This window comes from Pelophylax lessonae (assembly GCF_965119305.1).
Source record: "Pelophylax lessonae genome assembly, chromosome: 3".
Lineage (NCBI taxonomy): Eukaryota > Metazoa > Chordata > Amphibia > Anura > Ranidae > Pelophylax > Pelophylax lessonae.
The window spans coordinates 491,347,504-491,491,682 of NC_138770.1; the positions used below are offsets into that span (position 1 = coordinate 491,347,504).

The window sequence follows — 144,179 nt, forward strand, 5'->3', positions numbered from 1 at the left end:
ATTTAGGTGGAAACAACATATTTAACGCCCCTTGTTTTTTTTTTTTAGCTGTTTCTTAATGGAAGATCTGTATGGATCTATTGTGGACCCAAGCAATTTATATGCCAATCAATATATTGCCGCAAACCCAAATTTGACCCTTGCCAGACAATTTGCATAGAAACCTATCACTGTTTCCGAATTTAAAACTTTTCTGGGCCTATCCCTCAACATGGGCATTACTAAAAAAAAAGAATGAGTTGCGGTCATATTGGCCCACTGACCCAATTCATCAAATGCCTGTGTTCTCTGCTGCCATTACCTGGAGTATATACAAGCAAATATTGTCGTTTATGCACTTCAGCAACAATGAACTCTATCGTCCTCGGGTTGATCCTGGATATGATTGGCTCCACAAAATTTGGCCCCTTGTAAATTCCTTAAACCAAAAATTTGCAGCCTTGTATACGTCCAACAATATGTCTGCATAGATGAGTCCCTGATGAAGTTTTCTGGCCACCTTGTTTTCAAACAGTTTCTCCTCAGCAAGCGTGCCAGATATGGGGTCAATGCTCTGTGACAGGGAAACAGGCTATACAGTAGATAAAGTTTCAGGATTCATGAGGGAAAAGATAACAGTGTGGATTCCCCCGACTACCCAGACTACATAGGGAGCAGCGGCAAGTTTGTTTGGGATTTGGTGTCACCCTCAATCCAAAAGGGGTACCACTTGTACGTGGACAATTATTATGCAAGCATCCCACTTTTTTTACACCTTTTTGAATTTGGAATTGGCACATGTGGCACCGTACGACCTAATCGCCTGGGCTTCCCCCAAGGCTTGTAAATACCCGACTTAGACGGGGGGAGAGAGCCTGCTTGAGATGTAATGAATTGCTTGCAGTAAGGTGGAATGACAAACAAAATGTTTTCGTTCTGTCTTCCATTCATGCAGATAGGACAATACAAATTGCAACGGCAACTGTTGTTGTTGAGAACCCCTCTGTGTCTACCTATACAACCTTAAAATGGGAGGGGTGGACTTCAACGACCATATGATTGGACCTTACTTATCTGCCTGTAAGGCCAGATGCTGGTACAAAAAAGTGTCTGTATACTAATTCCAATTGGCTCTGTTCAACGCTTATGTAAAGCGTCAGGAAGAAGTGGATCCTTTCTAAAATTCCAGGAAGAGATCATCAGAGCCCTTCTGTATCCAGAAGGTGCTGTGACCCAAATTCACAATCCAAATGCAGTGAGCCGGCTGCATGAGAGACATTTTCCAGATGTCCTCCCTGGTTCCCCTTATCCTAAGAACACCCTGAAAAAGATGTGTCTGTAGCAAACGCAGATATAGGCCTGACACCCGCTATTTTTGTCCCTCCTGTCCTGGCCAACCTGGTCGCTGCATCAGGGAATGTTTCTGTCGCTACCACATACTAGTGGATTATTAGTATAGGGTATAGGACAGCACAGTATAGGGCACACATTCACACAGGATCTCAAAAGATGTTAGATTTCTATTGCATTTTGAGAGACCCTAGCTTGGAAAATGTAAAGTTTTTATAGATGCAAAAAAAGTGTAAAAAAAAAAAGGAATCCAAAAATAGTTGTCATTTTATTTTATTGTTCTTACTGTTTTACTGTATTTTATACTATACTGCAATGTTTTGTTGTTACTGTGTTTTATTGTAACCATGTAACTATGTTATAACTAGGGTTGAGCGAACACGGACTGTATTATCCGCGCCATTACATACAAAACAGGAAATAAAATTACCGAACACGGATTTTAAACCCGAATATACAGTAAAGTTTTCGGGTCCGTGTCCGGGTAACAAAAAAGAAAACTTTACTGTATATTCGGGTTTAAAATCCGTGTTCGGTAATTTTATTTCCTGTTTTGTATGTAATGGCGCGGTTTTAATGGCGCGGTTTCAACAGCCAATCAACAAGCGTTTAACTGGTGTGTCATAGAAGCCATCACAACCATGCCTACTAATGGCATGGCTGTGATTGGCCAGCTGAAGCATGTGACCCAGGTCTTTATAAGCTAGAGACACAGTGCGGTGCGTGTCAGTCTGTTCTAGTGTAGGGAGAGAGCACACACATCGGTGCTGGCTGCTGCTGATTAGGGACAGAGACAGGAAAAAAAAACATTGTGGCTGAAAAGAATGTAGGGACAGGTCGGAGTGTAGGCAGGAAAAGATAGAAAAGCATTTTAGGGACAGGCTGGAGAGAGTAGGCAGGGAGAGATTTGGAGACACAGGACAGAACAATCGTCCGTTAGCGATCTACATCGATTTTGCTGTGTGGGGGGGTGGTGCAATGAAGGGAGAAAAAAAAATATTTTTATCAGTCTGTTGTGTGCAGCGTTCAGCTATATTTTACTACACAGTGCTGTTCTAATCTGCTATTTAAAAATTACAAATTTAATTTTTTCCCCTTCATAGCCTGCTGCTGACCGTGACATAAAACATAAAACACTGCTGTGTTCACACACTGCTGTTCATCTGCTATTGAAAAATCACCAATTAAAGTGAAAAATAATTATTCATTTTTTCATTCATACGTTACTGTGACATACAGCCTTTACACACAGTGCTGTTCTAATCTGCTATTTAAAAATTACAAATTTAAAGGGGAGTCTGTGTTTGTACGTGTGAGATACACCGTTTTATATACTTTTTTCTATTCCGCTATTCAATATACACCCTTTTGGGGTGAAAAAAATTAAATTGCGGCATAGTCTGTATCGGTACGTGTGAGATACACCTTTTATATTTGTTTGGCGCATCTCCTTCCACCGCCGAGGATTGCAGGGCGCTTCAGTTTGCCTCCTGTTCCAAACTCCTCCTACTCCTCTTCCTCATCCTCCCTTTAGGGTACGAAAAATTGTAATAGGGGCCTAGTCTGTGTTTGTACGTGTGAGATACACCGTTGTATATACTTTTTTCTATTCCGCTATTCAATATACACCCTTTTGGGGTGAAAAAAATTAAATTGCGGCATAGTCTGTATCGGTACGTGTGAGATACACCTTTTAAATTTGTTTGGCGCATCTCCTTTTACTGCCGAGGATTGCAGGGCACTTCAGTTTGCCTCCTGTTCCGAAGTCCTCCTTCTCCTCTTCCTCATCCTCTTCCTCCCTTTAGGGTACAAATAATTGTAATCGGGGCCTAGTCTGTGTTTGTACGTGTGAGATACACCGTTTTATATACTTTTTTCTATTCCGCTATTCAATATACACCCTTTTGGGGTGAACAAAATTAAATTGTGGCATAATCTGTATCGGTACGTGTGAGATACACCTTTTAAATTTGTTTGGCGCATCTCCTTCCACCGCCGAGGATTGCAGGGAGCTTCAGTTTGCCTCCTGTTCCAAACTCCTCCTACTCCTCTTCCTCATCCTCATCCTCCCTTTAGGGTACAAAAAATTGTAATCGGGGCCTAGTCTGTGTTTGTACGTGTGAGATACACAGTTTTATATACTTTTTTCTATTCCGCTATTCAATATACACCCTTTTGGGGTGAAAAAAATTAAATTGCGGCATACTTTGCATATTTGACTGTGAGATGCACCCGTTGTATTTGTATACTGTTTTTCTATTCCGCTATTTAATAAACACCCTTTTGGGGTAAAAAAACATTAAATTGTGACATAGTTTGCATATTTGACTGTGAGATACGCCTGTGGGATACTGTTGTTGTTTTGTTCCGCTATTCAATAAACACCTTTCTAGGGCCAGATCATAAATTACAGAAATATGAGGAGAATGTCAAATAGGGGCCGTGGCCTGGGTCGTGGTGCTGCTGGTAGAGCTCCTGTTGCAAGGAGAGGACGTAGTCGATCTGTGCCAGCTACACGCACAAGTGAAACACCTTCCTCAAGTGTGAGTAGGCGACAGAACCTGCAGCAGTATTTGGTAGGGCATCATGCGCCTCTACAAGTATTAAGGCAAGAACAAGTACAGGCAATAGTAGATTGGGTTTCTGACAGTGCCTCCAGTTCCTTCACATTGTCTCCCACCCAGTCTACTGCAGAAAGGTCAGAGTTGGCACCTGCAGGCGATGTCCAACCGTCTTTCACCTCACCCCCTTGCAAATCAGGCAAGCAGTCTGAGCCCCAAGTCATGCAGCAGTCTCTTCTTCTTTTTGATGACTCTGTCAGCAGGGCTTCCCAGGGCCATCCACCTAGCCCTGCCCCAGAAGTGGAAGAGATTGAGTGCAGCGATGCCCAACCACTTATTTCTCAAGATGAGTACATGGAAGGACCATCGCAGCACGTCTCCGATGATGACGAAACGCAGGTGCCAACTGCTGCGGCACTCAGAATTGTGGAGACCAACAAGGAGGGCAGGGGTGAAGACTGGGTGGAAGATGATGTGGAGGACGATGAGGTCCTTGACCCCACATGGAATGAAGGTCATGCAGGTGACCTGAGTAGTTTGGAGGAAGAGGCGGTAGTCGCACAGAGCCACCAGCACAGCAGAAGAGGGAGCAGGGTGCCCTAGACACTACGCCTGCTACTGCCCAACGCAGCAAGGGACCGAGCGCACCAAAGCCAGCTTAAAGGAGTTCTCTAGCATAAAAGTTCTTCAGACAATGTGCTGATGACAGGACACGAGTGGTTTGCACGCTGTGCAATCAGAGCCTGAAGCGAGGCATAAACCTTCTCAACCTGAGCACAACCTGCATGATCAGGCATCTAAGTGCAAAGCACGAACTGCAGTGGAGTAGACACCTTCAAAACCAAGAAAGGTCTCTGGCTCCTCCTGCTTCCTCTTCTGCTGCAGTCTCGGCCTCTTCATCCACCTCTGTAGTGATACCAGCACCTGCCACCCCGCAAACAGAGGATCTGTCAGCAACACCACCACCTGGGTCACCAACCATCTCCACAATGTCCCGTGGAAGCGTTCAGCTTTCCATCTCCCAAACACTTCAGAGGAAGAGGAAGTACCCCCCAACCCACCCGCGATCCCTGGCCCTGAATGCCAGAATTTCAAAATTCTTGGCCTTTGAAATGCTGTCATTCCGTCTGGTGGAGATGCACAGTTTTAAAAGCCTTATTTCGGTGGCTGTCCCACAGTACGTGGTGCCCAGCCGCCACTACTTTTCTAGGCAAGCCATCCCTTCCCTGCACAACCAAGTGGTGGAAAAAAACAGGTGTGCACTGCCCAACGCCATCTGTGGCAAGGTCCACCTAACTACCGATACGTGGACCAGTAAGCACGGTCAGGGGCGTTATACCTCCCTAACGCCACACTGGGTAAATTCAGTGGCGGCTGGGCCTGAGGCGGATAGCAATTTGGCGCATGTCCTTCCACCACCGAGGATTGCAGGGCGCTTCAGTTTGCCTCCTGTTCCTAACTCCTCCTACTCCGCTTCCTCATCCTCTTCCGCCTCCTCATCCGGTCAGCGTAACACCTTCAGCACAGCCAGGGGTAAACGACAGCAGGCAGTTTTAAAACTTGCCTGTTTGGGGGGAAAAACCACACACCGCGCAGGAGTGGTGGAGGAGAATGGAACAGCAGACAAATGAGTGGTTGCTGCCAGCGAGCCTCAAGCCCGGCCTGGTGGTGTGCGATAACGGGCGAAATCTCATAGCAGCTCTGGGCCTAGCCGGTTTGACGCACATCCCTTGCCTGGCGCATGTGCTGAATTTGGTGGTGCAGAGGTTCCTTAAAAATTCCCCCGATATGTAGGAGCTGCTGCAGAAAGTGCGAGCCGTCTGTGCGCACTTTCGGCGTTCTCACCCTGCTGCTGCTCGCCTGTCAGCGCTGCAGCGTAACTTCGGCCTTCCCGCTCACCGCCTCATATGTGACGTGCCCACAAGGTGGAACTCCACCTTGCACATGCTGCGAGCAGCAGCAGGCCATAGTGGAGTTTCAGCTGCAGCACGCACGCGTGAGTCGCTCTGCGGAACAGCACCACTTCACCACCAATAACTGAGCCTCCATGTGAGACCTGTGTGCCTTGTTGCGCTGTTTTGAGTACTCCACCAACATGGCCAGTGCCGATGACGCCGCTGTCAGCTTAACTATCCCACTTCTATGCCTCCTTGAAAAAACGATTCGGGCGATGATGGAAGAGGATGTGGCACAGGAGGAGGAGGAGGAAGAGGAATAATTTCCAAGGCTTTCAGGGCAGTCATTCACAAGTGGCTCCGAGGGTGGGTTCCTGCACCCACAAACACCAGGTACACAATTTTCCAGCAGGGTCACAGTTCTGGAGGATGAGGAGGAGGAGATGGAGGAGGAGATGGAACTATGTTCACAGCAGGGTGGCACCCAGGCCAGCTCATGGCCATCACTGGTGCGTGGCTGGGGGGATACAGAGGATACAGACGATACACCTCCCACAGAGGACAGCCTTTCGTTGCCTCTGGGCAGCCTGGCACACATGAGCGATTACATGCTGCAGTGTCTCCACAACGACCGCCGAGTTGCCCACATTCTAACTTGTGCTGATTACTGGGTGGCCACGCTGTTGGATCCCTGTTACAAGGACAACGTACCGTCCTTAATTCACTCACTGGAGCGTGATCGCAAGATGCGCGAGTACAAGCGCACGCTGGTAGACGCAATGCTGCTGGCATTCCCACCTGACAGCGGGGCCACAGTGAAGCACAAGGCCAAGATCAGAGGAGGAGGAGGAAGAGGTCGCCAACGCAACCAGGGCACCGCCAGCACCTCAGAAGGCAGGGTTAGCATGGCCGTAATGTGGAAAAGCTTTGTCAGCACGCCACAACAAACAGCAGCACCAGCAGCTCATATGGAACGTCTTAGCAGGAGGCAGCATTTCACCAACATGGTGGAGCATTATGTGTGCACAAGCCTACATGTAGTGAATGACGGGTCTGCCCCCTTCAACTTCTGGGTCTCCAAATTGGGCACATGGCCTGAGCTTGCCCTTTACGCCTTGGAGATGCTGGCGTGCCCTGCAGCCAGTGTATTATCTGAACGTGTATTTAGCACGGCTGGGGGGCGTTATCACAGACAAGCGCAGCCGCCTGTCCAGAGACAATGTGGACAAGCTCACATTCATTAAAATGAACCAGGCATGGATCCCACAGGACTTGTCCGTACCTTGTGCAGAATAGAGATGGATACCGGCCTTACCCAGCCATTGTTATATTTTTGATCTTTCTCACTCTTTTGGGGTGTACCCTAATTTAAAATGACAAAACAAAAACAGTGTTGGCTACCTCGTCCCCCTCCACCGCCGCTTCCACCTACACCGCCACATCCACCGCCACCTCAACCTCCCTCCTACTCCATATGGGCCTCGTCCTTCACAGATGAAGAAAATTGTTTTATTTTTCTGCTTTTTTTTGTTGTTTTAAGTTATTTCCCTATCCACATTTTTTTGCAGAGCACTTGCCATGCTCTTAACTACATTTTGCTGCCATTTGCAGCACTCTAGCCCTTTCCATTGGTTTTTAAGAGTCATTTTAGTGCCTGAAAGTTCGGGTCCCCATTGACTTCAATGGGATTCGGTGTCCGGGTCAAGTTCTGAAAAAGTCCGGGTCACGGACCCGGACTTTTTTTTCAAGTTCGGCCGGACCCACCGAACAGGGACATCCAGGTGTCCGCTCAACTCTAGTTATAACCCTTCCTTTCCTACTGTATCAGAAAAAAAAAAAAAGAATGGCTGGTGGTAGCCTGTAAGTGACAATCGTACCTCAAATAAGCTAATATGTGTTTATGGCTTAGCTATTATTTAGAGGAGGTTGCTTGCATCTGTAAAGGTGGGAGGACACTGTTCAACTACTAAATCTTCCAATGCCAGATGCTGTTGGGCTCTCTGGGAAACTGGGCAGCTGTTAAAAAGGCCACCTCAGCAGTCTTCCTTACAGAGTCATGATGGAGGCAGGAGCAAGAAATGTCTTATGTTTTGTGCTGTTTTTTCTTGTTCCGTGGAGTCCTGTCAAAGCACGACCAGACGAGAAAGGGACATCTATTAGGAGCAACTTTCCTACCAATGCATTTCATAATAAGACAATCATCACTGACCACCAGTAAGTTTGACTATAAGGGGAGATCCATATGTAAACGATTTCTTTAAAAAGAGGTCGCAGCTGGCAGCTAGATGGGTGAGCCTGATTCTTGTCCAATTGTGTCACTAATTTACTTGATAAATGTCACACACTTTCAAATTCATTTTTGTTTACAATTTACAAAATCATAGCTATACAACTGAATATTGCAGCTATTGGAGGTTTTGGAATTTTAAAAGTCATACAGACTTCTTTAGAACAACTTCTAGTAAATTAACACACACGCACACACACACATTTATATATATCTGCAGATGTTTATAGTTTGCATTTCTCTTAAAACTTGGTAGTATCGGCTCTGGTTGCATTGTGGTGTTTGTGGATGCAGCTTTGATCCACCAATTTTTGCCCATTTTCAGAAAATTGCTTTTTCTCTGTCAGACTTTTGAGGACTTGGGATGAACAGTTTCTTAAGCATTGACATGGAGAGATTTCCTGAAGCTGGATCAAACAGAATCTGGTGCAACTGTGCATTGTAACCGATCAGCTTCTAGGGTTTACTGTCAAAGCTTAACCCTACGTTCACACCTATGCATTTTTTAGTACCTTTTATAGTTTGCAGAAACGTACTACAGTCCATTTAACATGGTTTCCTATGGTACATGTTCACATCTGTGCCTATTTTAGCTGATGTGTTTTTGGAAAGGGTCAGGGACTTTTTTTCCCACAGCAGATTGGGTTTTGCGTGTAATAGACTTTGATGGAGCCGCACCAGAAATTCAAGTGTTGCGTTTTTTTAAATTCAAAGAATTGCAGGCAAAAAAAATAAAAAATTGTGAAAAAAAAAAACGGCATGGGGCTCCCCCCCCCCAAATTTTTTTAAAAAAAGCCCCCCCCCCCCCAAAAATAATCCATACCAGACCTTCACTTTTGCACTTTTTTTGGTGAATGGTCAGAACTCATTCACACGGGGGGGGGCATGATCTGGGTGATCCTTGTAAAGTTGGCTTCCAGATTCAAAAACGTCCTCCTGCCCCCAAACCCCCACAACCACTGCCCAGGGTTGGGGGGGGGGGGAAGAGGCCCTTGTCCCCATCGACATGGAGCCGAAGGGCCTGGTATGGATTGGGGGGACCCCATGGCATTTGTTCCTCTATATTTTTTTGCCTGGAATTTTTTTTTTTACATTCAGCTGCTAACTCATCGGTTGTTTAGGATGTGGCAGCTGGCTTATCAGCCTGCTCCTAAGCAACCTGCTATATACAGTGTGTTTAAAGAGGAAAAAAAAAAACAAAATGCATCAAAACTGAATGCAAAAACGTGGGTTTTAAAATGCAAAACGCACCAAAAACTGTGCCGGAAAAACGCAACAAGCACAATCCGCATACATGTGAACCTAAAGTGACTGAACAAGCTGAATTTAGAAGCTGATTGCACCAGATTTTGTGTGCTCCAGTTTTAGTAACCATCCCCCATGTTGTCACTTTGATTAAGTGTTTGGGCTTTGAATGGCAAAACTACGGACTTTATTAGCAACGTATACAAGGTTACAATTTTTGATTTCATCTTCTGAAGATCCTATTTTCTTGGCTGTTTGCAGAAATATATTTAAGGCTGGGTTCACACCTAATGTGGATGTGGCTCACAGTGGGGGTCCGTTGTATCCCTGTTCTCCTTTTCAGGGACAAATCGGGCCCGAATTTTTGCCTGAATTCGGACCTGAAACTGATTCAAAGATGCACTGGACAGGGTTTTCCCGCAATAAATTCACATAGGTGTGAACCCAGTCTAAAGGTTGTAAAGCATACAATAAATATACCTATGTTTTTGCATCTAAATAACAAAAGTATTAATTAAAAAATATGTGTTTTGCATTTTGCATAACTGCACACCAGTCTCTGAAAGTTTTGACCAAACCTCCATGCCAAATTCATGCATTTCAATTGCAAGAGGTTTGTGGGCTTCCATGTATGAACTGTCTGATTCAAATCCCCCAACAACACTTAATAATATATTAATAAAATTTAAATCAGGGTCAGTCCATAACCCTCCATTTCTTTTTTTTTTTCTTGGTGGATTTTCCAGTATGTTGAAAGATCCATTTCAGTTCAGCTTTCAGATAGATGGCTTCAAATCTCATTACATTTTCCATACATTGCAACTACTAATTTGATTTCCAATAATTTGTCGATTTTAAAGCTCTTGGCATCGCCTAGGGAGATGCTAATCATTGGCACCTAATCTTGAATGCCCGCTTTTTAATTTAATGAATTGAAGGTAGTTGCATATGTAGGCATGTACTTCCTTTTTAAAAAAGAAAAAGCAAGGGAACACACCCTGGATTAAGTAGTGGAATCTATACACAGGTGCTCTAGCTCCAAAGTGTCCTCCATCCACTGAATACGATACAAAATGAATAGGAAGAGCCGGCAACTCCAAAATCCTTTAGAAGTCTTTATTCATGGCATCGGAGTGACATAAAAAGCAAGGTAACGTGTTTCGGCATGTAGCCTTGTTCACACCAATGCTTTTTCAACATGACCAATTTGTTTTTTAATTCATTTAAATTGAAAATGAATATGCCATGTCAGCATTATATGTAATTTGTTTACGTATATCACTAATATCTGGAGACACTGCATGAATGAAGAGCTGATGTTTGCTTGTTCAGGGAATTACTGTATTTTTTATTGGGTGTACTTACTTAAATTACTTTATCCAAAAGAAGAGACAAAGGGTAATCCATTGTTTACTGTGTTGTGATATGTAATTTATACTTGAAATTTGGTTTTATGCATCAGTCATTTGTATGCAATAATACTCCCAATATTAGTAAAGTCCTGTTCATACCTACCTAAATGTCACAATTACCAGGATATCATTACAGTGAAAAAAATAATACTCATATGTTTACAATCATAATAGCCAGTACACCTAATTTTACACGTTCTCACTTTGCATTTCAAACCTAGACAAAATAAAAAAAATGGGGGTTATTCATTTTCACACTGATTAACCCTAATAACAATGTTTGCAATTTGATTGAGCTTGTGAAATCAACTTCAAAAGGAATTGTTCCACTACTCTCCCCCATAAAATGGATGACCCTTGTCATTTGTCCTCATAATTGAACCACAGTTAAATAGTATTTTCAAGTAGCCATTTGAGAACCAAGGTTTTCAGCTACTGTGCATGGTTGTTGATCAGGAGGAATGGTAGTTCCTTTCTTATATGGTTTGTTATCATGTAGCCACCGGCCTCACACAATATATATATATATTTATATTTATAGAGCATCATGGAGGAAGGCCTTCTTCTGTGCTCACCTGTTTGTGCTGGAAGATTAGTCCATAGCAAGCCCCCACCATAGGGACTGAGCTGTTACCAAGTCTTCTGGTCTTGTACTAACAATCATAAGCCAAGAGACCTGGAATCATGTCACATAACTGCGATAGCCTGTGATTGACTATTATAGTGATAACTACCTGTAAAACCTCTAAATGGTGAAAAAGATACATTGAGGGGTATTTACTAAAGCTGGAGCACACAGAATCCGAAGCAGCTGTGCATAGTAACCAAAAAACTTCTAACTTCAGCTTGTTCAGTTAAGCTTTGAAACTGAAAGCTAGAAGCTGGTTGGTTGCCATGAACAGGTGCTCTAAATTTTGGCTGTCCCAGTCTTATGCTGGCTATAGACGTGTTTTGTTTTTTTTTTTCTCGTTCAGCCAGGGGGGCTGAATGAAAAAAAGGAACAGTTTCCTCCATCAACACAAGTGAAGAATTCCCCCAGCCCCAACATTGTATTGTGACAGCAGGACCTGGCGCTGTCAGAATACACTGATCTGCCACTGAATATCAAAGATTTTCTAACTTGTCTGTTCTGTTGAACAGGGACAGCTGTGCACTGATCAAAATTCAACTGGTCTGTGCTGAATTGGCTGCATTTCGATGTGTTTATGGCCAGCTTTAGTAAATTACCTTCATCGTTTTTTTTTTCTTTTCATTAGAGGAGAAGAGAGAAAAACAAAAAGAATTGCTCTAGGTTAGAGTCATAGGCAGGGTTAGTGAGATTTGGAAAAAAAAATGCACATAATTGTTTCTTGTCAGTAGAGGAGACAGATGTAAACAACAAAAAATAGTTGATCTAAGTTAAGCCTCGTACACACTGCCAGGGGCGCAGGCCGAGGGGGCGCAAGAAAATTGGAAGCGTTATCAGTGATTGTTGCGCCCTTCCCACAGCCTGCGCCCCCGGCGCCCCCAGGCAGCATCCAATCCCGTAGCCCTGTGTTCACTCCAGGAGGCGTCAGTGTGGGCTCTCCGGAGCTCTGTCTCCGCCCACACATGAGGCCGGTCAGCGCTCACATGACCGTGACATCATCAATCGGCTCCAGTGGTGGCAGGCTGGGGATGGGGATTACACTGAGGCTGTCAGAGGAGACATACTGCTGACCAGCACCTTCAACCTCCTTTCCACTCCCAGGAAAAGCTGACCAGGGGACACCTCTCTCTCTCCCTGTCATCCCCTCTCTCTCTCTCCCTGTCATCCCCTCTCTCTCTCTCCCTGTCACCCCCTCTCTCTCTCTCTCCCTGTCACCCCCTCTCTCTCCCTGTCACCCCCTCTCTCTCTCTCCCTTTCACCCCCTCTCTCTCTCTCCCTGTCACCCCCTCTCTCCCTGTCACCCCCCACTCTCATTCTCTCCCTGTCACCCCCCCCTCTCTCTCTCTCTCTCTCCCGCTCTCATTCTCTCTCTGTCACCCCCCACTCTCATTCTCTCCCTGTCACCCCCACTCTCTCTCCCTGTCATCCCCCGTGCTCATTCTCTCCCTGTCACCCCCACTCTCATTCTCTCCCTGTCACCCCCCACTCTCTCCCTGTCACCCCCCTCTATCTCACTCCCTGTCACCCCCTCTCTCTCTCTCTGTCTGTCACGCCCTCTCTCTCTCTCTCTGTCTGTCACCCCCTCGCTCTCTCTCTTTCTGTCACCCCCTCTCTCTCTCTGTCTGTCACCCCCTCTCTCTCTCTGTATGTAACCCCCCTCTCTCTCTATGTCTGTCACCCCTCCTCTCTCTCTCTCTCTCTGTCATTCCCCCCTTTCTCTCTCTGTCACCCCCTCTCTCTGTCTGTCACCCTCCCTCTCTCTCTGTCTGTCACCCTCCCTCTCTCTCTCTGTCTGTCACCCCCCTCTCTCTCTCTGTCACCCCCCTCTCTCTCTCTCTGTCACCCCCTCTCTCTCTCTCTGTCAAACCCTCTCTCGGGTCGGGGGGTCACCGATACAGCTCTTCGCCAAGGGCGCTGGAGACCCTAGATATGCCTCTGCACACTGCTAGTTTTTTTTTTTTTTCCGTTCAACCAACATGTTAATACAACAAACTCCCCTGCTGTTGTATTGTGTTCTGACAGGGGGACGGCCCTTCCGCCAGACATTGGCTGAGAGTGCAGATTGGCAGTCCTTTTTCAGGCGTGACCCTGGACAGAATCCAGCAGAACAGCCAGCTTCTGTCAGACCGGCTGCCATACACACGGGCCCAGGGCTGGATTAAGAGCATCATGGGCCTGGTGCTAAAGATTTTGGTGGGCCTTTTTATGGAAATAAATAAAATAAACAAGCAAACATTTTTTGCTAAAACAAATTACATTTTCTCTCGCCGGTAACACCAGCCGCGCAGCCTCTTAGCACCAGTAACACCACCAATAATACCTACTGTGCAGTCTCTCACCAGCAGCAACACCATTAACAGCAGCCATGCGGTCTCTCACCAGTAACAGCTGCCATGTGTTCTCTATCACCAGCAGCAACACCAGTAACCGCTGCCATGTGTTCTCTCACCGGTGACAGCTGCCATGCGGTCTCTTACTGGTGACAGCTGCCATGCGGTCTCTTACTGGTGATAGCTGCCATGCGGTCTCTCAGCAACAGCTCCCAGCTGGGGTCTCAAAAGCAGCAGGCAGTATCTCTTGCACACTATCTACTTGCTGCAGGGACAGCTTAGTGTCCCCAGGCAGACTTGCATTGGAGATCCCAGTCCTCTCTCTGGACTCCTGGCAGCTTCTAACCTCTTTGTACACAGGCTCCTGCCTCACAGTTCACTGAAAAACAGTAGTTATGCCCCCCCCCCCCCAAGCACTGTACCCAGGTTCCCAGGCTCCAGTGATATTTAGGCATCATATACACAGCTTAGCCCTGCCTGTGGCACTAGGGTTGTTGGCACTCGGCCGTTCAGACCACATACAGACCACAGCTCTGCATAGAGGTGAACGCAAATTAAATCGTCCCGCCAGCAGAGCCTACATCCACACTCCCACCACCCTCTTCCCAGTGGGCGGGATCTAGATATCAGCGCAGAGCTGCCCCACACAGGTCACATGTTCCTCCTGTACCTACAAACCCCCTCAGGACTCTGCACAGAGGGGTAGAAGTGACATGGCCTGCATAGTCAAAACTAAAACAAATCCCCGGAGCCCTCACCCCTCCTAAGCTAGGATGGTATAGCTCTGTGCGAATACCTTGAGGTATTGATCAGACCAAGTTCTACAGAGGGGGGTTGTGTTAATTTTGAGTCCGTGCACTGGAAGCTGCAGGATCCTGATGTGCTCACCCAAGAGCACAACAATGCATGCCCCTGTGTGTGGGCACCCATTTGGCAATGATGTGAACAAAGCCCCGACAGCCAGTTGAGTTGTGGTGCCAGCTGCCCACGGGCAATCAAATGTGACAGAACAGTACTCACTGGCTGCTATATGTGGATGGCTTTGATTTCCGGGACACAGCCATGGACAAAGTTGTGTTGGGACATCTTTTTAAAATCCATGACTGTCCCAGCAAAATCAGGACAGTTGACAACTATGGGCCTGTTTTTTTGGATGACTGGCAGTGTTGCCGGCCCCCTGCAACTTTTAACTGACGAAACATAGAACATTTACTGACAAAGCACATTTTTTAACAACAATCTGAAATATGACATAAACTCCCATTAGAAACGAAAAGAACTGATGTTTAAAGCATATAAGCAATATGTAAATATTAACAATGCCTGTAACAAGTAAATCTGCTTGGCCTTTTAGAGAAAATTCAAAACAATATGAGCATGACTAGGATTACGAAGGACAAGGGGAACTCTAGGGTGCTGTGCTAAAACAAGTCCTATGGCACACGTAGCACAGCATGGCAAATAATGGTTGTGGTATTTATGTAACAGTAGGAACGGCTTACATTTGAAAGATTAAAGCAGTGTTTCACCCGTTTTTGTGCTTATTCTAAGTCAGCAGCTACAAAAAGTGTGTCTACTGACTTTTAATAAACACACACTCACCTGTCCCTGGATCCAGTGATGTGGCTGGCAGGAACCTCGGTTCTCACCTCTCCCTCTGGTCAGGCAGCTGTGACAGCTTGCGGCTTCACAGCCAGGGGCGCACTGCACATGCGCTAGTCGCACTGCATGTCCTGAGTAGATATGCAATCTTCTGGGACCTGTGACATGTCCCAGAACATTGCAGAGAAGGAGGGGAGAGGATAACTTCTGCTGGAGCCGCCTAGGCGGCCTGAGCGGAAGTGAGAGTGGGTACCTGTCAAATCTAAGTACCCACTCCCCCCAAAAAAAATGACATGCCAAATGTGACATGTCAGGGGGTCAGGAGGCCTTAAAGCGGAAGTTCCACTTTTGGGTGGAACTCCCCTTTAAACAGAATCTTAGTCACTATATACACTGCACACTCATGCCACAGTCTTTGTACCCACATAATACTCATTATTATTATTGTGCCATAAGGGAGAAGTTGGGGGAGAGACGGGTAGGGGGATGAGAGACAGGGAGGGGGGAGAGAGACCAGGAGGGAGAAGAGAAAGAGGAAGGGAGGGGGGTAAGGAAGATGTAAACCCTTCTATTTTAAATCCTGTGTATCAAACAATAATGTAATATAGTTTGGCACCAAAAGAAAACATTACTCCACCCAAAAAAGTTGTGTTTATCTCTAATATCATTTGCAATACGATTCCTACTAATATTAAAAGGCCACCAGTCTCTGAGTTTAAAGTGTAACTAAAGACAAAGCTTTTATTTTTTTGGGTTTTTTTTTGGATACAGTAAGGGAGGGTTAGCCTGGGTTGACACTACTGCGATGCGGGAGCCACCGCAATTCCTGTGCACCCGCATCGCATCTCCCCGCAGGCAGTTTACATCGCCCTCTGCGAACCGCTGCCGGTGTCAAAACAAAGTTAACGACACCCCCAGATCAATTCGCAGATCACAGTGCAAACTGTGAATTTGGACAGGAATTGGATCCCATGGGATGCCCATGACATTCGATTCCAGTGCAGGGAAAAAAAAAAGGTCCTGCAGCATTTTCTTGGGAATGTAATAGGAGTTCAGCCATACAAAGTGTATGGCTGAATTTGCATTGCACAGACATCGCATGTGATCTGCACAACAGTCCGTGTTCGCAATAGGGGCTCATACCCCTGTCAGTTTTTTTTCCAATCTGTGTCCCGTTGATGAGATTTCCCTTCCTCTCCCATAGCCAAACAGGAAGTGAGAGGAAATCCCTCCAAAGTAAGGGAATCCCTGGTTGTCACCAGAACTAGTGTCATCATTGGACGATTTTCCCTCTATTCCTGCTCTGGGGACACCTAAAATTTAGGGTTTTTGTTTACTTCCACATTTGATGATAACAGTAAACAAGACAATCAGAGAGCATAAATATCCCTAACAGGGCCACAGGCAGTGATGAAAACCTAAAAGGGGATCCAATCCCTCGCCACTCTATCAACAAACTAAAAAAAAAAAAAAAAAGTTTTGCCTTTAGTTATACTTTAACAATGTCTTAAAATGTTCTGTGAAGTCGTCCTCTTAAGTGTAGAAATTCATTGTGCACCTTATTTCAATTGCTTTAGGTATTGCATGCGTATAAAATAAGGTGAGAGCACATTGAATACCTAAAGAGAGCTATAGAAAAAAGGTGGAGTTTAAAGTGAACCATATTATTACCTGCAGGAATTGGCATTTGGGAGGTAAAACATGCGTTGAAGAGGTATAATATCCCCTCCTCACTGCATGTCACTGTTCAGCTTAGTGACAGTGCCTGCTGCAAGTGTGTACAAGCCTTGGGGCAGTTTGGCCGCATTGCTTGTGTATCTGCAGTTTTCCTGCATTTTACCTGCAGTTTAAGCTGCAGTCCTATTGATTTCTATTACGTTGCAATTTTTTGCTGCATTTTATGAAAGTGTGCCAAAGATGCAGCATGCAGGTATTTTGTTGCGGTTTCAGACAATACAAAAAGAAAACATATAGAAATCAATAGGACTGCGGCTGAAATGCAGGAAAACTGCGGATACACACGCAATGGGACAAACCATAGCAAACCAGTGTGAACCCACTTGAAAGCACAAAGGACCAAGTACTACCATAGGCTGATGACACAATTCTAAACACTTTGGCTACAGTTTTAAGTCAAAGCTGGAGGAAAAAGTTAAAAAAGAGGGGGAGGGGTGAGAAGAAATGAGGCGGGGGGGGGGGAGTCCAGTCACTGGGCTCACATATGGATGGTTCCTGGAGGCTTATAACTCGCAAATATGGGCGTCCGCAGAACTTTTTTAAGGGGGAGGCATCATTTTAAGGTCACCCATGCTCTGCCCATTTTTAACAATGTCATGAAGGGGAGGGGCTTAGTCATAATACTTATTTTGAGTATTTATTTTTAAAGAGCAAACAGCAGCATTTATTTTTAAAGCGTTTGTTAAAAAAAAAAAAAATGACCCTGTTCCCTTAAAGCATGTTATACAGCACAGTGCTTTGCTGTGTAATTTGGCCCCTTCTATCACCTAAAATACCTGGCTGATCTTGCCTGGCTATGTCCTCCCCTCTGTAAACTGGCCATGATATACCATGGCTGCTGATCCCTGACACTGTGGTCAGTTTACGTGTCTCCATCATCCGCAGCTCTCCTGTCCTCCTCTGTCCTCTCTCCCCCCTCCCTCCCTGCCTGTCTGCTCCTGTGTCGCTGCCCCTCCCCTCCCTCTCCTGCTGCTGTAGTTTCATTTAAATGTTCATATCCTGTTTACAGTCTGTTTAATAATCCTTTGTGCCCCTGTGTCTGTGTTTTTTAAAAATAAGCTGTTCTTTGCAAGTTTTCAGAGCACCACTCGCTGCTCACGTGACCCGCCGCCTCTCTCCTCCTCTCCCTCTTCCCTCCTCCTCCCCTCCCGACTGACATCAGTCAGCAATCCTCAGCCCCGCCCGCTGCAGGCAGCTGTCAGACAGGGAGCCGATGGGTCACGTGAGGAGCGCTAAGCCCTCTGAAAACTGATAAAGAACGGCTTATTTTTTTTTAAACAAATACACAGACACACAGGGGCACACATGATTATTAAGCAGACCAGACATGATGGTATAAAGCGGCTTAACAACCACTTGAAAGGGGAAGTTGAGATTCCAGGGGATTCCCCCTTGCCCCTACTTGCAGACGCCCATGCTCACAGATATTCTGTTCATGCTGTATCTGTCAGCTGCTGTGTGTATAAATTCCCACCCACACGCCTCCTTCACTTTACTGTATGGACTTCACAGAGTGTGGGCGGGCACAGAGGGAGAGGGGCGGGAGAAGGCAGAGCAAATCCAGCCTCTTTCCTTTTCCATTTATGCAGGGGGAACTGTGCTCTGACACTGTAATAATTACACTGAGGTGCAGCCAGCCACCCCTACATTTACAAACAGCTTCTCCTTTCCCATAGACGTTTATGGGCAGGAGAAATCAGGCTCATACTGCTGGCTGGGCGGGCCTATTTAAAGGGAGGGGCCTGGTGCTGCAGCTCCAATAGCCCCTATGTTCATCCGGCCCTGCACGGGCCAAATGTCAGCCAGTTTCTATTGAACCGGCCAATGCTGCCTGACATTTGGCCAGTGTGTACTAGGCTTTAGGGTCAAGGAAAAGTGTCTGTGTTTTAGGTAGGAAAAAAATGTGCACTATAATTTTTTTTGTCCTTACCTATGCACAAGCAACAAATAATGTACACATATATGGTATCACCAAAAACATCAGGAGAAGGAAAGTTTATTTTGAGTATTTCTCTGTGGTGGGTCATGGTAAGAACATAAAAATATAAATTTACATTTTTTTTTTTTATGGTGCTTTTATTAATTTTACAAAATTCAACAAAACAAGGAATAGAACAGGGTACATACTGACGGGTCAGGAATACAATCATCATCTAATATTCAGAGGATAGTACTGAAATGGCATCAGAAGTACATATGCCAAAACAGACAAACATTACGTGTCGATACAACCTTCAAATTTACCAAATCTTAGTAAGTTATAGATACATACAGAAGAAAGCTTATACAACCTTTTCATTCATAAAGTAAACCATAAGATTACAGTGTAAGAAGGGAAGAATGGTGAATATCAGTTGCTTACTCAAATCTCAACATACCTGATACTGCAGTTGTCCAAGAGGATCAAATTTCTTTGGACAACCCCGAGCAGTATAAGTTAACATATACAATAGACAAGGCCTTGTTAACTAAAGAGATCCACATGTAGATGGTAGGGGGGTCTGACTGTTTCCATTGCAACACCATGGCCTTTTTAGCATAGAAGAAAAGAAACCTTACTAAAACCTTCTGAGAGTCTCTAAGCGTTTCATCACCAAAGCCACCCAGGAGACATCTATTAAGATCACAGATGTTGGGGAGGGCTAACTTCAATTTCACTATCATTAAGAAATGCAGTGATTGCCGACCAAAATTGTCGCACTCCAGGGCATCCCATTGCATATGGAAAAAATCCCCATTAATTGCATGGTACCTATAACACTCGGATGAAGCTAGTCCACCCATTTTATATAGTCTTAGTTTTAATTGAATCAATTTATCCCCAGCTGCTATAGCTCCTATAGTTTGAGAGCCCACCACTTCCTTCCAAGAATAATCTTGAGTCTTTGTATACGAGGGGTAGCGGGAACAAACATTAGAAAATAATACCTAGAAATCAACTTCAAGTGGTCTCTCTCTCAAACAATGTAAGTTCCAACTCCAAGGACTGAAGGAGGACATCCCACAATCCAAGCTGGGCTGCTACCACATTACAAAGTTGTAGATAAACAAAGAAGTAATTGCTAGGGAAGCCAAGCTCCACCCTTAAGAGTAGCAAACAATCATACCTAAAGAAAAGAGCTGATGGGCATACCTAAGCCCAAAATCCAAAAAGAGCCCAGGGATGTCTATCGGGAAGTTTAGCGAGGCACAGAACTTCAAGAAATAGTCAGCAAAAAGGCCTCTAATTTCCAGGGAATCTGTAAAACAGAGAGGCTAGTAGAACCCACACAGGATTGGCAACCAGGCTCAGGACTTTCCCAAAGAATTCAGCTAACGATACGCCTCAGCAGATGTAGTGAAGAATTGAACCATCCCCTTGTTCACTACCCTCAGTCTGGCTGGGTATAACATACTGTAGTGCAGATTTTGGTCCCTTAAGCACTTTATCACCCTCTGGAAGGCAGCCCTTTGTTTCTGCGTTGTGGCCCAGAAGTCCAGGAAGATAGTGATCACATTATTATTGTATATCAGATCTGGCAACTCTCAACCTTAATGCAGGGCAGCATCTCGGTCAAAAAAATATAGGATATGGGCAAGTAGAGCCCATGGGGGGCCCCCAGAGGAGGATCTCTTAAAGGAACATTGTGTGCTCGTTTAATGGCAAACAGTGAGGAGAAGGTGTCAACAACCAGGAATGTTTTTATCCAGTTGGTCAGGAAGTCCTCTGGTTGTTTGACTCTGATCCCTCCGGGAACCCCAAAAAGTGTTGATTATTCCTCCTCGGCCTATCTTCAGGGTCTCCCAATTTTAGCTGTATGCACTTTTTGTTCCGTTTGTATATCTCTAAATGAGGAGAAAGTGGACATAGGTCACCCTCCACGGTGCTGATGTGCTGTTCAGCGTTGGTAACCCGATGGCACAGTTTATGCATATAATCTTTTAAGAGAGAGAAATTCACTTTTAAAGTTCCAATATGTGTGGTAAGGGAGGCCTGGCAGGTTTTATTGAGTGTGGGCTCTTGTACCTGCTCCACCAGATGGTCAGGTGGTTCCTCTACAAGATCCAGAGCAGTTGGGTCACTTGCAGGAGAGACCGGAGAGTCTGTCTACTCCGATCCTCCTTCTTCTCAGTCCAGAGCCGCAGCCTGCTGTGACAAGCCTGAGGCCTGTGAGCTGCAGGCACTATCTTGGGCCTTGTGGGCGAATCGAGCCAGCCTCTTCCTAGGAATCAGGACAGCACTGCCGCTGATCTTTACCATCAACAATCAAAGGGGGAAAACTTCTGTCAGAGGAAGGTGAGTCAAGAGGATAGATTGCAGCAGCGATTGAGCAGGAATTTAAGCAGTATTACTGTGAAAAACCAAAACTCCCAACATGGGATTTTCCACTTGTTCTGGACTTCCTTGTCAGCTTCCGATATCCAACAAGACAGCCTTCTCTTTGCCATCACCTCAGCCAAAAGAGTTTCCAAGATTGGGGCCTTGGGCTATAAGGAACAGTTTTTTTACCTTCTATCCAGCCTGAAAAGTTTTCTATTTCCATGCAGGGATCCAATGCAAACGTGGCTTAAATATTTCATGAGAACCAATAGATTGTTCACCCTACATTCAGGAAGACTGAGAATACTCAGATCTATCTGCTGGATATTGGCAGGACACTACATGCTTAGTCACAAGTTCCATCTTTTTGTTACATTCTCTAATAGTAACAGAGGAAAGCAAGCATAGTCTAGACCAGGGGTGGGGAACCTACGGCCCGCTGTCATCTGATCCGGCTCCCTGTGCTTGGGTGACCAGACGTCCCCAGACTGAGGACACTGTCCCCGCTTTGCATGGCCGATCCTGGGCGGGGGCGCCCAGGATCAGCCCTACCATCAGTGGCGTAGCGTTGGGGGTGCGGAGGGGGGCGGTGCGAAATTTTGGGGGGTGAAATCCCGTGCCGCTGTGTCACTCCCGAGCCACTATGTCCCCGTACGCCAGGCCGCCATGTCCCCTGTCAGGCTACGCCCTGTTATTGGGCGAATAGGGTCATGTGCAGCAGCAGGGGGCCTGGCCTGTCTCAGATCCTGCTCCAGGAGTCCCGGAGTCCCGCCTCCGCATCTGTGAACCGCAAACGTCTCTTCTCCTCAAGCCTGGATCTCCGGTAAGTCAGCAGCCACACAGCCAGAAAGAGTGAGCTAGGGGAGAGCAGTTTGGGTCACGTTGTGTAGTTCAGTATAGGAATATTGTAGGTAGGACAGTGTACTGTAATGGTTAGTGTAGTGGGCAGTGTAGTGTAGTGGGTAGTGTAGTGGGTAGTGTAGTGGGCAGACTAGTGTAGTGTAGTGGGCAGTGTAGTGCAGTGGGCAGTGTAGTGGGCGGTGTAGTGCAGTGGGCAGTGTAGTGGGCAGTGCAGTGTAGTGCAGTGGGCAGTGTAGTGCAGTGTAGTGGGCAGTGCAGTGTAGTGTGCAGTGTAGTGGGCAGTGTAGTGTAGTGGGCAGTGTAGTGGGCAGAAGTAGTGTAGTGCAGTGTAGTGGGCAGTGTAGTGTATTGTAGTGGGCAGTGTAGTGTAGTGGGCAGTGTAGTGTATTGGGCAGTGTAGTGGGCAGTGCAGTGTAGTGTAGTGGGCATTAATCACTCTGCATTAAGGGGGGCACTGATCACTCTGCATTAAGGGGGGCCACTCTGCATTAAGGGGGGGCACCAATCACTCTGCATTAAAGGGGGGCACTAATCACTCTGCATTAAGTGGGCACTAATCACTCTGCATTAAGGGGGCACTAAGATCCAGCAGTACCAGCCAGAGCCAGCAATACCTACAACAGAACCACCCAGAGCCAGCAGTACCCACATCAGTACCAGCCAGAGTCAGCAGCACCCACAGCAGTACCAGCCAGCAGCACCCACAGCAGTACCAGCCAGCAGTACATACAGCACAGTATTAGCCAGCAGAACCAGCCTGAGCCAGCAGAACCAGCCTGAGCCAGCAGTATCCACAGCAATATTAGCCAGCAGTACCAGCCTGAGCCAGAAGTAGCCACAGCAGTACCAGCCAGCAGTACCTACAGCACAGTACCAGCCTGAGTCAGCAGTACCCACAGCAGTACCAGCCTGAGCCAGCAGTACCCACAGCACAGTACCAGCCTGAGCCAGCAGTACCCACAGCATTACCAGCCAGCTGTACCAACCAGCAGTACCATCCAGCTGTACCCGCCAGCAGTTCTTTTAAAACTTACCACCACAAAGAGTCGACTGCGCTCAAGACTGACCGACGCAAACCTGGTAAACCAGTTGCCAATAGCAACATCATCAATACCAGCTAACATCACACACCTCACCAAAGAGACGCAGTTGCAGCCATCACATTAGGGGCGAGTTAATTAAATGTTTGACCAAATATAATAGGCGCATTTTTAAGTTGATAATTTTGTGCGGCCCCCGAATGATTTTATAAATACCCAAATGGCCCTTGGCAGAAAAAAGGTTCCCCACCCCTGGTCTAGACCCATCACTACATTGATCCTGCTGGCAATCAGGCAAAAGGCTTGGCTCCTCCTCAGGTGATGACAACACTCAGGGGTGTTTCAACTTAATTGGTCACAGAAGTCATTTGTAAGGAGACATTGTGGTCCTTCATACCATTTTGGCACACTATATTGCATCATCTTTATCCTGTTAAGTTTTATTCACAGCTGTTTGTTGACAAACTTTAAAGCCAAACATTAACTTTCAGCATCCTACCCTTGTTTGTGGGGAGTTTTTCTGTATGTTGCCATGGTGTTAGAAAGGAAAATGTAAAATTCATTATCAAATATTTACTATAATTTTCCTTTCCTGACTGAACTCCATGGAAGTATAGTAGCTGTTGAGTAGGCTAGTCATAGAACATGTGGCCTCAGTTAGTTTCAATTTTGTGGGAGTGAGGTCCTATGAAGTTGACAAAGGGTAAAAACCAAATTTTATGCTGCCATGTTGTTAAGTTATGGTATTTGATAGGTAATATTCCTTTTTAGCTGCTGCCAACACTGCTCTTAAAGGTTAGAAATTGCAGTCTAGAGCTCGTCCCCTTTCTGCACCTCAGACAGCACAGTTTCTACCCTAAAACTGAAGCATGTGAAGTTAATGGAGCTAGTGTTGAGGAGTTGTAATAAGGTCTCTTCTGATTAATGTCTTGCAGTTTCAAAAAGAGAGATGATGTCGTGGCTAGTGGAATATTTAAATCATTGTAAAGTAGACAGCCATCCCTGATTTCTGGGATGATTGTCATAGATTTTCCTTGGTATTATGCATCCTTGGGGGGGTGGAGCCAACCGTGGGATGTGAGAGGTTTAGCATCTTTGTGCTCCCATGGCTGATCCTGTCTTTGATCCCCTCCCCAGCTCACTCTAAATTTCCACACCTGACGCTGCCTGTATACCCCTCAGGTATGCATCAAATTGGTCTGCATGGCTGTCGTCCCAGAAGGAAACCTCTTCTAAAGATGATGCACAAGAAATCCCGCAAACAGTTTATGGAAGACAAGCAGTCTAAGGGCCTGGATTACTGGAACCATGTCCTGTGGTCTGATGAGACCAAGATAAACTTATTTTGGTTCAGATGGTGTCAAGCGTGTGGCGGCAACCAGGTCAGGAGTACAAAGACAAGTGTGTCTTGCCTACAGTCAAGCATGGAGGTGGGAGTGTCATGGTCTGGGACTGCATGAGTGCTGCCAGCACTGGAGAGCTACAGTTCATTGAGGGAACCATGAATGTTAACTTGCACTGAGACATACTGAAGCAGAGCATGATCCCCCCTCTTCAGACACTGGGCAGCAGAGCAGTATTCCAACATGATAACGACCCCAAACACACCTCCAAAATTACCACTGCCTTGCTAAAGAAGTTCAGGGTAAAGGTGATCGACTGACCAAGCATGTACCCAGACCTAAACTCTATTGAGCATCTGTGGGGCATCCTCATAGGTGGAGGAGCGCAAGGTCTCTAACATCCACCAGCTCTGTGATGTCGTCATGGAGGAGTGGAAGAGGACTCCAGTGGTAACCTGTGAAGCTCTGGTGAACTCCATGCCCAACAAGGTTAAGGCAGTGCTGGAAAATAATGGTGGCCACACAAAATATTGACACTTTGGGCCCAATTTGGACATTTTCACTTAGGGGTGTACTCACTATTGTTGCCAGCAGTTTAGACATTATTAGCTGTGTGTTGAATTATTTTGAGGGGACAGTAAATTTACACTGTTATACAAGCTGTACACTCACTACTTTACATTGTAGCAAAGTTTCATTTCTTCAGTGTTGTCACATGAAAAGATATAATAAAATATTTACAAAAATGTGAGGGATGTACTCACTTTTGTGAGTATAAGCTTTATATACATAGAAATGGGTAAATATGTATACCATTTTTTTTTTTTTTTATGCATAAATAACTAATTGGTATCTTGGACTTCACTTTAGGTTACTTCACTTTCAAAGTATTTGGGAAAGAATGTTAATTGCTGTGGTTTCAGACTTTATTCAAGCAATATATACAGTATATATGTACAGTAGCACCCTACAGGTAGGTGCTAGGCAAATGTATAGTGGGCCTTGTCTGCCTAACAGCAGGGCCATGATTTATTTTGGTCAGGGTGTCATGACTTCCAGATGTGCCTGCTAAAGGGGGAGTCTCCCCACTGGCTCTTGTGAGAGGCTTCTCATAGAGCAGTGGAGGAAGCCCAATCAGGGGACACATTCAGGCTTGTAACTACCCCAGAAGGCAGATTATGCCACAAAGGATTCTGGGAGTGGGTATAAGTTTGGGGGAAGTGCGTGACACGGCATCTTTGGCGGGAGCAGAGTCCCAGGAGGGAGAGAACGGCTGTCTCTCCTCCTGTCTGAGGAAGCGTACCTAGGTTGAGGACCCTGAAGTGACAGAGGGGGTACATAGTTAGTGGACCCTGAAGAGCTAAAGGTTATAGGGGGCACCTGCAGTTTGAGGCCCTGAAGAGCAAGTGTGTCAATTGAAAGTTGCAGCTATACAGGAATTCACAACAAGCTACCTCAAGCCAGTGCAAGGCCGGAGGGAGAAGTTAGTGACTTTGCAGTACAGCAGTGTCAGTAGTTCAATATTCTACAGTCCTGGGTCTTCTGGACTTAAAGTCGAGGATTCAGCACTTCTTTCAAGTTATAGTGTGCTCTAAGCGTCAGTGAGCGTTGGCTAGCGTCGGCTGGCGTTCTCATTTTTATGAGAAAGTCCCAAGTTGTACTTAGTTGAGCCTAAAGGAGTATCCCACTCATTCCTTTCTCCCATCCCCTTTAAAACCAATAAAACAACAAACAAAGATGCCGGAGTTGAAGATGTCTCAGTTCTCACACCCAGGGTCGCAGCTCACATGGGCTGGAGTGGTAACCGGTAACAATGGCAGACCCACATCAGGTCTAATGCCTGGAAAACCTGCTATATATATATATATATATATATATATTTTTTTTTTTTTTATGTCATTAGGAGCTTTTAATAATTATGGCCGATTACAATTTGTCGCTGTAATATGATGTACAGATGGTAATTTTTCTTTATGTACCAGGCGGTTAGCTACCTTGGAATTTGTGTTTTTATTTACACAACATAGCTGTGAATACTTCCGGGCTGGACTCGGAGTATGTCTCGTTGTCATGGAGACGGCTAACATCTGACCCATGATGATCGTGCCTGGGTCTATATTAAGCGGGTGTCTTTTGTGCCTCTGTTTCCGCTGAGGAAGTCCTGCCCATGGGATGTAATGGATACGGAGGAAGGGGAGGAGCTACATGACGGCAGCCACGGTCATCCAAGTGTGAGCTGTGTATACACACGATTCATTGTAGTTGTTTAAGCTGTGTATACTAAGCACTAGTTTACAGTGCCAGTTTTGTAAGTGCGATTCTTTATCATATTAAAGGAGAACTATTTTAGCAGAAAGCACTATGGATATGTTTTATTTTTTATAAGCTACTCACTGAGGAGTCTGGGATTGATACGTATTGAGAGACAATTTGGTCCCTTCTTGCAAGTTTTTCTGTATACACCAGATCCTGGTGGATGTGTGTATGAGACACCTATGTTGCCATATTGATTATCCCAGAGGGGAAAAGTGTGTTTGACCTGCCTGTTAATTCAGGGGTCTGACAATGAGGTGAGCGGCTTGTGAAATTAGTGGTGGAGGATTTTGGCACTGTGTCACCAACAAGCTGTTTATCCAACTGACACCATTCATCACATATTGGGACTGTTGTATGTCTTCCTTGCACTATTCTTTGTTTTCATATTTATTCTTTTATTGTTTGTCCTTTAGCGCTGCACTATTTTTATTATGTATTCGATAAAGATGCCTTTACACCTTACTTTTCGGTGGAGCGGGCCCACCGCATACCCACTAGGCCTCTGCTGCCAGGTAACCCACCTAGACCTGTACTGGCTCGCTCGCTTAAATACCGTTACAGGAAAAGTATACTGCGTCTAGCAGGAGAATGCCTTAATATTCAATTCAACTGAGTTAGAGTTTCCTTTTACCTGTACTTTTTGACTAAAGTCTTGCGGAGCAGGGCAAAATTTACAGATGTCCGAAAACGACTGCAGAGCCTCCAAGCAAGCTATGCCATGTTATACCCGACCAGGCTCCGTATTACATCTGGTGAGCAGGCTCACTTCTTTGAGTTGGCAGTCGCGGTCCCAGATTGAATTGATACCCACAAAGCTGACCTATGACGCTGTCAGGTTGTGGAGGAAGCCGCTTGATTGAGGACATATCTAAACTCAGGTTGCTGTCTTCGGATGCCTGCTACCAATGTGGGACACTTTTATGACAGATTGACCCCCTCCAGTCTTCCTCTCTTTTGGATGACAAGATTGTCTTCAGGGGGTGCGCTGGGGAGGAACAGTTAAATTTCTCTCCTTTGACCACACAAGGGAATCAAGCGTGGTAAAATTACTTCTTGTTATTTTTTCCTGTGAAAATAAGAGACCCTGGTCTGGAGTTGCACGAAAGATGTGCTTTGTTTTGTATACACTGTGTTGGGCAATAGGTATGCCCGTTGCAATCTATTCTTCCCTAGTTTCCACCTATTACCTGAAGTACGGGAATAACGTGTTGTACTTCTCCTGGTTTCTGCTGGCGCAGTTGAGCCCGACGAACTTATACTGCTTCTTTTTAATGTTTTACCTAGACGTCCCACTATGGAGCACAATGCAGAGTCTGACTTGGCTTTACTTATGTTTCTCCACTTGCTTTTTTGGTTACGGTATCCCATTTCATTCTGAACATTCATGCATATTTGAAATGGCTGTTCACTGTTACCCCTGCTTACTTATCTTGCCGACACCACCTCCATGACAGACGTATCCATTGTATCATGGAATGTGCGGGGCCCAAGGGACCCTCAGAAGAGATCCATGATTTCAGCAACTATACATAAACATCACCCCAGTAACTATGGTTTTCAGGAAACCCATCTCACCAAAGATAATGTGTCATGTATTCAATATGCTTCGGTTGGTCGGCCCTATCAGAGAGAAGATTTACATTTTTGCACTGTCAATTGCACGAGCTATGTTGCATTATAGCTATAGTTCACATTCCTCCTCCCTTCTCCGGGGAAGTACTGCAAAGCAGTGGCCGCTGGTGCTCAAAATATTTTTTTTGGGTGGGGGGGGGGGGGGGGGCGCAAACAGAAAAATGTAATAGGCATTACTTTGCGGCAAAAAACGCTGTTAAAAATTGCGTGACTTTGAGGTCACAAAAGTGTGAAAGTGGCCTTCAGTAATCAAGGTATAGTGTGCCCCCTTCAATGCAGAGTGACCACAGCGTGCCCCCTTTCAATGCAGAGGGACCAGCGTGCCCCCTTTCAATGCAGAGACCAGCGTGCCCCCTTTCAATGCACAGTGACCAGCGTGCCCCCTTTCAATGCAGTGACCAGCGTGCCCCCTTTTAATGCAGAGACCAGTGTGCCCCCTTCAATACAGAGATCATTGTGCCCCCTTCAATGCAGAGACCAGCATACCCCCTTTCAATGCAGAGACCAGCGGGCCCCCTTTCAATGCAGAGACCAGCGTGCCCCCTTTCAATGCAGAGACCAGCGTGCCCCCTTTCAATGCAGAGACCAACGTGCCCCCTTTCAATGCAGTGACCAGCGTGCCCCCTTTCAATGCAGAGATCATCGTGCCCCCTTTCAATGCAGAGATCATCGTGCCCCCTTCAATGCAGAGACCAGCGTACCCCCCTTTCAATGCAGAGACCAGCGTACCCCCTTTCAATGCAGAGACCAGCGTGGCCCCCTTTCAATGCCAAGTGAACAGTGTGCCCCCTTTCAATGCAGAGACCAGCATGCCCCCTTTCAATGCAGAGACCAGCATGCCCCCTTTCAATGCAGAGTGAACAGTGTGCCCCCTTTCAATGCAGAGACCAGCGTACCCCCTTTCAATGCAGAGACCAGCTTGCCCCCTTTCAATGCAGAGACCAGCGTGCCCCTTTTAATGCAGAGATCATCGTGCCCCCTTTCAATGCAGAGACCAGCGTGGACCCTTCAATGCAGTTACCAGCGTGCCCCCTTTCAATGCAGAGTGAACAGTGTGCCCCCTTTCAATGCAGAGACCAGTGTGCCCCATTTCAATGCAGAGACCAGCGTGCCCCCTTCAATGCAGAAATCATCGTGCCCCCTTTCAATGCAGAGACCAGCGTGCCCCCTTCAATGCAGAGATCAGCATGCCCCCTTTCAATGCAGAGTGAACAGCGTGCCAAGCCCCCCCCCCAAGGACCAGTGCACTTACCTGTAGCGGTGGCTTCTCTTCAGTCCCCGCGTCTCCTCAAGTCCTCCCGCCTCCTCCTCGGCCAATGGCATGGGGTTTGCCTTTCGGCCAATCAGGAAGTGGGAGACCCGCTTCCTGAATGGCCAGGAGGAGGATCCGTGTTACAATAGAGAATTTTCATTCGCTATTGTCACACAATGGGTGGGCTCGGGGCGCACTGCTCTGCGCCCCGGGTCCACCCTTTGCTGAAGCCTATTAGAGCCTCTGGCTCTAATAAGGTGATTAAAAAAAAAGCCCCATTAAACTCCAGGCGTCCAGCGCCCCGCATGTAGATTAGGGGGCCGGACGCATGGATAGGGGGTGCGGCGCCCCTGTGCCCCCAATGCACCGGCAGCCACTGCTGCAAAGCCTGCTGGTGTACCAGTTGGATAAGGCAGATTTACCTCCTATTAATGGGAGACCTCAATTGCTATCTACACCTCTCGTTAGATAAGCACCCTACCTGGGAAACTTGGACAGGGGTAGGTCCTGTATAGCTTTTTAACATGAGGTGGGCTGGATTGGGTAAACAGGGAAAACAATTTTCCTGTTTACCCAAGTCTCATATTTCCCTATCCCTCAATGAACAAGGCCTGGGTACTCCATCCTTGCTCCCTTACATCTTGAGTATCGCTTACAACCCTAGAGGGATATCAAACCATTCCCCATTGATAATTCATCTAGCAGTGAAGCCCAAGACATCCTTACTGCAAGCCTCTTGGAAGTTAAATGCCTTTTGGCTAAACATCTTTCCCTCACATGCTACTGTGCACTGCTTCATAACAGAATTTTGGGTGACAAATCAGGGCCAGGAGGGTGAGCAAACTGGGAGATTACTTGCTAGAATTGCTAGATCCCAGAACTCAAGGAGTTCTTTTGGTGCACTAAGAGATGTGGATGGTAGCCTGGTCAATATCCCAGATTCTATAATGACAGTAATGGTCTAATTTTTCTCCAATATATATCAATCGAAGCAGGTTTGTACACATGTAGATATTTTGGAATACTTGAGCAGTGTCCGCTTACTAGAACTATCAGCCACAAACAGTGAAATGCTAGACTCTCCGATTACTTTGGAGGAGTTACCACAGGCGACTCTTGCATTCCCCAACTGTTAGGCTCAAGGAGATGACGGTTTACCAATGGAGGTATATCAAACTGTATGGGGAACAGATCATGCCACATATGCTAAAGGTGTAAAATGCTGCTAGGCAACGTGGTATTTTACTATACTCTATAACAAAAGCTAATATAATCCTTCTACTTAAACCAGGCAAGGACCCTTTGGACCCCGGGTCCCCGGCCATTCTCCTTACTTCAGAGTGACAAAAAAAATCCTTGTGAAGGTTCTGCCTGTCAGAATGTTTATACTGCTCTGAATATAACAGTGTCTATGTATGTCAATAAGCAAAGATCTGTGCGGTAGGAAAATCTCCACTTATTTCCACAAATCAATATGTAGCGAATTCTTTTTATTGATTAATTTCTTTTTAAAAGCATATACCAATCTTAGTGAAAACAGTCTACAGTATGGAATATATAAGAATATTTATTCACGAGACATGTATTCACAATAAATGATCAAACTTGAGATGACACAAAAAGATAACTTTACATAAAATATGAACTTCAAACAATAAATGCAATGTGATGTGTAGCTCAATAATGAAAGTAAAAATAAAGCAAGATTACGTTTTCTCCAGGTATAGTATAAACCATAAATTAATGTTCTATATAATCAGACCACAATGGTCTGCGCAATGCACAACCGATGGTCACTCCACTGCAGATGAAGCAAAATTAGGCTATGCAAAACGTGAGACTAATACGCCAATATGCGCTAAATCTGATATTCATAAAAAATGTATAAAAAGCAAAAATCAACTCTTAGAGAAAAATCTACATATGGTTAATACGGCTGGGACTGTAATCTCATTACCCTTAAATATTACATGTAAAACATTTAAGGAAGTACATAAACAATATTGAATAATAATCAAATAATTAGCAAGGAATATTTACCATATTTAAAATGGCTGCTAGCTTAAAATGGTCGTTACCAGAGTCCTTAAGATGGCTGCCTTTCCAAGATGGTGGTCAGGTAGGGAGGAGTTTCGTTTGGCGTCCCTCAAAGTTTCAGATACATGATGGAGCAAAATGGAGTCTGTATAGATGAGTCTATGCATGGCTGTAGTAGCGTGTGTATTGTATATGTAATGCATGTTGTGCAAATGTCCTGTGTCTCTCATCTAGATTTTCCTTTTTATATGGTATAGAACAAAGGACTATTAAAATTACCATAAGTTAAACCCAGAAGGAGTGACATTATCCCCATTGGTTGGGACATCTTAGTCATTAACTGGAGAGGTCATTGGGTGACACCTCTTGGTTGACCAGAATTTAAAATTAAATGATAATTTCTCCATATTTAAGAATATCATAAAATAACATAAAATGTATCCATACTCTCATCTATTACATGTCCATTTAATATCCATCATGTATCTAAATAAAGATTAAATCTGGTAACACCATTTTAATATTTAATATATCTGATTTAATATATATATCTATATATATTGGAAATTACTTTTTAACCTAAGACTTCAATTAGTAGTAGTCAGTCACCAGAGATGGCAGTATTGTGTTGATCTTAGGTTCAGTATGACAGCATTATTTACCTACAAATAAACTTTGAACCTTATATTGACAAAGAGCTTACCATCTCAGACTTTCTAGAGTCTAGCAAGGTCAGAAAAGTTTTATGATTAATTTTTACAGCTTACAAAGGTTTAACATGAAGTCTTTCTAAACATGCAGTGATGAGTAATCAAAATCAGTTTAACTTTCTTTTAGCAAGGATGAAACAATTATAATATATAATGGTTTTCTACATATCTATGTATGTTAGTTATATATATATTTCATTGTTAATATTCTGTTACATATAAGATATAACGTATCTGTAAATCTTATTTTTAAATGGTTCTAAACACAAAAAATACTGACTAAGGTTTATGGTCCCACACACAGATAAGATTATCTTGGTATAGCGTCAGCTAGACTTTATCTAAAGACAATCAACAGGCTATTTATTTATTACCTTAGGTCAACACAACATGTCTGTGTAAACCTGTTTAAGAAGTTCCTGAATAGACATTTTTTAGTTAAAGGAGATTTAAACTTTCAGTAACCTAACAAAAATGGATGTTACTGCTTAATATTTCTATGTAGAACAAAATATGAAATATTTAATTTCTTCTCTTATTAATCTCCCCAAATAAGCCTGACATGCCGTTACGTCTCAACAAGGCTCTCTCTACGATTAACCACCCAGATCAATCTGGCTTCATGCCTCAAAAGTCTACAGCAGACAATCTGTGCAGATTGTTCCTTAATTTGCAGGCTAGAGCAGATAATACAGGCAATAAAGCACTATTATGCCTAGCTGTAACCATAACCTTTGATAGAGTGGAGTGGCCCTTTCTTTGGGCTGTCCTATCTAAATTTCGCTTTGGCCCTTTCTTCACGTCCTGGCTCAAATTATTATATATTCATCTAATGGCAGCTATTGGGGAGGCGGGTAGGAATTCATGCACATTCTCCCTGGGCTGAGGCACCTGTCAAGGGTGCCCCCTGTCACCATTATTACTTGCGCTGGCGATTGAACCCCTGGCTGCATCCATTAGGCAAACCCCAGATATAATAGGCTTCCAATTCGGTGAATTGCAGGAGAAAGTCACGCTTTATGCTGACGATACTATGTTGTTATTGGGAGACACCCTGGAGGTGGCAATGAGCACTATAACCAAATGTGGGGAATTTTCAGGTCAGCTTATAAATTGGGATAAATCTGCGTTGATGCCCCTAGACGATAATCCTTTACGAGTCATTGCCCCCTCCTGCCCAGTGCCTGATTTATGCATTCTGCTGTACACATCGAAAAAGCCTGACTTGTCCACTGGCCTAGAGGCTGAGATCTTCGCCAAATCGAATCGTCTGTTGCCTGCATATGCCTTCATATAAAAGATTTGAAATAAGACCAAGCATTTTCAGCAGGTTAATGGTTTCACTTGTTTCAGACTCAAATGAGCATAAGGACCCATTCTTGAAGATGTTGTGAAGGTGAGTTGCACCCCACTTATGCCAGCTAGAGGCCTGCTGTAGTTTGGCTATCTCTGGATAATGGTTATTATTAACCATTATCCAGAGTTAGCCAAACTACAGCAGGCCTCTAGCTGGCGTAAGTGGGATGTAACTCACCTTCACAACATCTTCAAGAACGGGTCCTTATGCTCATTTGAGAAATTAAGCATGAAATTCTGCCTACTCAATCTATGTACTTTTATTATATTCTACTTAAACATGGTGTAGTGGTGCAAGTCTCTAGGGTGGAGTGGCGGCAATCCCCTGCATCACTATTAAACATGATGGCTGAAACCGTTTCCATCAAGGGATTTATTTATATTTCTAGATGCTACGCAATGTTACTAACAGATATTTTTTCCCCCCTGAAGGTGGGCGAAAGATGGGAAAGAGATCTTGGTCTTTTCAAAGAAGATCAATAGGAGGAGGTTTTACAGGCAGTACCCCAATGTTACCTTAATGTTACAGGTCATCGTAGCCGTATTAGTGCACTTGTGACAGAGACAATTGAGTACTGTCCGTGATACTTATTTTATTTGCACTAACATACAATTTTTCAGGACAAGCTTTCGGGGTATGTGCCCTTCATCAAGATCCAAGCAGTACTGATTCACAAAATGTTTAGCTAAAGGTAAAAAAACACACAATCTCTAAGCCAAAGGAAAAAAAAGAGAAAACCAAACAAACATAAACAAATTTAACTGGCAATGGTAATGAAACTAGCATTGTTGGTGAGATAAGACATAGGGAGAGCTGAAGACAGGGGGGAAGGTGGGGGGGATAGTCACAGAGGGGGTCGTAAAACTGTAGGATAATGAGTAAGGAAACCCATATCTAAATTTAAGCCGTTATTTTTTGTGTCAAAAAGAAGTATCATTCTTAATTCAAAAGTTTTCCTTTCCTGGATAGTTCTAAAATTCCCTTTAAGAACTAAAACATTGAGGTCTTCTATAGTGTGGTCCGGTTGTGAAAAATGATGTCCCACAGGTGTGCAGAAACTATCTTCTTTATGTTCCTTGATGGTATACCTGTGCAAATTCATCCTCGCTTGCAACTTCCGTCCTGTTTCGCCTACATAAGATCCTTTGCTACATCTTTTGCATTGGATGAGGTACACAACCTTACTGGAGGTGCAGTTGTATGGTCCTGTTATATTAAAGGTCCCATTTGTGTGTGTGGCACTTTTAGACAGATTGATCTGTTTGCACAGTTTGCAGCATTTTTTTTTTTTTTTCAAATTCAATGTTTATTGAGGAGAGAAAGGTATACAAGTCAACAAAGGCAGTGAATTGAAATACAGCCGAACATCAAGAAAACAGCGTAACATGAGGCGTAAATCATATAAACATAGCCGTATGCGAGAAATGATAATATACAGTGCATCAGAGTATGTCTCAGGATGGCAGGTTCCCAGAGAGAACCATACCCCTACTGGCATCTGTCACATGGCTGGCATACCGGAGTGTGGAGGGCATCTCACGGGGTCGCCAATCCGAGAAACCACAAGAAGGCAGTAGTGTCATGTATACCTTACAGGAACGGGAGAAATTTTCAAAGAAAACAGGTAGAAGAAGGATAGAGCAAAGATCAGGAAGTGCCACATTGGAAGTCCTCCATCTCATTAATAAACGTCACTTTGCGCAACCACATTGCCACAGTAGGAGGGTGGGATTGCTTCCATAGGAGAGGAACACAGCTCTTGGCCGCTGTTAGCAGTATGTGCAAGATCGACTTCTGATAAGACGCCCTTGGGAAGCTGTGATGGTGGAGGAGGAAGAGGGCTGGTTGCAGGGCAAGGGTGTGATCTGTGAATTTTTGGATAATACGGAGGACCTCCGACCAAAAAGAATGTAATTTTTTGCAAGACCAAAAAATGTGGAGAAGGGACCCCACCTCCACGCCACATCGCCAGCAAAGATCCGAACAGGAGGGGAACATCCTGCGAAGTTTTAAAAGAAGTGTGAAGATTGGTGGTGGCGCTACCTATGAAATAAAGGCAACCGTATATAATGCCCCTTGTGACGTGAAAGGGGAAATATATTGGTAAAAATACCCACAAATGGTGCAATATCTAAAAAATATATAATAATAAATCGTGGATAAAAAGTGAGAACAGAGATTTATTCAAATCAAACAATAAATGCAGGAAAAAAGTAAACTGATGGCGTGACAAAAGACCCACAACCGGAAATATGTGAGTGGTTTCCAAATAAACTATAAATGTGCCACGTACATATGTGTCAACGTAGGTGATAAAAATAATTTATGGTGAAAAAAAGTGGATAGGTGAAATTCCACGAGTGGCCACTAAGTGGCGCAAAATGGTTAGTACAACCTGTATGCTGATGTATGGGGATGTTCCTCTTCGTGATAAGCGAGCAGTCAGAAAGGTCAGCGGCGGGTGCCCTGAGTGCTCACATAAAAGGAAAAATACCCCATGGTGAATAGTAGTAACACACAGTTATACAAAAGCGGCGTAGTAGACTCACTCGTACAGTAGATCAGGATCAGAATAGTCGTGTTCGCCGGGAGGCTTCCGCGTTCCACGGCCGACAACCGGAAGTGACGTTTGACGTCGGAGACTCCGCCCTACGCGTTTCGTCACAATGACGTCAACTGGAGCGCCATTTTGAATCATTCTTAATTCAAAAGTTTTCCTTTCCTAGATAGTTCTGAAATTTCCTTTAAGAACTAAACCATTGAGGTCTTCTATAGTGTGGTCCAGTTGTGAAAAATGATGTCCCACATGTGTCTTCTTTATGTTCTTTATGTTCCTTGATGGTATGTCTGTGCAAATTCATCCTCGCTTGCAACTTCTGTCCTGTTTCGCCTACATAAAATCCTTTGCTACATCTTTTGCATTGGATGAGGTACACAACATTACTGGAGGTGCAGTTGTATTTAAGGTCCCATTTGTGTGTGTGACACTTTTAGACAGATTGATCTTGGCTTAAATTTAGATATGGATTTCCTTACTCATTATCCTACAGTTTTACGACCCCCTCTGTGACTATCCCCCCCCCACCTTTCCACCTGTCTTCAGCTCTCCCTCTGTCTTATCTCACTAACTATGCTAGTTTTATTACCATTGCCAGTTAAATTTGTTTATGTTTGTTTGGTTTTCTCTTTTTTTTTCCCTTTGGCTTAGAGATTGTGTGTTTTTTTACCATTCTGCTAAACATTTTGTGAATCAGTACTGCTTGGATCTTGATGAAGGGGACATACCCCAAAAGCTTGTCCTGAAAAATTGTATGTTAGTGCAAATGAAAAAAGTATCACGGACAGTACTCAATTGTCTCTTAATGTTACACAAAGGCTTATACAACTATATCTACTTTTAAGGGTACATTTCACACCAGCTAGATTATTTGCAATAGGCATTTTAGATTTCCCAAATGTTCTAGGGACCATGGGGATCTGATTCACTATACCTTTCGCTGCCCCAAACTACATCTATACTGGGTGGGAGTGTTGAATACCATAAACTTGGTGTTTCAGACCTCGATTCCACTTGACCCCAAGCTATGTCTTTTAGGTATATTAGATGACTTTCAATTGCTGGTCCCCACGAGAGAGGCGGTGGCCAGAGCGCTCTTTCAAGCTCGAAGGGTAATATTTCGAAACTGGAAGTGAAGTCTACTGACTTTCCTTTTACATAAGGAATGGGTACAATGCATGGGGGAAACCCTTAGATTATAGAAATATATCAGCATAGAGGGCATCCATGTAAATTTAATAACTTATGGCAGGCATGTCCAAAGTCCAGCCCGTGGGCCGCTTTAATACAGCACCACAGGTCATTTGTAAAAGTCTATTCTTGTGGCCACTGTGAATCTCCACGCGCTGCTTAGGACCCCTGGGATCTCTGGATCTTTCAATGCCACGGGACTGCATGTATGCCATATTAGTTCTTTAAGCATTCATTTTGTACATCCTCTTATACATGCTACTGTTTTGAATGACTCAAAATGATGGTCCATCCCGGCCTGCTGCATCCAATTCTGTTTTTTTCTATTACTTGTGAATACACTTTTGTTAACACCCACCACCCGCCCCCTGCCAGATTTATATTCCTTGATCAATATGGCCTCGGACTTAGCCAGATTAGGGAAGACTAAAAAACACAAATAAATCCGGCCCTAGTATGACAGGACTAGTGCCCTCTCCATGATAATTGGCATAACACCTGGGGGTCAAGTAGCTGCTGTGTGGGGAACAAAACACACCAGGAGGGATGTTCAAAAGTATCAGTCACATAAGGGTTCACCACATATAAGCGCTATATGAAACCACCAATGATGATTACTGATGGCAGCAATAATAGTCATGAATGATGCCAATGTAGAAAATAGAACATTGAAAAGTTGTCAGGACAACCATACGAGAAGCAGGCACTTTACGCTCCACTGCATTGGGTCACCCCACATGCCGCTCACCACCTCCTTCCCCCAAAGTCTGATGTCATGTCCAGGTCCCCTTCCCGGTCGGCACTCATCGTGGGTATCCATGGACATCACTGTCCAATACACAGGAAGAAAAGAACTTCCCAGACGAAGCGCCGGGGAGCGGAGCCACCATGTCAGAGACCCTCTCATTCCCCAACTCAACAGGATCAGATCGTCCAGCGACTGCAGATCCTTGTCCCATTTGGCAAGAATCTCCCTCTGCAGAGGTCTGGTAAAGAACCGAGCAAACGGAACCGTCTTGAAGGTGGAAACCATCAGACCCAGCACTTGCATGCAAGTCCTGAGCGACGACCGACGGTTGGATAAGAGACGCCGAATCACATCCTGCAACGTCAGTAGTTTTGCCTGTGGAAGAAACACCCGGGCTGATGCTGAATCCAGCATCAGACCCAAGTAGTCCAGCTTGGTGGACGGAGTCAAAGCCAATTTCTGAAAATTCAGTGTCGACCCAAACTCCTGTAGAGTTTGTCAGTAATGTCCAAGTTGACTTCTAGAGCCAAAGAAGACTCTGCACGCAGAAACAGATCGTCCAGGTAACCTAGTACCGCAATCTCCTTCTGCCGAACCAAGGCCAACACTGGGGCCAAAACTTTTGTGAACACCCAAGGAGCTGAAGCGAGACCAAAAGATAACGCCACAAATTGATAATGCTCCTCGCCCACGGTAAAACGCTGGTGCCCGACTTATATTGGAATATGAAGGTAAGCGTCCTTGAGATCAATAGAAGGCAAAAGACCCTCTTGATGAAGGAAAGCCACTACCGTGCGAATGGACTCCATCCAAAATTTCTGAACCCGCACAAAGTGGTTCAGAGCCTTGAGGTTCAAGATCGGGCGGACCTTGCTTTACTTCCTGGGAACGGTAAATAGATTTGATTAAGAACCTTGAAAACATTCCGAATCTGGAATTGGCACAATGACTCCTTGTGCTAACAGGTCCTGCACTGCCCTGTAAAGACCCTGCAGCCGATCGTGACACAGACGTAAATTGGAAGGAAAGAACCTTGCTGGAGGCAAGGACCGAAACTTGATCTTGTAGCCAAACTCTATAGAGGCAACGAACAAACGGTCACCTACAAAATGTAGATCAGTTAGGACCTTTTTAGAAGCCTGGTCGGCCAACCAGTGTTTCAACCAAATCATGTTGCGAAGGACCACCGCCGTCACAGATACTCTGCCAGCCAAAGGGGCGGCATCCAAAGATGCATCACAAATGTACTGTAGCCCCTGGGCCAACTGATCTGCCAGCTCAGGAGGATGTTGATCCCCTTCCAGATCCTGGCGTAAAATTTTTGCCCATTCCGTTAAGGTCTGGGATACCAAAGTGATAGCAAACACCGGCCTCAACATTGAACCTGCCAAAAGGTATCGAACCAGAGCCTCAGCTTTCTTCTCCACAGGATCCTTACAGGATAGAGAATCCTCCACCGGCAAAAGTGTGGCCTTATTTAGCCTGGAAAACTGAGAGTCCACCAACCGTGGAACCGTTAGTTTCTTCAGGAGAGACTCCTGAAAGGGACATCTCCTAGCGAAATGCTTGTGCATTCCAACCATGCGTTTCGGGGATCCCTACTGACTAGCGACAATCTCATCAAAATAGGCAGGAAAGGGGAACACCTCAGTCACCTTGGAAGATCTGCGGGTACCAAACTGCACCAGTGTCGCCGACTCAGCATCAGTCCTCCAACTTTAAAGTTTCCTGCATGCGCGTTTAATGCGCGGCTGCAGTGGAGGAGGATTCATCCTCACTGTTAGAGCACTCATGTTGCGTGGATGCAGACCCAGTGGGCTGACTCGCGTCTGCAGCAGCCAAATTAACCTCAGATTCTGAGGAGGCAGAGGATACAGGCGAAGGCGGGGGGCACTTCTTGCTAGGCCGCCTTTGCAGGGCCATATCAACCTTTGACACATGTGACTGCAGGGCCCCCGTCATGGCCCCCAGAGGGTCCTGCAGCTGCAAGGAGTGGGTCAGGTGGTGGTACACATTCCAGGAGCTCCATGGTTAAATCGGAGCCGCACTGTGCCCAAAATAAATATATCAGAGGAAGGGCTGTATACCCACAGAGACTAACCACCAGACACCAAGAGCTGGATCCAGAGCACCAAACAGCCTGCCACACTGTGATCAAAGAGGAAGAGGAAGCGCTGACACTGTCACTAAAGCCCCCGCTGCATGTCACCGTACTGGACTTAAAGAAAATGGCCGCCGCATAGACTACAATGGGAAACCCAAAACATGGCTGCCGGACTACACAAACATGGCTGCCGAGGCTGAAAACAACCCTCCACGGCACAATGGCAGCACCACCCAGGACCCCACTGGAACCCAGGGAAGTAATAGTCCACCAGGGAGGAGCCCCCTAGGCAGTGGCGGCTGGTCATATGGGGCGCAGGGGCGCTGCCTCCCCTATCCATGCATCTGGCCCCCCAATCTACATGCGGGGTGCCGGACGGATGGAGTTCAATGGGGCTTTTTTTTTTTAACCATGTGATTAGAGCCAGAGGCTCTTACAGGCTAAAAAAAAGGGTGGGCTCGGGGCGCAGAGCAGTGCACCCCGAGCCCACCCAGTTGTGTGACAATAGCGAATGAAAATTCGGATCCTCCTCTGGGCCAATCAGGGAGCGGGTTTTGAGACCCGTTACCCGATTGGCCGAAAGGAGAAGCCATGCCATTGGGCATTAAGGAGGAGGGAGGAGACGCAGAAGACAGGGGGAAGAAGCCACCACCGTCTGCTGCTGCATCCAGGCAGGGTGAGTGGGGGGGGGGTCCTGTCTGTCTGTCCGTCCTCTCTGTCCGTCTGTCCTCTCTATCTGTGCTCTCCTCTCCTGTCTCCCTGTGGTCGGGGGGGGGGGGGTGGTGTGCGGCCTGGTGTGGTCCCTCTGCCACCTCCCCCTGGCCCATGAAGTACCAGCCACCACTGCCCCTAAGGACCCCCCCACAGTGCAATAAACAGGGAGCCGCCAGCGGCACACTCCCACCGCTCCTCCGGCCCAGCAACAATGTAACACCCCCACCAAGAAACACCCATGCACCCCAAAGGGAGACTAGGGGAGATGGCTGGGGCAGGTGAGGGTGACCAATGCAGGGAGAACCCTGCTAGAGAGAGGGGGGAACCAAGAGGGGAGGAAGGACACAGGGGGGGCCTACCATCTTCAGGAAGGGCCCGTGACCACCCCAGAAATTCCCAGAGAAAAGAGGAGGGACACTACTCACCACACCTTGGCATTAGGCGGGCACCACTCCCGGCAGTCCACCGCGCCATCTTGGATGGGGGCGCTGCGGCCAAAAGTATGCTGCGACTCTGATCGTGGCCGTTGTCATGACCAGGGCTTTGTGACCCCCACGAGGTGCTTCACTCGCTGGTCAGCCCCCATCCAGTGGGGCTATGTCGCGGCTAACCTAGCACAGTGCTAATAGTTTGGTCGCGCTTGCATGCCACTCTGGGAAGGCCATAAGGATCTAGGATATCCAGTGCATTGCCCAGTCCAGCTGTTGATTGTAGTTCACACAGGAACAGAAAATAACAAAGAAAAAAGAAAAAAATTCCATTTAAAAAAGGAAAAAATATAGAACGGCAGATCCCAGCAGGGAGCCAGGTCCTTATTCCTGACTAGGCAGAAAAAACTTAAGTCCTATACCAGATGGTATACCCTCTGGGACTGCCTCAGGGGCGTAGCCAAAATTGTTTCCGCCTAGTTCTACTCGTGAAGAGAGAGCAGCATAAGCCAAAGGGTCTAAGAATACATGGAGCTGTGTCTGTCAGAGAAATGTGATTTCCTGGTGCTTCCATGGCAGCAGGGGCGTAACTACAGGGGTTGCAGGGGTTGCAATCGCTACCGGGCCCCATGCTCCAGGGGGCCCGGTAGCAAACCAGTGGGTGAACTTCTAGGATCTCAACGGTCACACTTGCGACCGGGCCCTGGCATTTCACCACTGTGGGGAGGCCCCAAGATTGCAGGAAGGGGGCCCACTGCAGAACTTGTGAAAGGATCCTGATGCGGGACCATAATAAAAGGCCATGCAATGAGAGTAAAGAGCCCCAGGATTAGTGGGTAGAGCCCCGGGCTTGAAGGGAAGGGCCCCGGCCAGGAGTCTGGGGGGCCCTTCATGGTTTCTTGCATCGGGGCCCTGAAGGTTCTAGTTACGCCTCTGCATGGCAGCATACCTGTGATAGAGCTCCGCCTCTACTCCACCTTCAGGACTAGAAAGACGCCCCCTACTCCCAGCATTCTCCTATTTTCCTCATGCCTCTGGACTGGTGATTGAGGAGGAGTGGAAGAAGACGGAAAATAAGTTTTCACTCGCAAAGTTTGAGAAACTTTACCCTCTAGTTCCAGCTGATTCGGAGCCCCTGGATTTGATGCCAGTGGGGGAAACAGCAGTGACCCAACTAGCAAAGAATGTTTCTCTTTCTATGGATTCAGCATTCTTTAAAGATCCTTTAGAGAGGTGTATGGATCTGGATCTCAAAAGGAGCTATCTAGCTTCAGGTGCAGCATGTAAGCCAGCAATCGCCCTTACATCAGTGTCCACAGCAATAAAAGCCTGGACAGAAAAGTCGGCTATCAGACAAGATGTGCCAAAGCAAGACATCATAAAGGCACTGGATGAGCTGAAGATGTCGGCCGATTTTGTCGGAGAAGCAGCAATTGACACCATTCGCTGCTCAGCCAGAGCAATTCAGTCATGGCCAAAAGGGCCTTATGGCTAAAGCCGTGGGCAGCGGATATTCCTTCAAAACAGAACTGGTGCAGCATTCCCTTTGATGGGAAGGCACTGTTTGGGGAGAGATTGGACAAAGCAATTTCCAGAGTGACTGGTGGCAAATCAGGCTTACTTCCACAAGACAGACGGGCTGGGAGATCCAGAAACTTCTCTTCTAGATTTCAACAATCCCAGGTCAAGAAATCTCAGACAGTCTCGCCAAAATAGAGATGGCCGGAAAACCTGGAGGGATACCCAGTCTTCCTTTCTGGGGACAAGAAAAAGTAAACCTTTCTCCGCCCCCCAGGATAAAACAAAATCCTTTTTTGACATAGGGCAGGCCCAAACACTCCCGGTGGGAACCAGGCTCAAACATTTTGTGCCAGTTTTGGCAAAAAGATGTCAGGACCCTTGGGTCCTATCTACAATAAAACACGGACACTACAGGACTTTCTTTCCTCAGCCTCCTCAAGATTACTTCAAGAGGACAGAGATCCCAACATCACCACAAAAAGCGAAAGCTCTTCTGCAGTTAATAGCGACTCTCCAAGTACAGAGCGCAGCAGTTCCAGTGCCCACTTTGGAGCAATATACAGGTTTTTACTCCACTCTATTCCTCATTCCAAAGAAAACTGGGGGATGGAGACCAGTAATAGACCTGAGAAAGCTCAATCGACATGTCGATCTAGAAAGTTTCAAGATGGAATCTCTGCAGATGATAATCCAAGCAGTACAACCAAAGGATTGGTTACTCTCAATAGATCTTCAGGATGCCTATCTGCACATTCCAATTCTTCCGTCCTCTCAGAGATACCTGAGGTTTGCAGTGGGGCATCTTCATCTTCATTTTCAGTGCCTTCCATTCGAACTATGCACTTCTCCATGGGTCTTCACAAAGGTCCTAGTCTCTACAATAGCCCTTCTCAGGGAAAAGGGGCTACGGGTATATCATTACCTGGACGACATCCTCTTGCTCGTGGACAGTCAGAGTCACCTTCTTGCACAGAGGGACATCTTGTTACAGTCTTTGACCTAGGCAGGGAGGTTAATAAACTATCAGAAGAGCCATCTATCCATCTATCAGAAGAGCCATCTAACTATCAGAGATGATCTATCTTGGAGCATTACTCAACACCAGTCAGGGTACAGTGTCATTACCCATACAGAAGGTGAAGATCCTCATTCAGAGAGTTTCCAAGATTTTGCGCAACCCCCTGCCTGACAGCTTCTCTCTGTTTGAGCCTCATAGGTTAAATGTCAGCATGCATTCCGATGATGCCATGTCACGTTGGCATCTGAGGTACTTTCAGACCGGCTTCCTAAAACAGTGGAAGAAACAACGTCTCTCACAGACCATCCTCTTAACACCATGCATGCGCAGAAGTCTTCATTGGTGGAGGAAGCTTCAGAACCTCTCCAAACTGCGATAGTTGGGTTCCCTCTCCTGGACCACAATTACTTCAGATGCCAGCGGAAAAGGGTGGAGAGCCCATTTTTGAGGAAATCGAGGTCTGGGGAAGATGGTCCTTTCAAGCCGAGAGCCTAGTCTCGAACATCCTGGAGTTGAGAGGAGCATTCCTAGCTTTAACCTCTCTAGCTCCCCACATCAGAGGCAAGAGAGTCCTTCTATGACTGGACAACAGGGCAGTAGTCTCCTATATTCAAAAACAGGGCGGGACTTGCAGCAGGTCGCTTCTGTCAAGAGTAGAACAGATCATGCTGTGAGCAGAGAGGAATCTCCTAGACCTCAGAGCAGTGTATCTCTCGGGCAGGCTAAACAATCAAGCGGACATTCTCTCCATATCTTGTCCGGAAAACAATAAATGGGCCCTGCATCCACACATATTTCACCAGATCACCAATCACTGGAAATATCCTCAGGTGGATCTGTTCGCTACACCACAGAACACCAAGCTTTCCAGATTTATCTCCCATTTCCACACCCCCAGATGGAAGCAGTGGATGCTTTGACATGCACCTGGGACTTCGACACAGGATATGCCTTCCCACCTCACCCTCTTATTCTAAAATTCTTCCTGAGGCTCCTGAAGGAACCAGTACACATCCTGGAGATTCTCCCTTATTGGCCCAAGAGACCTTAGTTTCCACTAGCCATGCGGCTGTCTGTGAACACACCTCTGACACTTCCCCTGTTCCCTCAACTTCTACCGCAGGGCAGAGTCTCTCATCCAAACCCGCACAGATTGGATCTACCAGTGTGGAAATTGAGTGGCTTTGCGGCTGTGAAAAAAAATAATAATTTTTTTGATCGATTCTCACCTTCAGTCTCCAATATTTTGGGGTTCCTACAGACCGGACTCGACCTAGGCCTAGGTCTCAGTTCATTAAAAAATCCAGGTGGCCGCATTATCAACGGCAACAAATTCAAGATGGGCGATCAACAGAGTGGAACTGCGACCTATTCAAGGTTTCACCCCTAAAGTCGATACCGCAAGTCACCTCAGGGAATCATGGGCCTTGCCAGTTTTTTTTTTCCCAGTCAGAAATAGACCCAAGCTTGGACATAATGAAAGTCCTCAAGAAGTATCTCGAGGCTACAGAAAAATTTAGAACATCTAACAGGCTGTTCGTTATGCCATGGGAAAAAAACAGAGGAAAGGAAGCCTCTAGCAGGACTCTTGCATCCTGGATTGTCAAACTAATACGTAAAGTGTACAGGGCTAAAGGCATGGTTCCTCCGGAGCAGGTAAAGGTTCATTCAACGAGATCAATTTCTGCCTCATGGGCAGCCAGAGCGAACGTCTCCCTGGATACCATCTGCAGGGCTGCCACATGGTCGTCTCAGCACACATTTATAAAACATTGAGTGGACCCTGTAACGCTCACCACTGTAGAATTTGAAATAAGGACCATGCAGGAAGCCCTTTCTTCATCTAAAGAAAAAAAAACATTTCCTTGTGTTTTAGCATCTACCCACCCTTTTGTCAGCTAGTTATTTATCACAGGTATGCTACCATGGAGGCCTATCCATGGCAGCGTACGCTCCCTCCCTCAGTATTCTATATCACAGGAGAATGCTGGGAGTAGGGGGCGTCTTTCTTTTAAGCTATTCACTAGTCCTGAAGGCAGAGTATCACAGGTATGCTGCCATGGATAGGCACCAGGAAAGGAAAATTACAGTAAGTATGATACAATTTTCCGTTTTTATGACATTAATTTAGCTACAGTGCAGGCAGGGCACTAGAAGTTCATAGCTTTTTCTTGGTGTCTGATTTCTTTTTAATTATGTAAAATTAAAAAAATTAATACTAATGATAATCTACTCTGTACCTGTCTAGTCATTTAGAAGATGAGTTAAGGCATGAGATGGGAGAAGTTGATTTGGATAAAGCCTCAGAAGATGAACTTGAATTCTATTACTTCACGTAAGTGTGATTTATTGTTGTAAGTGATACTAAAGGCATTGGCAATGTTACGTGAACAGGAATGATTTTTTTTTCAAATGCATGTATGGTATCTAAGCACATGAAAAGCAATCAGATACTACATACATACAGTATCTGGTTTAACTAGTAATGATCACATTTAAATGGACTTGTTCTCCAACGTTAAAGGCATTTTGCTACTTGGCTTCCTCAGCTCAAATGAGCATCAGAAACACACCTAACCACATAGGTAACAGTCACCTCAATCCAGTCATCATGGTATAGGTTACCTACCACGTGACTTGGAGTTCATCTCGCTGCATGGCTAATAAGACCTGTACCTTCTGACAAGTTTTGTACACTTTCTCTTTATCAATCTCAGCAGGAGTCCTGTCGGCCCAACTTCTTATAATTTCTAAACAATCAAGTACAGAAAAATTGTTATTTTCATCCTGCATACCCCATGTCTATTACCAGAATCAGGGTTTTCACTAGGCCAGTAAATAACACGTTCTTTTAACCATTCCTTGGTAGATTTGCTACTGTGATTTAAATCATCATGTTAATATATTTATTTCTGGTGCAACTTTTTGGATATGGCCTCACATTCTCAGCCAGCACACTATGCTATGATGCAAAATTCATACATGATTGCAAGCTACCCAGGCCCTGAAACAGCAAACCATAACATTCCCATCACTAGGCCTCCCAGTTGATATGAGGTTCTTCTTAGATTCTGTTTTCAGTTTGAGGCAAACATGTCTACTGACCAAACAGCTCTATCTTTGATTCATCCGTCCACCGGCAAGGAATTTTAATTGGGGATGGGAACCTTAGCGAACACAATATACAGTGATATGGGACATACACACACCTACACAGGTTTAACTAGATGGACTGGTGTTTTCATTCAACTGTACCAACTATGAAACTAAGAAGAGCATACACACTTCAATAGAGACTGGCTGATATTCAGCCCATTTGTATGGCAGCTGGTCCAACAGAAACTAGCTGAACGTTCGGCTTCTGGCAAAGGGGCATAACTGAAAAGGTCTGCTGATCGGCATCCAAAAAGCACTCTCAGCCAATGGCTGAGAGCATTGACTGTTGTGTTCTGGTTGGGGGGGGGGGGGGAGGGGGGTTTGCTTGATCTCCGTCTAAACACAATAGCTCAGGGGGGAGATCGCTGTCCTAACATAAGATTGTTAGTACCGCAGCTCTTCCTGAGCTGGGTTGGAAGGAAAAAAAAACTGCTAGTGTGTACCAGGCTTTAGTGGCTAGGCCTTTTGTATTTCTCTGCTGTAAAGTTACAATTATTATGTGTAATGCGCTTATCTTTATTTTCTGAAGGGTACATGACTTTGATCACAATAAACTTCTAGATGGGCTGGAGATTATGGCAGCATTGCATGATTCTCTTGATGAACACATAGGCAATGTATTCACGAAGGATGAAAAAATTAAGCACTACATAGGTATGTTTCTCTATTTATGTCTCTTGTCCCTGATAAAAGTCCCACATTCTGTTTTCCACTGGCTTATTCATTTTTTGTTGCAAAGGTGTTTATGCATTTTGTAGTAATGTAACAACTAACCAAGTTGCACACTCACAGGTGTGCTAAAAAAGATATTTGCATACATACAACCATATATCATGCACATATCAAAGTATACATATAGTGCGTCCGGAAAGTATTCACATTACTTCACTTTTTCCACATTTTGTTATGCTACAGCCTTATTCCAAAATGGATTATTTTCTTCGAAATTCTTTAAACAATACCCCATAATGACATCAGGTTAGATGGGGAATGTCAGTGGCAGCCATTTTTTTTTTTTCAAATTGTATTTTTATTGAACGGACAACTTCCAAGCATTATAGCAGTTACAGTCAATAAAGATCAAAAACCAACAGATAAAACATAATAGCAAAAACACAACGTGATAAGGAAAACATTTCAATTATAATAAAAAAGAGTAATGTCGGTAATAAAAAAAAAAAAAAAAATGATCAGGCTGGACCTTTATGTGAGAAGATGCATATCATAGGGAAAAATACTCTGTCATCCATTTCCATTTTATATAGCTCAAGAGAAGATAGAGAAGAGGCAAGACAGAATTTAGAGAGAAAAAGAAAGAAAAAACAGAAATAAACTAGAAAAGACATGTAAAGAAAAAAGAAGGAAGAATTGGGTATAAAGGAACAGGTGGGGGGGGGGGGGCATAACATTGGACCCAACTGGGCCACAAAATCCAGGCTCAGCAATTTCTTTCCATTTCAGAATTGTCTTCTGTGATCAGAGACCTGCACTCTTATGAGAGGACAAAAGTTTTCCATTGACGCCATTTCAAGATGTATTTATCAGATTAGTGTTGAGCAGATAGAACTAGGTTAGCCTATTTATCTCTTCCACCTTCTTAATCCACATGCCAACACTTGGTGCAAATGGACTTTTCCATTTAGGAGGGATGCACATTTTGGCAGCGTTTAGCAAATAGGGGACAACAGAGTTTTTGTACTGCCAAGCTGGAATGCTAGAGGCGTGGAGGAGGACGAAAGCATGGTCATTGGGGAGCTAGTGGTCTGTAAACCTCTGGGCAATGTCACGGACCAGTTCCCAAAATTGTTTTAGCTTAGGACACGATCATAAAATATGCAAAAGCGACCTCCGATCTAACCCACACCTCCAGCAATGGTAAGAGAGGGCGGGGGAGGATTTTTTCAGTTTAACTGGCATGTGGTACCATCTCATTAGGAGTTTAAAATTGACTTCATCGTCTTTTTGCAGACAGATGTTGTGAACATGAATTTAATTATACAGTTCTGCTGATCTGCAGAAAAGGTACAATTCAATTCTCTCCCATTCAGCCCCACTGGTGTGATCAACATTAAGTAGAGCCTAGACAGCGTGTGAGCCAAAACCAGTGGCGTACCTAGAGCATTCTGCACCCGGGGCGGATCCTATATCTGACACCCCCCACCTTAAAATGTAAAAACGCCCACAAAAATTTTGTAATGTTTTCAAGAATATTTATTGCACACATTTTACAGCCCCCCATCACAGTGCCCCTTGCAGTCTGCCCCCCCCGTCTCTCTAATCACAGTTCCCCCTTTTGCACTTTCTGCCTCCCCTGCACAGTCCTACCTTTGGTATTAACAGATAGCTAATAATATTAGCAATGTGTTTGAGTAAGAGATAGGAGACATGCTAAAGGAGATGGTCAGAGACTGCGGACATAGTACAGGAGATGGTCAGAGACTGCGGACATAGTACAGGAGATGGTCAGAGACTGCGGACATAGTACAGGAGATGGTCAGAAACTACGGACCTGATACAAGAAATGGTCAGAGACTTGGGACATGATACAAGAGATGGTCAGAGACTACGGACGTGATACAAGAGATGGTTAGAGACTGAGGACATACAAGAGATGGTCAGAGACTGAGGACATGATACAGTAGATGGTCAGAGACTGCAGACGTGATACAAGAGATGGTCAGAGACTGCAGACATGATACAGTAGATGGTCAGAGACTGCAGACGTGATACAAGAGATGGCCAGAGACTGCAGACATAGTACAGGAGATGGTCAGAGACTGCGGACATAGCACAGGAGATGGTCAGAGACTGCGGACATAGTACAGGAGATGGTCAGAGACTGCAGACATGATACAAGAGATGGTCAGAGACTGCGGACATGATACAAGAGATGGTCAGAGACTGCAGACATAGTACAGGAGATGGTCAGAGTCTGCAGACATGATACAAGGGATAGTCAGAGACTGCAGATGTGATACAAGAGAAGGTCAGAGACTGCAGACATGATAGAAGATAAAAGAGCACTAGCGGGGCAGGAGAGCACAGGGAAAGCAGAGAGCACTGGAGGGGCTGAAGGGCAAGGGGGGGGGCTGGAGAGAATTAAGGGGGGGTTGGAAAGCACAGGGTGTAGAGAGCACGGGAGGGCCGGCAGGGAAAACCAGGGGGATGGAGAGCATGGAGGGGGAACTGGAGAGCACTGGGGGGAACTGGAAATCACTGAGGGGGGAGCCAGGGAGCACAGGGGGGTGGAGAGAACTGGGGGAGCCAGAGAGCATAGGGGGGAGATGAAAAGCACTGTAGGGAGCTGAAGAGCACCGGGGGGAGCTAAGGAGCACCGGGGGGGGGGGGGGGTAGAGAGCACCGGGGGGAGCTAAAGAGCACAGGGGGCTAAAGAGCACGGGGAGGGGGGGGGTTAAGAGCACTGGGGGGGTTAAGAGTGGGGGGTTAAGAGCCCTGGGGGGCTAAAATCACTGGGGGGGTTAAGAGCACTGGGGGGGGGCTGGAGAGAACTGGGGGGGCCAGTAAAAGAAGTTGTATAGGAGGGGGATGGGGCAGCTGCATATAGATGAATTTATATTTCTATATTTCTCCTGCTGCCGCTGGATGCCTGCAGGAGGGAGAGGAGGAGAATCATCCAGCGGTAGCAGGGGAAATATGGAAATATCAATTCATCTATATGCAGCTGCCCCATCCCTGTCCTATCCAGCACACACACGAGGCTGCACAGCAGGCACTTACCTTCTTCCTGTCGCCCCCCCCCCCCCGAGCAGCGCGGACTGAAGGAGCTGTCACTGCAGCTGCCTTCTCACAGAGAAGCCGCGCTGGGCTGGACTCTGGACTGACACACCCCCCCAGTAAGTGGCACCCGGGGCGGAACGCCCCCCCCCCCCCCATTGGTACGCCACTGGCCAAAACACCCCTCTGGGAGCAAAGCTCTTCTAAGGATGTCAATTTAGAGTCAAGCTGGCCAGGAATAGAGAAAGAAATGACGAAGCTAAAATGCCATCCAAAAGTCCAGTCAGAAAAGGCCTGAGGGATCCATCAGGTCACCCAATATGGGCCAACCTGAGGGTGTAAGGAAGTGGGAGGCTTGAAAGCAACCAGATTCAATCAAAGATTTGAACACCCTGTCTTTATATCCGGGGGTAAACTGAGGATTTCCCAATACAGGAAACAATGTTGAGTGCTTCCGAATTCGTGAAAACTGCCAAAGCTTCATTTACGTGTGTGGACACCAGTCAAAAAGTCTTTCCAGCTGAATGGCCTGAAAATACCTCCGTAGGTCTGGAACTGCCTGTCCCCCCATGTGTCTTGGAAATTATAGAATTTTTTTACTGAGTCTGGGGCGTTTAGAAGTCCAAATAAAGTTCATTAACAGGGTGTCAATATGTCTAAAGTAGCGGTGAGGAATGGATATTGGAAGTGCTTGAAAGAGGTAGGAAGTACACACATTTTAATGATGTTGCATCTACCGAATCACAAATGGAAGCCACTACTCTATCTCTGTAAAAGTACCTGGACTGACTTTAGAAGGGGAGGGAAGTTACATGCAAATAGTTGAGAAAATTTGGGTGAAATGAAAGTTCCAAGATATTTCAGTGCAGAGCTTATCCAATTTAATTTGAAATTTAAATGCAATTGTTGTAGGCGTGAGTTCGGTATGCCCCCCCTCATAACCTCGGATTTGGTAAAATAGATTTTCAGATTGGACAGAGCTCCATATGTCGCAAATTCATAAAGGAGGTTTGGTAACGAGATAATAGGATTCATGAGGGAGCAGTGGCGGCCTGTGCATAGGGGGCGCCAGGGCGCCGCCCCCTTAAAAAAAAGGGAAAAAAATGACAAAAAAGAACAATAAAGTTATAAAAAAAAAAAATCAGTTCGCCGATGTGGTTATGTGGTGGCTAAAGGGGGGGCGATTGGCTGCCTTCTGGGGGCGTAACCTGGGCGCAGGAAAGAGCGCTTGGCCACGCCCACCTTCGTGATGTCCTGGCTGTGATTGGTCCAGTCTCCAGCCTGGACCAATCATCATCCAGGACATCCGATCGCTGACGTCACAATGGGGGCGGTGCCGGTGCGTGCGTCAGTCACTCACCGTCACCGCCGCTCACCTTCCCGCCGGTTCCCGCCGCAGAGAAGAGGAGAAGCCGCCCGCCGGTTCCCGCCGCAGAAGAGGACGAGGGAGAAGCCGCTCACCTTCCAGCCGCCGCAGAAGAGGACGAAGGATTGAGGAGGGGAGAAGCCGCCGCCGATAGCCGAGCCGCCGCCTCTAGGTAAGTGCATTGGGTTGAAGGTAGCACGCACGCTGGTCTCTGCATTGATTGGGGGACAATGCTGTGGCACTCTGCAATCAATGGGGTACAATGCTGTGGCACTCTGTAATCATTGGGGTACAATGCTGTGGCACTCTGCAATCATTGGGGTACAATGCTGTGGGCACTCTGCAATCATCGGGGTACAATGCTGTGGGCACTCTGCAATCATTGGTGTACAATGCTGTGGCACTCTGCAATCATTGGGGTACAATGCTGTGGGCACTCTGCAGTGATTGGGGACAATGCATTGGCGCTCTGCAGTGATTGGGGACAATGCTGTGGTGCTCTGCAGTGATTGGGGACAATGCTGTGGCGCTCTGCATTGAAAGGGGCTCACGCGCTGAACTCTGCATTGATGGGGGCACAGAACAGTGTTCATTGCATTGAAGGGGGCACGCATGCTGAACTCTGCATTGTGGGGGCACAGCACAGTGTTCATTGCATTGAAGGGGGCACAGAACAGTGTTTATTGCATTGAAGGGGTCACAGCACAGTGTTTATTGCATTGAAGGGGGCACAGCACATTGTTCATTGCATTGAAGGGGGCATGCACGCTGAACTCTGCATTGTGGGGGCACAGCACAGTGTTCATTGCATTGAAGGTGGCACAGTGTTTATTGCATTGAAGGGGGCACAGCACAGTGTTTATTGCATTGAAGGGGGCACAGCACAGTGTTTATTGCATTGAAGGGGGCATAGCACAGTGTTCATTGCATTAAAGGGGGCACAGCACAATATTCATTGCATTGAAGGGGGCACGCACGCTGATCTCTGCATTAAAGGTGGCACGCACGCTGGTCTCTGCATTGAAAGGGGGCATGTACGCTGGTCTCTGCATTGAAAGGGGGCATGTACGCTGGTCTCTGCATTGAAAGGGGGCATGTACGCTGGTCACTGCATTGAAAGGGGGCATGTACGCTGGTCTCTGCATTGAAAGGGGGCATATACCTTCTCCTGTACCATGACCTGTGACATGCCTATACCATATCTGTGCCATGCCCATACCATATCTGTGCCATGCCTATACCATCTCCTGTACCATCACCTGTGCCATGCCTGTACCATCACCTATGCCATGCCTATACCATCACCTGTGCGATGCCTGTACCATGACTTCAAAGTCACGCAATTTTTTACTGCGTTTTTTGACGCGAAGCAATACCTATTACATTTTTCTTTTTGCGCCCCCCCCCCCCCCCCAAAAATTTTGAGCACCAGCCGCCACTGTGAGGGAGAACAGCATGTCATCCGTATATGCCAATATTTTATGTTGGGTCCGCTACATGTTGATACCCGAAATATCCAGGTTTAGTCGGACTCTGCACATGAAGGGTTCCAGTGATAGAACAAAGTGCCTTTTACTGAGGAGTGGCTACCATCTGGCCACTCTATCATACAGGCCTGAGGGGTGGAGTGCTGCAGAGATGGTTGTTCTTTTGGAAGCTTCTCCTCTCTCCACAGAGAAATGCTGGAGTTCTTGGTCACCTCCCTGACTAAGGCCCTTCTTCCCCGATCGCTCAGTTTGGCCAGACGGCCAGCTCTAGTAAGAGTCCTGGTGGTTCCAAACTTCTTCAAGTAACATATGATAGAGGCCACTGTGCTCATTGGGACCTTCAATGCTGCAGAAACTTTCTGTACTTTTCCTCAGATCTGTGCCTTGATACAATCCTTGGACTTCATGGCTTGCGTTTGTGTTCTGACATGCACTGTTTACTGTGGAACCTTACAGTGCCTTGCGAAAGTATTCGGCCCCCTTGAACTTTGCAACCTTTTGCCACATTTCAGGCTTCAAACATAAAGATATAAAACTGTAATTTTTTGTGAAGAATCAACAACAAGTGGGACACAATCATAAAGTGGAACGAAATTTATTGGATATTTCAAACTTTGTTAACAAATAAAAAAACTGAAAAATTGGGCGTGCAAAAGTATTCAGCCCCTTTACTTTCAGTGCAGCAAACTCTCTCCAGAAAGTTCAGTGAGGATCTCTGAATGATCCAATGTTGACCTAAATGACTAATGATGATAAATAGAATCCACCTGTGTGTAATCAAGTCTCCGTATTAATGCACCTGCACTGTGAAAGTCTCAAAGGTCAGTTTAAAGCGCAGAGAGCATCATGAAGAACAAGGAACACACCAGGCAGGTCCGAGATACTGTTGTGGAGAAGTTTAAAGCCGGATTTGGATTCAAAAAGATTTTCCAAGCTTTAAACATCCCAAGGAGCATTGTGTAAGCGATAATATTGAAATGGAAGCAGTATCAGACTACTGCAAATCTACGAAGACCTGGCCGTCCCTCTAAACTTTCAGCTCATACAAGGAGAAGACTGATCAGAGATGCAGCCAAGAGGCCCATGATCACTCTGGATGAACTGCACAAATCTGGCCTTTATGGAAGAGTGGCAAGAAGAAAGCCATTTCTTAAACATATCCATAAAAAGTGTTGTGTAAAGTTTGCCACAAGCCACCTGGGAGACACACCAAACATGTGGAAGAAGGTGCTCTGGTCAGATGAAACCAAAATCGAACTTTTTGGCAACAATGCAAAACGTTGTTTGGCGTAAAAGCAACAAAGCTCATCACCCTGAACACACCATCCCCGCTGTCAAACATGGTGGTGGCAGCATCATGGTTTGGGCCTGCTTTTCTTCAGATGGTTAAAATTGATGGGAAGATGGATGGAGCCAAATACAGGACCATTCTGGATGAAAACCTGATGGAGTCTGCAAAAGACCTGAGACTGGGACGGAGATTTGTCTTCCAACAAGACAATGATCCAAAACATAAAGCAAAATCTACAATGGAATGGTTCACAAATAAACATATCCAGGTGTTAGAATGGCCAAGTCAAAGTCCAGACCTGAATCCAATCGAGAATCTGTGGAAAGAACTGAAAACTGCTGTTCACAAACGCTCTCCATCCAACCTCACTGTGCTTGAGCTGTTTTGCAAGGAGGAATGGGCAAAAATTTCAGTCTCTCCATGTGCAAAACTGATAGAGACATACCCCAAGCGACTTACAGCTGTAATCGCAGCAAAAGGTGGCGCTACAAAGTATAAACTTAAGGGGGCTGAATAATTTTGCACGCCCAATTTTTCAGTTTTTTTTTTGTTAAAAAAGTTTGAAATATCCAATAAATTTTGTTCCACTTCATGATTGTGTCCCACTTGTTGTTGATTCTCCACAAAAAATTACAGTTTTATATCTTTATATTTGAAGCCTGAAATGTGGCAAAAGGTCTAAAAGTTCAAGGGGGCCGAATACTTCCGCAAGGCACTGTATATAGACAGGTGTGTGCCTTTCTAAATCATGTCCAATCAACTGAATTTAGCGCAGGTGGACTCCAACCAAGTTGTAGAAACATCTCAAGGATGAATGCATACTAGCGTATTATGAAATACTTACCTTAGAACGAAGCCCCCCCAGTGCCGCCGCTCACATCTCTCATGGGTGACATGTTCGGTCGCCCCTCTTCCAGGTTTGCGGCATCCGGCCACCTGATTGGCTGGAGCCACGATGATGTCACTCGACGTTCACGGCACAGGGCTCTGAAGCAACGGCATGAGTGGCTATTCCTTCAGAACACATGTGCCAGTGATATCACTGGCTGCATGCAAAGTAAATATCTCCTAAACGGTGCATGTTTAGGAGATATTTACAGTACCTATAAGTAAGCCTTATCATAGGCTTATCTATAGGTACAAGTTGCAGAGGAGGGTTTACTTCCTCTTTAACTCTAATTTAACTCTTTAGGAGTATCTCACCAAAGTATAAATTTATATTGCAGGGGATGCCTAAAATTTGATCTTAGAGCATGCTTCTGGGAAAAATCTGACAATCACACAAGCAGGAAATACACATTTCTGAGGGTGTTCTGTATACTAGTGTACAGAATGCCTCCTGGTAGCCATATTTCATTCAATTTTACAGACAATTATAGCTGCTGCATCTTGAAAAGGAAAGATTTTTTTATTTTATATATATATATATATATATAAAACCAAGATACATATCAATTTAAATAATCCAATCAATATACATAAGCAGCACTAAGACCAATAATCTAAAAACGATATCTCAATAAATATCTATAAAATTCGTATGAATAAGATAGAGATAAGTAAAAAAGTCCAATATATGAAAAGTCCATCAGATATAAAACTCTTGAGGGGTCCTAGTGAGAAGTGTATCACCAGTGTCGGAACGTACGCTGACACGGTATCCCTTCACCTCACCACGTGTGATTCTCCCAGAGGAAACACACTTACCAGATCCCACTGCAAAACGAGCCTGTAACTGTGATTATATGCCTCATCCGGACCATCCATATATACAGAGTCTTTGCAGCCCTGTTCCCCGCTGTGACAGTCTCTCACAAGCAGTGCATAGGAGGGAGTAAAGAAAGGCACATAGAACAGTATTGCCAAATACAATGCACTTCTTTATTGGTAATCCAGCCCCCCCCCCCCCCTCCACTATTGCACTTACAGAAATAACAATCAAAAACAGCGTGGATAAAAATGTATTCGCAACATGGGCGCCTCCAGCCGCTTATCGGTCCTCCGTCCGCTCGTCAGCGTTCTGGAAGTTCACGGACCAAGCCGAAGCTGCCGTACAGTGTCCCGTTGCCAAGGTGACCGCGCAAATCACCGCCCTTACATCAGTTTTCTTCTCAGTCCTTTTTTTGATATATATATATATATATATTTTATAAATTTTCAATTCAATATATAAAAGACAATACAAGATATTCCGCAAATTCCTTTACCCATCTATTTTCCCCTATATCCCTCTACCCATAATACTCTCCCCCTCACTATTTTCTCCCTTTTTCTTTTTTTCCTCTCCTTTCTCTATTCTCTCCTTCTCCCCCTCCCTTTTTACCGTTTATAGTATCCCTTCTCCACTTCTCCATTTACGTTTACCGAATCCCTCAATCTTTAAACACCCTACTAATCCACCCAGATTTCTGTATATTTATTGTTTTTTTTTTTTTTAAATCGACCCATTTTCTCAATTTATTTGAAAAACTATCTGTTTGTTCCTCCTCTCTACTACCCAGATACTCCATATTATATATATTGTTAATCCTGTTACACCAGTCCCTGAGGGTAGGGCTTTCTGTATCTAGCCATTTTTGGGGTTTTTCTCCCATTGCTGCATTTAACAGGTTTGGAACTATCGTTTTTCTGTACTGCTTAGGGTTTGTCTGTTTTATGGAATAGGCATACCCATGGGTCATCCGTGATGCCCATTCCTGTGATTTGTCTGATGAACTGTTGTACTTTCAACCAATATTCACAAATCTTAGGGCAGTCCCACCAGATATGAAACATTGTGCCCTGCCCCCCGCAACCCCTCCAACACAGTTCAAATTTATCTAGCTGATATTTATGCACTTTTATTGGTGTCCTATACCATCTTGACAGGCATTAATAATTAGTTTTAATTGTGTTCACATCTATTGCAGAGAAAACGGAAAATTGTTATCAAATACTTACCGTAATTTTCCTTTCCTGATGGACTCCATGGCAGTATACGTTTGGGTAGCCCTGCCTCCACTCCTACCCCATAGGACCCCACTCCCATAAATCCTTGCTCCCCTTCAGCATCAGTGTTCTGTAATTAGCCTACTCAGGAACTGGGAGGGGACTCCTGATGCCATAGAGTCCATCAGGGAAAATTACGGTAAGTATTTGATAACAATTTTCAGTTTTTCTGACAGACTCCATGGCAGCATACGTTTGGGAAATAACTCACAAAACACAACAGGGTGGGCAGATGCTGAACAAAAGATTTAATTAACACCTGCAACCGACAAAACTTGAGTACCAAAATTAACAGAGGAAAGAGCTGCTGGCTCAACACAATAATGAGACATAAACGTGTGAATAGACGACCAAGACGCTGCTCTGCAGACCACTTCCGGAGCGACATGTCTTGAAACCGCCCATGAAGTAGCGACATCATGAGTCGAATGCGCACTGGAGGCATTTGATCTTGAAGAGGCACGCATACCCTTGTTCTTCCCTGAAAAAAGGGTAAAGAGGTGATCCGTCTTCTGGAAAGGAGCTGTAACTTCCAGATATTGTTTGAGCGTGTTGCCCACATCCAGCGGATGAACCTCCAGGGACTCGGAAGATAAGTTGAAGGTAGGAAGGACAATTTCCTGGTTCTCGTGAAAGACCGAGGTGACTTTAGGTCTTGAACCGAGCATCGGGATAAGGACTACCCTATTCGGGAAAAAGGTCAGGAAAGGTTCCTTACTTCCGAGACTTTGAATCTATGAAACTCTTTTCGCAGATGTAACAGCTACCAGGAAGACCACCTTGAAGGTGAGATGTTTAACCGAGATGGGTTACCCGGGATTTGTGTCAACTGAAGAAAGGAAGTCAAGGACCAAGGGGAGGTCCCACTTGGGGAAACTCAACTTCTTCTGTGGCCTCAGCCTTACTGCCCCCTTGAAGAACTGCTGGATCAGAGGATGGACAGCCCATGAAACACCCGTGAAAGCGGAGATAGCTGAAACCTGCACTCACAGGGCGCTCACTGAAAGGGGTAACTCCAATCCTGACTGTAGGAAAGACAGGATGTCCTGCACAGAAGGTGTTGACCAAGACTTTTTCGTTGGATTCTAGGAAAGAAGTAAACTTGGACCAGATTCCCTCATAGGTCTTATTCGTGCTCTGTCTCCTAGCACTCAAGAGAGTTGGCATGGCTACTTCAGGACATCCTAACAATTCCAGCCTTCCCCTCTCAAAAACCAGACCTGAAGGTGCAGACGAGCTGGGCACGGATGAAGTATGGAGCCCTGGGACAGCAGATCCGGTCTGAGAGGAAGAGGTACTGGGTCATGATAGATAGGCTGAAACAGCAGAGGAAACCACGGCCTGTTGGGCCAGAAGGGGATAACTGCAACCACCCTCACCGATTTAACCTTGACTCTCCATAAGTATTGGAAGATGACTGGAACTGGGGGAAAGGCATAGGCTTTGCGGAATTTCCGATGATCTGTAAGGGCATCCACCCCGAACGCTCTGGGATCCCTGTCCCTTGAGTAATACTTCTTCAGTTTCCTGTTGTGGAAGGAGGCATTCTGGGATGAACCCCAAGGACAGGATCCATTTGAACACATCCTCGCGGAGAGACCACTCGTTGTTGTTGAGCTGTGTTCTGGAGAGGAAATCCGCTTGTGAGTTCTGAGCCCATGGTATGTATACTGCTGACAGATTGACCAGGTTCCTCTGGGCCCAGGTCATAATTGGCTCAACCTCCCGAAGCAGAGATGCACTGCGAGTTCCGCCTTGTCTCCTCACATAGGCTACTGCGTTCGTGTTGTCTAGCCTCAGCATAACTGATGTGCCTTGAACAAGGTGACTGAAGGCTAGTAACACATGAAAAGCCGCCTGAAGTTCCAGGATGTTGGAAACTAACTGGCGAGACTGGAAATCCCATCTTCCCTGGGCAATCTCTGTTCTGCAGTGACTGCCCCAACCGGTGCTGCTGTGGATTTGAGGCTATGGAGTGACAATTGTGCAAATTCTTCAGCTGTAACCACCAAGGAAGCCAGCTCTTCATGGCTGCAGTTATGATTATGCGCTGAGAATTGCCGATTCCCTTCCATTGTTGAATAAAACCCCTCTGAAAAGGTCTCATTTTCTAGAGAGCCCACTTCACCATAGGTGCTGTTGACACCATCGTGCCAATCATCCTTAGGCATTGTTTGGCAGTGAGATGGGAAGCTGACAGGGCCAGAGACACCCTGTCCCAAATTATCGGGATCTTTTCTTCTGGAAGAGAGATGGTACTGTCCTTGGTGTCGAACAGAGCACCCAGAAAGACCAGGGACTGTGCAGGGATTAGGTGACTCTTTTCCCTGTCCAGGATCCACCCGAACGCCTCCAGAGATGAAATTACCAGAGACAGGTGATCCAAGGTCACAGACTTGAGCAAGCAGAAGCAGGTCGTCTAGATAGTGATAAAGACGGACTCCTCTTAACCTTATCAGAGCTACCACTGCCAGTAAGACCTTCGAAAATGTACGAGGCGATGTGGAAAGCCCTAAGGGGAGACAAACAATCTGCAGATGAACCTGGCCGACTGAAAACCTTAGGAACTGCTGGAATTCCGCTGCCACTGGAACATGGAAATATGCATCCTTGAGGTCTATGGAGACCATCCAATCCCCCGGTTGAACAGCCTGCTGAATGGAGAACAAGGTTTCCATCTACAAACTTCTCCCGTTTGATAAAGTGATTTAAGTGCGTCAGGTCTATCACTGGCCTCCAGGCGCCGCTCTTCTTGTGCACCATGAAAAGAGGTGAGTACACACCAAGCCTTTTTTCAGGACTCCGGTACTGGAACAGCTGCCCCTTGAGTGATCCTTAAAGGATACAGTGTCTTCAAGAGGCAGAGTCACATGCTTCACCAGCCTCATCACTGCCGCATCCACCAGAGGAGGAGATTCCAAATGTTTGACTTCCTCTTCCTTAAACAGATAAAGTTTAGCCAATTTTGAGAGCATGGAGTTCTTCCTCTTCACCTTTCATCCGTAATAATTTCCCCCATTTCTGGTAGGAATGGAAAATTCAGTCGCTCCCTGCTTAGTTGCTTGAAATATTTTCTCTGCTTGGGGGCAGAGGTCACTGGGTCTTCCCAATTCAGAGTCTCTCTTACTGCCTTCACCAGTGGTGGAACCAGGCTGAAAGAGAATCCCAGACTGGGCTCATCTTGGTCCGAGTCACTCTCAGAATCGAACACCGAAGGGTGGCTAGGCTCAAATGACTCGAGGACCCGTCCGCCGGTAGTATCTCTAACAGGGGAGACAGATGCTTCTGGCGCTGGAGCCTGTCGCACATTAAGATCAGCCAGAGAGTCCTTAACTATGCGTTTGACCATCGATTCAAGCTGTTGGTTAGAACTTCCCTTTTTGCCGGCTGCACGGGAATAACAGGAGTCGCATAGCGATTTTCCGTCCAGCTTTCGGACACCACAGCCCCAGCATTTTGCCTCGCCGGATTGGCGTGAAGACCTAGGGGATGACTGGTCCTTACTGCGATGTCTGGACCTAGACGAGGAGCCATGTCTTGAGGAAGAATGGCGATGCTGCGACTTAGCACGGTGACCTTCCCGCGTACCCTGGGGTTTGCTCAGATCTGGAGGAGGAGCTAAAAGGTAAGAACAGGGAGAAACAAAGGTAACAAAACCGCCCGGCATCCCCCGCCCCCCCCCCCTATTCCAGCCCTATGCTAAAAGATCACGGTCATACACAGGTAGCGATTTTATTGTTAATAACTTACATTATTTTACCAAATAGGTGGTTTTATGCATTTATTGAATATTGAATATGTATTGACCTACATAGAACCAGTTTTAATTGTAATTTTATTAATATTTTTTATCTATATTTATACTTATATATTTGGATATTGTATTTTACATCTTGGATGGATGATTTTACAAATGATAAACACAACAATAGTATTTTTAGGTTTTAAAAGTAGTATTGAGACATATATGACTTTTATCTGATATTGTGTAATTTAATGACTTTTATCTCCGGATGGCATTTGTGGCACAGTGCATTTGTGTTAGGAAATTATTACCTGACCAATTCTAATATATTGGGGTTGCAGGAATTCCATTTACCATGTTTACTGACCATACACAGTGAGATATGTGGTCGGTTATTGATTGGATTTATGAACGATCCGGGTAGGCACTTCAGCCTGACCTACCTAGGTATTATCCCTAATTATCGGAATCATGGTGCCATGGTGCCTTGTGTATAATGGCAATGGCGCCTTGTGTACAATGGCACAAATGCACTGGGCGAGTTACATTTGCAAATGTATGGGCATAGTAAACATGTAATTAAATACCCAGCATATGTATTGCACTGATTCGAGAGATCGGGATTGGTGCTATGCAGTCCGGTCTGTTTGCGTGAGAGTCAATGAATGCGAAGGGGGAGGTCTCCGGCTGCATTCATTAGTCCGAGCATTGCAACGTACCAGCATCCTCAGTAGAAGTCCACGTGACGAAACGCGTCAGCACACACGTACGTTGCTGCCTTGGAGACCGTGGAGGTTACTAGCTAGCGTTCCGGAACTTGCCGTGGCCGCGGTCTGTCACATCCCGTATCAGCGCGAGGAGGTGATTCAGCTCGCGGACGGCGAGCAGCGGTACACCCGGTCCCAAATAGTTTTTGAGCTGATATATTTTATTGCGGATGTAAGCAGATTGATTGAGGGGGTTCGGGGAGATGTATATGTGATACAATAAAGTTAAGCAATATTACACTATCCTCTGTCCCCTTTTGTCTGCTTGCATTTACTGCTGTTATACGGCTCCTGACCCTGGCTTTGGAGGAAGCTGATAAGGTGTCCTGGCTTGTAAAACCATTGAGATTGGCTGGATATCCAGGGACAAGGGCTCATGCAGCTGATGCATACAGGCTCATATTAAATTGAAATTCGGTGAGTGTCCATTGCTAAGGGGAGCACAGAAGGTGTGGTGAAGGCTATTGAGCATCTGTTGAGGAACACTGGTGACCTTTAGCTAGAGAGACTGCGTTTCCATACTATCACCGTTTACACATTGGACATTCTGAACAGTGGTTCATAATATTTGGACAGTACAATAATATATGGACTAATGTCATGCTATCTTATGGTTTGATTTAAGCGCTGCTGAATGTGATTTATGCTTTTAGATTGAGACTACGAATATTGCACTTTCCAATTACCAAATTGTTTCTCATTTCCAGGTGCTAAATATGTTGTGCCTTCTAGTGGTATTAGAGAAAAATTGTATTCCCAATTAAATTGCCTGTTAGTCATGTCCCAAATCTTGTATACAACTCCCGTCATTTTGCGTGTATCTTCATGAATCCCCCTATATTTTGGTGGGATCCGGATATTTTTATTTAATTGCGTTCTACTTAGTGCATTTTCAATTTTAACCCATCTTTTGTCTGAATTTATTTTTGTCCACTCTATCATACGTGAATCTGGTGCTGCCAACCCCCGTGATTGCACTCTACTAAGAGCCGCATATTGTACTCTCGACTTTTTCTTCCCTGCCAGATGAAGTTCAACATCATTGTTTTTATTGTTTTAAAATATGCCGATGGGATAGCAATTGGTAGTATTGAGAATCTATATAATATTTTGGGCAATATTATCATCTTGAATATATTTATTCTCCCCAGCTATGAGAGTGGGTGACTCGATACTTTTCTAATATCTGCTTTTATCTCATTTAGCAAAGGTATATCATGTGAATGTAGACTGCACTTATCATATAAATATAACCAACACAATTTTATTGGTAATTAAATGGCCGCGGCACTTTTATTGGCATAAAATAAATAAATAAATAAATAATTAATGAATAAATAATTGAATAAATAAATAAATACTGAAATGTCTTTATTAATCAAAATACGAATAAATATTGAATAATTCAAAATCCAAATAAATATGTAAATAAAATTATCGCTTAGTCATAAAAAACTCAAGCGAATCAATCAATAAATAAATAAATCAGAAGTCCCCCCTCATAACGAGAGTGACGAGCCACATAAAAGTGCAACGACGGGTGGGGGGGAGGGGAGCTCGCTACGCCGTACTAGACCAACTGTGCCCAGAGCCCTCACGCAGCCGCTTATATAGGCCTATTTGACCACATGACCGAAAGTTCTAGAAGGTCACGTGTCAGCCTATGTGACACGAAGTCACGTTTCTCCCGCCCGAAAGCCCCATGCGTGCCGCGCGCGGCTTAAAGACACATTAAAATTTTTTTTTTTTTTTTTTGAAGAACTTTATTAAATGTAATTTCGGCAGCCACAATCCCATGTAGCGGGCCGCGTACTACGCCCCGCTTGCCATGGGAATGTAGACTGCACTTATCATATAAATATAACCAATAAATAAAAACCAACACAATTTTATTGGTAATTAAATGGCCGCTGCACTTTTATTGGCATAAAATAAATAAATAAATAAATAATTAATGAATAAATAATTGAATAAATAAATAAATACTCAAATGTCTTTATTAATCAAAATACGAATAAATATTGAATAATTCAAAATCCAAATAAATATGTAAATAAAATTATCGCTTAGTCATAAAAAACTCAAGCGAATCAATAAATAAATAAATAAATAAATCAGAAGTCCCCACCAGCCGTATTTTGTTGCAAACAAAATGCGGCCTAACCCAGCACTGCGGCCATTTCAAAAATATTCTGCAAGCCTAAATTAAAAATATCAAGGCCAACTTCTGACAGGTGAACGCCGTCTTGTCTGTATAAACCCGAAAAACCGCCTTCGAGGTCCACATGACGATACGAAAAAATACCAACCGATGGAGCGAATTTTGCAATTGAATGATTAATTCTCCTCTGAATCTTATCGAGTGAACGAAGTTCCGGCGATACCAACCATATCAATCGAGGCACCATTTCTGAGAATACCACAGAAACACCAGGAAATAAAGATTTTACTAAAACTAAATCACGCTTTATCATTAACATCAACTCTAACGTTTTAAGTTTACCGACATCGTTACCACCCAAATGAATAATTATCAACGAAGGTGAAGGCCACAGCTGAGATAACCTAGAAATATGCGTGAAAAGATTAGACCATTGTAGACCTCTCAAGCCCATCCAAAGAATCTTAAAGGATGAAGAAGGTAAAGATAAATTAGCTGTATAGCACCTTTGGCTCGCTCTCTTATGGGCCCAATATATAAATGAGTGTCCAATGATCCAAATGCACTGCCTAGAACCTGAGAGGATTTAAAGAGATAAATTAGGTCGGATATACAGGCCAAACCTATGAGAGTCCCATCTACCCAAACGCTTAATGAGGGAAACATCAAGAACCAACCTCTGTGGCGGCTCCAATACGGAAAGAATGGGATGAAAATTTTAATTGAGCTAGACCAAGAATTGCTAAACAGCGCTTGAAAACTGCTGAAAATTTAAATTTAGTCAAAGGGACACCATTAATATGAACCAAAAAATTACCATTAACAGAAGGCCTTTTGGAAAGATATTTTCGCAAGATAAGAACTGGGCAAATAATGGAGTCGCCACAAGCCTGCAAGCTGAGCCATTGACCCCTACCGGAAGCATCTGTTTTTGAACTACTAATAAAGATATTTGCACATGCATCCAAAAGAACAACATCCGGAAAACCCAGACCAGAAAGGCCTAACTTATTATCAGGTAACAACTCCGAAATACGTAATGCAGCAAAAAACATTAAAATTAAAGCTGTATGGAACAATAGTGACTCATAATCAGATGAACAAACCACAGAAGTTGCAAGACAAAACCTCTTTAGAATGTCCACCGTTATCGGCCTAGGAGAATCTGGTCTGAGATTTCCCAGTTTATAGCCCTTCAAGGCTTGGCGTACAGTAAAGTAAGTGTTACTTGCAGGAAAATGATAAAGTTTAAAGAAAAAGGACACACCCGCCAAAATTTTATTTATGTGACTATACGAATGCTCGGCTTGAAAAAGCGTGCAAAGAAAAGCTAAAATTGTTTGCTCTGACGGGGTAAAGCCTGACAGTCCAATGTTATTGAAATCCAACCACCTTTTCCATGCAATTGAATAATCAATCTATGTTTTTGGTGCAATGGATTTTTTAATTGCATTAGAGATTAGAGTTAGATCAATTCCCAAAGGTGACTCGGGCACACAAACCCTTCTGGGTCCGCTTCTGGTAAGAGCTGACGGAAACGCGTCATCTGGAAACGAGATAACGAGTCAGCTATAACATTGTCTTTCCCCTGGACATGCCTAGCTTTTACCCAGATGTTACGTTTCAGACAGAGTAAAACAAAATTTTGCAGCAATTTAATAACCAATATTGATTTAGAAGCTAGACAGTTCACAGCGAAGATAACCCCGTTATCAGTATGGATCAAAATCCGCCTATTAGAAAATTGAGAACCCCAAAGCTCAAATGCTACCAGGATTGGAAACAGTTCAAGAAGAACAATATTTTTTGTAATTTTATTAACAAACCACGCCGGCGGCCAGGAACCACAGCACCAGTGTGTCTTCCAAATGGCCGCAAAACCTCGCGATCCCGCAGCATCTATGAAAAGTTCCATATCTACTGAGAAGACAAAATCATCCTGGAAAAGACATGCCATTAAAATCCAATAAAAATTGAGACCACACTAACAGGTCTGCTTTAATATCGGCCGTAACCCTAATATGAGAAAACGGGGATTTTAAACCTGAGGTTGCTAGTGCCATTTGTCTAGAAAAAATCCTGCCAACCGGCATGACTCTAGACGCAAAGGCTAACAAACCAAGAAAAGATTGAATCTCTTTAAGGAAAATTTTTTTTCTACAGAGAAAATTGGATATGGTTGATAACAAACGGGATATCTTATCTGCTGGAATTTGGAACTGTAATCTCTCGGTATCAATGCCTATACCTAAAAACTCCACCCTAGTAGAAGGAAGACTTGTCTTTTCTTGCGCAATCGGAACGCCGAAGCCCTGCATAATCTTCAAAAACAATTGCAACATCCAAAAACATATTGGAGAATTTGGAGGACCGACAAAAAGGAAGTCATCCAGATAGTGGATAATCCCATCAAATCCAGACTCATAAACAACCACCCACTGTAGGAATGTTGCAAATGCTTCGAAATATCCGCAGGACAACGAACATCCCATTGGAAGACACATGTCATAAAAGAACAATTCTTCAAAGCAAAAACCTAAAGAATTAAATGCATCAGAAGAGATGGGCAGGAGCCTAAAAGCAGACTGAATATCTGATTTAGCTAACAATGCTCCTTGACCAAATCTTCTGATCAAATGAATAGCCTCATCAAAGGTGGCATACGAAACTGTAGCCAATTCAGGGTCAATTTCATCATTTAAGGAATCACCTTTGGGAAAGGATAAATGATGGATCAAGCGATAGGAGTTTGGCTCCTTTTTTGGCACCAATCCCAAAGGCGAAACCCTAAAATCCTTAAAAGGTGGAGAAAGAAAAGGACCTGCAATCCTTCCAGCTGAAATCTCTTTTATTAACTTCTCCCGAACCACTTCTTTATGTGTCACAACTGATTTTAAGTTACTTACCGCCGTACAGCCAGGAATTTTAAAACCATTAGCAAAACCATCCAACAATAATTTAGCTTTCTCCCTGTTTGGATACAGGAGTAACCACTGGTGCATTTTTTCCAGTTTCACTGGAGTGGATGCTTTTGGGATTATCCTTAGATTGAGTGAAAGATCTTTTAAAACACTTCACAACCGGATGGCTGCCGAAACAAAAAGAACATTCATGCCTGTAACCAACATCTTTCATCCCCCATTTAAGGCTGGGATAAACAGCCATCTTTTGGCGGAATGACTCATCATATGAGAACCAACCGAAGCCGCCAAAATTTCTGTAAGCCTCTAGGATGTTCTCCAGGTGTTGAAATAAACCACTACATTTATCTGGCTGTTTCTCTCCCAGTACTGCTGAAAATATACAAAAGGCTTGTAGCCAGTTATAAAATGATTTAGGAGGAAATTTGCGTCTGTCATCAGAATCATCTCTCTTTTCAGATTTTGAATTAGGTAGTAAAGAGAATAAGTCTATAAATTCACCACTCCATATCTTTTCTTTAGTTACATTGGACAAGTGAAATCCCAAAGGAGAGATTTCACACGGTAAAGCTTCCTTGTAACATGTAGCAGGCATACTATGAACTGATGCCTCCTTTGCAAGAGTGGGATCAACAGTATCAGCAACATTGCATATAGAATTGCTAGCCACTGGATCTGACCAAACTCTTGTCACCGGAGGTACCTGAGGAACATTTACAGCTAACTTCTCATTAATATTCGAAATGGCTGACAACAGTTGTGACAGCAACTGCTGTGATAAGTCACCAGCTTGAGAGGGCTGGACAGCAGCAGGCATAGGCAAGTGATGCTCCCCAGAGGCCTCCAATCCGGAGAGGGCGGTGGGCGGGGCCTCCTGCAGCACAGGGGGAACTCCAACATCCCCCTCAAAGGCCTGAGTCCCGACACTGACCCAGCCTCACTGGAGGGCCGCCCACGGCCAGCACTCACCCGGGGGAATGCACTCTGCCCAGCCGCGCCACATCCTTGCGCTCTCTCCCTCCTGCCGCTGCTCCGAGCCGGGGAAGGTGACGCCCTCCTTCTCTTCTTCTGGGGTCTTCTGCCTCCGCACCGACCTGTCCTAGCGGCACCCTCCGCCTCCGAGCTCCGGAAGGACTCCTCGGGCTCCGCTGCTGGCCGGGCGGGCGGGATGCTCCGCTGTATCTTCCTGCTTGCTTGAAGCCGACTCCTTGGCGGACTTGATGGAAGACTTCGGACCCCTTCGGACGAGCCGCTTGCTTGAAGCCGAATCCTTCTCAAACTTGAAGGGTCCCTTGACGCCGCTTCCGCTATCTGGCCTTGTCTTGACCCCGCCGGCGGCCTCCGCTCCTGTGTCCAGGCTTCTTCCAGTCTTCCTTCTTGCTCCGGCGCTGGGTCCAACTCTTCTTCTCTTGCCGGAGCTCCGACCGCTTCTTCTCCCGAGTCTTCGCCCAATAGGCAGAGGCATCTTCTCAGCCAGTCTTCTCCGCCGTCTTCCGCTGCCTTCTCCAGGACTCTTCGGACCAGCGTCTTCATGGCTTTTCCGGCGAGCGAGCTCAGTATTATAGCTCTGTATTATAGCCTGATGAGTTTGCTACGCTGTACTAGACCAACTGTGCCCAGAGCCCTCACGCAGCCGCTTATATAGGCCTATTTGACCACGTGACCGAAAGTTCTAGAAGGTCACGTGTCAGCCTATGTAACGCGAAGTCACGTTTCTCCCGCCCGAAAGCCCCGTGCGCGCCGCGCACGACTTAAGGACACATTCAAAAATTTTTTTTTGAAGAGGAAGAACTTTATTAAATGTAATTTCGGCAGCCACAATCCCATTTAGCACAATCGCCCCGCTTGCCATTTGCGTGATATAGGTTTTCCAATAATAGAGTTAAATTTATCCCAAGATATTTTAATTTTGACTTTGCCCAGGTAAATGGGAATTCCCTCTGTAATGCCTCCTCTTCTTTTATATTTAACCCAATGTTAAAGAGATATGGGGAAACATCAAATTTTAAGATCAACCCAATAAAGTCAGAAATCTTGAAGTCCTTAATGACATTTGGGAGAGTTATTCTAGGATTGGTGATATAAAATAGAACATCATCTGCGTAAGCTGCAACTTTATGTTCCTCCTGTCCCACCTTCACCCCCCCCCTCCCCCCCATATCTATATTATTTCTTATAGTCGCTATTAATGGTTCTAACAATAATACGAACAGCAGGGGCTAGAGAGGGCATCCTTGTCTCGTCCCATTATGCATTCCAAACTGAGGTGAGAAGTCACCATTCACTTTTATCGATGCTGTTGGTCTCCTATACAGTGCTCTTATCCATTGGGTCATCCTTGGGCCAATTCCTAAGTCCTTTAATGTTTCAAACATAAATTTCCAATCTACCCTGTCAAAATCTTTCTCAGCATCAATTGACAGCAAGAGGGCTGGGGTATTAAGATCTCTAGCTTTTTGTAATAATAGTGTTCTAATCCCATTATCTTTTCCCTCTCTTCTTAGAATAAATCCTGTCTGGTCTGCATGGATCCACTCTGCCATTAAATCTTTTAATCGAGTTGCTAACACTTTTACATATAGTTTTGTATCGGCATTTAACAGTGCTATTGGCCGCTAATTAGAGCATAGGGTTACATCCTTCCAATCTTTGGATATTGCCATTATATGAGCCTGCAGTGATTCTGCTCTCATAATCCCATTTTCTCCTATCCCGTTCATATATGTGCAAAATTTTGGGACTAATATTTTCTTGAACCTCATATAGTACTGGGTAGTATACCCCTCCGGTCCTGAGCTTTCCACGGTCGGGGAATTTTTTCAGACCTCCAGTATCTCCTTCTGTGAAATTGGTGTTTCTAATGCTGATAATTTATCACTTGCTAATTTAGGTAATTTTTATTCCTTTATATATTTTTGTGTCTTTTGTTTTCTATTTTGCTCTGCTTCATGTGCTGCTTTTTGCTATACGTTGTATAGAGTCTTGTAGTAATTTTGAAATGCCTTAGCTATTTCTGTTGTTTAGTAAACCATTACCCTCTTATTACTTTTTATTTTTTCTATATAGTTATTTGATTTTTTACTCTTTAATATTCTTGCTAAATATTTCCCTAGTTTATTTTCCCATTTCTACCTTTCCCTAGCAACTCTGTTGAAGTTACATCTAGTCTCTTCCTCCAGCAACTTCCTCAGTTTATCTCTTTTTGATACTAGAAAGTTTTGGATCCCCTCCTCCATGCTCTTTTTAGGTCTCTGTTCTAGCTCACGTATCTCTGTTATTAATTTATTTATATGTATGGTTCTTTCCTTTTTTTTTCTGAAGCCTATTGAGATAAATATTCCTCTAATATAGGTTGTATGTGCCCCCCCATGTTGTAGCTACGGAGATATCAGGGGTTTTGTTCTTTGAGAAATACTGTTCTAGTTCTTTCTCTATCTTTTTTTCCTACTTCTTCATCCTGTATCAGATCTTCATTTATTCTCCAGGTATTTATTTTCCTCTGAGACCCAGGGAGTTTTATTTCCATAATAATTGTGGCATGTTTAGATATGGTCACTGTCCCTATTAATGTACTAGCAACTGCTTCTATCAACCTGTGTTCTATCCTTATATAATCTAGTCTTGAGTACATAGAGTGCACTGGGCAATAATTTTTATTAGGGCAGTAGATATTTACCAAAGTGCAGTCAACTACCAGATATGAAACATTGAAAACATATTTGAAACATTGTGTAGTTGACCCTTAAGGGAAATGTATTGGCCATCTGGGTCAGCCAATCTTTCCTTAAGGGAAAACCTCACGTCCTTTGCTAGACCAATTGCTACCACCTTAGCTCTCCTAGTTGGTGAATCTCCATAAGACCATGTCGGGTAATATTTTGAGTATATGTTCACATTTGTATCTTCTGCAATGTATGTCTCCTGTAAAAATACTATGCTGGCAGTATTATGGCTAAGTTCTTCTAATCCTTTGTGTCTTTTAGTAGGCCTGTTAAATCCTCTGACATTATGTGTCAGTAAACTTGAAGGGTTAATGTCGTCTCTCCTTCCCTTCCCGCCACCTAGTAGTTTATTGCCTTCCCTTCTCAAACTCTGCCTAAGATGGTTGAGGGAATGACGGCATCCCTTAAGAGATTTTTGCAAGGGTTTAAAACCAGGTTCAGTAAGGGAAGTGACGTCAATTATTACCGTGGATGGAGTTAATACAACATTGTTTTCTCTGTATATTTATACCTTCATATTTTATGGATGGCTTGCTTTTCAGATTCTCCCAGATCTGGGCCTTTTTTGAGTAGCTCTGAAATCTTATGACATCTCTGGGGATTTCTACTGGGATGTTTTTTGGTCTCCTGAGCCTGTGTGTTCTCTCGATCGTTATCTGGTCCGCTTCTCCTCTGTCCAGCAAAGGGTTAAAAAAATGTTCATTTCATGTGATAAGTCCTCACCGTCTGTCTGTTCCGGTAGACCACATATTCTCAAATTTTTCCTTCTACTCCTGTTTTCTTGATCTTCCATTTTAAAAGTGAGATTTCTGTGTTCCATTTTTAGCTCTTTCACCTCTCTTTTTAAACCCCATATTATCTGTATTTGACTGTCTTGTCTCTTTTCTAGATCCTCTTCTCAGGATAGTAAATGAACAAAATCTTTACAAATAATTGTTAATTCTGTTTTAAGGGATTTTTCTAGTGTTGCTAACATGACGGCAATTTCCCCCTTTTTGGGCAGTTGATTGCTTGATGTTTGTTCTGCATTTGTTCTATTATGCGTTTGTCCTGTGTTGCAGTCTAGGCCATCGCCAATATCTGGTTCTTGATTTGATCTATTTTGATCCACAGAGGCCGGGCCTAACGATGTCCTAATTTGACAACTTTTTTTTTTCTTTACTTCAATTTGTTTTGAGTGTGTTCCTTGTGATTTCTCTGGGGGCAATTTTTTTTAAAGCTTCTTTATATGTAGCATAGATTTTTCTTAATTGTACCAGGACTGGCACTCACTTTAGCTGACTTGCCTCTCATGCTTGGGTTTGTGCTTACTGCCCCTGCTGGGAGTTGTCAGTCCCTTTTAGCAAATCGCACAATTTCTATCCCAAAGGTGATGGAAGATCACCTCAACAGGTAGTCCTCTATTCCCAGCAATATTGCATGGATTACAGTCTTAGAGTTACAATCACATTTTCAAAAAAGAGAACGTAGGTTCAGTAAAGGTCCAATGAAGGAGAGGAAAAAGAGGAGTGAGGTCACTAAAGGATAGAAACCAAAAATTCTCACCACATTATGTGTAGAATCGGCGGGGGGGAATAGCTGTCACCCAAATTAGTACACTTTAGGATTTAAATGCTCTGCTTATTGCCCTTTTTAGTTTAGGGTCCTCCTGCCCACTATTCTGGTCCTTCATTCATTCAGCTCTCCACCACTGCGTCTGGGTTCCAGTCACCAGGGCAAGTTGCCCCTTCTCCTCAGGAGTTTATTGAGCCTCTCGTGCCTCCCCTTTATGCCAACTCTGCTCCTTATCCCTGGTCCCCAATATCACGGTGATCAAGCAGGTCACAGATGACTCTGGAAATGCCTCCTCTCCCACTTGCAGAGCTCCCACACAGCTTCACTGTGGCTGAGCACCGGCGCCAGGATCAGCCAGAAGTGCTGTGGATGGTGTAGTGTATAGGACTGGGTCGGAGGGATCCTCCCTCCCTGTCTGCCCGGCACCGCTCATTTCTGCGGCTTCCACTAGCAGTACCGCGGCAGGCCTCCACACAACAGAAGTGTCCCGAAGATAGAAAGAAGGGGAGGGAGTGGCCGATGAGTGTCCAAGCTGGGGGTGATGAACAGGGGAGCGGGGTGGCTAGAGCTCAGAGCTCCATGGCTTCATGGTGAGCTGCAACGCAGCTGCTCCCAGCACTTACACACGCCAGTAAGGTAATTTTGAATAGCATTAAATTACAATATGGCTTGTGTCCCAATTTTTATATGCATTTTCTTTTATTTGTTTTTTTTTTTGCCAAAGTGGAGTTATTCTTTAAGGTGTTACTAAACCCAGATCCTGCATTCACTATAGACCTGTTAGTTTAATGTCTATAGTCGGGAAGATACTCGAGAGTTTAATAAAAGACCACATAGATTTGTTCTTGCTGGAAAAATATATTCTAAGTGACAGCATGGATTCATGAAAGACAGAAGTTGCCAAACAAACCTGATTTCTTTTTATGAAGAGGTAAGTAAAACCTTGGACAGAGGGGTGGCTGTGGATGTAGTATACTTGGATTTTGCAAAAGCGTTTGACACAGTTCCCCACACACGGCTCATGTGTAAGGTAAAGTCTACAGGTTTGGAAAGATCAGTTTGAAAATACAGTAGATAGAAAATTGGCTAAAAGATAGAATTCAGAGAGTAGTGGTTAATGATTCTTACTCCAAATGGTCTAAGGTTATCAGTGGCGTACCCCAAGGTTCAGTGTTGGGACCCTTACTTTTTAATATCTTTATAGGGTCTGGGATTAAAAGTACAATTTCAGTCTTTGCAGATGACACCAAGCTTTGCAGTGGAATGACTTCTTTGCAGGATGTCTCCGACTTACAAGCTGACCTCAATGTTTCATTGGGCAACTACGTGGCAAATGAGGTTTAATGTTTATAAATGTAAAGTTATGTACTTGGGGGGCTAAGAATATGCATGGATCATACATACTAGGCAGAGTAGAACTGGGGGAATCCATAGCGGAGAAGGATCTGGGTGTTCTGGTAGATCATAAGCTTAATAATAGCATGCAATGCCAAGCTTCGGTTTCCGAAGCAAGCAAAGTCCTTTCTTGTATTAACAGACACAGAGAAAGAGATGTACACTGCTCAGGCAATTGGAACTTCACAGCCAGCTATGGGTGCAGGACCTCGGATCGCCACTGCAAACAGGATACAAGAGAAATGGCCAAACACCAAGCGAATAAAGCTGTGAGTCGTGTGAAACATGTCTACCATCCATTTTGCTGTGCCTTGCATCCTTGTTCAATAAAGCCTTTCATGGTGAGCTATCGCTTGGTGTGTGGCCATTTCTCTTGTATTAACAGAGGCATGGACTTCAGAGAGATAGAGAGAGAGATATAATTTTGCTCCTGTACAAATCATTAGTAAGACCTCATCTGGAATATGCAGTTCAGTTTTGGGCACCAGTTTTTAAAAAGGATATCGGGGAACCGGAGAAAGTGCAGAGAAGGGCAACCAAACTGATAAAAGGCATGGAGGAGCTCAGCTATGTGAAAAGATTAGAGGAACTGAATTTATTCTCTCTTGAGAAGAGGAGATTAAGGGGGGATATAATCAACATGTATAAATACATAAGGGGTCCATATAGTGAACTTGGTGCTGAGTTGTTTACATTAAGGTCAACACAGAGTACAAGGGGGCACTCTTTACGTCTAGAGGAAAACAGATTGTGTCTCCAAATATGGAAAGGTTTCTTCACCGTAAGAGCTGTGAAAATGTGGAATAGACTACCTCCAGAGGTGGTTCTGGCTAGCTCATTAGAGTGCTTTAAAAAGGGACTGGATTTTTTCCTGGTGGTGGACTTAATATAAGTGGGTACTAATATTTATAGGTAAAGTTGATCCAGGGAATATCAGATTGCCTTTCGGGGGATCAGGAAGGAATTTTTTTCCCTGCTATAGCAAATTGGATCATGCTTTTCTGGGGTTTTTTCCCCTTCCTCGGGATTAACTGCGGGTATAGGATTGTGTATATGGCATTGTATGGTTTTGGTTTTCATTACTGTTTTTTTTTTTTTTTTTTTATTGGTTGAGCAAGATGGACTTGTGTCCTTTTTCAACCTGACTAACTATGTAACTATATCTGGTCTCCCACCGTACACAGAACATGGAAATTCAATTATTTTAGTAAAGATAAACTGATCAATATCCTTTATCATCAGCTGTATATTAGCATTTAGAGCAATTTTGTGACTTGTATCAGTGAGTGCTGATAGCTTGTAGGAGGAGTTTTTATTTCTCCCATGATGTCCTATCAGGCTTCAAGAATTCCTAATTCTCTGTCTGAATATGTCTGGACAGTGCTGAGTGAGCCTGTGCTGATCACATTTACCCTCCGAAGAAAAAAAAAAAAAATCTCTAGCAATACAAAGCAAACTGAGCAGCATGACTTATTAGGTAATTTTATTTTGAGTATGAGGAAGGAGATGATCAGATAAGACACGATCAGCACAATGGAGAGAGTTAACCTCTTAGGGATATAACAAGCATGCTTTACTGCATATATAGACTGATTTTAAGGTTCTTGGTTTAGTAACACTTAATCATTCACCTAGGGTGGCATCTTTATTGTTAACCTAGTGTTCTATATTTCAATATACCACATAACCAGCCACCACACATTTTTGGGGAAGAAACCCTTGTCCTCTCAACATTGGATGAAGCTAGTTTCTCAATGCAGGCATATTTGGAAGCTGGCAGAGGGTTATAGGCGGGATGAGGATCACAAGGGGTGGGGTGTTAGCAAGGTTGCAGTGGGGTGCCAGTTGTGATGAGGATGACAGAAGGTGGGGTGTTAGCAAGGTGTAATGAGGATGACAGGGGGTGAGGTGTTAGCAAGGTTTCAGTTGGGTGCCAGGTGTGATGAACATGAGGATGAGAATGACGGGGGTGGGGTGTTCGCAAGGTTACAAGTTGTGATGAACATGAGGATGACGGGGTGGGTGTAAGCAAGGTTGCAGTGCATTGCCAGGTGGGATGAGGATGACAGGGGGTGGGGGTGTTAGCAAGGTGGCAGTGGGGTGTCAGGTGTGATGAACATGAGGATGACAGGGGGTGGGGTGTAAGCAAGGTTGCAGTGGTTTGCCAGGTGGGATGAGGATGACAGGGGGTGGGGTGTTATTAGCAAGGTTGCAGTTGGTTAAAGATGGTAGGGGGTGGGGTACCAGGTGGGATGAGGATGACAGGGGGAGAGGGAGAAAAAGAGGAAAGACAGAGGATCAAAAATATGAAAAAAGAAAACAAGAAAACAGTTTTTGGCACGATCTGTATTCATGAATTTAGAAATTTGGGAAATAAATGTATTTTTAAAAGTTTAGAAATATCTCTGACCTCAATATGCACATCTGTAGGCTGTAACTGATGCTGTTGAGAAGTCAAAAAAGAACACTGCAGTAGCAATGTTATTTCCTTTATGGAATCACTGCCTCTTGAAATCCACTACAGCCTGTGTCCTCATGAGTATATGGGAGGTGGATCATCCATCAATTAAGATGTGACATCCCACCGACTGTGTTCTTTTTTAGTTAGTGGGCATGGAGGAGGAGGAGGAGAAGGGAGGAACTGGGCTGTCATTTAGGATCTGTATACACACCCACATGTGTGATGGTAATATCATGTGACCTGAATAGCTCAGCTAAAACCACTAAGTGTGCTCTCCAGCAATAGAGACCAAACTGAGCATGTGCATTTGAACTACACTTACTGTGTGTTATCGGGACTTGCCCATAGTGAACGTGCAGGAGGGGGAGGATCTGTGCATACAAGATCACACAGCTTTTTTTTTTTTTTTTTTACACAATACAGAGGATTAATCACTTATGTTACACAGTGAGTATAACAAGCATGCTATTCTGCATTTACAGACAGATTTTACTGTAGTGAGTTTAGTAACACTTTAAGGCAGCCTGAATATAAAATAGTGTGGGCTGCCATTGTTGATTTTATGAAAATGCTAACTGCCTGGCTAGCTCTAAACTTGTGAAATAGAAAGTGTGTGTAAATTCAGAACTCCTGATCTGCCTACATATTCTAAGTCAGAGATTCAAAAAGGTTTTGCACACACTGTGATGATGCCGTAATGCCTATAAAAAGGTTACCTTAGAGCAGAAAATGTAATATAATTATAAATAAGTGGGTTTCGGACAGTGCTTGTCTGGAAGATACTAAATGACCAGACTGCATCCAAAAAATAAATAATACATGACTAACATTCACTGCCCTTGCATACATTTAAATAGTATGAGATTTAAGTTTTATTGAAGTCCTACATTAGTTTAATTTATTGAGGTTTTCCTTACTGGTTAATTCTTGCTTTTTAAAATCCAAGTCAAACAGTGAAGCAAACGAAGTTCAAAGAGATGTAAAACTAGGTGGGAGCTGTGCTAGATAAAGAAGATCAAAGCAAAATTGTCAGTTCCTGCAGAGTTTCTGTTGTCACTGTACTTTTCTCTGGATTACAGTTTTAAGTCAGCTCAGGCAATCATTTGTAGAATTTTATATCATTTCATCTGAGCAAAAAATAAAATATTAACGCGGACATAAAACTTACGTTTTTGTTTTATTGACATTTGTAGGACATCTAGAAAACAGATCGCTTGTACTACCCAAAAACCAATGCAAATTATGTAAATGTTATAGTTTTGTAAACTGCACAAGTAACTGTGGCAGAATTTGGCCATTTCCCTTTCAATATGCCATACAGTGCCTTGCGAAAGTATTCGGCCCCCTTGAACTTTGCGACCTTTTGCCACATTTCAGGCTTCAAACATAAAGATATAAAAAGATACAAGTGGGACACAATCATGAAGTGGAACGAAATTTATTGGATATTTAAAAATGTTTTAACAAATAAAAAACTGAAAAATTGGGTGTGCAAAATTATTCAGCCCCTTTACTTTCAGTGCAGCAAACTCTCTCCAGAAGTTCAGTGAGGATCTCTGAATGATCCAATGTTGACCTAAATGACTAATGATGATAAATAGTAGAATCCACCTGTGTGTAATCAAGTCTCCGTATAAATGCACCTGCACTGTGATAGTCTCAGAGGTCCGTTTAAAGCGCAGACAACATCATGAAGAACAAGGAACACACCAGGCAGGTCCGAGATACTGTTGTGGAGAAGTTTAAAGCCGGATTTGGATACAAAAAGATTTCCCAAGCTTTAAACATCCCAAGGAGCACTGTGCAAGCGATAATATTGAAATGGAAGGAGTATCAGACCACTGCAAATCTACGAAGACCTGGCCGTCCCTCTAAACTTTCAGCTCATACAAAGAGAAGACTGGTCAGAGATGCAGCCAAGGTGGAGATCTACAGCTGAGGTGGGAGACTGTCCATAGGACAACAATCAGTCGTATACTGCACAAATCTGGCCTTTATGGAAGAGTGGCAAGAAGAAAGCCATTTCTTAAAGATATCCATAAAAAGTGTCGTTTAAAGTTTGCCACAAGCCACCTTGGAGACACACCAAACATGTGGAAGAAGGTGCTCTGGTCAGATGAAACCAAAATCAAACTTTTTGGCAACAATGCAAAACGTTATGTTTAGCGTAAAAGCAACACAGCTCATCACCCTGAACACACCATCCCCACTGTCAAACATGGTGGTGGCAGCATCATGGTTTGGGCCTGCTTTTCTTCAGCAGGGACAGGGAAGATGGTTAAAATTGATGGGAAGATGGATGGAGCCAAATACAGGACCATTCTGGAAGAAAACCTGATGGAGTCTGCAAAAGACCCAAGACTAGGGCGGAGATTTGTCTTCCAACAAGACAATGATCCAAAACATAAAGCAAAATCTACAATGGAATGGTTCAAAAATAAACATATCCAGGTGTTAGAATGGCCAAGTCAAAGTCCAGACCTGAATCCAATCGAGAATCTGTGGAAAGAACTGAAAACTGCTGTTCACAAACACTCTCCATCCAACCTCCATCCAACCTCACTGAGCTCGAGCTGTTTTGCAAGGAGGAATGGGCAAAAATTTCAGTCTCTTGATGTGCAAAACTGATAGAGACATACCCCAAGCGACTTACAGCTTTAATCGCAGCAAAAGGTGGCACTACAAAGTATTAACTTTAGGGGGCTGAATAATTTTGCACGCCCAATTTTTCCATTTTTTATTTGTTAAAAAAGTTTGAAATATCCAATAAATTTCGTTCCACTTCATGATTGTGTCCCACTTGTTGTTGATTCTTCACAAAAAATTACAGTTTTATATCTTTATGTTTGAAGCCTGAAATGTGGCAAAAGGTCGCAAAGTTCAAGGTGGCCGAATACTTTCGCAAGTCACTGTACTAATCAACAATTGATAGGATATACCAAAAATGACATTTCCTTGTCAACTGAAAGCAGTGTCTTATAAAACGCCTGTCAGATGCTGATCTACCATTCTGTGAGAAGAGATCCACCACTGCCCACTTTTCAGAGGGCGGTAGGCGCTGCCACCTGTCTGAAAGAGACCTTGCTGTTTTCAACTGAGATCAGAACTGTACCGTTATAACAAAAGGATTTTAACTTTTTTTTTTCTGTTTATATGCAGATATGACAGATGAGGTCCTAAAGGAAGATGATCTGGATAAAGATGGATTTTTATCTTTTGTCGAGTACATGCACTCACAAAAACGAACAGCAAGTCCAACTACAATTTTGGACAAAACAGCAAAGGAAAAGGGCTCCAAGAGCTGAAACAGAAAATAAATTGGAGACAGTACCTTATGTACCATGTTTCTATATTGTCATGTTTCTTGCAGACATCTTATCTTGCTTTTATTACAGAAATCATGATCAATTCATCAAATTATCATGCTGTTAGCAACATATGTTTTAAAAATAATCTAGTAAATAAAAGTGCATACACAAAGTTATATTGCTTAATCAAAAATAAGTAGAGCTTAAATTGGTTCTAAGTCCCTGTTCACACCGTTCACACTGGGGCGACCTGTGAGGCGACCTGGTCGCCTCACAGGTCGCCGTAGGTCGCCTTCCATAGAGAAGCTGCGGACCCATTCTAATAGGAGCGACACAAGTCGCTCCGACTTAGAAAAAGGGTCCGGAGCTTCTTTGGGGCGACCCGGAGTGACCGCCATAGACTTCAATGTTATGAAGTCCGTGCCGGCCGCTCCGAGGTCGCGGCGCGCTTCTCGCACCGCGACCTCGGAGGTCGCCCCGGGAAGTCGGATCGCCCCAGTGTGAACGGGGCCTAAAGCCTTGGTATTATTTTTTACCAAATAACATTCTCTGCATTAAGGTAAACACCCCAAAAACTTTTCCCCTTCCCTCCCCTCTCTAAACACCGGAGCCTTTCAGCAACCCAGCACTGTTCTGTCTCCAGGTCTTCTCTCCCCTCTCTTTCTCTTCACAGACTTGTACAGCAGCAGGAGCCATTGCTTCTGCTGCAGTCAGTCAAATCCCGTGAGCGGGAAGTGGGGCTGAGCTGCACTGTGTGTGTTTATGGATGCACACAGTGCAGCTCTGGAGCAAGCTTGAAGCTGTGCCCCCATAGCAAGTAGCTAATTCACTTCCTCTCTAGTAACCAGGACATGAAAAGGAGTCAAAATCTCCCAGGGACACAGATGACAATAACGAGCTAACAGTTTAAACGATTGCTCTGCTCTAACTAAAGAATATTTTGTTTTGGACTTGGGCTTTAAAGCGGTATCAAATCCAAAAGCAAACATTAGATTGCAGCTTACTAATTCTTAGATGTGACAGATGCATTAATTTTCTTTTTTAGGGTCTCTTTCCTTTATTTTTACCTGGTGACCCTGCCAGTAAGTCGATTTCTCAACAGAACAAGCTGTCCTGCACATGTAGCAGTTAGAAGGTTGAAATAAACCATTTACTACCGGCAGAGGTGCTTACAAGGAACATATTTTATTTATGCAAAAGCTATATCCCAAAATAAAACTGTTCCAGTAACTTAAGTGTATCTGGGGATAGACTTCAATTTGACAGACATTTGACATTAGACTAAATCTGCTAGTGAATATAAGGCCCCTTTCACACTATCCGTCCGTCGGACGGATTCTGTTTTTCTCAGCGGGGGATCGAGCCGCCGATCCCCCGCTGAGCAGCAGGAGGACAGCTGTGTCTCCGCACTGTGTGCGGAGGCACAGCTGTCAGTTACCCATGCATCTCTATGGGGGAAATCGGATGGGAACAGACCATCTGTCCGTTCTCATCCGATCCGCTGGACGGATGGAAAATAGGGTTTCCATCCGTCCAGATTTGACGGATCGGATCGGGTCGAATGTCAGCGGACATGTCTCCGCTGCCATCCGATGCCCCATAGGAATGCATAAGGGGGACCGTTTAGATCCGCCAAAAAAACGGACAGGCGGATCTGAACGGTCCGCCTGTGTGAAAGGGGCTTAACACTCCCCTATCCTTAAATGAACAATGCTACTGTCCACAGGTGTCTCTGTTGCTCCTTCATCCAGAGTGTAGGCTTCCTAATGCAGGAAGTGGGTTACTGGCAGGATCACCAGACGAACAAAGAGGAAAAATATTCAACATAATATAACTAGTCAAGAATTGTGAAAGTGGTAAAAGGTCCCTGCTCTCAAAAAAAAGAAATGCTGCCAATAAAGGTAGAGGAGGGAGGAGAATAAGAGGAGACTTTCACTTTGAAGTGAAGTTATGCTTTGAATAGGTAGATTTTATTTTACAAAAGCTGAACTTGTGTTTAAGAAGGTTTATGCAGGATTTGTTAGGACAATATTTCTACTAGACCTGTTTTCATGCAAATACAGCCCATTACAATATTGCAGAAACCACAGTTTTTTTTTTGACAGGACCAAAAGATGAGGATGAAGTCCACAGGATAGTGGGGGCATTATTCTAAGGAGAGAAATTTATTTTTTGCTTTGAATTTTTACAAGGAAGGTATTAGGGTTGATTTACGAAAGGCAAATAGACTGTGCCCTGTGCAAGTGCAGTTGCTCCAGAGCTTAGAAAGAGGGGGAGCTCTGCTGACTTCAATCATCCAATCGTGTAAACAAAAATGCAGATTTTATTTTCCTTGCATGTAATTGGATATACTTTGTAAAGTGTAGCTTTATCTCATTTATTAAGCTTGGCGCAGCTGCACTTGCCAAGTGTTACAATCAATTTGCTTTTAGTAAATCAACCCCAATGTGTTGCTGGATGGCTTAATGATTTACCTATTTTCTTCCCCAATCCTGCAGTCCTTAACCCGTATTAATTCTACACTTAATATGCCAATAAGATAAAATACCTTGTGCTATTCAGTAGATGTTTTTAATCTCACGCTGCTGTTTAGAATAAACAAATATTTGTGCAAATCAAGTGTGTGAACTAAAAGGCACCTCTTTCTCCTCAAATATCAATATTATAAAAAAAAAAAAAAAAAAAAACTGTGATAAAAATAGAATGAAATAAATTGAAAAGTTAAGGATGAATTCCAGGTATAGATATTTTATATATAGTTACATTAGTCCAGCTTGGACCAATAACCATGCATATACTATCCAATGTCCCTGGAAGCTGGAAATCACCTTAGTAGACACTGCTACCCAAGTGATCGCCACTTGCTCCTGGGTCCCACAGCGAGTGGCTACTTTGCTGGATTCTGAACACAGGAGGTTGGTCATTAGGCATGGGCATCAGAGACCACTTTGCATTTTTTGAATGAATGCAAAGCATTCTGAGTGGATGAAATGACTAGCACAACTTTACTGCCCTGCCTATCCATCTCGTTCAGAGTATGCTTTGCAAAGCATTCTCTAAGTAGTGCCCACACCAAGTAGCTAACCTCCTGTGTGCAGAATGCAGCAGGGCAGCCACACAAGACTATGAAGCTGAAGTAGTGAGGTCTACCTCAGTGATTTCCAGCTTCCAAAGGCATTGACCAAGTATGGTACATGCATAGTTACATTAGTCCTTGATGGGTCTAAATTTTTGTGGATGCCCAGCCACCTGGGTGCAAGGCTTAGCAGAGCCAACCACCCAGTGGCAGCGGAGGGGAGGGCGGATGCCCAAACTGAGGGTAGTTCAAACTGAGGGGGGGTAGGGGAACCCGGGGAATCAACCGTCCCAGGGAGGGTTCCGCATCCACCCCAAAATCCTCCAGGGGTTGAGGGGGGGGGGGATAGCTACGTACCAGGAACAGGGTGGGCACCGCTCCTGACCGACCACCGAGGCCGGGTCGTATGCGCCCTCGCAAGATGTTTAACTCGCAGGCCAGCCCCGTCAAGTGGAGCTATGTCGTGGCCGACCTAGCGCGGAGCTGAGGCCTGCACGCGCTCGCTGGCTGGACTGGGGCGACCCTCTGGATCTAGGTTATCCAGTCTGGACAACCTATTTCCAGTCTGGCAGTTGATAGTAGAGTCTCACAGGAACAAAAATAACAAAGACTGGATTTTTGTATTACCGTAAAATCCTTTTCTCTGATGTTCATTGGCAGACACAGCTCCATATCTTCCTTAACCCTTGGGTTATGCTGCTCTCCATAGGAGTAGGACTAGGTGGAAACAAATTTGACTACGCCCCTAGGGGGTAAACTTCCCACTCCCTGCTATAGGACTTCAGTTTGTAACAAGCAGTGTCAGAAGAATACATAACCCAACTCAACAGAGGGGTGGGTGCTGTGTCCGTCAATGAACATCAGAGAAAAGGATTTTACTGTAAGACAAAAATCCAGTTTTCTCTTTCGTTCATTGACAGACACAGCTCCATATCTTCTTTGACCCTTGGGACGTTCCAAAGCAGTGTCAACATGAGGGGTGGGAGCCTCTGGCTGCAAAGTTTTGCAGGCTGCTGTTGCAAACGCAGCTTCCGCAGATGTGAGTACATCCACCTTGTAAAACTTGGTGAATGTATGCACAGACGACTATGTGGCCGCCTTGCACACCTGAATAACTGACGCCTGATCAAGGAAGTACCAGGATGCACTAAGCGCCATTGTAGAATGTGCCTTAAACAGGGAAAGGAGGGGCTTGACCCTTAATGGAATAGGCCTGCACCACCGTCTGCCTGATCCATCTGGAAATGGTTGCAGCAGATGCAGCCTGCCCCTTACGAGAGATCCATCCATAAGGATAAACAAGGAATCCGATTTTCAAATTGACTCAGTCGTTACCAGGTACACCCTGACTGCCCGAATCACATCCAGGAAAAAAACAGGCGAAGCGCCTCTAAGTGCAGTACATTTATTTGATTTTAGCACACAAGTAAAAAGAAACTCACAAGAGAGTAGATGACAATCGGCTCAATCAAAGGTCAAACGGTGAGCGGACAATCCAAGAAAGCCAATTTCGAGAGGAAGGAGAAGGTGGAAGAGTCCTTTCCGGTGGATGGCAATGGAGGACAGAAGGAAGCCGGCTGCTGTCTTCCGGGACCAGTGGTTCTCTCGTGGCTTGCTGGAGCGCAGCGTCCGCCGCGTGACATCAAGGGGTCAAAGAGTACACGACGCATTTCAGAGCTTGCGCCAAGCTCATAGGGTGCATGCGTGCTCTTTTCTCAAGTGTTAGTACAGAGACCGCTCTGAGCCTAGAGTTTATATGGACGTAATTGATGGATGGGAGTGTACATGGGACTAGCAGCCAATAGAACTGGATCACGGCCATGTTTGAAAAAAAGCCAAACCAATATGGACTGCAATATGATAATGGGGACATGGTATATACTCACAATAAAGAAGTAATATATATATATATATATATATATATATATATATATATGAAATAAAAACCTGTTGTGTATTTGTAAAGTACAGCACTAGTTTCTCAGTGGATAATTAATAATGAAAAGAAAATATATGGAAAATATAATATAAAAAAGAAGAAGAAATGAAAAAGAAATAAACAGAATGGACATGGGATGACAATCAACTGTCAGCAGATTAGGATATTCACGAGATTAAGGACACACAAAGTGACTAAAAAAGAATATACTGTGCATATGCCTACTGTAAAGTAGTTAAAAAGTATAAAAGGTATTAAAAGCTTAAAAGGGCCATAATACCAGGATATGGAATATATAAATGAAAAATGATTGAAAAAGTGGCTAAAAGCTTACAAAATATGTGTATATATTAAAACCATATATATATATATATATATATTAAAAATATATATATATATTTAAAAATATAAAAGATATAAGAAGGTAATGGCTAAAAGCTATGTATGATATGTTTATAAAATGGTACTAATTTCAAGTTCCTTGTTTAGGCCATGAGGCTTTAATGTATTCAAGGTAAAAATCCAAAATGTCTCACGCTGGCAGAGTCTGGAGATGCGTTGAGCCTCTGGCAATTTGTCGGATATAGCCTCAATAATCCAAACTCGTAGCCCCTCAGTGGATCTGTTGTGAACCTCTAAAAAATGTCTAGGGACACTGTGCTTGTCGGAGCCTTCCTCTCTATAAGCCAACGGTGTTTGCCAAAACGTTGGCAAAGGGGACATATGGTATGGCCCAGATATAATAATTTGCATGGGCAAGTTAAACAGTATACCACATGATCTGTGGAAAAATTATAAAAATTATCCAATAGATATGTTTGGCTATTATGGGAGAAAGATTTTTGTCCATAAGTAATAAAGTTGCATGTTTTGCACAGTTTTTTTCTACACGGGTACATACCCTTGAGGGGGATGAGGTGTAAAGGCTGGGCTACTCGGTTCTCAGGTAGTTTGCTCGGAGCAATCTTATTTTTCAGTGTAGGTGCTCGCCGGTAGGTAACTTTGGGGCGTGAGTTTAGAACAGTCTTAAGGTGTGGATCTTGTAATAGTATTTTCCAATGCCTGTTTAATATCCCCTCCATGTTTCTATACTTAATATGAAATCTCGTAATGAACCTGGCTGGAGGGTCCACTTCTGTCTTTTTAGTCTTAGTGGGTTTACCACTAGTATATGTATTACAGGCTTGGTCAACCAGGTCTGATGGATAACCTTTATCGATAAATTTGTGTTTAAGATGAGCACTCTGAGTGGTATAGTCCTGGTCTCTAGTACAATTTTGCCGCAAACGGCAAAACTGCCCTTTAGGTATGTTATTTATCCACGTAGGGTGGTGACAACTCCAGGGAATGCAAAGCAATTTATTTAGGATGTGTCAGCTTAGGGCACAAGGAAGGCAACACAATGTCTTCCTTCAAGTAGAAACCCGAAATGACATTCGGAAGGAATGACAAACAGGGACGTAGCACCACTTTCTCCCTGTGAACCACCAGGAAAGGTGACCGACAGGACAATGCAGCCAGTTCCGACACCCTGAGTTCAGAAGTAATAGCCACCAAAAAAAGCTACCTTCTGTGACAGAGTAAGCAGAGGAAGTTCACAAAGATTTTCAAAAGGTTTTTGAAGAACCGACAGTACCAAATTGAGGTCCCACAGAGGTACCAGAGACCTTCCCGGAGGAGCCAAGTTGCAAACCCCTGGGCGATAGTGTAAACCAAAGAATTTGCAGCCAACGAGGAAAATTTATTATGATAACAGGGGTACAGCGCTAAAGTGAATATGTGCTAAATAAAGTGCTAATAATCAAAAAAGTGACAAGGTGCTTGATGCAGTGTCCATAAACAATAATGCAATAGATCAAAATTCACAAAAAAGTTAGTATTAATATTAAATCTCAAAAATTTCATATGTGCAAATGACAAATATTAGTATAAAGGTGCTTACGGTATTAAAGTGCTCAAAGGAAGTCCAAAAATCCACTTGGTGCAAAATTAATTTAAAGTGCTTAATAGGTGTATCCAATTCACAAAGTGCTCGTGACACCACCACCACTTGCAACAAGATGGCCTCTCACCTTATTGATTAATAAAGGAAGCAATATTTCCTTGGTAAGGGTGAGTCCGGGAAGTGGACGCAAATATCAGGACTGCCAGTGTACAGAGCTCAGCGCCACCAATTATCATGTAGAGAAAAATCAACAGATCTAAGTGCTCACTGTATAATAATCCTTTTATTAAACTATTAAAATAGGTACACTCACATGTTCAGGCACAATACAAGCTGTGCGGGCTGTGCTGGCATAACACACAGTGTGAGGAGCCGTGCTGTTGGGTCGCCGCTGTCTGTGAAAGTCTCCGCACCCTAGAAAAAGTATCAGTCCAAAAGAAAAGAGATCCCTATTGGATGAGTAAAGGTATCAAACATATAGAAGCCAGGAAAAATGTTATTGTACGTCCAGCTGATAAGGGAGGCGGTCTAGTGGTTATGAGTAAAGAGTTTTATGTTGGAGAAATTGAAAGACAATTAGCAGACCAACTCACATATAAACTATTAACAAGGAACCCCATAAATGAATATAAAAAGAAGTTGGAAAAACATATTTAACAGGGAGAAAGTAAAAACATTTTATCGAAGAAGGAAAGCATTATATCTTAACCCTGTTGCCTGTAGAACCCCCTTCTTATATATCATGCCTAAAATACACAAAAGTTTGGACAACCCCCCAGGCAGGCCTATTATAAATGTATACTGTAAATGTATAAATATACTGGCCACTGCTGATGTAGGGTCTTTATACACCATCATAGGTCATGATGAAGCAATTGATAGTGTATGCTGGGCACTAAGAAAAACCGACCTCACGGCAAGAAATTTCTTCTCGATAGCCTGAAATTCTGCCTGCGACATAATTACTTCTGGTTTGGAGGACAGTATTACCTCCAGACAAGGGGTGTAGCCATGGGGGCAAGGTTCGCTCCCAGCGTGGCTAATATCTTTATGGCCCGCTGGGAGGATGAACTAATCTTCTGTGCACGTCCAAGAGAGTTGGTAGTATACAGAAGATTCATTGACGATGTATTTATTGTATGGAAGGGTGATCGTGGTTCTTTAGATTAATTTGTCAATATGATGAATGATAACAACAGAGGTATCCAACTCACATGGAATTTCAGTGAAGACAAGATTGTATTCCTGGATTTAGAAATATAAGCATATGGGGAACTTGTATACTAGGAATCACTTTAAACCTACAGATCGCAATGCATATCTGCATGTAGACAGCTGCCATCATCGCTCTTGGATTAAAAATATACCCAAAAGGTAGTTCATCCGAATCAGGCGGAACTGCACCACAGCTGATGAATTTAGGCAGCAATCTGATACTCTCATCCAGAGATTCTATGAGAAGGGTTACGATTTGAATGCGATTACCCGGGAATGGGATGAAGTACTCAAAATGGATAGAAATCAACTAATTTATAAGGGACATAACAATAAGAAAACGAAACAGGGGAACTCTGAAGTAGAGTCCTACTTGAGTACAATGTTCAACATAGGCAAATAGAAAAAACCTTAAAAAAACATTGGGGTGTGCTTCAAAAAGATAGAGTTTTGGGCCCGCACTTACCTGCGGTCCCAAAATTTATATACAAAAAGGCTTCTATTCTTAAAGACAGGATTAGCCCCAGGGGCAATTGACCCCCGATTTCAACCAATAATTTGGTATTTAATTTTTTAAAAGGTTTAGCGTGACAACACAGTAAAGTGAATTCCAGGAAAAAGAAAGAATTTGTTGCTACCAGCACAGGAACCACACATCCCATCAGAGATTTGATCACCTGCGCCACTGAGGGCGTAGTATACATGCTCGAATGTGGCTGCGGCCTGCCGTACGTGGGGCGGACATCACGTGCTTTGCAGGTCCGCCTCAGAGAGCATGTGGTCAATATAAAAAAGGGCAAAATTAAACACAATGTGTCTAAACATTTTAGACAATTTCATCAGAGGGACCCTAGTTCCCTAAAATTCTGGGGGATCAAAAAGGTCTCCAGACATTGAAGGGGGGGGGGGGGCAATTTCATCCGTGCCCTTAGTAAAAGAGAAACTGCCTGGATATACGAAACAAAAGTTTTAACACCTAGAGGTTTGAATGTCGATTTAGATGTTAATTGCTTTATTAGTGATCGTTGATTTTATACATAATTTTTATATTTATGCATATTTTTATCACTAGTGTTATATATACTAGCTATGCTTGTACCCTTGATGTTTAATTTGATTTAAAAAAAATTCTAGAAATGTGAATTTTTTGGTGTATATTATATATATATATATATATATATATATATATATATATATATTGGTTTTTTTTTTTATTAATTTTATTTATTTTGATTTTTCAGTTAATCTGCTTTCCATATATTTTTTAGTTAATACAGTGGGTACGGAAAGTATTCAGACCCCCTTAAATTTTTCACTCTTTGTTATATTGCAGCCATTTGCTAAAATCATTTAAGTTCATTCTTCTTCCTCATGAATGTACACATAGCACCCCATACTGACAAAAAAAAAAAACACAGAATTGTTGACATTGTTGCAGATTTATTAAAAAAGAAAAACTGAAATATCACATGGTCCTAAGTATTCAGACCCTTTGCTGTGACACTCATATATTTAACTCAGGTGCTTTCCATTTCTTCTGATCATCCTTGAGATGGTTCTACACCTTCATTTGAGTCAAGCTGTGTTTGATTATACTGATTGGACTTGATTAGGAAAGCCACACACCTGTCTATATAAGACCTTCCAGATCACAATGCATGTCAGAGCAAATGAGAATCATGAGGTCAAAGGAACTGCCTGAAGAGCTCAGAGACAGAATTGTGGCAAGGCACAGATCTGGCCAAGGTTACAAAAAGATTTCTGCTGCACTTGAGGTTCCTAAGAGCACAGTGGCCTCCATAATCCTCAAATGGAAGACGTTTGGGACGACCAGAACCCTTCCTAGAGCTGGCCGTTCGGCCAAACTAAGCTATCGGGGGAGAAGAGCCTTGGTGAGAGAGGTAAAGAAGAACCCAAAGATCACTGTGGCTGAGCTCCAGAGATGCAGTCAGGAGATGGGAGAAAGTTGTAGAATGTCAACCATCACTGCAGCCCTCCACCAGTCGGGGCTTTATGGCAGAGTGGCCCGACGGAAGCCTCTCCTCAGTGTAAGACACATGAAAGCCCGCATGGAGTTTGCTAAAAAAACACCTGAAGGACTCCAAGATGGTGAGAAATAAGATTCTCTGGTCTGATGAGACCAAAATAGAACTTTTTGGCCTTAATTCTAAGCGGTATGTGTGGAGAAAACCAGGCACTGCTCATCACCTGTCCAATACAGTCCCAACAGTGAAGCATGGTGGTGGCAGCATCATTCTGTGGGGGTGTTTTTCAGCTGCAGGGACAGGGCGACTGGTTGCAATCGAGGGAAAGATGAATGTGGCCAAGTACAGGGATATCCTGGACAAAAACCTTCTCCAGAGTGCTCTGGACCTCAGACTGGGCCGAAGGTTTACCTTCCAACAAGACAATGACCCTAAGCACACAGCTAAAATAATGAAGGAGTGGCTTCACAACAACTCCGTGACTGTTCTTGAATGGCCCAGCCAGAGCCCTGACTTAAACCCAATTGAACATCTCTGGAGAGACCTAAAAATGGCTGTCCACCGTTTACCATCCAACCTGACAGAACTGGAGAGGATCTGCAAGGAGGAATGGCAGAGGATCCCCAAATCCAGGTGTGAAAGACTTGTTGCATCTTTCCCAAAAAGACTCCTGGCTGTATTAGATCAAAAGGGGGCTTCTACTAAATACTGAGCAAAGGGTCTGAATACTTAGGACCATGTGATATTTCAGTTTTTCTTTTTTAATAAATCTGCAACAATGTCAACAATTCTGTGTTTTTCTGTCAGTATGGGGTGCTATGTGTACATTCATGAGGAAGAAGAATGAACTTAAATGATTTTAGCAAATGGCTGCAATATAACAAAGAGTGAAAAATTTAAGGGGGTTTGAATACTTTCCGCACCCACTGTATGCATTATCTAATCCTAATGTTTTGTTTATTGTAATTTCCATGATTGTATTGTATTTTATTATTAAGTCTATGGTGAGGCAGTGTTGCTGGGTTTCCGCGTGTCCTGGGTCATACCAATCACCTCTAACTAATACTTTATCCTCCACTGTAAGCGATGAGTGTACTTTGATAGTACATTGCTCCTTCTGGGGACACAGAGGTTACCACTCCTTGTGGGGAGGGGCGAAGCAGTATATACGTCCGCTTGTCTGTTAGGTCTCCACCCCTACTGACGAAGTCGTGACGCGCAAGCGTATGATGCCATGCGTATAGGGGCGGAGACTTTCACGGACAGCGGCGACCCAACAGCATGGCTCCTCACATAGTGTGTTATGCCAGCACAGCTTGTATTGTAGTGAAATTAGGGAAGGGAGACAGCGCTCAAAAATTTATATGTGTTATAGCATCCACTACCAAATTGAAAATATAAATATAAGGGTTCTTCAAAGTGCTCAACTTAAAGTGTCCGTGCTTGGTATTATAAGGATTCAAATATAAAAAGTTGCTGGTGCAAATGTGCAATAAGTAATTGGGGTGGTAATTCCAAAGTCCTGCGTGCTCAGTGCAAAATGAATGTCCACATGTAGGATCAAGCACAAGGGGGAATCCGTCACAGAGTAATGCACCCACTTACCAGACGACCCCTTGGGGTCTAGCTCAGGTAAATGATCTTTGGAATGGTTCGCGTTCATCCCAGAGCCGTTTTCTTATGCTTATCCCACTAGGGTATGATAGAGGGTCCGTTCCACTATCCCAAAGGAGCCGGATGGTACGTCCACTGTATGTCCCCTTTATAGATGTGGTGGTCTCAGATAGGGCATAAGGAAGTAGGGAGACTCATGGTGTAGTATGTAATATAAGCGTTTTAATAAAAAGCAGTAGTCACATTCAGATTTGAAAAGTACAGCTCAGTCTCGGAACAATGCGATGGCCGGTTTGCGTTCCAGTGGCCGGAAGTGACGTGGACTTAGTACGTGACCCGACGCGTTTTGTCATCAAACGTATGACGTCATCAGGGATCACCGTACTATGCTCGCAAGGTCCATTTATATACCTACGGAGCATGTGATAGGCCGATCAGGGTGCGCATTAGATGGAAGACGAATAGTGATTGGGCGCCAAGTGGACAATAGACGCCAATACATTCTATAAAGTATAATATCGCGCCACCTACTGTAAGTTTAAGATACGGATAATTTGTAGGCCTTTTCTGTTTCTGGCTGCTCATCAGAAGTAAATGGATAATTACCAAACCTTTTGTTTACAGCTTGTACTGTGCCTGAACATGTGAGTGTACCTATTTTAATAGTTTAATAAAAGGGCTATTATACAGTGAGCACTTAGATCTGTTGATTTTTCTCTACATGATAATCGGTGGCGCTGAGCTCTGTATACTGGCAGTCCTGATATTTGTGTCCACTTCCCGGACTCACCCTTACCAAGGAAATATTGCTTCCTTTATTCATCAATAAGGTGAGAGGCCATCTTGTGGCTAGTGGTGGTGGTGTCACGAGCACTTTGTGAATTGGATACACCTAGCAAGCACTTTATATTAATTTTGCACCAAGTGGATTTATGGACTTCCTTTGAGCACTTTAATAAGCACCTTTATACTAATATTTGTCATTTGCACATATGAAATTTTTGAGATTTAATATTAATACTAACGTTTTTGTGAATTTTGGTCATCTATTGTATTATTGTTTATGGACACTGCATCAAGCACCTTGTCACTTTTTTGATTATTAGCACATATCCACTTTAGCGCTGTACCTCCGTTAACATATTCATTTACTACTTTTTTTTGTGAAGAAAGTTTATGGTATAGCTGCTATTATATTTTCATATATATATATTAATAATTGCGCTGATTTCATCACTTTACATAATGAGGAAAATTGCCAAGGCAGAAATCTGGCCCTTGATGGTGCCCAGGACCAAACGTTGATCTACACCTTGTTGTAAAAACTCCAGCAGATGGAACGCCGAAAAGGAATGGGGAGAAACCACCCGAGACTCACACCAAGAAATGTACGCCCTCCAAACTCGATGATAAATCTTCCTAGAAGTAGATTTTCTAGCTTTTAACAGTATAGGAATCCAACAACTCTCTATCCATCAGTACCTGGCTTTCAACAGCAAGGCTGTTAAAACCAGTGACCATAAAGCAGGAAGGAAGATTGGCCCTTGAGACAAAAGATTTCCTTTGAGAGGGAGTCTCCAAGGAACATCAGCTACCAGCCTTACGAGGCCTGCATACCAAGAGTGGCAAGGCCAGACTGGAACCACCAGAATGACTGGAATCCCTTCTGCCTTGACTCTGCGCAGAAGCCTCAGCAGAAACTGTAATGGAGGAAAATCGTAAATCAGATGATACTGACCCCAATTGGCCACCAGAGAATCGGCCAAAGGATCCCGAGATCTTTCTGCTAACCTCTGAACACTCGGGTTGAGAGGAGAGGCCAACAGGTCCACATCAGGAGTCCCCCAACGGGGGGGACAGTTGTTGAAACACTTCCAGATGAAGAGACCATTCGTCCAGGGTCTGCCGACTGAGGTAGTCTGTCTGCCAGTTTTCTACCCCTGGAATGTGCACAGCAGAGAGGGCTGGAACATATTCTGCCCACCTTAGAATGCCAGCTACTTCTCTGGATGCTAGGGCACTTTTGGTGCCCTATTGATGATTGACATATGCCACAGCCGTGGCATTTTCCGACTGAATTCTTACCCGACACTCCTGCAAATAATCCGTCCACAGGGACAGGCAAAGCCTGCTCGCCCGAATCTTCAGGATATTGATTGGCAGACTGGACTCCTCCCAAGTCCAAACCCCTTGAGCCGAATCCGTGCTCAAGATACCTCCCCACCTGGACAGGCTGGCATCCATGGTAACCACTATCTAGTACAGGGGGAGAAAGGACTTCCTTTGTGGAAGTGCCGGGGAACAAAGCCACCAAAATTAGGATCCCCTCGCCCCCTGGCTCAACAGGATCAGATTGCCCAGAGATTGAGGATTCTTGTCCCATTTGGCAAGAATCTTTCTGCAGAGGCCTGGTATGGAACTGAGCAAATGGAACCACCTCGAAGGTAGAGACCATCAAGCCCCGCACTTGCATGCAAGTCCAGAGAGACGTTTGGACAACAGGAGCCAAATCGCATGCTGCAACTTCAGCAGTTTCGCCTCCGGCAGAAACACCCTGGCCGAGGCTGAATCCAAAGTCAGGCCCAAGTAGTCCAGGTTGTTGGACGGAATCAGAGCCGATTTCTGAAAATTAATTATCTTGCAGAGTTCGCACAGTGATGTACAGGTTATCTTTTAAGGAAAACGAAGACTCTGCTTACAAAAGCAGATCGTCCAGGTACCCCAGCACCGCAATCCCCTCTGCCTGAGCAAGGCTAAAACCAGGGCCAACACTTTTGTGAACACCCGAGGAGCTGACGCGAGAGCAAAGGGTAACGCCACTTATTGACAAAATTCCTCTCCCACGGCAAAGCGAAGAAAACGCTGGTACCCTACATATGTTGGGATATGAAGGTAAGCATCCTTGATATCGAGAGAAGCCAGAAAATCCCCTTGATGAAGGGATGCCACCACCGTGTGAATGGACTCCATCTGAAATTTCTGAACCCGCACAAAGCAATTTAGGGCCTTGAGATCCAAGATTGGATAGACCTTGCCTTCCTTCCTGGGAACAGTAAACAGATTTGAATAAAATCTCTGAAAACGTTCCAACTCTGGAACCGGGACAATTACTCCCTGTGATAGCAAATCCTACACCGCCACACAAAGGCCCTGCAGCCAATCTGGGGACAGGCACAAGTTGGAAGGAAAGAACCTTGCCGGAGGCAAGGACCGAAACTATCTTGTAACCTGGCCGAATCAACTCTTGAATCCATTTGTCTTGAAAGAGAGAGGTCCACAGGTTTGGAAAGAAGCGAAGACGTCCCCCCACCCCAGATACGGGTGAGGGAGTCCCTTCAGGCAGAGGAGGGCTTGTCTGCGAAACCCGCTTTTGACTTACCAGCCCAGGGCCTGTTGGAACCTCCTGCAAAGTTACAAGTGGACTTTTGCCCCTTGTCCTGCAAGGCCGCAGGACGAAAGGGCCATTTGTGAGCCGAGAAGAAAGGACCATGTTTATGACGAGGCTCTTTGCTCTTGGCAACCTGTTAAAGCAGAGTACTCTTACCTCCCATAAGGCCTTTAATAATCCATTCCATAGAAGCTCCGAACAGTGGCCTACAACTGATTCGCCCTGGTGCAGAAGCTTTGCCCATTCTGTTAAGGTCTGGGAGACCAAGGTGATGGCTAACACTGGCCTCAGCATTGAACCTGCCACGGTGTAAAGGTAACGGACCAGAGCCTCAGCTCTCTTGTCCACCAGGTCTTTAAAAAGATGGGGAATCCTCCACCGGAAGAAGTGTGGCTGTATTCAATCTACAAACCTGAGAATCCACCACCGGTTTCTTAAAAATTGACTCTTCAAAAGGATACCTCCTAGTGAAACCATCCGTTTCGGGGATCCCCACTGACTTGCGAGAATCTTGAGGAAATAAGCGGGAAAGGAGAACACCTTAGTCACCTTGGATGGCCTGCGTGCACCAAATTGCACTGATGTAGCATTAGCTGTGTCTTCCAATTTCAAAGTTTCCTGCACTGATAAAATCAGTGCCTCAACAAGCACCTTTTCATGCGTGGCTGCAGTGGAAGAGGATTTATCCTCACTGTCAGAGCACTCACATCTGAGTGGATGCAGATCCGGTGGGTTGACTCGCGTCTGCTCTGAATCTGAGGCGGCATTAAGGAGGATTCTGCCTCCTCAGAATCTGAGGAGGCAGAGGAGACAGGTGAAGGCGAAGGGCGCTTCGTTTTTGCTAGGCCACTTTGAAATGGCCATATCTACTTTTGACACTAAAGACTGCAGGGCAGACAGACTCAGAGGGTCCCACGGCTTCAGAGAGTGAGTCAGGTGGTGACACATGCTCCTGGGACTCCATGGTTGACCCGGAGGCCGCCCACAACATTGTGAAAAAAGTGCAATAAAAAAAAAACCCTTCACCGCTGCAGCGGTAGTACTACAAGTCCCAGCACACCAGCGGCTCTGCTATAGAAGAAAAATTGGATTTTTGTAAGATCTTACCGTAAAATCCTTTTCTCTTAGCTCATTGACAGACGTAGTCCTCTTTGATTCACATCAATAGGGTTATGCTGCCTCCGCAGGAGTAGGACTAGGCAGAAAGAAAAAACGTTCTGGCTCCACCCCAGGGGCAGTCCCAGAGGGCATATCCTCCCCCTCTCTGCTACAGGGAATCAGTTCTGTTATACAGCAGTGTCAGAGAATTTAACCCAACCCAACTCAATGATAGAGGGTCGGGTACTACGTCTGTCAATGAGCTAAGAGAAAAGGATTTTACGGTAAGATCTTACAAAAATCCAATTTTCTCTGTCGCTCATTGACAGACGTAGTCCTCTTTGATTCACATCAATAGGGACGTCCAGAAGCAGTGCCACAAATGAGGGGTGGGATTGACAGAAATCAAAATCCAATCTAGAAGGCCCAACCGGTGCCAACTAGAAGTTTAAAGGCTTATTATAAACAAAGAATGAGACTCAAATAAAAATTCCAACGGAAAAAAACCCTCGAGGTAGACCACTGGTCTCCTCAAATTGTGGCCTGCAAAACCTTGCGGCCAAACGAGGCATCAGACGATGCCATTACATCAACTTTATAATGTTTTGTAAAGGTATGCACCGACGACCAGGTAGCCGCCTTGCACACCTGGACCACTGACGCCTGATGGCGAAAGGCCCATGACGCACTAAGTGCCCGAGTGGAATGCGCCTTAACAGGGAACGGGGGCTCCCGACCCTTAATAGAATAAGCCTGTACCACCGTCTGTCTGATCCATTTGGAAATAGTCGCGGCAGATGCAGGCAACCCCTTTTTGGGTCCATCCGGGACCACAAAAAGTGAATCCGAGTCTGTCGTTTTCAAGTATACCCTGATCGCCCGAACCACATCCAAGGAGTGTAAAGCAAACTCCCGATGATGGCTGGGCTTAGGACACAGGGAAGGTAATACAATTTCCTCATTCAGATGAAATTCTGAAACCACTTTTGGTAGGAAGGATGGATTCGGACGAAGAACCACCTTATCTCTATGAACCACCAGATATGGGGAACGACAAGATAATGCAGCCAGTTCTGACACCCTGCGTGCAGAAGTGATGGCCACCAAGAAGGCCATCTTCTGGGACAACGTAGGTAAAGGAATCTCCCTAATATCTTCAAAGGGAGGTTTCTGAAGAACCGACAATACTAGATTAAGATCCCAGGGTGGTAACAGTGCACGCACTGGCGGAGCCAGATGTCGCACCCCCTGGATGAAATTCCGCACCAAGGAATGAGTAGCCAAAGGTTTCTGAAAGAAGATAGCTAATGCTGAAACCTGACCCTTGATAGTGCTCAAGGCCAGTTTCTGCTCAACCCCTTGTTGCAGAAAGGCTAATATTCGACTAACCGAATAAGAACGTGGGTGGAACCCCAGAGGTTCACACCATGCAATGTAGGACTTCCATGTGCGATGATAAATCTTTCTGGAAGTCGCTTTCCTTGCTTTAACTAGAGTAGGAATAACTGAAGCTGACAATCCCTTGTCCTTCAGCACCTGGGTCTCAATAGCCAGGCCGTTAAAGCCAGCGATCGTAAAGCAGGATGGAAGATTGGTCCCTGAGACAGTAGGTCTTCCCTGAGAGGAAGTCGCCACGGGACGTCCGCAACCAGCCTGACCAAGTCGGCGTACCAGGCTCGACGAGGCCAGTCCGGAGCTACCAGGATTACTGGAATTCCTTCCCCCTCTATCCTGCGAAGAAGTCTTGGCAGTAACCCGAGAGGAGGGAAGGCATACATTAGCTGGTATTGCCCCCACGGGGCGACCAGTGCGTCTGCGGTCTCTGCTAGAGGATCGCGGGAGCGAGCCACAAATCTCCGTACTTTCCTGTTGAATCGAGATGCCAACAGATCCACATCCGGGGTGCCCCAATGTAGGCACAACTGGTGGAAAACTTCTGGATGGAGGGACCATTCCCCCTGATCCAGAGTCTGACGGCTGAGATAATCTGCCTGCCAATTCTCCACCCCCGTAATGAACACCGCAGGGATAGCTGGAACAAACCGTTCTGCCCAGCGAAGAATGCAAGCCACTTCCTTGGCCGCCCGGACACTCTTGGTGCCCCCTTGGTGATTGACATAAGCCACGGCCGTGGCGTTGTCCGACTGGATCCGAACCGGGCTGCCCTGGAGCTGCTCGGTCCAGTGAATCAGACAAAGTCTGATCGCTCTCAGTTCCAGTACATTTATCGGTAACCTGGATTCTTCCGGGGACCAAAGTCCCTGGATGGATAATTGACCAAGAATTCCTCCCCATCCGGATAGACTGGCATCCGTGGTCACTATCGTCCAATATATTGGCAGAAATGACTTTCCCTGGCTGAGCATCGGAGATCGAAGCCACCAGACCAGAGACTCTCTGGTCTGTTTGCTCAATCAGATCCGATTGTCCAGGGATTCCGGATTCCGATTCCATTTGAGAAGAATCTCTTCCTGAAGAATTCGGGTATGGGACTGGGCAAATGGGACTGCTTCGAAGGAAGCCACCATCAACCCCAGAACCCTCATGCAAGTCCGAAGAGAAGACCAGCTGTTGGATAGTAACAACTGGATTGCTGATTGAATCTTCCGGAGTTTCCCTACCGGAAGGAAAACTCTTGCCCTGAATGTGTCTAGAATTAGACCCAGATATTCGAGCCTCCGGGTGGGAACCAGAAAAGACTTTTGCCGGTTCACCAGCCACCCGAATTCCTGTAAAGCGATCATAGTAATCTCTAGGTTTTGTAGCAGGGTCTGTGGAGAGACTGCATGAAGCAGAAGATCGTCTAGGTAACCTAGAATCGATATGCCTCTTTGGCGCAGTAGTGCCAACATAGGGGCCAACACCTTCGTGAAGACCCGAGGAGCCGTGGCGAGACCGAAAGGTAACGCCGCAAACTGATAGTGGTTCTCTTCTACGGAAAAACGTAGAAACCGCTGATGTCCTGCGTAAATGGGAATGTGAAGATAGGCGTCCTTGATGTCTATGGACGCTAGGACATCCCCTGAATGCAGGGAGGCCGCTACTGTGCGAATGGACTCCATCTTGAATTTTCTTATGTTGACAAAGGAATTGAGTGCCCTTAAGTCCAGAATTGGACGCACCTTGCCCTCTTTCCTGGGTATTGTAAATAGGTTTGAATAAAACCCTTGAAAGCGTTCTGTCCAAGGAACCTGGACTACCACTCCTTGTTGTAGTAAATCCGTGACTGCTCTCCGCAGATCTTCTAAACGATCCGGGGATAGTCGGATATTGGAAGGGAAGAATCGCGCCGGTGGGAGAGATCGAAACTCGATCTTGTACCCTGACCTTATGACTTCGCAAACCCACTTGTCCGGGATTCTGGAGAGCCATTGGGTGGGGGCGCACCTTCAGGCTTTAGTAGTCTTATCTTCAGGTCTGGAAGAGTCGGACTTTTGCTTGCCCGACCAAAGTCCCCTGAAACTTCCTGAAGGAGCTTTGGAGGACTTAATTTTTTCACCCGCGGGACGAAAAAAATTTTTATGAGCGGAGAAAGAAGGCCCCGTCTTTGACGAGGTCCTTTACCCTTAGCACTTTGCGGTAAAAAGGTGCTCTTTCCTCCCGTGAGATCCTTAATGATCTCATCTAAGTTGGCTCCAAATAAACGCTCTCCTAAAAAGGGGAGATTAGCTTTTTTGGAACCTTGGTCAGCTAACCAACATTTTAGCCACAGTGTACGCCTGAGAACCACTGCTGAAACTGATGCTCGCGCCAATAATGGAGTGGCGTCTAACGCCGCATCACACACAAACTGTAACCCCTGTATCATCTGTTCCAACAAATCTGATACCGCCTGAGGGACCTCTTCTAAGTCCCGGCGTAACCACTTGGTCCATTCAGTTACAGTCTGCGAAACCAGCCCAATAGCAATTATTGGTCTGAAAGCTGATCCAATCAAGGAAAACATGGCGCGAGATATAGCTTCTATCTTGCGATCCACCGGATCCTTAAAAGACGGAGCGTCTTCTAATGGAATAACCGTGGCTTTATTTAATCCAGAAATTGGTGAATCCACCACCGGTGGTTCTGTCCATTTCTTAATGAGGGCTTCCTCAAACGGATAACGCCTGCTAATGCGTTTGGAAATAGCAGAAGTGCGTTTTGGCAGACTCCATTCTTCCTTGATCGGATTGCCAAAACATTTGGGCAGTGGAAATACCTTCGCCACTTTGATGCGTTTTTTAGTACCAAAGGGAATTTCAGTCTCAGCTACTTCCGACGGAGTACCCTGTAATCTTAAGGTTTCTTGAACAGATACAATGAGTGCGTTTACCAACGCTTCCTCTCGGGCTATGGCTGATGCCGAAACATCCTCCTCACTGTCTGAAGAGACAGTACCCGAAACACCAATCCCAGATGAGGTACCTGCAACTGCAGGAATAGGCTCAGATTCTGAATCCGAAGTTTCAGATAAAATGGGGGTAGACGGGGGTCGCTTTCTTGCGCCCTGTCCCTGACAAGCCACTTCCACCCGGGACACAAAGGTCTCCATAATAGCTGACAATGATTCAATAGTAAGCGGGGTGCTGGAGGATCCTGCAGACACCTCGAGGGGATCAGGCGGAGATACATGAGTGGCAGGGTCCATGTTAACCCAGGACACTTGCCAGAAAAAAACTTCTTTTTTTTTTTTTTTATCTGTATCCCCCTAGCGCAATAGCGCCCCTCAATGTACCTGCTTCTTGACCCCCACAGAGAGAGAGAGGGACCCCAAAGGCTCACCACCCGATGCAGAGAAGTTTCCTATCAACTGCAGTCAGCGTTTGTCTTGTGCAGACTGGGAAGAACTGTGCTCGTTTTCCCGGGTAGAAGGAAGTGGCTCCGCCCCCTGTGTACGCCTTCTGGCGTTCCCAGCTCTCCTCGAGGTTAGCTGGGCTCTTCAAACATGGCCGCCCCCATACGGGAGACAATAGACTCCAAAAAAATGGCGGCCGGCGTGACCTGCGGACGCTCTACAGCAAAATGGCGGCGGATTGCCGAATAGCGTTTTCCCAGCACAGCCACCTGCATACCACGCTAATGGCGGTTTATCGATCTGCAGGAGGTCCACTACCATCAAGGTAGGCTTATACCTCCTATGTATGCTGTCATACTGCAGTCTGCTGGGTTAGAGTGTTAGCTCCCAAACCAAATCCGCTTGCCCACCGAACACATTCTGCATTACAAGGGGGACTTTTAGTGTCAGAAAGACTCCGACCATGTATGGAGGGGCCCGTATCCCAAAACGCCTCATAGAGAGGAAAGGGAAACATTTACTCACCATACCGAACCGACAGGCACCCTCTCTTCACAATACCCTCTCCACCGAAGTGGGGGGTTGTTGACCACTCCGGACGCCTTGACTCTCTGGTTCCTGGCGTCCAAGCGAGACCTTTTAACTCGCAAGGTCAGTCCCTCCAATGGGACTCTGTCGCGGCCGACCCAGCGCGGAGCTCTGGTCTGCACGCGCTCGTAGGCTGAACCGGGATGACCACTGGATCTCAACATCCAGCCCGTCGCCCGGTCCCGCATACTTACTTGAATGTGTCGCGGCCGACCAAGCGTGATGCTATGGTCTGCGCACGCTCGTAGGCCGGCTGGGGTGACCACTGGATCTCAACATCCAGCCCGTCGCCCAGATCCGGCGTAATGTGCTTGAAGATCTCACAGGAAAAAAACTGGAGAAACTACCTAAAAATATATTTCTAAAAAATCTTGCCAGGACCAAAAGATCCCAGCAAGGAACTTAGGTCCTTACTCCTGACTAGACAGAAAAAAACTGATTCCCTGTAGCAGAGAGGGGGAGGATATGCCCTCTGGGACTGCCCCTGGGGTGGAGCCAGAACGTTTTTTCTTTCTGCCTAGTCCTACTCCTGCGGAGGCAGCATAACCCTATTGATGTGAATCAAAGAGGACTACGTCTGTCAATGAGCGACAGAGAAAAGGGAACTGTACCCCGCAGGAACTCACCACAACCAATTTAGAGAAGGATGCAGAGCGTCAAGCTGCTTGCCATGCGGCAAACAGAGAAAAGAAGGAAGCGCCAACTCAGCCACTAGAGGCCCAACGGCGCATCACCGCTCCACAGGCTACAACAAAATGGGCACCGAACTACACAAACATGGCCGCTGAAGCTGCAGAACAGCCATCCACAGCAAAATGGCAGCGCGGCACCCAGGACCCCCAACGGCCCTCCAGGTACTTGAAGTCCACCAGGGGGGCCCTAACAGGGACACCTGCCATATAAAAGTGTTTTGTGACCTGCTGGTAGCGTGCTCTCTCCCCCCTCCAGCCCATCAATCACTGCATGCAATCCACACCTGAGAATAGCCTGGCCACCCCGGGGAGGGGGGATTAAGGGGGGTAGGTGCGGGAGACTTGTGCAGGGGACCCCACTAATAGGGGGCACCATGTGGGAGGAAGGGCACATAGGGGACCTACCAACCCAAGGGAAGGGCCTGCGTCCACTCCAACATCTTCCCATAGGAGAAAGAGGGGGGACACTACTTACCACACCTGAGAACCAAGTAGGCACCATTCCGGGCAGTCCACTGCACCATTTTGGAATGGGTGTGCTGCGGCCAGAGGTACGCTGCGAAGCAGGACGGGACTAGTATCCGGAACAGGGCTATGTGTCCTGGCGAGGTGTTTCACTCACCAGCCAACCTAACGCGGAGCTAAAGTTGGGTCGCGCTCGCTGGCCATACCGTAAGGATCTAGGATATCCAGTGGGTCGCCAAGTCTGGCAGTTGATTGTAGTTCACACAGGAACAGAATAATAAAAGAAGCAATTTAATTTAAAAAGGAAAAAAATGTCAGGACCAGAGATCCCCCAGCAAGGAACTAGGTCCTTACTCCTGACTAGGCAGAAAAACTGAAGTCTTATAGCAGGAAGTATACCCCCCTAGGACCAGACTTGTATAAAGTACTCGAAATTTCTACTTGAGTAAAAGTACAAGTGCTCGATCAAAAAATTACTTGAGTAGAAGTGGAAGTGCTCGCAGAAAAAGTTACTTAAGTAGAAGTACTAAAGTATTCAACATTTTTTTTACTTAAGTATTGCAAGTAGTTTTTTCAAAAAATTTGCTACTTAAGTACTAAAAGTAAAAAGTACCAGTAGTTTTGAAAAAAAATTTCTACTCAAGTACTGAAAGTAGAAGTACAAGTACTGTGTTATGTAGTTATTAAAGAAATAAGTCAAAAGTTTGAACATCATATTGTTTTTTATTATTTCAAATGATTTATTCAAATGATTAACCTGTGTTTGTTAGTAGTTTCTTGATGCACTTTAAGCGCTGTAGCACCATTTATTTGTTTGTTTCATATTTTCTTTTTATTGGAAAGATTTGGTATAGCAGCTTTTATTATACACAGCCTTTATTTTCGTATGCGCTGATTTACAAATGACATTATACACATTTTTTTGAGCTTTATGCAACCTGCCATCTACTGTTCTGGCAGTGGTAATTTTTTTAAAAGTAACGAGTAACTATGCAGCACAAAAAAAAAATACTTGAGTAGAAGTATCAAAATCATCGAAAAAATGTAGTGAAGTAAAAGTAGAAGTAGGAGAAAAAAATTCTACTCTAGGAAAGTACAGATACCGCATTTCGGTACTTAAGTACAGTACTTAAGTAGTTCTACTTAGTTACTATACATCTCTGCCTAGGACTGCCCTAGGGGCATAGTCAAATTTGTTTCCACCTTGTCCTACTCCTATGGAGAGCAGCAATAACCCAAGGGTCAAAGAAGATATGGAGCTGTGTCCATCAATGAACGACAGAGAAAATCCATTTAAAAGAAAAAAAAAAAAAGAAAAAATTGCCAGGACCAGAGATCCTATAGCTGAGTGTGGGTGTATACCCCCTGAAACTGCCCATAGGCATAGTCAAGCTTTTTCCTGCCTAGTGTCCTATTCCTGTAGGGGGCAGTAGAACTCAATGGTTAAGAAGAATCAGGGGCTGTGTCCATCAATTAACGAAAGAGAAAGTATTATAAGACCTATGGTACACCAGTAAAAATTCATGAATTAGCTGCTATCTTTGAATGATAATTAATTGTTTGTTCATTAATTGCTCAATCAACCTTTACATTTATGGCACAGTGACTGAAGCTAATATGACCTTAAAGTGGTTGTACATCCCAGTCATGAAATTTGAACAAAGCACATACAGATGCATCTAAAAAAAATTTGAATATCATCAAAAAGTTAATTTAACCACTTTACCTCCGCTTACATGGAGGCTACTGCGGCAAAGTGCCGCGATCCCGTCCAGCGACGTAGACCTACGTCGCTGGACTCCGCCCCTTGTGGGCGGCGCTCGCGCGCCGCCGGAGGCTCGCTCCCGCTGTGTTCATTCACAGCGGGAGTCGGGCCAGCGGAGGAGCAGCGGCGATTGCCGCTGCTCTGCCCCGATCGTTGGGGATCGAGTCTGGAGATCCGCCCGCTGTATGTAAACACAGCAGGCGGATCTCTATAGTGACAGGGACTGACAGATCGGAGTGTTCAGCATAGCTGGACATCCGATCTGTCCTTCTGTCACACAGTCACCTCCCCCCCCACACGTCAGTAAGCACCAGGCATACATTAACCCCTCCCTCTCCAATAAAATTAACCCCTTCCCTGCCAGTGTCATTTTTACAGTAACAGTGCATATATATAGCACTGATTACTGTAGAAATGTCACTGGTACCCCCAAAAGTGTCAAAAATGTCAGTCAAGGGTCCGATCTGTCCGCCGCAATGTCGCAGTCCCGCAAAAAAAATCGCAGATCGCCGCCATTACGCGTTAAAAAAAAACACCAAAAATGACAGAAATCTTTCCCTTAGTTAGTAAACGCAATAACTTTTGCGCAAACCAATCAAAATACGCTTATTGCGATTTTTTTTTACTAAACATAGGTAGCAGAAAACAAATTGGGCAAAAATTTAAAAAAAATTTGATTTTTACATTTTTTTTGGGGGGAATTTCATATAAAAAAATGTGAAAAATATTGTTATTTTTTCAAAATAAACGCTCTTTTTTTGTTTATAGCGCAAAAAGTAAAAATCGCACAGGTGATCAAATACCACCAAAAGAAAGCTCTGTTTGTGGGAAAAAAAGGACGTAAATTTCGTTTGGGTACGGCGTCGCACGATCGCGCAATTGTCAGTTAAAGTCGCACAGTGCCGAATCGCAAAAAGTGGCCTGGACGGAAGACAGCAAAATCCTCCGGTGGTAAAGTGGTTAATTTATTTCAGAAATTCAAATGTAAAAAGTCAAACTCCTATATTTCAAGCATGTCTTTCTTTTAATTTTGATAATTATGGCTTACAGCTAGATAAAGCCCAAAATTCAGTATTTCAGAAATTTATAATATTGTGAAAAAGTTCAAAATTGCAGACTCATGGTGTCATACTCTAATCAGCTAATCACCTCAGTGGTTCCGTAGGTTACATATCATGGGGAAAACTGCTGACTTAACAGTTGTCCAAAAGACAGTCGTTGATACCCTCCTGAAGGAGGGTAAGTCACAAATAATCATTGCTAAAGAAGCTGGCTGTTCACAGGGTGCTGTGTCCAAGCATATTAAATGAAACATTGCGTGGAAGAAAAATGGGTTACAGAAAGAGGTGCACAAGCAACAGGGATAACCACAGCCTTGTGAGGATTGTGAAGCAAAGACCATTCAATAATTTGGGGGAGATTCACAAGGAGTGGACTATGGCTGGTGTCAGCGCTTTAAGAGCCACCACAGACATATCCAGGACATGGGCTGAGCCAGAGACAACATCAGAAGAATCTTAGCTGGGCTAAGGAGAAAAAGGACTGGACTGTTGCTCAGTGGTCCAAGGTCCTCTTTTTGGATGAAAGTCAATTTTGCATTTCATTTGGAAATCAAGGGCCCAGAATCTGGAAGAAGAGTAGAGAAAGAGTGGAGAGGCACAGAATCCAAGTTGCATAAGGTCGAGTGTGAAGTTTCCACAGTCAGTGATGGTTTGGGGAGCCAATGCATCTGCTGGTGTTGGTCCACCGTGTTTTATCAAGTCCAAAGTCAGCGCAGCCCTCTACCAGGAAATTCTAGAGAGAGTCATGCTTCCCTCTGCTGACAAGCTTTATGGAGATGCTGATTTTATTTTCCAGCAGGACTTGGCATCTGCCCACACTGCCACAATTACTAATACCTGGTTCAATGATCATATCACATCACTGTTCTTGATTGGCCAGCAAACTCACCCTACCTAAACCCTATAGAGAACCTGTGGGGTATTGTAAAGAGGAAAACGAGAGACACTAGACTGAACAATGCAGATGAGCTGAAGGCTGCTATCAAAGCAACCTGGGCTTCCAGAACACCTCAGCAGTACCACAGGCTGATTGCCTCCACGCCACACTGCATTAATTCATGCAAAAGCCCCAACCAAGTATTGAGTGCATACTATACTCTACATGGACATACTTTTCAGTAAGCCAACATTTCTGTATTAAAAATCCTTTTCTATTGGTCTTATGTAATATTCAAATTTTCTGAATTTTGGGTTTTCACTAAGTCATAATCCCCAAAATTAAAAGCAAGAAATGCTTGAAATATGTGTGTAACAAATCTATATAATACAGGAGTTTAACTTTATGAATTGAATTACTGAAATAAATTAACTTTTTGATATTAAAATTTTTTGGTATGCACCTGTATAGCTGCAGTGTTTACGTATCTCTCCAAAGCTTAACAAAGGGATTGACCAGTGCATTCCAAAGGGAAATCACTTTAAAAGAGCAAAACTAAACCCTGGGTGGCTAAACTCCAACATAAAAATGCATATTAATACTAAGGAAAAGGCCTTCAAAAAATACAAGGCTGATGGGTCAATGGCAGCATTCAAGCATTACAAAGAGTGTAATAAGAAATGTAAAGACGAAATCAGGGCGGCTAAAATAGAACACGAGAGACATATATAGCGGAAGACAGTAAAAAGAACCCCAAGAAATTATTTAGGTATATAAACAGTAAGAAAGCGAGGCCAGAACACATTGGCCCCATAAAAGACGATAAGGGAGTTTTGGCAATAGAGGACAGGGAAAAGGCGGTAGTGTTAAATAATTTATTTTCTTCAGTCTTCACAAAAGAATTGGGGGGCTACACTAACCCAGCTTGTAAGGCCAAACTAAACAACACACCTCAGGAAATACCGCCATGGCTAACAGAAGATAGACTTAGAACTAAACTAGAGAAACTTAACATAAGTAAATCACCGGGACCGGATGGCTTGCACCCGAGGGTTCTTAAAAAGCTCAGCCAGGTGATTGCCAGACCATTATTCTTGATCTTGAAGGATAGTTTACAAACGGGTATGGTGCCAGCTGATTGGAAAAAAGCCAACGTGGTACCAATATTTAAAAAGGGTCCGAGATATATCCCGGGTGTAGGCCGGTCAGCCTAACATCAGTAGTCTGCAAGATTTTGGAGGGGATGTTAAGGGACCACATACAAGACTTTAGTAATGAAAACGGTATTATTAGTAGTAATCAGCATGAATTCATGAAAAATCGTTCTTGCCAAACCAATCTATTAACCTTCTATGATGAAGTGAGCTGCCACCTAGATAAAGGCAAGCCTGTGGATGTGGTGTACCTGGACTTCGCTAAGGCCTTTGACACCATTCCCCACAAACGCTTACTGTTCAAACTAAGGAAGGTAGGTATGGACCATAAGGTGAGTACCTGGATAGAGAACTGGCTCCAGGGGAGGTTGCAAAGGGTGGTGATTAATGGGGAGTACTCAGATTGGGCGGGTGTGGAAAGCGGGGTCCCCCAGGGGTCTGTCCTGGGGCCAATCCTGTTTAATTTATTCATAAATGATCTAGAGGAGGGGATATCAAGCAAAATCTCAGTATTTGTGGACAATACTAAACTAAGCATGCCAATATCTTCTGGGCAGGATGTGGAAACCTTACAAGCGGACCTGAACAAAATTATGTGGTGGGCAACTACATGGCAGATGAGGTTTAATGTTGAAAAATTTAAAGTAATGCACCTGGGTGCCAGAAACCAAGCTACTCACTGGAGGGAGAACCTCTGGGTGAGTCTAGGATGGAAAAGGACCTGGGGGTACTGGTAGACAACAGGCTTGGCAGTGGCATGCAATGCCAAGCCGCTGCAAGCAAAGCCAACAGAATACTGGGATGTATAAAAAAGGGGATTCACTCCAGAAATAAAGAGATTGTTCTCCCACTCTACAAGACTCTGGTCTGGCCACATCTGGAGTATGCTGTCCAGTTTTGGGCACCGGTCCTCAGGAAGGATGTGCTGGAACTGGAGAAAGTCCAGAGAAGGGCAACAAAAATAATTAGGGGAATGGAGGACATCAGCTATGAGGAAAGACTGCAAGCACTGAACTTATTCTCTCTGGAGAAGAGATGATTGAGGGGGGATATGATATCAATGTACAAATATTGTACTGGCAACCCTAGCATATGGAAAAACCTATTCAGAGAAAGGGAATACAATAAGACACGTGGCCACTCACTAAAACTAGGGGAAAGGCGGTTTAACATTAAAATACGCAGGGGGTTCTTCACTGTAAGAGCAGTAAGGATGTGGAATTCTCTTCCGCAAACAGTCGTATCAGCAGGGAGCATTGATAGTTTCAAAAACTATTAGATGGGCACCTTAAAGACCACATCATACAGGGGTATGCAATGTGCGGTTAACAGTAGACACACATCATAGGTTGAACTGGATGGACTGATGTCTTTTTTCAACCTCACTAACTATGTAACTATTTAAAAAGCTCTAGGTGTTGTTTCTCTCTGGTGCTTTGTTCCTCTGTTATCAGCATGAGTTACTTTTAAGAAGTTTTCCCCACACAGAAGATACAATTTGTGTCAGTGAGGAAGATAAGCACATATCTTGTCTATTCAGAATACAGCTCTGCATGACCTTTTTTTCCTCTGCCTATGTGGAGGGGAGACGTGTTCCTTTCCTCCAATCAGCTCTCACACAGTATAAAGGAGCTGTAACTGCAGCTCTCAGCCCCCTCCTTTACCCTCCCCTAGATGCATAATGATTTTATTACAATTCGCCACTTTTGAAGGATTGAAGACAAGAGAAGACTGTAAATAAACAAAACTTATGTAGGAGGATTGCTTTAATCTCTGTGTATCATCTGAGGCTATTCACTTTACGGGGTATATGAGGGTTTACAACCACTATAAAATGTCCTTTTTTTCTCATATAGCATTCGGTATGATTTTTTTCTTAGATATTGAATAAAACAAGGCAGATCATTGTTACATATCAGTTAGTCCATGAGGAAAGAAATAATGCATTTAGAAGTGGATTTGGGATGCTTCTAATTTCCTCCAGGTATGCTGCAGAGTTTATAAATTGACATAGGCACAAATTATCACAAGTCAGATAAAAGTGTATATGTGCCATCACAGTTCCTGGAGATTCTTGACAATTGTCCATGCTTCACAGATCTTGAACAGTCAGTCATTTTTCACAAAGAAGAAACGTGTTCTCTGGTGATCAGTAGGCCTTTCTCAAACAACAGTGTGGTCAGGGCAAGCTGCACAATGAGAATACAGGGTAATAGGTTAGGCAAGTTAACAATAAAAAATCAAAGGAAACAAGTTCAACAGCATTTCCACCCCAAATAAATTAAGGTCTCATTTGCACACATGATGTCCTCTAAAGAGTGGATTTAAATTGATGTATTTTTGAGAGAGCAATTGAAAGGCAGTGAGAAGGAATGATATTGCCTCCTCGCTGTCTGTTTGAATTCCTTAAACCCTACACCAGCTAACTTGAATTGTATGTGATTACATCGTTTTTGCAGGGAGCCCCCATTCAATGAAATGGCAGGCAGAACGCGGCAGCAGAGATAATTTTTTCCTCATCATGATATACATGATGATCAACTGTAAACCACGCCCAAGTGTAAGGCAGACCATTTTTACCTGGCCTGGCTTATTACCACACTGGACAAGCAAGAAGTGGCGAGGTGATACATTTAACAGCGGAAAGTCCTAAAGTGATATTAAAGGCATATATATTTTTTTAAACAAGCATGTTATACACACCTGCTCTTCACAGTGGTTTTGCACAGAGCAGCCTGATCAGTGCCCCCATAATAAGCAGCTTGTATTGGGGGCTCCTGAGCCGCTGCTGTGTGTCCCCGTTCACACACAGCTGCATGATGGCTCTCTTCTCATTGGCTCACTGGCTGTGACTGACAGTAGTGGGAGCCAATGGCTTAAGCTGCAGTCTCAGCTAATGAGGGAGAGAATGCTGGATCAAGATGGGGCTCAGATAAGTATTAGGAGGGCTGGGGGCTGCTGTTGCACACAGGTGGTTTTTTACCTTCATGCATTCTATGCACAAAGGTAAAAAAAAACCTTGAGCATTTACAACTTTAAAGTGGCAATAAACCCAAGATAGTTCTCGGTTTACAACTCTAAAATTCTGCACTATACTTGTGTGCAGAATCTTGTTATCTGTTACTTTCTTGAAAATACCTGGTTGATCCTGCCACTTACATCCACTGTGTGTGGCAACTCCAGCACAGTTGTTCTTCCGTCTCCTCTGTTGCTACATGTTGCAAGCATGCTCTGGTTGCTGCCTAATTCTCCTCTTGAAGCTACCCCATGACTCTTTTCATCACTTGTAGGGCTATCTGATCATTGGCTCCCTCCCCTCTCCTAGCTGCTGCATAACCTGCTCTGTGAGCCTCTTCACAAGCCTCTAGAATTTCATGCAATGTAATGTGGGATGAGCTATCAGAAGAGAGAAACTCTTCATCAATCATCGCTGATGGAGAAACAATTGTATGGCAGGTTTTTCCCCACTGGTACAGCAGCCTGTCTGACACAAGCTGGACTAAGGACCAGCTTTTATTGAACGGCATGCTGGAAAACTAGCATCCTATAAGTGCTTGCAGCCAATGGCTGTGAGCGCTGATCACTGTGTTCTGGCAAGGGGGCAGTCTCCCTGTCAGAAAACGACAGCATTTGTGGCCGTTTTTTTTGTTCGGCCCGTTGTGTTGATCAAACAAAAACTCCCCATGTGTACCTCTCATTAGGATCTTTTTATTTTGTTTTGCAACACAATTCTTCAACACAGATGACCACAACAGCGCCAATCAGCTCTGTGCGACCACAGGAAGAGAAAGAAAACTTCCTGCAGTGATGGATGCTGACTGTATCACAAAATGTATGCTTGGTCTGCCTACTGATCTCTCAGTAAGGAGGTATTTAACCATTCTGGAAGATTGGTCCCCCCCCCCCCCACCATGAGCAAATAATGCTTTTTGGCATTGCATTACTTTAACTGACAATTGCGCGGTCAGCAACACTGTACCCAAATGAAATTTATATTGTTTTTTCACACAAATGTAGCTCTCTTTTAGTAGTAATTGATCACCGCTGTTTTTTTATTTTTTGCGCTATAAACAAAAAAAGACTGACAATTTTGAAAAAAGAATATATATTTTTTTTACTTTCTGCTATAAAAGATATCCAATAAAAAATTTTTTAAAAAACAAATTTCTTCATAAATTTAGGCCAATATGTATCCCTATATTCTATATGATATGAAATTCCACATCTACTAAGGGTTTCATTTCTAGATGTTATGCGACATTGTTGGGGGACTATTTTGAAAAATTTCCCCCAATACAACTATGGAACAATGGGAAAATTATGTAGGAAACACTTCTAGAGATCAATGGGCAGAGGCATTGGAGCCTGTTTGCAGTTGCTCATTGAATGTAACACAAGGATTGTCACAATTATATATACTGCTTCGAGTACACTGTACTCCCCCTCAAATTGTATACCATGGGACTGGGGCCTGATTCAATATGTGCTAGATGTAATAGGGACACTGCTGATCTTATACACCTACGGTGGAGATGCCCAAAGTTGCATAGGTATTGGACTTCTGTTGTCCAGACTGTTAACAGTGCTTATCAAATATCAATATCCTCTGACCCGAGACAATGCATACGGGGCATACTAGAGGATTGTCAGAGCAGCAGTGTCCAGTGCGTTCTTCCAGGCCCGGAAACTCTTATTGCAGCATTGGCTCTCCCAGTACCCCCCCCCCCCCCGTTGGTGATGTAACTCAATGGGTGCAAATTTAACATGCGAACGCCTGATCTACCAACATAGGGGGGTTCCATCTAGGTTTGACAGGATATGGAGTGGGTGGGTGGCTGGCTGTACCGGGCTTGGCTCCAACTGATTTAGTCATGGATAGATTGCATGTGCAACTGGCCAGATTCTGAAGTTACCGGGTGGGGCAATATTCCAGTCTATTGTGTTTTCCTTTTGTTTATAACTTAGTACTGTATAAGAAATTCAATTTTTCTTTAACAGTCTGTAAAAGTAAGCCATTATTCTTCAGAAAGCGATTTGACTGTATTGTTTTGTGGTTTCTAATAAAACTTTGTTTCTGATTTAAAAAAAAAAATACAGGGGATCACAATTTGACATAACTGCCATGAAAACTTATAAACCATAACCAAAAAGAAACGCAAAAATATTAGCTACCTTGTCATGGATAGTTTCACAGGGAAGGTCGTCAACATTCACGTAATTTGGGTAGGAATGCAGAAGATAATCTATGGCATCCACATGCTGAATCAGAATAAAAAGGAAGAATGGTAAGTTTATTAAATACAGATAAAGAATCTGCACATATTGAATCAAAAAAAAAAAATACTAACTATTCCCCTTACTCTATATACCCACACAAAGAGCTCTAGAATGAATTTGCAATGGTACTGTATGGGGTTTAACTTCAGCTTGGCAGCAAAAGTAACTCATTGACTGATTTCTTCAAGCACAAAGTATATTCATTCAACATCGAGTTCCTAAAATGTTTCTGATTTTGGTATGCTCTTTGTACTTTTTGACTACAATTATTGCATATTTTGTCATCTGTATTAGATCATAAGTGTTTGGAAATTACTATTATTTCAACCAAAGATCTTCGCACATTACTGCCAGATTTACATGCTTTGTTTGTAGTAGCAGAACAAGAAACTAATACTCTGTAAACCCGGCCTTACTAGTAGGTGCAATACAATAGAGCAATGAAGTTTTCATATACAAAAAGTCTATGTTTAACACTTCACCTTATAAAATAAAGCTCAGTGAAAACATTTTTCAATTAAGCATTCACTTAGAAGGGATAAAAGTATGTTAATGCTACAGTAGCTGTCCAGGATCTGTCTGGAAGTGATAACTAAATTACAAGACTGGCTACACAGAAATGCAAAACATTTTTTTAGCATGTAGAGCAATTTCCATACATGTATTGCTTTAACTGGAATTCAACAAATCTCCCTAAAACACGCATGACTTTTTAAGGTTGCTCGGGTTTTAAACCCTACCACCACCCATCTTTTTGAGTTTCATAAGTGAACCAAAGAAAGTGAAAGAGTTCCCTACAGAAACCAAATTCAGGTTGACATTTCAAATGGAGGTTTAAAGTTGCACTGCTACCATTTTCATTACCAATAGATACTGCCAACTCTTCCTTCCCTCTGTGAACATGTGTTTTACTCAAGATTTTTTCTGTGGTTCAAGCATTTGCTCCCTACCATTATTGTAGTGTGCAGCAGCAGTGTGGGCTTTGTGCAAATATTGGATACTACAGCTAGTAACCTTTTCTTGGGTCCTCTGCTGCCAACAAGACTATTACAAAACTAGCATTACAATTAGAATAAATGATAGCAGTTTAGTTTAAACTAGCTGCTTATGCTGGTTTGACTACTGGATCAATGATAAAGCACACTTTGCTGCCCAGGAAAAAGAGCATAAAAAATACTATCTTGCCTCCATTCTTCTCTTTCATTTCTTGCTTGGTAGCATTGTGCATTTAGTCTGAATAATTCAGCATCCCAGCACTGAATGTTTTCTTGAGTCTAGATGCACAATCAGGGCTCAAACATCATACATATCAGCCAAAGAGGGGTCATCAAAAATAGGTGCTGTGAACATGCAACCATTTTGTTAAATACTGGAGTTGCAAAGATAGGCCAAATGGCAGGGCCACTCAATTACAGTGCAGAGGACCCACAGGAAAGCATAGGGATCGATAATGATCTGGAAAAAAAGGGACATGAAGGTCCTCAATGTCCACAGTAACCAAAACGGTTCCCTCAGAGGGAGACTTTGACAGATCTGGTGATGGTGATGAAGACATTTAAGGCCTTGCCCTCCAAGACAGGGCACATAGCCCCTTTTTGATTTGGGAAAATGTGAATAGGTTGGAGAAGAAGCCCAGGAACTGTCTGCCACAGGGACTGAGACAATGATGAAACTATAGCTTGTAACCCCTGCAAACCACTTCCCACACCTAAGCAGCACAGGCTGTCCTAGAGTCCTCAAAGGGTAAGGGCGGCCATACACTGTTCGGCCAGTTCAGAAGCAACCAGCTGAGATACCAACCGTTAATGGTCAGGCTGAGCGTACTAAGCTGATCCATCGATCAACTCGGGTGCAATCAGCTTGCTGGATTCTCATGATTATCACTAGCAGCTCCTATAGCCGCTAGCAATAATCAATGTCTACTTCCGCTGGGAGAAGACAATTGCTGGTTCACTTGTCAGCACTGTCTGTGTTGATACGGGAATCAAGCACATTTTTTTACTGCAACATGTGGTTGCAGGGAAAAAACTAGCTCTGTGTATGGCTGGCCTAACTTCAGAAAGTGGGGGCACATCCTCATGTTATATATTTATCTGAGGTTTCGGGAAAAACTCCAGAATTGTGGGTGGGCTAGGTGCCAGACTAGGTCTTGGCTTTGAAAACTGAGACCTAGGAGGAACACAAATGACTTTTCTTGGCCTGTTGAGGAATGAGTCATTCCAGAATAAGCTCTAGGCTCTTTCTGCTGAGGAATAAGGGGTACTCTTGTGGCCAGCGACCGCATTCATGAGGGAATTCAGGGTGGCCTTGAAGAGACATCCCTCAAAGTGTATGTGGCCTTTTGCTTGTAGATGAGGGTTTCTTAACCTTTTTACCTGAGGCAAAAGTTTGAGATCTCGTGGAACCCTTAAAATTTTCTTCACATCTGCAGCTCACAGAACATTGGTGTAATCAGCGAGCTGTTGATATAACAATTACAGTATCTCACAAGAGTACACCCCCCACATTTTTGTAACTATATTATATCTTTTCATGTGACAACACTGAAGAAATTACACTTTGCTACAAAGTAGTGAGTGTACAGCTTGTATAACATTGTAAATTTGCTGTCCTATCAAAAGAACAACACACAGCCATTAATATCTAAACCACTGGCAACAAAAGTGAGTACCCCCCCCCCTCCCAAGTGAAAATGTCTAAATTGGGCCAAATTAGCCATTTTCCCTCCCCAGTCATGTGGGAGGGAAGTCCCCAGGTCTCAGGTGTGAATGGAGAGCAGGTGTGTTAATTTGGTGTTAATCGCTCTCACTCTCTTATACTGGTCACTGGAAGTTCAACATGGTACCTCATGGCAAAGAATTCTCTGAGGATCTGAAAAAAATAATTTTTGTTCTACATAAAGATGGCCTAGGCTATAAGAAGATTTAAGAAGATTGCCAAGACCCTGAAACTGAGCTTCAGCATGGTGGCCAAGACCATACAGTGGTTTAACAGGACAGGTTCCACTCAGAATAGGCCTCGCCATGGTCAACCAAAGAAGTTGAGTGCATGTGCTTAGCCTCATATCCAGAGGTTGTCTTTTGGAAATAGATGTATGAGAGCTGCCAGCATTGCTGCAGAGGTTGGAGGGGTGGGGGGTGGGTTGTCAGCCTGTCAGTGCTCATACCATACGCCGCACACTGCATCAAATTGGTCTGCATGGCTGCCGTCCCAGAAGGAAGTCTCTTCTAAAGATGATGCACAAGAAAGCCCGCAAAACAGTTTGTTGAAGACAAGCAAACTAAGGACATGGATTACTGGAACCATGTCGTGTTGTCTGATGAGACCAAGATAAGCTTATTTGGTTCAGATGGTGTCAAGTGTGTGTGGTGGCAACCGGGTGAGGAGTACAAAGACAAATGTGTCTTGCCTACAGTCAAGCAAGGTGGTGGGAGTGTCAGGGTCTGGGGCTGCATGAGTAATGCCGGCACTGGGAAGCTACAGTTCACTGAGGAAACCATGAATGCCAACACGTACTGTGACATACTGAAGCAGAGCATGATCCCCTTCCTTCGGAATCTGGGCCGCAGGGCAGTATTCCAACATGATAACGACTCCAAAAACACCTCCAAGATGACCACTGCCTTAGTTACATAGTTACATAGTAACTGCCTTGCTAAAGAAGCCGAGGGTAAAGGTGATGGACTGGCCCAAGCATGTCTCCGGATCTAAACCCTATTGAGCATCTTTGGGGCATCCTCAAACAGTGGAAGGTGGAGGAGCGCAAGGTCTCTAAGAACCACCAGCTCGCTGATGTGGTCATGGAGGAATGGAAGAGGACTCCAGTGGCAACCTGTGAAGCCCTGGTGAACTCCATGCCCAATAGGGTTAAGGCAGTGCTGGAAAATAATGGTGGCCATACAAAAAATTGACCCTTTGGGCCCAATTTCGACATTTCCATTTATGGGTGTACTCACTTTTTTTGCCAGCAGTTTAGACATTAATGGCTGTGTGTTGAGTTATTTTGAAGGGACAGCAAATTTACACTGTTATACAAGCTGTACATTCATTACTTTATATTGTAGCAAAGTGTAATTTATTCAGTGTTGTCAAATGAAAAATCTTTACAAAAATGTGAGGGGTGTACTCACTTTTGTGAGATACTGTATTTTTAGAAATAGCATTTAACAGAATCAATTTTAAAACCTACATATTTAATGTGAAACTTGTGCTTGCTTTTTTCTGCACAGATGCTCAATTCTGTGTCAAACTTGAGATAAACAATCTATGGGGGGCAGTGGGGCGGGATACAAGGAGGTCAGCAGGGAAGAACACAAGAGGTCAAGCAGGGCAGAGTACATGAGGGCAGCTGGGCACATTATGTGGGGGGCAGCAGGGCACAGTACCAGTTTCCTTCTAATGCAGTACGACGCAGGGAAGAGATGATAGTGCTGGTTGTGGCACGCTGTTCCCCCTGGCCCCCTCCCTACCTGTTTTTTAGTGTCATTGACAGGTAGATTGCTTTGGAACCGGGGGGACCTGTCATGAAACCCCAGTTGAGAAACCCTGTTGTAGATCAACACTTTTGCCAAAGGGTTCTCATTTTTTTTTTTACAAGGGACTCAAAGGGAGATGGGGTGGGAGACCTCCAGCAATCCACCAATTCTATAGTTCAAAGCAGCAGACATCAGTTAAAATTGCTCTTTGACCAAAGAACCAACTGCCATAGTAATTCATATCTCTTCTAATAGCCTTAGACCAGTTAGCTAGAGAGTTTGACGGATTAACGGCCAAGAAGGTTTGGCATACAGGAGCTGCCAAAAGAGAATAACGTTTTTAAAAGGGCCTCCAACTATTTGTCAGCAGGGTCCTTGAAAATGGATGCATCCTCCACCCGGATGGTAGAAGCTTTGTTAAACTTGCACACTGCTGGATCCACAGAGGGGCAGCCCGCTTTTTAACAAAGTCCTCCTCACATGGGTACAAGGCTGGTGTTTAAGAAGGTACAAAGAATAGATAGAAAACTGGCTAAACATATAATTCATACACTAGTGGTAATGATTCTTACTCTAAATGGTTTAAGGTTATCAGTGGTGTACCCAAAAAGTTCAGTGTTGGGACCCTTACTTTTTAATATCTTTATAAATTATATAGGGTCCGAGATTAAAAGTATCATTTCAGTCTTTGCAGATGACACCAAGCTATGCAGTGGAATAACTTCCTTACAGGATGTCTCCAACTTACAAGCCAACCTCAATGCACTGTTTCATTGGGCAACTATGTGGCAAATGAGGTTTAAATGTTAAAAAAATTTAAAGTTATGCACTTGGAGGTTACGAATATGCATGCATCATACATACTAAGGGGAATACAACTGGGGGAATCCATAGCAGAGAAGGATCTGGGTGTTTTTGTAGATTATAAGCTAAATAATAGCATGCAATGCCAAGCTGCGGTTTCCAAAGCAAACAAAGTTCTTTCTTGTATTAACAGAGGCATGGACTCCAGAGAGAGATATAATTTTGCCCCTGTACAAATCATTAGTAATACCTCATTTGGAATATGCAGTTCAGTTTTGGGCACCAGTTCTCAAAAAAGGAGATCAAGAAACTTGAGAAAGTGCAGCGAAGGGCAACCAAACTGATAAGAGGCTTGGAGGAGCTCAGCTATGAGGAAAGATTAGAGGACTGAATTTATTCTCTCTTGAGAAGAGGAGATTAAGGGGGGGAAATGATCAACATGTATAAATACATAAGGGGAGCATATAGTGAACTTGGTTCAAGGAGGCACTCTTTACGTCTAGAGGAAAACTGGATTTTAGTAAGAACTTACCGTAAAATCCTGTTCTCTGAAGGTCTACAGACGCAGCTCCCTATCCGATTACCACTGGGCTTGCTCCTCCAGTTAGGAAAAGGCACTAGGCAGGAAAAAACTTTACCACACCCATGGGGGCTGTCCCTGCAGGCAAAACCCCACACACTCTGCTTCAGATTGCAGTTTCGTTGCAAGCAGTGTTTAGAAGACAAAAAACCCCATAAACTCAAAAGTAGAGGGGCGATTGCTGCATCTGTCGAACTTCAGAGAAAAGGATTTTATGGTAAGTTCCTACAAAAATCCAGTTTTCTCTATCGTTCTTTGACAGACGCAGCTCCATATCTTTTTACCATTGGGATCTCCCAAAGCAGTATTGTCATGAGGGGTGGGAGAACAACGCAAAGAACGTAATTTCCCAAAGGCTAAACTTAGCCAACCAGGTAAAAAGGAGCTCAACCAGGAAAAACCGTAGCTCACCCAGAAAAAAAAAAAAAAACACCCTCAAAGAGAACAAAAAAGATTCTCTTTAAAAACAGCAGTCTGCAAAATCTTGCGGCCAAAAAGAGGCAGCCAAAGATGCCAACACATCTACAATGTTGTAAAAGTATGCACGGACAACCAAGTTGCCGCCTTGCAAACCTGTCTCACAGACGCTTGATGGCGAAAAGCCCAAGAGGCACTCAGCACCCTAGTAGAATGCGCCAGAAACCTGATCCTTCAGTGAATAAGCCTGAACCACCATCTGCCCGATCCATATGGATATGGTTGCAGCAGACACAGCCAATCCTTTATGAGGTCCCTCGGTAAGGACAAAAAAAGCGTCTGATTTTCTAAAAGACTCAGTGGCCTCCAGGTAAACCCTGATCGTCCGAACCACATCCAAAGAATGCAAAGCAATTTCCTTAGAATGCTTAGGCTTGGGACAGAGTGAAGGCTACCCAATGTCTTCATTCAAAGGAAAATCAGAAACCACGGTAGGAAGAAAACTCTGATTAGGTCGAAGTACCACTTTATCTCTGTGGACCACCAGATAAGGTGGATGGCAAGACAACGCCGCCATTTCAGATACTCTGCAATCAAAAGCAATAGCCACCAAAAAGGCAACCGTCAGACTTTGAAAGCAGAGAATTCTCCCGAATATTCTCAAAAGGAAGCTTTTGAAAAACAGATAAGACCAAATTGAGATCCCATGGAGGTAGCGGGGACCATCTTGGAGGAGCCACATGGCATACTCCCTGAAGAAAAGTACAAATCAAGGTATGCGTGTCTAACAGGTGTTGAAAATATCTATATCTTTAATAGTGCCCAAAGCCAACTGCTGTTCAACCCCTTTCTGTAGAAAGGCCAAAACCCTAGCAATGGAAAACAAGCGAGGGTGCACCTTCAGCGAATCACACCATAAAATGTAAGATTACATGTAAGATTACATACACGATGATATATCTTCCTGGAATTCGACTTCCTAGCCTTCAATAGCATAGGAATCACTGAGTCAGAAAGACCTCTATCTCTCAACACCTGGCTTTAAACAGCCATGCTGTTAAAGCCAGCGACTGTAAAGCAGGATGGAAGATCGGGCCTTGAGACAGCAGATCTTCCCTGATAGGAAGTCATCAAGGAGCAACGGCGACCAACCTTACCAGGTCTGCGTACCAAGACCCATGAGGCCAGTCTGGGGCCACCAGAATGACCGGAATTATTTCCACCTCTACCCTGCATAGACGCCTTGAAAGAAGTGTTAACGGAGGGAAGGCATAAATCAGCCGATACTGACCCCAAGGAGCCACCATTGCGTCCGTGGGGTCGGCCAGAGGGTCTCAAGACCTGGCTACAAACCCCTGCACCTTCTTATTGAGATGAGAAGCAAACAGATCGACCTCGAGCATCCCCCACTGAACACACAGGAGATGAAACACCTCCGGGTGTAGGGACCACTCCCCTTGGTCCAACACCTGACGACTCAGGTAATCGCTTGCCAGTTTTTCACACCTGGGATGTGCACCAGAGGAAGAGCTGGAACAAACTGTTCCACCCAGGCCAGAATCTTGGCCACCTCCTTGGCCACCTAGACACTCTTGGGTGTCCCCCTGGTGATTGATGTAGGCCACAGCCAAGGCCTAGCCCGATTGAACCGGACAATCTTGCAGACGAGTCGTCCATTGTCGCAGACAAAGCTTTATTGCTCTGAGCTCCAAAACATGTATCTACAGTTTGGACTCCTCTGCTGTCCAGGTTCCCTGGGCACATAGCGTCCCCAGCAGCTAGTATAATCTAACAGCAGAGTGTACAAGGAAAACCCACAGGGAACCCCAGAAAAACATTACCTCAGAGCTGCCAGCATGCTCTGTGAAAACGAAAGTGAAACTAATCTGCACAGGAAAAGGAAAGAACATTCTGTGTCTTTGCTAGAATTAAAGTGCCATGCCGCTTGCCTGTCCAGCGATCGTGGACCATAGGAAAATGGCAGCCCCATGCATTCCTATAGGGAACAGAAAATGGCTGCCCATGTAATACAATGGGAAAAAGAACACATTGATCCACTACAAAATGGCAGCCCCCACAGCATGCCATGGGGTCCCTGAACATTAGGCATCAGAGGGTCCCTATAAAGGGACCCTACCAGGACCAACCACCCCCCTCAAAAAGGCGCCACAGCGGCCGCAATATTTCTGCCCCCCCAAGATAGGGACCTGCAAAGTTCCCCGAGAGGCCAGGGGAACAGAGGAAGCCCCGAGGGTCTGACCATTCCAGGGATAGGGTCCAAGTCCGCTAGAGGGTTTGGGAGGACAATTACTCACCATACCACGATACCAGGTGGGCGCCACTGTAAAACAGGTCACTTCCCACCCTGGATGGGGGTGCTGTCAGTCATGGGGTTCCAGGTCGATCGCGTCCCCACGAGATGGTTCACTCGCAGTTTTGTCCCCATCCGTCAGGGCACTGTTGTGGCGAGGCCTAGTTCTTGACTATAACCTGCGCACGCTCGCTGGCCAGGCTGGGAGACCTTAAGGATCTAGATTATCCAGTCCGAAACCCAGCTGGCTGTTGCTTGTAGTTCTCCAGGAACTAACTAGTGAAAATGAAAAATCACAAAATAATAAAAATTCTCTATTTACAGCTAAGTCCCAGCAGGGTTCTATTCCTAACAAACTGCAATCAGAAGTAGAGTGTGTGGGGTTATGCCTGCAGGGACAGCCCCCATGGACGTGGTAAAGTTTTTTTTTCCTGCCTAGTGCCTATTCCTGATTGGAGGAGCATAACCCAATGGTAATAAGACATAGAGCTGCGGCTGTCGAAGAGCGATAGAGAAAAGAGATTTCCTCTCCAAATGCGGAGGTGGTTCTGGCCAGCTCAGTAGATTGCTTTAAAAAAGTCCTGGATTCTTTCCTAGGTGTACATAATATAACTGGGAACTTATATTTATATGTTTATCCAGGGAATATCCGATTGCCTCTTGGGGGATCAGGGAGGAATTTTTTCCCCTGCTGGAGCAAATTGGATAATGCTTTGCTGGCATCTGTGATTATCACTTTCCAGTAATATCGAAATAATTACTTCCCCATTGCTAAACCTGGGCTGGAGAGATCCACATAGCTAGGGAATTCTTTGACTGGCTGCTCAAATTAAACTGGGTGAATACAACAGCCGATCTCAAGTCCAGAGCACGAATAAGTTGTTTCTTCTCCTTTTAAGGGATGAGTCCAGAATGAAACCCAAGTACCTCTGGGGGGATCCAGGATGTAAAAGGACCTGTGGGTTCTAGTAGATGCAATGCCAAGCTGCTGCAAGCAAAACCAACAGAATATTGCCACACATTCAAAAGAGGATTCGCTCCAGAGATAAAACAATATTTCTCCCTCTCTACAAGACTCTGGTCTGGCGGCATCTTGAGTATGTTGTCTAGACATCAGTCCTCAGGAAGGATGTGCTGGAATTGGAGAGAGTCCAGAGAAGGGCAACAAGGCTAATAAATTGACTAGATGATCTCAGCTATGGGGAAAGACTACAAGCATTGAACTTATTCTCTCTGGAGAGAAGACACTTGAGAGGGGAGATGATAGCGATGAACAAATACCGTACTGGTGACCCTAGCATAGGGAAAAAAGCTTTCAGTGAAAGGGAATTTAAAAAGACACGTGGCCATTCACTGAAATTGGAAGAGAAGCGGTTTAACCTTAAAACTGCGTAGAGGGTTCTTTACTGTCAGAGAGGTAAGAATGTGAATTCTTTTCCACAAGCAGTTGTTTAAGCAGGGAGCGTCGATAGTTTAAAAAAACAATTAGATGGGTACCTTAATGAGCACAACATACAGGTATAGACAGTGTACTCTGAACAAACACATACACCCACACCATAGGTTGAACTGGTGTCTTTTTTCAACATTACCAACGATGCAACTATGAAAGCAGATCGCCTAACTGAAATCCTAAAGCATTAAAATTGTCCTCTGGATGTTTTTTTTTATTTCACTTCCTCTTTTTTTTTGATACTTCCTGCTTTCTTACTCTTTTTCCCTGTTCTTTTCTAAGAGCACGCATGCTCCAAGATAGGCTGACTTAACAAAATTGCAGCTGCTCTCATTTTGGTTCTATGGTGAGACTCTCAAAGTGTTGACTTTAGTTGTCTTTTTGGGATTTATTTCCCAGAATGTTTAAATTTTCATTCCAATTGTTCTGTTCCCCTGTGTAGGTTTATCTGCTGTTTTTTTTGTTTTTTTTTCATCTTTACGAAAATTAATAAAAATCATTGAACGAGAAAATTCAGATTTAGTAGATAGATAGGTATATGCAGATAGGCATCTTGACTGTCTATGGATTCCAAGTATTTACCTTGTCTCAGAGATGCAATAACTGAACTTACGCATTCCATGTGAAACTTTGGAATGAGAAGGTACTTTTTTATGAATTATAGATCCAGAATAGGATGGATACCCCCCCCCCCCCCCACTGTGCTTTAGTACCATCAATAGATTTGAATAGAATCCTTTGAACCTGTCCTGGAGGTTTACTAGCACAACTATTCTTTGGGACAAGAGAGAGTTCAGGACACTCTGCAAATCTGACATTGGGCAGGATTTGATTGATTTGAAAAAAAAAAAAAGAAGAGGTGATTGGGCAGAGTTTCAGACTATTTTGTACCCCTTTTAAACCCACAGGTCTAAGACATTTGTGAGCCAGGCAGAGGTAAACTGTAGCAGACGCCGCTACCCCAAAACACACGCTCTTATGAAGGCACCCCTTCATTGAGAAAAGAAAAGGCTTAAAAGCTGAAGCTTGGGCAAAGTGTGAAGGTGCACTGCATTTAGTCAGGTAGGTTGTTTGTTTCAGGCCTGAGATAGTGTTAAAATTTAATGGCGGGACCAGGTGCATGGGAAGCCTGGCTCCCTTTCTTCTGGTTTTGGCCATTGCTAGATTGAAGGCATTGCTCTGTAGGGTAACCACGGAGTAGGTTGGGGAAATAAAGTAATTGTGTCCGAGGAAGAGAATGCAGCAATCTGAGCGTGAATCATCCTGTTTTACTGAGGTTTCACTGATCTAGATTAACTGCTTCTATTGTTATAATAAGTTCAATAAAGAAGCGGAAAAGAAAATTATAAATTTTTTAAGCTAAGAGTGATTTCTCAATGAAGTGTTTGTAAACCTCAGACATGAAATGTAAACAAAGCATTCCCCTCTATAGTGTATACTTGTCTCAAGAAAGAGCACTAAGTGACATTTCTGTCTACTGCTTTATTCCTCTGCTATCGACATAAGTCACTTCTGAAAAGTTTTCCTGACACCAAAAGAAAAAAAAGGGACAGGGTAGGGAGCTCCAGCTGATTGACAGCCTCAGCTACGTTCCTGTGTGAAGGGGGGGGGGGGGGTGTGTGTGAATGTTCCGTCCCATCAATTCGCTCTCAGAGCTCTCCCTACTGAGCTCCATCGACTGTAATTTGAGTTCCCCGCCCCCTTTTTCTGACAGCTCAGACAAGCTCTATTAGTCCTGGACTTTGAATGGCTGTAGAGAAGAGAACACTGCAGATAAACAGGTACAACATATGTAGGAGTATTTGTTTATTCTTTGTGCATCACTTGAGGTCAGTCACTTCACTGGGCATATGTAGGGGTTTACAACCGCATTAAGAAAGAAGAGGCCCGAGAAGAGGCCCTTCAACTAAGAACACTAGCAAAAAACTCACGGATTGGGGTGGGGTTTCAGTCACCTGAAGATATCATCCAGAGTCTATGAATACTTAGCCTGTGCCCTGTACTGTACATTAAAGTTATATTTGGTCTTAAAAGCCAAGTTAAATTTTCAAGATATGAGGAAAGCAATGGCAGCCTATTTCCCTTCGTACAGGTTTTCTTTAATTTCAGCCATTGCCAATCAAGGAGGATTGCTGCTTTAATAAAATATAGAAATGGTTATTCTGGCTAATCTACAAATGTATCTATTTAATAAAAAGGAAATATGGTACATCAGTTCAAAAGTGTTTCACGGTAAACGTTACAAAGATAATTAACAAAACAATAATAAAATACTGAATTGAATACAAAATAAAAGTGATTTACTAATGCTGGCCATACACTAGCCGAAAAATTGTTCGAAAATCTGTCATTTGGTCCATTCGTTTGGTTTTCGTCCAGTTAATGGGCACAGAGAGAAAAAATGGATTTTTGTAAGATCTTACCGTAAAATCCTTTTCTCTTAAGCTCATTGACAGACGTAGTCTTCTTGATTCTCAAGAGCTGGGTTATGTTGTCTCCGCAGGAGTAGGACTAGGCAGAAAGACAAAACGTTCTGGCTCCACCTTAGGGGCAGTCCCTGAGGGTATATCCTCCCTCTCTCTGCTACAGGGAATCAGTTCTGTTTTAAAGCAGTACAGAGAATTTAACCCAACCCAACTCAATGATAGAGGGGCGGGTACTACGTCTGTCAATGAGCTTAAGAGAAAAGGATTTTACGGTAAGATCTTACAAAAATCCATTTTTCTCTATCGCTCATTGACAGACGTAGTCTTCTTGATTCTCAAGAGCTGGGACATCCAGAAGCAGTGCCACAAAATGAGGGGTGGGATTGACAGAATCAAAATCCAATCTAGAAGGCCCAACCGGAGCCAACCAGAAGTATCAAAGGACTCATCGAGTAAACAGATGAGACCTACCCCACAAATCCTCGAGGTAGACCAACAGTCTCCTCAAACAGTGGCCTGCAGGAACCTTGCAGCCAGAAGAGGCATCTGACGATGCCATCACATAAACCTTATACAATATTGTAAAGGTATGAACCGACTACTAAACAGTCGCCTTGAAAACCTGAACCACTGACGCCTGATGGCGGAAGGTCCAGGAAACTCTAAGCGCCCGAGTAGAATGCGCCTTAACAGGGAACGGGGGATCCCGACCCTTAGATAAAATAAGCCTATACCACCGTCTGTCTGATCCATCTAAAGATGGTCGCAGCAGAACAGGCAACCCCTTCTTAGGGCCATCCGTGATCACAAACAGTGAATCCGTCTTACAAATTGAATCCGTAGTATTCAAGTATATCCTGATCGCCCGAACTACATCCAAGGAATGCCATGCAAATTCTCGAGGATGATTGGGCTAAGGACATAGGAAGGACAATACACTGTCCTTATTCAATGAAACTTTGAAACCACCTTAGAAGGAAGGATGGATTCGGATGAAGAACAACCTTATCCCTATGAACCACCAGATCTGGGGAACAACAGTATAATGCAGCCAGTTCTGACGCCCTGCGTGCAGAAGTGATAGCCACCAAGAAGACCACCTTCTGGGATAAAGTAGGCAAGGGAATCTCCCTGATATTTTCAAAGGGAGGTGTCTGAAGAACCGACAGCACCAAATTAAGATCCCAGGATGGTAACGGCGCGTGCACTGGCAGAGCCAGGTGTCGCACCCCCTGGATGAAATTCCGCACCAAGGAATGAGTAGACAAAAGCTTCTGAAAGAAGATAGCAAATGCTGAAACCAGACCCTTGATAACACTCAAGGCCAGCTTCTGCTCAACTCCCTGTTGCAGAAAGCCAATATTCGGACTACCGAATAAAGATGTAGATGGAACCCAAGGGATTCACATCACACAATATAAGACTTCCATGTACGATGATAATCTTTCTGGAAGTCGCTTTCCTTGTTTTAACTAGAGTAGGAATAACTGAAGCTGACAATCCCTTGTCCTTCAGCACCTGGGTCTCAATAACCAGGCCGTTTAAAACCAGCGATCGTAAAGCAGGATGGAAGATCGGTCCCTGAGACAGTAGATCCTCCCTGAGAGGAAGTCTCCACGGGACGTCCGCCATCAGTCTGACCAAGTCGGCGTAACAAGCTCGACGAGGCCAGTCCGGAGCTGCCAGGATTACTGGAATTCCTTCCTCCTCTATCTTGCGAAGAAGTCTTGGCAGTAACCCAAGAGGAGGGAAGGCATACATTAGCTGGTATTGCCCCCACGGGGCGATCAGTGCGTCTGCGGTTTCTGCTAGAGGATCGCGGGAGCGAGCCACGAATCTCTGAACTTTCCTGTTGAATCGAGATGCCAACAGATCCATATCCGGGGTGCCCCATCGTAGGCACAACTGGTGGAAAACGTCTGGATGGAGGGACCATTCCCCCTGATCCAGAGTCTGACGGCTGAGATAATCTGCCTGCCAATTCTCCACCCCCGGAATGAACACCGCAGAGATTGCTGGAACAAATCGTTCCGCCCAGCGAAGAATGCAAGCCACTTCTTTGGCCGCTCGGACACTCTTGGTGCCCCCCTGGTGATTGACATAAGCCACGGCCGTGGCGTTGTCCGACTGGATCCGAACCGGGCTGCCCTGGAGCTGCTCGGTCCAGTGAATCAGACAAAGTCTGATCGCTCTCAGTTCCAATACATTTAATCGGTAACCTGGATTCTTCCGGGGACCAAAGTCCCTGGACAGATAACTGACCGAGAATTCCTCCCCATCCGGATAGACTGGCATCCGTGGTCACTGTCGTCCAATATATTGGCAGAAATGACTTTCCCTGGCTGAGCATCGGAGACCGAAGCCACCAGACCAGAGACTCTCTGGTCTGTTTGCTCAATCGGATCTGATTGTCCAGGGATTCCGGATTCCGATTCCATCTGAGAGGAATCTCTTGCTGAAGAATTCGGGTATGGGACTGGGCAAATGGGACTGCTTCGAAGGAAGCCACCATCAACCCCAGACCCCTCATGCAAGTCCGAAGGGAAGACCAGCTGTTGGTGGACTGCTGATTGAATCTTTCGGAGTTTCCCTACCGGAAGAAAAAACTCTTGTCCTGACTGTGTCTAGAATTAGACCCAGATATTCGAGCCTCTGGGTGGGAACCAGAAATGACTTTTGCTGGTTCACCAGCCACCCGAATTCCTGTAAAGAAATCATAGTAATTTCTATGTTTTGTAGCAAGGTCTGAGGAGACTCTGCATGAAGCAGAAGATCGTCTAGGTAACCTAGAATCGATATGCCTCTTTGGCGCAGAAGTGCCAACATTGGGGCCAACACCTTCGTGAAGACCCGCGGAGCCGTGGCGAGACCGAGAGGTAACGCCACAAACTGATAGTGGTTCTCTTCTACGGAAAAACGTAGAAACCGCTGATGTCCTGCGAAAATGGGAATGTGAAGATATGTGTCCTAGATGTCTATGGACGCTAGGACATCCCCTGGATGCAGAAAGGCTGCTACTGTGCGAATGGACTCCATTCTGAATCTTCTTATGTAGACAAAAGAATTGAGTGCCCTTAAGTCCAGAATTGGACGCACTTTGCCCTCTTTCCTGAGTATTGTAAATAGGTTTGAATAAAAACCCCTGAAAGCGTTCTGTCCAAGGAACGTGGACTACCACTCCTTGTTGTAGTAAATCTGTGACTGCTCTCCACAGATCGTCTAAACGATCCGGGGATAGTCGGCTATTGGAAGGGAAGAATCGCGCCGGTGGGAGAGATCGAAGCTCGATCTTGTACCCTGACCTTATGACTTCGCAAACCCATCTGTCCGGGATTCTGGAAAGCCATGGATCCGGGAACCGGCGAAGACGTCCCCCCACCCCAGTTATGGGTGGGGGGCGCACCTTCAGGCTTTGGACGGTTTATCTTCAGGTCTAGAGGGGGCGGGCTTTTGCTTGCCCGACCAACGACCCCTGACGCCTCCTGCAGGAGCTTTGGAGGACTTAATTTTTTCACCCGCGGGACGAAAAAAACCTCTTGTGAGCAGAAAAAGAAGGCCCTCGTCTTTGACGAGTTCCTTTACCTTTAAAATTTTGCGGTAAAAAGGTGCTCTTTCCACCCGTGAGATCCTTAATGATCTCATCTAAGTTGGCTCCAAATAGACGCTCTCCTAAAAAGGGGAAATTAGCCAATGCTTTTTTGGAACCTTGGTCGGCTAACCAACCTTTTAGCCACAGTGTACGCTTGAGAACCACCGCTGAGACAGATGCTCGCGCCAATAATGAAGTGGCGTCTAACGCCGCATCACACACAAACTGTAACCCCTGTATCATCTGTTCCAACAAATCTGATACCGCCTGAGGGACCTCTTCTAGGTCCCGGCGTGACCACTTGGTCCATACAGTTACAGCCTGCGAAACCAGACCAATAGCAATTATTGGTCTGAAAGCTGATCCAATCAAGGCAAACATGGTGCGAGACATAGCTTCTATCTTGCGATCCACTGGATCTTTAAAAGACGGAGCGTCTTCTAGAGGAATAACCGTGGCTTTATTCAATCTAGCAATTGGTGAATCCACCACAGGTGGTTCTGTCCATTTCTTAATGAGGATAACGCCTGTTAATGCGTTTAGAAATAGTAGAAATGCGTTTTGGCAGACTCCATTCTTCTTTGATTGGATTGCCAAAACATTTGGGCAATGGAAAAAACCTTCGCCACTAGATGCGTTTTTAGTCCCAAAAGGGATTTCAGTTTCAGCTATTTCTGACGGAATACCCTGTAATCTTAAGGTCTCTTGAACAGATACCATGAGTGCGTTTACCAACGCTTCCTCTCTGGCTATGGCTGATGCCGAAACATCCTCCTCACTGTCTGAAAAGACAGTACACGAGACACCAATACCAGATGAAGTACCTGCAACTGCAGAAATAGGCTCAGAGTCTGAATCCGAGGTTTCAGATAATAAGGGGTTAGGCGGGGGTCGCTTACTTGCGCCCTGTCCCTGACAAGCCACTTCCACCCGGGACACAAGCTTCCATAATAGCGGACAATGATTTAATCGTCAGTCGGGTGCTGGAGGATCCCGCAGACCCCTCGAGGGGATCCGGAGGAGATACATGAGTGGCAGGGTCCATGATAATTCAGGACACCTTTGCCAGAAAACACAAAAAAAACTTTTTTTTTTTTTTTTTTTAAATAAAAAATACCTCTTTTTTTTTTTTTTTATGTGTCTCCCCCTAGCGCAATAGCGCCCCTCAGAGTACCTGCTTCTCGATCCCACAGAGAGAGAGAGGGACCCCCAAGGCTCACCAACCGATGCAGTGAAGTTTCCAACCAACTGCAGTCAGCGTCTGTCTTTACAGACTGGAAGGAGCTGTTGCTTTTTCCCGGGTAGAAGGACGTGGCTCCGCCCCCTGTGTACGCCTTCCGGCGTTCCCAGCTCTCCACGAGGTAGCTGGGCTCATGAAACATGGCCGCCCCCATATAGGAGACATTAGACTCCAAAAACATGGCGGCCGGCGTGACCTGAGGACATGCATGCACCTGGTCTACGGCAAAATGGCGGCGGACCGCCGAAAACGTTTTTCCCAGCACATCCACCTGCATCTCTGCTGAGTGGCGATAGATAGATCTACAGGAGATACACTACAAATAAGGTAGGATTATACCTCCTATGTCTGCTGTAATGCTACAGTCTGCTGGGTAGAGTGTTAGCTCTCAAACCAAGTCCACTTCCCACAAACACATACTGTATTTACAAGGGGGACTTTTAGTGTCAGATATATACTGACCATGTATGGAGGGGCCCATAATTCATACTGCCTCATAACGAGGAAAGAAAAAAGGGAACGTTTACTCACCATACCGAACCGACAGGCACCCTCTCTTCACAATACCCTCTCCACCGGGGTGGGGGTTTGTGGACCACTCCGGACGCCTCGACTCTCAGGTTCCTGGCGTCCAAGCGAGACTTTTAACTCGCAAGGTCAGTCCCTCCACTGGGACTCCGTCGCGGCCGACCCAGCGCGGAGCTCTGGTCTGCACGCGCTCGTAGGCAGAAACCGGGGTGACCACTGGATCTCAACATCCAGCCCGTCGCCCGGCCCCGCATACTTACTTGAATGTGTCGAGGCCGACCAAGCGCAATGCAATGGTCTGCGCGCGCTCGTAGGCCGGCTGGGGTGACCACTAGTGTCGCCCAGTCCGGCGTTTTTTGCTTGAAGATCTCACAGGAAAAACACTGGAGAAAAAAACTACCTAAAAAAAATGGATTTTTGTAAGATCTTACCGTAAAATCCTTTTCTCTTAAGCTCATTGACAGACGTAGTCTTCTTGATTCTCAAGAGCTGGGTTATGTTGTCTCCGCAGGAGTAGGACTAGGCAGAAAGACAAAACGTTCTGGCTCCACCCTAGGGGCAGTCCCTGAGGGTATATCCTCCCTCTCTCTGCTACAGGGAATCAGTTCTGTTTTAAAGCAGTACAGAGAATTTAACCCAACCCAACTCAATGATAGAGGGGCGGGTACTACGTCTGTCAATGAGCTTAAGAGAAAAGGATTTTACGGTAAGATCTTACAAAAATCCATTTTTCTCTATCGCTCATTGACAGACGTAGTCTTCTTGATTCTCAAGAGCTGGGACATCCAGAAGCAGTGCCACAAAATGAGGGGTGGGATTGACAGAATCAAAATCCAATCTAGAAGGCCCAACCGGAGCCAACCAGAAGTATCAAAGGACTCATCGAGTAAACAGATGAGACCTACCCCACAAATCCTCGAGGTAGACCAACAGTCTCCTCAAACAGTGGCCTGCAGGAACCTTGCAGCCAGAAGAGGCATCTGACGATGCCATCACATAAACCTTATACAATATTGTAAAGGTATGAACCGACTACTAAACAGTCGCCTTGAAAACCTGAACCACTGACGCCTGATGGCGGAAGGTCCAGGAAACTCTAAGCGCCCGAGTAGAATGCGCCTTAACAGGGAACGGGGGATCCCGACCCTTAGATAAAATAAGCCTATACCACCGTCTGTCTGATCCATCTAAAGATGGTCGCAGCAGAACAGGCAACCCCTTCTTAGGGCCATCCGTGATCACAAACAGTGAATCCGTCTTACAAATTGAATCCGTAGTATTCAAGTATATCCTGATCGCCCGAACTACATCCAAGGAATGCCATGCAAATTCTCGAGGATGATTGGGCTAAGGACATAGGAAGGACAATACACTGTCCTTAATCAATGAAACTTTGAAACCACCTTAGCCTAAAAAATGTCTTTTTCTTAAAGAAAAAAAGTCTTGCCAGGACCAAAAGATCCCAGCAAGGAACTTAGGTCCTTACTCCTGACTAGACAGAAAAAAACTGATTCCCTGTAGCAGAGAGAGGGAGGATATACCCTCAGGGACTGCCCCTAGGGTGGAGCCAGAACGTTTTGTCTTTCTGCCTAGTCCTACTCCTGCGGAGACAACATAACCCAGCTCTTGAGAATCAAGAAGACTACGTCTGTCAATGAGCGATAGAGAAATATTTCTTCTAAAGAAAAAATCTTGCCAGGACCAAAAAGATCCCAGCAAGGAGCTTAGGTCCTTACTCCTGACTAGACAGAAAAAAACTGATTCCCTGTAGCAGAGAGAGGGAGGATATACCCTCAGGGACTGCCCCTAAGGTGGAGCCAGAACGTTTTGTCTTTCTGCCTAGTCCTACTCCTGCGGAGACAACATAACCCAGCTCTTGAGAATCAAGAAGACTACGTCTGTCAATGAGCGATAGAGAAATCAGTTTTAACTTTTCAGAGCTGAAAAATCTAAGGAACAGTTTGGAAAATTCTGCCGAACAAACGATAAATTGAAAGGTTAATGTGTTTCTCGCCCCAAACTGTATGCACTAGGCATATGTGACAAAATTAACAAAAAACGGATTCATTTATGGCCATTGAACGCTTTACCGTTCAAAATTCGGTCATTAGATGATGGCACGATCATCTGCTCTCATGGCCGAGTGTTCATTTTTCGAAAATGAGTTTGAACGATTTTTTGGCTAGTGTATGGCCAGCATAAGTGAAATGACCTGCTTGTTGCAGTAGCACATATTGTGTGATAGAATTATTATTATCAGTCTGTGATTAAAGACATCATACAAACACTTTGTTGTACTGTGTTACCTCAGCATCTATTTCAATGAACTTTGCCTCCTCCTTATGGTATATTCTGGAATTGTCTGTTGAATAATATAACAGGCAAGATTCTCCTTCACTACACAACCTGCAGAACAAAGATCATTATTTTTTTTATAAAGAACCAACAATTTGCAGTGCTTTACAGTTGTACTAAAAACACACGATGACCATCCAAAGGATTAACAAATACAAAAAACAAGAAAACCAGTCATATAAAGGGACCATTTTGCCAGCACAAAAAAAAAATCTAAAGATTCCATAAGAAGCCCTAAATACTTCAGAGTTAACAAAAGTTAATGCTAAACATTAAAATTATTATAATATACACCTAATATTGAAACACTAGAGCAGGGATGGTGAACCTTGGCACCCCAGATGTTTTAGAACTACATTCCCCATGATGCTCAACTACACTGCAGAGTGCATGAGCATCATGGGAAATGTAGTTCCAAAACATCTGGGGTGCCAAGGTTCACCATCACTGCACTAGAGTGACACTACTAGTTGTAACTCCCCTTTTTTGATGAGCAGATGGGGCAATAAGACATCACCTGTACTAATGCTGTGTATGAAAGTGGATACTTTCATTCGTCTGCGTAATGCCAATGTAGCAGAATTTCCAGGCATTGGCCTGACGTGGGTCTACCATGGTCACTGGTAACATTAACAGTCCATTTAAGCTGAATGCCCCAGTGTGAGATCTGAGACAATGAACAGTCCGGCATCTTTGCTTTGTTTTGTTTTTTTTTATATGGGGATGGGAGAAGGGAATGAGTGGGATACTCCTCTGCCTCAACTAGGTACAAATCAGGACACTGAAAAATGCCTTTCAGCTCTGACTTGACGCTGGCTGAATGTCCACCAACGCTTGCTGGCGCTTGAAATCACTGACTTGCTCGTACTGTACTGAAGACTGACTTCTGACACTCTGGTTAGCTCAAAAGTCCTCGACACTGCTCCCTCCAGTCCTTCCTGACTGAGGTAGCGTTTAGTAACATTGCTGCAACTCTCAACACTGTACACTTCCACTGTACACTGAATACTTCAGGGCCCAACCACTGGCAACCCCTTTACTCTTCAGGGTCAACACTGGCACCCCCTTTTTCTCTTCCTGCACCTGCTAGCTAGCTCCCGGATCCCTCTGACCTTCTCCGGAGTGGTCCCCTCTCACTAGGCAGACCCCCAGTGGCAGTTTGCAGTACTCACGACTCGGGAATGCTTTCCTGAAACTCAACCCCTCTCCGCTTCGCTGGTCCTCGGCACACCGGATCCTCTCTGCAGCTCAACTCAGCCCTCTGTCCCCTCAGGGACACCCGATTCCTCTTGACAGGAGGAAAGACAGCCATACTCTCCCTCCTGGGACTCTGCTTCCCGCCAAAGACGCTACGTCATGTGCTCCCCTCAAAATTATACCCCCTCCCAGAATGCTGTGCGGCATAATCTGCCCTTCTGGGATAGATACAAGCCTGGGTGAGCCATTGGCCGGGTTCCCTCCACTGCCCAATGAGAACCCTCATTGAGAACAGTGGGGAGACTCCCCAGCCTCAACAGCCACACCTGGGAACCATGACAACCTAGCTGAAAATCATGGCCCTGCTGATAAGCAGTCAAGGCCTACTACACTTTACCTAGCACCTACCTTGTAGCGTGCTACACCAATAACACGGTTGAGAATCTTACCAGTCTTTAAGCTCAGCTCTGAGCAACTAAAAAAATACCTTGCAGTAGGGCTGTGCCCGCACTGCAAGGGTTAAATCGCTAAGTTTGTCTAGGGAAGAGGAGAATCAGTTTGGCTTATTCGATCCTCTGCTTTCCCCACTCTGGCAGTGGACTGTCCTCTGCGTCATCACATCAAATGTAGGGCTATGGACCCTGCTTTGGTCATAATGGTGTCAGGACCCTAGACCAACCTTTTTCAACCGGGGTTCTGCGGCACTTGGGTAGAGAAAGGCTGTCACATGAGACCAAACTCCCAATCCCAAGCCAAACTGTAAATTACTACTTCCAGAGTTCAGTCAAACAGTGAATGCAAAGTGAAAGGAAGGGAGAGTTGTCTTGCCAAGTGTGTGCTCTGCTCTTTGTCTTCCCCTACAGTGCAGTACCTGGCAGTCAAGAGTGAATGTAAAGAACTGACGTTTTTTACCATTTATATGTATTTACTGTATGTATTTGTGTGTATACAGGTACACAGGTACATCTCACAAAATTACTTTATCAAAAATGTATTTCAGTAATTTAATTCAAAAGTGAAATTCATATATTTTATATAGATGCATTATACACAGAGTGATATATTTTAAGCAAGTGTTTCTTTTAATTTTGATGATTATGGCCTACAGCTACAGAAAACTGAAAATGAAGTATCTCTGAAAATTAGAATATTACATAGGACCAATTAAAAAAAAAAAAAAAAAAAAAAAGGATTTTTAATAAAGAAATGTTGGTTTACTGAAAAGTAAGTCTATGTATGATATAGTATGTAGTGGTGGAAGAACATCGGACAGGGCGGTTCGCGAATGCGATCCGCAAACTTTCTCAAATGTTCACGAACCGCAAGTTCGTGGTGGACCCCATTCACTTTAATGGCAGGCGAACATTAAAAACCTCCAGGTCATATTTGCAGCAACAAAATACTTACTAGCTGTGCACACATAGTCCCACAACATGGACACTGACATACCAGAAGTATTACTATTGTTAAAGTTGCCATAAAAATGTTTTTTTTTTTTTCAGCCAAAATAATTTTTATTTAAATCAACCAGAACTGACAGCAGCCGGTAAATATATGTCAAATACATATAGGGTACATTTACACGTCTGTAAAATGGGTCCGCATCCATTCCACAATTTAGCGCAACTTTAACAGACCCATTGATTTTCAATGCCAGTCTGAAAAATTAGGCATTCACAGGATAAAGAAGTGTCGGCCAGTACAGGCCCCAAAAATTAGCCAACAGGCGTTCACCTGACAGCAAAGAACTTTGTATTCTGTGGCTGGAGGTACGTTAGGCATACACAGGATACGGAAGTGTCGGCCAGTACAGGCCCCAAAAATTAGCTCACAGGTGTTGTATTCTGTGGCTGGAGGTTGCTGTGTGGCGCAGGAACAGACTGTATAGTGACACAAGTCGCTAGCTAATAGGTCCACAAAAGTCTTTTGTCAGTGTAGGGAGAGGTTGCTGTGTGGAGCTGAGACAGACTGTAGAAAGTAGGCATTCAACGGGCATAAAAGGCCTTTTATGCCACTGTATTTACAGAAGACAGGGACCATGAATTGTTATGGGGGGTGGTGGATATTTGTGGCCTGTCATGAGGAATTGTAATCAAACATTCACATGTGATGAATTCCTCAGAGATCCATGCCTCATTCATTTTTAGAAATGTGAGGTAGTCAACACTGTTGTGAGCTAGAGGAGTGAGCTTATCGGTCACGATCCCCCCTGCTGCGTGGAACGTCCTTTCAGACAGGACACTGGACGAGGGGCAAGCCAACAATTCCATTGCAGATTGTGCAAGCTCTGGCCAGAGGTCAAGCCTGCCCACCCAGTAGTCCAGGGGTTCATCACTTCTCAGAGCGTCCACATTGGCCGTTAACCCGATGTAGTCAGACACCTGTCGGTCTAGGCGTTCCCTGATGCTGGAGCCTTTGCAGTCAACGCATAAGTCGCGGTTAACCTAACACTCACCTAGGAACGATCCGCTGGACAGATGAAAAATAAGGGTTTCCATCCGTCCAGATTTGATGGATCGGATGTCAGCGGACATGTCTCCGCTGACATCCGATGCCCCATAGACATGCATGGGGGGACCGCTCAGATCCGCCAAAAAAAAAAACGGACAGGCGGATTCTGAATGGTCCGCCTGTGTGAAAGGGTGATGGACTCCCATCACCGAGCCCAGTGGGAGCAACGCCGTTAGAACCCACAAAGCCACACTCCAGGATCTCACCGTCCAGCCTCTTCTCCTTCCGACTCACAATTGTCCTCCAATCTACCTTCCATCATGCCGTCCTCACGATTTTCTAGAAAAAGGCAGGCTTCCGTGGCCCAAATGTTAGAGCGTAAAAAATGATGACTTTGGATAACCCTCTTACCCAACGGTTGACAGCTGGCTTGTCGGAACTGATAGCCCGCCAACTACTGCTATATAAACTGGTGGACTCAGAAGCCTTTCGAAAATTTGTGGCCATTGTAACACTATGGAAGGTACCAGGAAGGAAATATTTCTCGCAGAAAAGCATCCCAGAGCTATATGGCTATGTTCAGCGGCAAGTGAATGCATCTCTGGCACACAGTGTCGGTGCCAAGATACATCTGACCACAGACACGTGGTCTAGCAAACACGGGCAGGGAAGGTATATAACTTTTACTGCCCACTGGGTGAACCTGCTGACGGCCCTCAAGCATGTAACCCGTGGCACCCGTGTAGATTTGGTATTACCTCCTCCTCCATCTCCTCCTTGGCTGACTCATCCTTTTCCGCTGCTACCGTCTCTTCCGCTGCGCCACCCAAGATCCCCAGAACCTATTTGGCATGCCAGATGAGACGTTGCCATGCTGTGCTGCATCTGTTGTGCCTGGAAGCCAAGAGCCACATTAAAGTGATGCGCAACAATGGTGTCAATCTGCTGAGCGCGCTGAAACAGCGCAAAATTACACACGTGCCATGCATGGCACACGTCCTGAACTTGGTCGTGCAGCAATTCGTTGTCAAATACCTTGGTCACCTCCCTGACTAAGGCCCTTCTCCCCCGATCGCTCAGTTTGGCCAGGTGGCCCGCTCTAGGAAGAGTCCTGGTGGTTCTAAACTTTTTCCATTTACGGATGATGGAGGCCACTGTGCTCATTGGGACCTTCAATACTGCAGAAATGACTCTGCGCCTGGATACAATCCGGTCTCTGAGCTTTACAGACAATTCCTTTGACTTCATGGCTTGGTTTGTGCTCTGACATGCACTGTTAACTGTGGGACCTTACATAGACAGGTGTGTGCCTTTCCAAATCATCTCTAATCAACTGAATTTACAACAGGTGGGCTCCGTGTCCAGTAATCAGTGGAAACAGGATGTACCTGAGCTCAATTTTAAGTGACATGGCGAAGACTGTAAACGCTTATGTATATGTGATTTTTTTCGTTGTTTATTTTTAATAAATTTGCAAAGATTTCAAACTTTTTTCACATTGTCATGGGGTATAGTTTGTAGAAGGAAAATAATGAATAATCAATTTTGGAATAAGGCTGTAATTTAACAAAATGTGAAAAAAGTGAAGTGCTGTGAATACTTTCTGAATGCACTGTATATGTGTCTGTATGTGTGTTTATATGTGTGTATTTACATACATGTGTCTGTATGTACATTACTTTTAGTCCCGACCCATATTCCTGTATGGTTAGAGCTGATTTTTTTATGGCTTGTTCATAATACCAGCAAAAAAATGCCACTTCTCTGAAAAGCAATCACTGTGTAGTTCCTTTTTTAGAGGCATTTGACAGACGGTGAAGAGGCAATATGTTGCCTCCTCACCGCCTGTTTTAACAACCTAAATGCAGCATCAGGCTACCGCAAATGAGTACACACAGTTGTGCGGCGGTTACAGCACGACCCAATTCACCTTGGAGTATACTTCCAGCCCCAGCCACAACATGTGTATACCCCCAGATGCTGCCTTTGCAGCTAAAAGGGGGGCAGTTGGGGGTGGTTAAAACGCAGCTCAAGCATGTTTTTTTTTTACTGTCCCCAACCTCACATGTGAACAAGACTGTGGTTCACATCTGTGTGGATGCATGCTGCTTATAGGGGATATCTAGTACAATCTCAGTATTTGCAGATGATACTAAACTAAGCAGGCCAATATCTTCTATGCAGGATGTGGAAACCTTACAAGTGGACCTGAACAAAATAATGGGGTGGGCAACTACATGGCAGATGAGGTTTAATGTTGAAAAATGTAAAGTAATGCACTTGGGTGCCAGAAACCAGAAAGCAAGCTACTCACTAGGGGGGGAACCTCTGGGTGAGTCTAGGATGGAAAAGGACCTGGGGGTACTGGTAGACAACAGGCTTGGCAGTGGAATGCAATGCCAAGCCGCTGCAAGCAAAGCCAACAGAATACTGGGATGTATAAAAAAGGGGATTCACTCCAGAAATAAAGAGATTATTCTTCCACTCTACAAGACTCTGGTCCGGCCACATCTGGAGTATGCTGTCCAGTTCTGGGCACCGGTCCTCAGGAAGGATGTGCTGGAACTGGAAAGAGTCCAGAGAAGGGCAACAAAAATAATTAGGGGAATGGAGGACATCAGCTATGAGGAAAGACTACAAGCACTGAACTTATTCTCTCTGGAGAAGAGACGATTAAGGGGGGATATGATATTGTACTGGCGACCCTAGCATAAGGAACAAACTATTCAGAGAAAGGGAATACAATAAGACACGTGGCCACTCACTAAAACTAGAGGAAAGGCGGTTTAACCTTAAAGTACGTAGGGGGTTCTTCACTGTCAGAGCAGGAAGGGTGTGGAATTCTCTTCCACAAGCAGTGGTATCAGCAGGGAGCATCGATAGTTTCAAAAAACGAATAGATGGGCACCTTAAAGATCACAACGTACAGGGGTATACAATGTACGGTTAACAGCAAACACACACATCATAGGTTGAACTGGATGGACTGATGTCTTTTTCAACCTCACTAACTATGTAACTATAATTCCCCAATCTTTTATTTTTTTTTAAATTGCACTGCTCCAAAAATGCACTGCGTTTGCCAATGCATGGGGGTACCATTAAGCATTAGTAGCAATAATGTCACCCCTGCATGTCTGCTAAATTGCATTTGTCAGCGTATCAAGAATGTGCATGATTTTACACGCTTTCTGTGAGATGCAGTAATGTAAACCAAGCCTCGGGACTGAAAATACTTTTCAGAGGTGCCCTGACCAGAAAAAAAGTTCAGAAAAGGTCAAGGGGTGTGCTACATACAGAGTGTGGGGTCTATAGGTGCACTACGTACAGGGTGCAGGGGTGTGCTACATACAGGGTGCAGGGTTTAGGTGATGCGCTATGCACATTGTGCAACCCCAACCTCCCCCCCAAAGCATTCTCACCTTTCTCTCGCCTACCTGGCCTGGCTCTAGTACCTTCCTGTGTAGGCAGCTCTGCCTCGCCCTGCAGGGAGATCATTCTCTCTCTCTCAGATTCTGGAGATCTGTCCACGCCGTGCCCCGCCATGGGTGCATGCAGGAATCTGTTAGATCAGACAGCAAGGATGTTCCATGTAAATACAGCAGGCTTCTGTGTTTACAAGTGACAGTGAGGAGCAGAAGTGGAGCGTGCGAGCCAGGGGTGGCAGAATGGAGTTCCACCATGTTCTGGCTACAAAACTGGGTGCAAGGGCCACATGACTAGGCTTGGCGGGCTGCATTCAGCACTAATAAATCTGTTTTCATTGACTTTTTTTCTCTACAACCAACCTGATTTTAAGGCCCATCAATGCATCTGGCCCCCTAATCTACATGCAGGGCGCCGGACGCATGGATTCCAATGGGGGATTTTTCTTTTTTTTTGAAGCGCGTGATTAGAGCCAGAGGCTCTAATAGGCTTCAAAAAAGGGTGGGCTCAGGGCGCAGAGCAACAATAGCGAATGAATATTCGCTATTGTCACACTGATTTTCCTCCCAGCCAATCAGGAAGCGGGTCGTGAGATCCCTTTCCCGATTGGCCAAAAGGAGAAGAGATGTTATTGGCCAAGGAGGAGGAGGAAGAAGAGGGAAGATACGCATGGCCGGAGGAGAAGCACTGGAAGCACAGACTTTCCCACCAGCCGCCACTGTCTCCAGAGATGTCTCACCCACAGCGGCTCAGCCATTCAGCACCCCCCCCCCCCCCCCCCGGGCTCAGACAGGAGAGGGAGAGACAGTAATCATGGGCAGGACATCTGCCTCCTAAGGTATGGGGGCCATCCCTCCCCTGCAGGGGGGGGGGGAGGTGGTGTTTTTGTTGGTTTGCCCCCCCAAAACTATCGAGCACCAGCTGCCACTGGGCTAATGTATAGATTTGTGTAAATAAAGGAACAATTTACCTACTAAAAAACAAGGGACCCTAAAGGGCACAAGGCTGAAAAGGGACACTAAGGGGCACTCTGGAAGAGGAAAAACTTGAGGGGGACATAAGGGGGCACACTGGAGGATGTAAGGGAGCACTGGAGGTACAAACTTCTGTTCCTTCCGTACCTTCAGTGTGCCTCCTTAGTGCCCCTTTCTCATGCTCCACAGTGCCCCTTCACATTCTCCAGAGTGCCCCCTTAGTACAGTAATACTAAGCAGGCACATTGGAGGCACTGTGGAGGATGTAAGGGGGCACTCTAGAGGCACTGATGTAAGAAGGGGCACTGTGGAGAATGTAGGGGCGCTCTCTGGGGACATGGATGTAAGGGGGGGGGGGGGGGACGCTGATTTACAGGGGGGATGCTGTGGACTTTGATGTAAGGGAGGACTCTGATATGAATCTAGTGCTCATCCTGACTGCTGCACTCAATATGTTTTGTTTGTTACTTACTCATGAACCCTACACTCTATTCAATATGTTGTACAAAGACCTGACCATTGTCTCAACACTTGCTGGTTCTTCATTAACCACTTAAGAACCAGAAGGTTTTACCCCCCTAATGACTAGGCCATTTTTTTGTGATACAGCACCGCGCTACTTTAGCCGACAATGGCACGGTCATGCAAGGCTGTACCCAAATAAAATTGATGTCCTTTTTTCCCCACAAATAGAGCTTTCTTTCGGTGGTATTTGATCAACTCTGCAGTTTTAATTTTTTGCACTATAACCAGAGAGTGACAATTCTGAAAAAAACACATAATTTTTTACTTTCTGCTATAAAACATTCTCAATAAAAAAAAATTAAAAAATTAATTATTTCATCAACTTGATATGTATTCTGCTACATTATTTTGGTAAACAAAAAACCCAATAAGTGTATATTGATTGGTTTGCGCAAAAGTGATCACGTCTACAAACTAGGGGAAAGATTTGTCTTTTTTTTTTTACTAGTAATAACGGTGAACAGCGATTTTTAGGGGGATTGCGACATTGCGGCAGACAGATCGGACACTTTTAAGGGGACCAGTGACATTACTACAGTAAATCGGTGCTAAAAATATGCCTTGTTACTGTAGTAATGACACTTGGAGGGGAAGGTTAACACCAGGGGACAATCAAAGGGTTAAATGTGTGCCTAGGGGATGCTTTGTAGCTGTGTGGGGGAAGTACTTACTGGATGAACACAGAGACCTGTGTTCCTAAATAGGAGGAAGACAGGATCCCTGTGTTCATCATTTACAGAACAGCGGTGTGCCATGTTTACTTCGGTAGACCACCGTTTTATCTCCATGGGGCAGGTGCCTAGTGGACATTCCGTCCGCCGGACCCGCTGATTGGCTCCCCTTCTAGCCAATCGGCGCGTGCCCCCACTAACTGCTACACCAGACGACGTACAGGTATGTCGTTTCGTGTAACAGAGCCGACCTACCGCCGTATAACTACGGTGGCTGGTCAGGCAAGTGATTAAGGTAAGATCAGTAAAACAAAAACATCCTCTCTGTGTGCACAAACACACATGTAAAGGAATTGTCAAGTTAAAAAAAAAAAACATTTCTTTGTCCAGAGGTCTATTTGTGTCTGTGGACCTGTTGGTGGTGGCATATTAATTTGTATATTTTGGGTACAAGGGCTGCAGTATAGTGTATAAGGTACAAGGGCAGTGGCAGTGTATACAGCAGGCGAAGATTCTGTTTAATTCCCCCTAAGGACCCCCCACTGGTCATGCCCATTGTTGGCCATGGCGTGTGCTCTGTACACACCAGAACTTATTTTTCTGTGCTTTCCCAGGGTGTCCCATGTCTTTGAAAATCCTATTCTAGCTTACATTTTTTCATGCAGTTTTGCCTTTTTAATTATAAAGCCAGACAGACAGTATTGTTAAGGCTTTAGAAACATTTTAGTTGTTACACCCATATTTAGGGTGTAACATGTTGCCAAGCACCCCAATCCTCACCCCCTGATCAGCGCACTTGCAGTCTTTTGACACTTCCTCCAGCTTTCTACCTGAAAACGTTGGAGGAAGTGTCTGCAGGAGCCTGATACTGCACCTGTGATCCACTAAGTGCAGGTGCAATACTTTGCAGGCTCCTGTAAGTAAAAATAATAAATTAAAATTTTCCTGAAAATATATGTGCATTTATTTTTTCTTTAATGGCAAATTTAGCCTTTAATTACAGTGCCTTGAAAAAGTATTCATACCGCTTGAAATTTTTCCAATTTTGTCATGTTACAACCAAAAATGTAAATGTACTTTATTGGGATTTTTATGTGGTAGACCAACACAAAGTGGCACTTGAAGTGGTAGGAAAATGATAAATGGTTTTCATTTTTTTTTTTTTTTTTACAAATAAATATCTGAAAAGTGTGGCGTACATTTGTATTCAGCCCCCAAGTCAATACTTTGTAGAACCACCTTTCGTTGCAATTACAGCTGCAAGTCTTTTTAGGGGATGTCTCTACCAACTTTGCACATCTAGAGAGTGAAATATTTGCCCATTGTTCTTTGTACAATAGCTCAAGCTCTATCAGATTGGATGGAAAGCGTCTGTGAACAGCAATTTTCAAGTCTTGAGACAGATTCTCAATTGGAATTAGGTCTGCACTTTGACTGGTTCATTACAATTTCCTTTGAAACCATTCCATCGTAGATCTGGCTGTAGGTTTAGGGTTGTTGTCCTGCTGGAAGGTAAACCCCCGCCCCAGTCTCAAGTCTTTTGCAGATTCAAACAGGTTTTCTTCTAAGATTATTGTTTGTATTTGGCTCCATTTATCAACTCTGACCAGCTTCACTAAAAGGGGAACATAA

The 144,179-nt window shown here is 44.6% G+C and overlaps 2 protein-coding genes across 3 annotated transcripts in view; one reads left to right on the forward strand and one right to left on the reverse strand.

The window, feature by feature from the left end:
• Positions 1-7,760: 7,760 nt before the first annotated feature.
• Positions 7,761-80,311, forward strand: LOC309551370 (multiple coagulation factor deficiency protein 2 homolog). Its single transcript, XM_082251942.1, has 4 exons — positions 7,761-7,999; positions 46,404-46,490; positions 47,841-47,965; positions 80,064-80,311. The coding sequence occupies exons 1-4, from the start codon at positions 7,842-7,844 to the stop codon at positions 80,207-80,209; spliced, it is 516 nt and encodes a 171-aa protein (XP_082108068.1). The 5' UTR covers positions 7,761-7,841; the 3' UTR covers positions 80,210-80,311.
• A 29,351-nt stretch (positions 80,312-109,662) lies between these two features.
• RIOX1 (ribosomal oxygenase 1) overlaps positions 109,663-144,179 on the reverse strand; it is a 320,376-nt gene continuing 285,859 nt past the window's right edge. Inside the window, exons 13-15 of one of the 2 annotated variants that reach the window (XM_082251939.1) lie at positions 133,255-133,354; positions 113,021-113,107; positions 109,663-110,037 (exon numbers count right to left, since the gene is read on the reverse strand). In XM_082251939.1, the coding sequence (XP_082108065.1) occupies positions 109,969-110,037; positions 113,021-113,107; positions 133,255-133,354 (256 nt within the window). In that variant the 3' untranslated portion in view covers positions 109,663-109,968. The remainder of the gene's footprint in view (positions 110,038-113,020; positions 113,108-133,254; positions 133,355-144,179) is intronic. The other variant, XR_014225073.1, reaches the window with a different exon arrangement.

What these genes read in the sequence shown, in the direction of transcription:
- LOC309551370 (XM_082251942.1), top strand. Translation starts at nt 7,842, where the DNA reads ATGATGGAGGCAGGAGCAAGAAATGTCTTATGTTTTGTGCTGTTTTTT. An exon ending in ACAATCATCACTGACCACCA is followed by an intron (nt 8,000 to 46,403) that starts GTAAGTTTGACT and finishes GTACCTGTCTAG; the next exon opens with TCATTTAGAAGATGAGTTAA. An exon ending in CTTGAATTCTATTACTTCAC is followed by an intron (nt 46,491 to 47,840) that starts GTAAGTGTGATT and finishes TATTTTCTGAAG; the next exon opens with GGTACATGACTTTGATCACA.